The sequence below is a fragment of the Phocoena sinus genome, chromosome 16 (assembly GCF_008692025.1).
Source record: "Phocoena sinus isolate mPhoSin1 chromosome 16, mPhoSin1.pri, whole genome shotgun sequence".
NCBI classification, from domain to species: Eukaryota; Metazoa; Chordata; class Mammalia; order Artiodactyla; family Phocoenidae; genus Phocoena; species Phocoena sinus.
Window position 1 is genome coordinate 78,744,441 of NC_045778.1, and position 143,763 is coordinate 78,888,203.

Consider the following 143,763-nt stretch of genomic DNA (forward strand, 5'->3'; position numbering starts at 1 on the left):
AGCGGTGTGGAGCTCCTGGCTGACCTGGCCGTGGGGTGCAGGTCAACATCGTTAACTTGCAGCTCTTTCCAAAATGTTTTTCACTTTATCTGGCACCGAGAAGCAATTTTCCAGGAGGTAAAGTGAACGTTTCCAGTTTGGGGAAGTTAAACCTGTGAGGGAGATGGGACCCCAGGAGCCCAGTCTGGCGGCCTGCGTGCTGCCTGCCCTTCTCGCCTGCACCTCCTGCCTGGAGCTGGCGCACACCAGGCACTGATGGTCAGACCGGTCAGCCCTGGTGCCACGTCCCTTCTCATTTATAAAATGTTTGGGGAGGAAAGGATTGGGTCAGGATTCGGGAGAGGGGCAGAGAGGTATGATCGAGGGCTGAAGTCACATGACACCATTGCCCAGCCAAGAACCTCTGACAATTGTAAGAAATGGATTTAAGGAAAAAAAAAGAAATCTAATTTTTAAAATAAAATCTCTGAAGGAAAATATGACAATCAAAGACACTGACACAAAAGGCAGGTGACTCGGTTTCGAAGACGGCCATCCTGGGACTCCAGTGTCAGGCTCCTGGCGACAGAGCCTCGGAGAGTGAAGCTGTGGACCGCACCCCCCTCCCGGCCACAGTCCTGCCGAGTGAAGTACAGACCAGCTCTGCTGAGCTCAGCTGCCTCCCGACTTTGTCCCTTCACAGTGTTTGCAGCCCCTTGAGGGCAGGAGCCGTGCTGTCTCTGACTCCCAGGTTCCCAGCACGTGGCCCAGACTCATTAGGTGTCAGAGGTCGTGACCCGATGTCACCTTTGCACCAGATAAACCTCTCAGACACAGCAGTAAATCCTGAATGGCATTATTTGGCTTATTGTTAAGAATATGTTACACATTAGAATTTTTAGTAAAACGATTTCCTGCTAGTTTATTTTCTAAAAAAACCATATACATCGCAATGTTTTTATTTTACCTTCCATTCACAGTTAACATAATTGCATCCACATTTAACCTAATAGTTGGCACGGAGCCATTATTTTAACTCGTTAGGTGAGTTATTACATGTAACTAATGAGTTAAAGCATCTAAAACTTGGAACAGCGCCCGAGAACGCATCCCATAATTATGAGCTCAGCTCTAAGGCCCAAAGGGAACACCTTCAACTCACTGCTGACCACCCCAGGCCCGAGGCCCAGCACTGGTTCGGCGCGCAGATTCCCGCACGATGCTTTACTCTCTTCCCAAAGGTCTTCCTCACCAACACTCGGCGGCACCGGCTGGGGTGGGCGCACAAGAGCCCACGTAAAGAGCGAACGCAGGATATGGCGAGCCCTCTACAGCACCTGTGTTCAATGTCTGCTCCCTGATCTGTCCTCTCCCACCTCATGTTCTGTGCCTTCTGATCTTCAGGAAGGACACAGGAAACTTGGGGCTGGGGGCTCTATCAGGGTCGTGTGGGACTCGTGCCTCATGCCGGCTCCACAACCTCAAAGCTAACCCTTCCCCGGCTGGACCTGTGCCTGTAGAGCTCCTGTCCTGAGGTTGCCATTCACTCTCTCCTACCAGCCCACAGACAACGAACCAGCAGAACTCTGGGCCTTAGGAGGAACTGTCAGCCTCTGGGAAGGGGTGAGTAGAACCACGTGTGGCCTCTCTGGGTTTAACTTTCCGGAGCTGAAAGTTACTGAGACGCTGCCTTCTGCCGTCCCCAGTATCCGCAGAACCAGGGGTCCTTCCCCAGTCACTTTAAAACTCACGTTTGCCTACCCAGCCCTCACGTTCTAAACTGCTAACAGGAGCCCCCAGCCCAGCTGCCAAAGCCCAGGTTCCCCACTCACAGCGACGGCCAGGAAACCTGCACCCTCGATGCGCCTGGCTCACCTCCCTCTGATGGACTGAGTCGGCAGCAACCCTTCCAAATCCCAAACTGACCTCCATCTTTCCAAATCTGCCCCGCCTGTCCTTAAACCCTGGTCACCTCCTCTCCAAAAGGTCACTTCAGGCTGCCACGCGGATGAAAGACATTTAGCAAATCCTTGTCGCCTGTGCCCAGCCCTGCTCTCACCCTCCCTGGGCCGCCTCCCGCCCCTGCCCCCGTGGGGTGATGCGGCCCCTCTTCTGCAGCCCACGCACCCCTTCTCACCTTTGTCTCCCCGCCCGCCTCCAGCCGGGTTTCTCGTCTCCTCCTCCACTGCCCGGCGCCTGTTTCGTACTTCTCCAGCTTCTAGACTCGACCGGGGACTGCACCCTGCCCAGGTGCGATGGTTTTCAAACGTGGTTGCAGATGGGAACCACCTGGAGGGCTTCTGAAACGCCTGCTGCTTGGGCTTTGCCCTAGGAAACAATTAAGTAGAATGGGGGTGGGCGAAGCAACTCCCTTTGCAGAAGCACGTCACGTGGTTCTCATGTGCAGCCAGAGTTCCTGATTCGTGGTCTAACCTATTTCACTTTGATAATACAGAGAAAAACGTGTGTATAACGCAGCGCTCTCCGAATTATTTTGCGCAGTCCTCCAGGACAAATGGCCTCCCTGTGCGACCAACGCCACGATCGGTTGTAGGACACACCCGTGGCCCCACAAGTTCCCTCTGGCCCGCACCCTGCATCCCCCTGGTCTGTGTTGGGCCGGCACTGCACTGCACACTCCTCCCAGTCGGCTAACCCAGTCAGTCCTTCTGTGGAGCTCTCATCCCCACGAGGTCCCCGTTCCATTTCTGATTGGTCTGTGGCTCATCCCAACTGGGACCACAAGCTCAGACTAGCAACGCTGCAGGTTTTCCTATTCCCTTCCTACAGGGTTCACCACCTTGCACTGAAAAAACCCTGATTTTCTCCTCCTGCCCGAATCTAGGGGCCCAGCAGTGGGTGCACAGGGATGAGGGGCATCTCTAGGCCACGAGGCCACTCCCACTGGTCTGGCCCAAAGGGCGGGTTTTCAAGAATAAACGCTTCTCGATTTGTCGTCTGACTCAGGTCAAATCCCAGAGCCCTGAAATGGTTGTTTGTAACCATTTTGTCCAATTCTACCTTTGTTTTCAACTGGAGAGGATGAGCCTCCCCCTCCCGGCCCTCGGTCCTGCACATATTCAGTGATACGGTGAGGCACGCACGGGGCTCCGCCCCAGGTCAGGACAGATTCCCTCTGCTTCCTGCGCCAGCCACACCTCTGGTCTCAGAAGGGTTCTGAGGCCACGGCACTGGCTTCAATCCTTGAGAATAATGGAAAGAAAAGGAAACAATTACAAAGGAAAGGAAAACTCTGTTCACTGCACTTAGTGAAGTAACAAAGCAGACTCCCGTGGCTCAGCGCTGTTAAAAGGGTTTTTATACACAGCTTTATAATTTTCAGTTCTGCTCCTAATGCTAAAGGTTTGTGCTTGCAACTCTGCCTTGGCCAAAAGTACAGAAACCACCGTTTCTATAGCAACTTGACCTTGCCCTGACCCCCAAGCATGTGATCAGGGGACCAGCTCACCCAGTCTGGGCATCATCGACCCCAAAGGACAGTCTTTTATGGGACCCAGCAGGCTGGGCTCTGGGCCCTGGGACCCTTTGCTGCAGTGCTTGCACCTGGACAAACGTCTCCTTGAGCAACAAAATACAAAGAAACTGTAAGGGACTAAAAATAACTGCGTGCATGTGCCGTTGGGGCAAATTCTGGGCCACGAGATACAAAACGACCCCCAAAACCCAACTGCCACTTCTGAAGAGCCGGGAGCAAAACCAGGGTACTGCGCATGCCCCCTGCACTCAGCACCACCAAAGTGGTGGGCAGACCACCTAAGGTAGCCCTGCAGCCCGACCCCTGACACACCCCTCCCCTGCCCCCACGTCAGGAACAGACGGCCGCCCCCCGCCCCCCCCCCCCGAGCTAATGTCCATCTGACGTGAGGTGGTGTATGAACGTCACCGGTCCTGGTCCACGTGCTGAGTCCACAAACCCCTTCTAAATTCATCCTGGTTCTGTCACTCACTAGCTGTCACTTAACTTCTTGAGTCTCCTTTTCTTCACCAGAGAAATGGGAATACTAGTGACATCTACTCCCGAGGGCTGTTAACGGGAATGGAGATCAGAGAGGCAAAGCCCCTGCACGGGGCTGGAGTCGCTCAATAGAAAACGCCTTCCAGCGGGACCCGCCATGTGCGGGGAGCACAGGGATCTTTCCTACCACAAGCTCACGTGACTGACAGACAGACACGGGTTTCATTCAACCCAGCTCAGAAGCCAGGCCAAGCTTATAAAAATGGGAATAAAGCTCGGGGACGGATTCCCGAAACCTCCCTGCAGGCCCTGCATCTGCACGGGAGCCCCTCGAAGTAAATCAGCCTCCCCAGCCTCTGGGAAGCCCGGCGGACTGATGCGGTTTTTCTGTCTCTGAAGGAAAGAAAGCCTCTCTGTATTCGAATTACGTTGTCCACAAAGCAGGAATTTCGAGGTCCTTCTGTAAGATGAATCAAACTCCTTCACACACAGCAAACTTTATTATTCATACCAGGTTTGTCAGTTCTCAGAACGTGGGCACCGAACACAGCTTTGCACGGAAACCACAGACAGCAAGTAACGAGGCACAGTCAGCAGGAGTGGCCAGTGCACTTTATTTGATTTCCTTCTGCTGCCACAGGAGCCGCGTGGGCCGGGCGGGGGTCCGAGCTGGACTCCACGAAGGGACGTCAGGCGCACGTGGGCCTGACGCGGCCCCGGGTCCCGGCCCAGCCTCGGTGTTGGCGGGGGCTCCCCCGGGCGCGAGGCAGAAGTGTGAGGGGGCGGTTTCCCAGGAGCCCCTGCCCGATGCCCAGCTCCACCGGGACGTGGTAGCACCTGGCCCTGGGCCCACAGGGGCAGCTCCGCCCAGGGAGGGCGCCGGGGCCTCTGACTCAGCATCCATGGGACTGGAGCGCCGTCCTGATGCCCGCGGCCAGGGCTTGCGGCGTGGGGCTCTCTGCGGTGCAGCTCACGGGCAGGCCCTGCGCGGCCAGGGCGTGGGCTGTGGTGGGCCCAATGGCCACGAACTGCAGGGAGAAGACAGAGGGGCCTCAGTGCACCCGCAGGGGGCGATGGGAGCGGGGCCTGTTGCCTCCTGTTAGGACATCGCTCCTCACGTGAGAGCTTATAAACGAGATGACACCTCCTGATGTGATTCCAGCTCTACCACCTGCAAAAAGCCTCAGTCTCTTGACAGCCTCACCATCGGCCTGAGTGAGCTCTCGCTAGCCCTGCGGCCTGGGCTTGGTGGGGCGGGGGGGAGGGGGGGGGGGGCGGGCAGGAGAGGCCTGGAATCAATCAGCGCCTGCCACGGGCGGGGCCGGGTGGCCCACAGAACAAAGTCTGAAAGGGGCTCTGCGTGCAGCATGGGGCGGTGGCGGGGCCCTGGGAAAGCGGAGCGTCGGGACCAGGGCCCGGAGCCAGAGGGTCGGGTTCACATCGCAGCTCCACAGGACGGTGGCCTCAGCAAGTGACCTGCTCTCTCTGGGCCTCCGTCCCCTCCTCCGTGAAGCAGAAAGGTTAGGAGGTTTCCTCCTCAGGCTGCTCTGAGGATTAGGTGAGCAATGCGTGTAACCACCCGCATGGCCCCGTGCCTGGCACAGACAAACGCCCAGTGACCGTCAGCGGCTGCTACCTGTAGGACCATCGTTATCCCAGATTAGAAGCTCCAACGGCCTGGGCCTCGTCAGCAGGACGCCCCTCTCCAGACAAGCTTGTGTCTGAAGGTCCCATCCAGAGCCTCACTTTGGGCTGAACAGGATTTTTCGTTGTGACTCTGGCCCTCGCTAGCTGTCATTACAAATCACTTAGCCTTTTTGATCCTCAGTTTCCTCCTCTGTGAAAGGGGCACAATTGCCCTGCCTCTCAGTGGCCAGTGCAGGGGTGAACTGAGAAGATCGACAGCTTCTGGCAGGGAACGCGCTCATCCCCACGCCCCTCTGGACTAACACCGTGGACATGGACCCGCCTGGGAGTGGTCTGTGAAGGTGAGCCCCCGACAATGGCAGCCCCTGCCCAGCACCCCCTTCACCGCCCTCCCCAGGCGGGCTGGCGGTGGTGTGAACAAGATACCGCCCTTGCACAACCTCAGAATGCCGTGGCCTGACACTCCTCCCCAGCGCGTGTGGGAATGAGGGGAAGGAGGCTGCCGTCTCACAGAAGCTCGGGCTCCTGTAGCTCCCACGCTCCCCCCATGAAGCAGCCGCCCCTCAAGAAACTCCCTGAGGAAAAAAAATGAAGCTGGACCCCTACCTCACATCATAAACAAAAATTAACTCCAAGTGGATCAAAGACCTAAATGTAAGAGCTAAAACCATAAAACTAGAAGAAAACATAGGAGTGGATCTTCAATGACCTTGCATTAGGCAATGTTTTCTTAGATACATGATGAAAAGCACAAATAATAAAATAAAAACTAGATAAAGAAAACTTTTGTGCAAACACCGTTAAAAAAGTGAAAAGACAACTCACAGAATGGGAGAACGTTTCTGCAAATCACATATCTGATAAGGGACTTGTACCCAGAAAAAAAGAACTCTTACAACTGAACAAAAAGGCGACCTAGTTAAAAAGTGGCAAGGATGTGAGCAGACATTTCTCTAAAGAAGATATAAAAATGGCCAACAGCACATGAAAAGATGCTCAACACCACTAGCCATTAGGGGAATCCAAACCAAAACCACAAGAAACTCCTGGTATATTCATAGAATGGACTGTTACCTGGCAATACAGAGGAAGGAAGTACTGACACATGACGGTATGGGTAAATCCTGAAACTATTATGCCAACTGAAAAAAGCCAGTCTCAAAAGGCTATATACGGCATGATTCCATTTATATGAAAAGTCCAGAATAGGTAGATCTGCAGAGACAGAGACCAGATTAGTGGTTGCTAGGGGGTTGGGGAGTGACTCTAATGGATATGCGGTTTCTTTCGTGGCTCTGAAATGTTCTGCACCGAGAGGGTGATGGTGGCACGCCTCTGTGAATTTACTAAAAACCACTGAATTGTACACTTGAAAAGGGTACATATGTAATTCATAAAAAGTGAGTTTTATAGTATGTGAATTATATCTCAATAAAGCTATTTTTTAGGGAATTCCCTGGTGGTCCAGTGGTTAGGACTCTGTGCTCCCACTGCTGAGGGCCCAGGTTCACCCCCTGGTTGGGGAACTAAAATCCCACAAAGCCCTGCAGCATGGCCAAAAAAAAAAAAGGCTGTGTTTTTAAAAAAGAAACATTAAAAAAGAAAGAAAGGTAGTCTTTTCTCCATTGTATATTCTTGCCTCCTTTATCAAAGATAAGGTGACCATATGTTCGTGGGTTTATCTCTGGGCTTTCTATCCTGTTCCATTGATCGATAGTTCTGTTTTTGTGCCAGTACCATACTGTCTTGATTACTGTAGCTTGGGGGAAAACTGGACAGCTACATGTAAAAGAATGAAATTAGAACACTCCCTAACACCATACACAAATATAAACTCAAAATGGATTAAAGACCTAAATGTAAGGCCAGACACTATAAAACTCTTAGAGGAAAACATAGGCAGAACACTGTTATCACATAAATCACAGCAAGATCCTTTTTGACCCACCTCCTAGAGAAATGGAAATAAAAACAAAAATAAACAAATGGGACCTAATGAAACTTAAAAGCTTTTGCACAGCAAAGGAAACCATAAACAAGATGAAAAGACAACCCTCAGAATGGGAGAAAATATTTGCAAATGAAGCAATTGACAAAGGATTAATCTCCAAAATTTACAAGCAGCTCATGCAGTTCAATATCAAAAAAACAAACCACCCAATCCAAAAATGGGCAGAAGACCTAAATAGACATTTCTCCAAAGAAGACATACAGATTGCCAACAAACACACGAAAGAGTGCTCAACACCATTAATCATTAGAGAAATGCAAGTCAAAACTATGATGAGATATCACCTCACACTGGTCAGAATGGCCATCATGAAAAATTCTACAAACAATAAATGCTGGAGAGGTTGTGGAGAAACGGGAACCCTCTTTCACTGTTGGTGGGAATGTAAACTGATACAGCCACTATGGAGAACAGTATGGAGGTTCCCTAAAAATAGAACTACCATACGACCCAGCAATCCCACTACTGGGCATATACCCTGAAAAAACCATAATTCAAAAAGAGTCATGTACCACAGTGTTCATTGCAGCACTATTTACAATAGCCAGGACATGGAAGCAACCTAAGTGTTCATCGACAGATGAATGGATAAAGAAGATGTGGCACATATATACAATGGAATATTACTCAGCCATAAAAAGAAACGAAATTGAGTTATTTGTAGTGAGGTGGATGGACCTAGAGTCTGTCATACAGAGTGAAGTCAGAAAGAGAAAAACAAATACCGTATGCTACCACATATATATGGAATCTAAAAAAAAAAAAAGGTTCTGAAGAACCTAGGGGCAGGACAGGAATAAAGATGCAGATGTAGAGAATGGACTTGAGGACACAGGGAGGGGGAAGGGTAAGCTGGGATAAGGTGAGAGAGTGGCATGGACATATATACACTACCAAATGTAAAACAGATAGCTAGTGGGAAGCAGCTGCATAGCACAGGGAGATCAGCTTGGTGCTCTGTGACCACCTAGAGGGGTGGGATAGGGAGGGTGGGAGGGAGATGCAAGAGGGAGAAGATATAGGGACATATGTACATATAGCTGATTCACTTTGTTATACAGCAGAAACTAACACAACAATGTAAAGCAATTATACTCCAATAAAGATGTTTAAAAAAAAAAAAGGAAAGAAAGAAAGAAGGGAAGGGAAGGGAAGGGAGGGGAGGGAGGGGAGAGGAGGCGAGGGGAGGGGAGAGGAGGCGAGGGGAGGGGAGGGGAGGGGAGGGGAGTGGAGGGGAGGGGAGGGAAGAGAAGGGAAGGGAAGGAAGGAAGGAGGAAGGAAGGAAGGAAGGAGGAAAGAAACTCCCTGAGATTGGGAACCAGCAAACAGCAGACATAATTTCAGGAGAAGCAGCTTGGTCACAAGATGACTTTTCCCCGTGAGCCTTTTATTCCCTCTGAAATCGTCTGGTCACAGGAGAGAGGGTGTCTGGAGAGCTCCGCTCTCGGACTCACCACCACGGGCCTGGCCGGGCCCATGGAGCCTGCCTGCAGGGCTGGACCCGGGCTGCAGACAGTGTCCCTGAGCAGTGCCCCCGACAGCTCAGTGCTGATGCCCGTGCTCCATCCTTGGGCACCGACAGGAGTGGGTGTGCCAGCCGGGGTGGAGGGAGGGGCCGGCAGTGTGTATACTACTGAGACAGTCCTGACCCCCCCAGGGGTGCTGTGAGCTGCACCTGTCATGAAAGGTAAGGGCCTTCACTCCTGGCTGTGTGAGTGCCTGTAATGCTAGCGGCCTGTCCTGGGCGCTCCCAGTCATACCCACGACCCCTCCTCAGTCCCCCTTGAGCCCTTTAAGAACATCCCCATCACAGGCACCACAGGGCTGTGACTACTTGTAGACTCCTAACAAACAGTCCCTAAAGGTGCGAACGGAAATCCTTTGAATTAAAAGACGTGAAAAGGGGAATCACTTTTAGAACAATTTCAAGACAGTTAGATGGAGAAAAAGGGAAAGGATGCTAATACCTGTGCCAGGCCCTGAGCTAAGGACTTTGCCTGAATTCTTCCATCTAATCCTGAGAATAACCTGTCAGGGAAGACCATACACATGTCTATAAAAGCCACAAAGGGATAATTATCCTCATGCTACAAATGAGGAGACAGGCTCAGAGAGGTTAAGTAACTAGTTCAAGAGCACCAGCCAGGAAGTGGCACTGCTGAGCTGCAAGCGGGGGCCTGGGACTCCTAAAGCCCGGCCTTTTTTTTTGGCCATTCCGTGCAGCATGTGGAACTTCCCGGACCAGGGATGGAACCCGAGCCCTCTGCAATGGAAGTGCAGAGTCTTAACCACTGGACCACCAGGGTAGTCCAGCCCTGCCTTTTCTACAGAGCTTCCATCAGGGCGTCTGTGAGGTCAGGAGTGCTTTGACTTCACATGGAAACTCTAGGCTAGTTAGTAAAAGTTAAAAAAAAAAAAAAAAGAGCATCTGAAAAAGATCAAAAGGCCACTGAATACCTCACCTTAATCTGGTCAATGTTGTCACCAGATAACTCTTGAATATGCTTGAGACTGTGTGTCAGGCCAGAGGGACTGAAAAACGTGATGCTGGCGGGAATGCCCTGCAGGCAGAGAGAACAAGGTCAAAGAGATGCTCCTCCACCCGTCACCATCAGCCCCCAGAGCCCCAGGAAGCAGCCCCAGGCAGCCCAGGTACATCCACAGCAGGAGGGTCCCCACTGATGCTGGCATTCTGGGCTCCACGGAGGCGGAGTTCAGGTCGGGAACTGTTTAGAGAGGGGTGCGATGGGAGAGGCTGGGTGCTATTCCTTGGTCACTCTGCAGGCCCCCAGATCAGAGGACACAGGCACCGTGGACCCAGTGCCCAGGAGAGTGGACAATGCCTCTAGCTTGTGTGGCCAAAGCACGCTGATCAAGTAGGGCAGCAGCCCGGCTCCCCATCAATGCCCCATCCCTTCCGGAAATGGAGCAGACAGCAGACAGACTGGCCCACTTGGCCTTTCTGAAAGCTTTGGTTTGTGCTAACAGGGTCTCCGAGTACCAGCCAGGCATTCAGAAGCCTGCCCTGGGAGAGGAAGGGGAGGCGTCTTACTGGATACAGATGTGGAAAACCTCAATCAGCCCAAACAAGAACCGTGCACCCTTCTGACTGAAGCCTCCAAAGGTTCCTGCAGCCTCCCAAATTCAATCCAGACTCCCCCGTGGGCCCTGAAGGCCTTCCCAGTGTGGGCCCAGCCCCTCTCCAGCCTCTGCCCTGCAGCTCCACCAGTGCCCCACACCATGAAGAATGACATCAAGGCCACTGGCCACTGTTGACCCTAGGCTGTGCAAAGGGCTTTGTGTAAATTATCTCCTTTAATCCTTGTAAAAACCTTAGAGAGAGGTCTATTCCGACTTCCCAGATACAGAGATGGAGCCAAAAGATGGCCTCCTCAAAGTGGCACAGCTGGGGATGGCAGAACCTGCGTCAGGAGGCCTGCGCCCCTCTGCCCTGCCCACCCAGCTCCCTGGAAACCCCACACACCTGCTGGGAATAGTAGCTGTTGAGGTTCCCCTGGATCCCTGGGTGTGGGATCGTCTGGTAGACGGTTAAGCTCTCCACGGGAATCCCTGGACACAATCGGGACACAAGCCAGAAGACAGACTTCACTGCTCAGGGAACACACTGTGGGGCACAGGTAGTGGAGACCGCCCGGTGCCGCAGGACCCTCCCGGAACAAGCCGCCGGGAGCTGAGAGGTGTGGGCTCAGTGCCAGCAGACTCGGCCGGCCCTCTGCACCCTGCTTAACACTGCGGAGTGGCTCACGCGGTAAAGGAGGCTGAGGTGGCAGAGGAAGGATGAGGATCCCGAAAACTCAGCCTTCCTTCATACCACGGATGCCTTCTGTTCCCGTGTTTGTGTGGGTTGCCCGCGGGATTGGCCCGGGACGCTCCCCCACGGATGCTGTCCGTGTGGAATCCCACACTGAGGGCCAGGGCTGCAGGCAGAGCTTGGAGGGAGTTTTACCAGCCTGCGGGCTGAAGCCATGAGCCTACTAGGGCCTGGACACCTTGGTCCCTGGCACCTTGGGATGGAGCCCGGGGGGATGGAGTTGGAGCGATCCTAGGTTGGCTGGGCTGGTGGACGCTGCTTTGAGTGCGTGATGAGATCAGCTCCACGCTTGGACTGGTTTCCACACGTGCCCACCCCAGGGTCGCCACCATGCCACTGCCCACCCGACCTCCCGGGGAAGGCCCCGTGCCCCTCTGCATGCTCCCAGCTGAGCTGAGCGGGTGGATGGGAGCAGATCTGAAGCAGGAGGGAGGACGGCACCCTGCACCTTCCGGCCTGGCCGGTCCATCCCAGGCCTGCTCTCCCTGTAGGTCCCCAGGGCTGACACTCCGCCACCGTGAAGGCTCTCGGTGGACCCCAGAGAGGAGGGGGAGTCACCTTTGTCCTTGAGCATTTTCGGCAGGATTTCTCTTTTGAGGGTTCCACAGGGAAACAGAAGAGGCAGTGCTGACGACTCCCCTGCGAATAAACAGGCAGACTCTGTAGATGGAGGCGCAGCCCCGGGCCCTGCCCTGCATCTTTGGTTCCAGGACCGTGAGCGGGAGGAAGCTCACGGGGGTCACGTGGGCAACAGCGCTAGACTACTAACGTCCACAAGAGCCCGGGGCTGCTGTCACCCCTGCTCACTGAGCCCCTCCCGTCGTGGTGGCTCCGGGCAGCAGTCACCACTTAGAGTGCAGTGACCAGCGTCAGGTTAGAGGTCAGGCCTGGTGGTGGCCTTGGAGCAACCGTTTCTGCCTCTGGAGGAGCCCGGATGGGCCGGGAGGCGTTTGGAGCCTGGGCTCCCGCCGCGAGGAGGCAGGAAACGGCAGCCGCCGCAGGGAAGACAAGCTGTAAGGACGCTTCTCGGCCGCCAGGCCAGGAGCCCGAGGGCTGAGGGCCGGCCGCGCAGGGCCCCAGCCTCTTGTCCCCGCGCGCATCTCCGCCCTGGGAGACTCAGCCGCAGGCCTCGCTCTGCAGAGCCGTGGAGACAGCGTGTGAGACACCACCTCCCAGCAAAACTGATGGGAATCCTCCGCGCTGTGAGAACAAAGCACTTTAGTGGAGGCGACCGCTTTCCCCTTCCGTCTGTCCGTCAGATGTAAGGAGCGGGAGCGAGTGCTGGTCAGGCACCAAGACACATCTCCTCACATCTGGAAGATCTCTCTGAACACATCCCCTTTCGGTGCCTGCAATCAGAGGGGGAAACAAGCCAAGCTCTCCCCCTCCGGCACCATCTCCACGGAGGCCCAGCTAAATAACAGGAATGACTGTAGGCGTCCTTATTTCAAGTTGCCCAATCATTACAAACCGGCGAGTGTTTTATTTAAACGGCTCTGTAAGTATCAGTACCGACATAAAAGAACACAAGCAATTGGAAAACTTTTAAATATACTGTAGATAATAGATGCTCACCGCTTTCTCTTTTCCAGTGTGAGGAAATGTTTTCACGCAGTATAGATGCCATCCCTCGTGACACACTTTCAAAGCCATGACCAGGTGCTATTCTGAACCAGAGCCCAGGTGTCCCTCCAGTGTCTGTGTGTCCGTGTGTGTGTTTGGTGGTGGGGTGTCCAGGAGCCTAGGGGCCAAAGTGGCTCCCACACACCCTTCCCAGCACCTGCTGTGGGGCAGCTGTAGGACAGCAGCCAAACCAGGGGCCTACCTTTCCTGCAGCCTCAACCCCAGGGGTGTGCAAGGGGCTTCCGGAAGATTCCAGAATCGGCCCTTCACAGCCTTTCTTCTGCGGGTCCAGCAGAGCACTGAGCTGCTCATCTGTGTTCTCTGATTGCTGGTCACTACTAGGGAGATGGGGAGTTGGATGTACATCCTGGTGCAGGGCAGGCATCTTTTTCCCACTGCACCCCCAGTTCCCGGTGGAGAGGCAGGCCGAGCAGGACCAACCAGCTCAGCTGGCTTCATGGCAAAGCACCACCATAGCAGCACAAGGGAGGAAAACCTGAAAATGTCCTGGTTGAGACCTGCCGCAGGAGAGGAGAGACATCCCGTGACTGTACTTCCTGGGTGCTAACCTCCTCCAAGAAGCCAAAGGCAAATAATCAGCACTCCCGAATGGATTATGTCCTGAGCAAAACTCCTCGTGGGACTCTTCCATGACTGAACAATGGAGCAGATTACTGGGTACATTTACGGGAAACAAACTCTGGTGGATAAGGACCTCTCTGGCCCATCTCATCACCATGTGAACTGACAGCATCTCCAAAAGCGGCACAGCTCAACCACCCAACCCTTCCTCTTTGTCATAAGATCGTTTATGGAAAATAAATGATTCATTATTTTAAAAAAATATCCTTTTGGGGATGACCTCACTGCCTACTGATTTTTAACCCAAACAGGCCAAAGCTAAATAGGCCAATGTAAAAGCCGGTTGATTACACATGGGTGAGAGGTGAGGTGTCCCCAGGACGACAGGGAGCGGCAGGGGCCCAGCAGGGGTCTAACCCGACGCGGGACGGTGAACCACGGGGCTCAGACGCTCTGCTCCGCGTTCCTTTAACGGGAAGGGGGCCTGGCCCGCTGGGCTGCTGGGCTGAGGACAGCAGCTGTGTTGAAAGTCCTAAGAGGACGTTATGCAGCTGGAGCGGGGGCTCTGTACACAGTCACTGCTGGTGATTAAGAAGTAGACTGAGTGTGTAAATGTCATTTCGCTGGAGGAGATGTGAGTGTCTGTAGAACTCTCACACCCTCCAGGACTGAGACGACCACGCCCTCTCAGGCCTGCTGTGAGGGAGGGTCCAGTTGTGTAGGTGGTGGGCACTTAACGTAGGTAATTAGGACCACGAGACTGACTGGGCAACAGAAGGAGAGCCCAGCAAGTGGGCGAGGCTGCAGGGACGAGCCCTTGGTCAGCTCAGCGCAAGTCCAGGGGGACAGTTCAAATAACCCGCACAATCTGTCTGCCTCTGACACCCTCCCCCTCCTTCGCTCTCTCTCAAAATGTTGAAATTGTCTTCTACCTTGGACCACTTAACTTGTATTGATACTTCCTTTTCCCTTAGTGGAGATATCCCAGGAGGGAAGAACTGTCTGTCAGAACGACGAGCTTTCAGATTAAATGAGCTAATAGCTTTAAGCGCTTATAACAGTGCCTGTGACAGAATAAATAAGTGTTTAAGTAAAATAAATAAGCAATAACTATGAAGTGGCCTGTTTACTCCAAGCACTGGAAGTAGATTCTTGGCTTTTAAAAATCAAGCTTCAGAGCTGACTGGGGGAGAAAATCATTAACGCCTGGGTAGAACCGAGGAGAACGTCCTGCCAGCAGTCAAGACGGACTCTCATGTGGATGCTATGCCAAGTGCGAACTGAAGACTCATTAGGACCCAGGGGGTGAACACTGGCCGTGCCGTGTGGAGTCTGCCCTCCCGCCTGTCCCCTCCCAGCTCTGGGACCTTGGATGGTCACTCGGTCCCCGTAGCCTGGACAATAGCACTATCGAAAAGAGCGCTGGGTGATGCTGGGTGCCCCTAGGCTGCCCCTGTGGTGCCTGAGCCGCCAGTGACGGCTGAGCTGTGGCCTGTGCCTGGTGCGACGGGGGAGCCACATTTTTATTTCGATTAATTTAAATTAATTTAAATTTAAGTAGGCCCATGTGGCTCCTGGCTGCCATACTGGACTGTGCAGCCTGCAGTGGACGGTAGTGAGGACCAAATGAGGCGAGGCAGGGGGCGCGCCAGGAACACGCCGACCACCCAGGAACGTCTTGTCCTCGATGTTAACACAGCGCATACAGTGACCCAGGAAAGAGGAAATAAAATTATTCTTAAAAGAAAAGTGGAGAAAGGAGAGCCAACTGGGAACCTGGGAAGTCCCTCTGCCATCCCCTGCCTGAGCTCCAGGGGGCCTGCTCCACAGGGAAGTGGAGGATGTGCGACTTTTTCAGGTCCAGCTCCTAGGGGTCAACAGAAACACACGAGCTCGAGAACCTTCACCAACAGCACTGGCTTGTGACAGGAAGGCCTCCTAAGACTTTAGAGATCGTTACCTGGAGAAGAAATGTTCTTACACACCACGCCCAGACACAAAACCATGCACCACGGTCCCAGAAGCCGTAAAAATTCCTGGTTAAGGTGTCCTTGCCCCCTGCCCACCCTGAAACCACCACCCCAGGGGCAGAGAAGACACCCCTCTCCTGCGACCACCTTAGAGCAAAACCTCAGGCGTCAGCAGCCAGCCTGGCCCTGTCTCCTAGCTCAGCAAGCTCTAGAAAGGGTCTGCAAACCGCAAACCCAGGTCAGAACCCAGCCCATGGTCTACGACTGCTCTCGTGCTACGACGGGCAGAGGATGTGGCCGCAGAGACGGCGTATCTGGCCCTCGCAGACAGTTCCACACCCCCGACCCCGAGGAGCGAAGCTCTGATTCCCTCTCAGTGACAGAAGGCAAGCTGGTTCTGTGTCATCTTTCACGTGGGGGTCTGACGTCACACGTCTCTCAGGGAGGGATCCAAGTGACAAGGACACAAGAGCATGCGTGTGCAGTTGGATCAGACGTGTAGGGGAGAGGCTGGGACACACAACTTGGAGGTGGGGCTCCCCTGCAAGTATACATCGAGCCTCTCCGTCCTCTCTCTCGGAGAGTTCTGCTCCAAAAATCTTGGCCCATGTTTCGTCAGAAGCTGAAACTTTCATAATTAAAGCTTAATCCTTATTTAAATACAGGTATCCCCAGAACCCTTGCCATTTTAAGTCTCAGCCCATATGCTGCCCAGTGATGAGCTTATGGGGGGCTGAGTGGGCTCTTTAGGGGGAGCGGGCTTTGTGGGGGGGGAATTTGGACAGGGAAGAGACTCCTACCAGGAAGGCGGGGAGCCGGCAGACAGAGGGACGGTGCCAGCAGCTTCTGCTGCTTCCAGTCCCCTTACGATCCCTGCAGAGGGCCTTGCTTCTGGTTTTGTCTCCAGCCCTTTTATTCTGTGTCACGTTCAAGTTGTTTCAAGTCCTTGGGTGGCGGGGGTGGAGGGCAGTAGGCTGGATCTCAGGCCAGCACAGACAGATGCAGATACAAGGCAGTCACGGTCTTGGAGCGGCACACACTCCTCAGCCACATCATCACCATCATCACCGAGGAGGCGGCCCTTTCCCGAGGCGCTGGTTGTGAGAGCGACCAACAAAAATAAATGGGCTTCATTTGGGGCGACCTTGTTCTACTTACTCGAACAAATGTACTCTGCAAGCTTTTCTGCATTTCCACAGTTTTCTCCTTCTGTATGCAGGCCAATTTTATTCACTGGAAAACAACAACAACAAAATATATTTCTTTACATGGTTATTAAAGTCCTGTTCCTGTGTTGTTTTTAAAATGTGCAAATACAAAGGCACATGCCTTACAAATGACATGGAGAAAGTCTCCCCTTGGAGGCTGGTGTAGGGAGACGAGAGGGAGCTGGGTCCCAGCCCTGCCCTCCCTAGACCTGTGGCTTTGGATGGTGAGGCGTCATTATCAGCAGCTTTGTCTCAAAAGGTTCAGGAGAAACTGTCCTTTGCCTCGTATTTATAACTTCTCTGTAAGTTTTCTTCGAAACAGCTTGGACAGATTTTACCAGCAAAGGGATTAGTGGGCCAAAGGGTACAACTATTTTGGCAAAGCTTTTGAAGACATGCCAACCAAGTACTTCTCAAAAGATGTGAACCAAATTTCAGTGTCATTTAGCAATATTTGAATACATTTGTTTCACCGCACCCTTAGCAGCATTATATAGGTAACTAATTAATTACTTTTTGTAAATTTAAAAAGGAAAAAAATCATGTTTTAAACTGAACTATAGTGTTCAACGAACAAAGCTAAGTCAGTGTGGAAGGAAACCTCTTCTTTTCCTTCTCTGCTCTCATCACCACACGACTGCACTTTGGTTACCCAATGTGTGGGTTTTCCACACCAAGCAATTCTCCAGTTCTCAGCTAGGTGTCCTACAAGTGAACTCAAGTCTGACACTCTCTACTGGGAGGTAGCGTCAAATCCCGAGGATGGAAGGCTCAGTCCCACAAACTGCTCCCACTTCAGACCCAGGTCTCTGCTTGTGCTTCTGACTGACCAGCTCTAAATCGGAGGTTCTCACAACCCACTCCTTGGGTTGCATCATTTGCTAGAACAGCTCACAGAACTCAGGAAGATGGTTTACTAACTACTGCAGATTTATTACAAAGGATATTTCAAAGGGTGTAAATGAACAGCCAGATGGAAGAGGTGCAGCAGGCAGGTATGCGGCGAGGGCCTGAGCTTCCGTGCCCTCTCCTGGCTCCAGCCTCCCAGCACCCTCCGCATTACTGTCCTTCTGGATTTTTATGGCGGCTTCATACACAGCCATGATTGATTGATTAATTCAACCTCTGGCTGATGTCTTCTCCCTGGACGTAGGAGGCAGGGAGGGCATGAGGCTGAAAGTTCCTACTCTAATCGGAGGATTGGTTCCCATGGCAACTAGCCTCCAACTTAAGGGGCTTTCCAAAAGTCACCCCATTAAAGTCAACTCAGGTGGAGTTGAAAGAGGTTTGTTATGAATAACAAAATACACCTTATCTTTTTTTTTCTTCTTTGCAGTACACGGGCCTCTCACTGCTGTGGCCTCTCCCACTGTGGAGCCCAGGCTCTGGACGCGCAGGCTCTCAGTGGCCATGGCTCACGGGCCCAGCCGCTCCGCGGCATGTGGGATCTTCCCAGACCGGGGCACGAACCCGCGTCCCCTGCATCGTCAGGCGGACTCTCAACCACTGCGCCACCAGGGAAGCCCCACCTTATCTTTTTTATCACTCAGGAAATTCCAAGGGTTTTAGGAGCTCTGTGCCAGGAACAGGGACAAAGACCAAATACATATTTCTTATTATAATCACAATATCACAGTCATTCTTTGGTGTTTTATTTGTACCTTGACTGCTTACCTAGAGAAGCAGTAGCATTTCCCACCACATACACTGACTTAGCATTCCATTTTTCTTGCAGAGACTTTCTCCAGACTGTAAAACATGAAATTTGATGTGAGTTGCAAGTACCAAAGTGGCCATTTGGACTGCTGCCCAAGGCTGTTTGTTCATCCTAAAAAACTTGTGAGCAAGGAAAATTATTAATAACCAAATATAAAGAACAGCATCTCAAACTAAAATCCATTTTTATATTCTGTCCATATTCTGAAGGCAAATTTTTTAAAATCACTTTGGCAAATGTTTCAATATGCCTTCCTTATTGAAGGCATTAAGTATTAAATCATTTCCACAGTTGGCACTAGAAGGATTTTTAGTGCATACTAGTAAACATAACTTGAAGAATTAATTTGCATGGTAATATTAAAATTTAAAATCTAGACTTTTTTCTTTTTTTTTTTTGGCCGTGCCATGCAGCTTGCGGGATCTTAGCAAGGGACTGAACCCGGGGCCATGTCAGTGAAAGTGCTGAGTCCTAACCACTGGACAGCCAGGGATGTCCCCCCATAATCTAGACTTTTAAAGAAAAAATTACTGGTCGTGAAAAAGAGGCAACTTAAATGTCTAATAAAGCAATATGACTGGTTTTATTCGGGATATAAATCTGAAAGCAGTCAAGAAACTGTCATCTCAGATGGGAAGGCTCATTTATCTATTAGGTCAAAGAAGAGAATAAATATCAGGTTCATAAACAAACACAATTTAATAGAGAACACTATCATTTGATGACAAAAAATAAACATCTTTAAATATGGATTAAAGAAAAACCAAGAGAAAGTGGATAGTATAAATGTATCACAAGACCACTTGGCATTCAACATTCTTTTAGAAGATAAGGAAACACTAGTTCTTCCTTCCTAAGATCTGACTATGAGTGTAATTTTCCCTTAAATTCAATAGTGTTACTCTATCCTTTACACTCCTGTGAGAAATTCCCTTTTAAAAAGCAATAAAAGACTGAGTTTCACCTTCTTTCCTTTCCTACCCCACAAACGTAAATAATATTTATTTAAACATTATCTACAGCATGTGAACAAACCATTCTCCAAGCATCATAGCAGATATGAGTTGGAGCAAGCCCTGGGTGAAATCAGAATGCCCGGCTTCAGAGCTGGCTCTGCCCCTTAACTTGGGCTCGTTCCTGGCAAGTCAGCTGACCCACCTCCTCTGTTTCCCTGTCGAGATAACGGGGATTAACTACACCTCTCCTGCCTGTATTCATAGAGTTGTTGTAACAATCAAAATAAGAAAATGTATGGACTATATTGTACACCTGTAACTTATATAATATTGTACATCAACTATACTTCAATCAAAAAAAAAGAAAATGTATGGGAAAATGCTTTTTAAACTATAAAGCATTATAAAAAGTTATGGTGTCCATGCTGGGGATTTTTTCTTTTTCATCATCTTCATCCTCAAAACACATACAAAAGGGAAAGCACAACTGTCAGACCAAGACTCCTGAAGCACCACCGGGAGAGAATACACACGCTTCTCCATCTCGAGTCTCCTTTCTCCATTTTGGAAATAACAGTACTTCCGGTTCTGAGTTGCCTTGAGGATTGGACAGCACAAGTCCTCATCCCTAAGAAAAGCGTTAGACTTTCTCCTCAATAGGAGGTAACTGTGGATATGAAATCACCGAGTTGGTGATTTTTGGGGCTATAATGAAAGCCTAATTAACTGTAAAGATAATGACCACTCTGCACTGTCACTTACTCAGTGCTCACCACGCACCAGGAGATGTCCTGAATGCTTCAGTTTGGGACTCAGACTCTGTAGCTGGAATCGTAAAACTGTGACTTACAGACCGTGTGGTCTTGGAGAGTTTCATGCCCTCTGCTCTACAGGCTCCTCATTTGTCAGGTGGGGATACTAATCATACCCACCTCAGGGATAAAGCAGCTAGGACCTGGTCTGGCACACAGTAGGCCCTAGAGAAGCTCTAACTAGTGGACCAAGAAGTGACGATCCTGGGATGCAAGTATTATTGTGCCCACTTTACAAACAAGGAAACTGAGGCTCAGCGAGGTCAAGGAAGCCGCCAAGGTCAGAATGGCCATCTGAGGCCAGGCCTAACCGGCTGCAAAGCCCTTTGATAACCACCCGTCCCGCTGCCTCCCCCTGTTAGTATAACTGGAGCTGGTCCGGCCTGACAGACTGGCTCCAGGGCCTTGGACGGCTGCTGCCTCTCCCCAAGCCTCAGCATTCTTATCTGTAAAATGAGGACCATGCTAGGTGAGCCTCTGGCCGGTCCAGGATTGAATGAGATTGTGAATGTCAAGCTAACATAGAGCCTGGTACACAGCAGGCACTCCACACATGTTAGCTCAGAGCTGTCTGATGGGACAGACTAAGGTGGTGCTCAGCCTGAGAGCCGGGCTCTGACAGAGAGGGAAGAAGCGAGAAGGCGGCCTGAGCGGGGTCACATCATCAAGTCCTGGCTCAGCACACACTGTTCTCATGTGCTGTTGGACCTTCCCATCGTCCCTGTGAGGAAAGAGACTGGCGCCCATATACTGTGACCACCTGGTGGGTGCACGTGGAGACCCCCCACAGCGGTGCCCGTCTGGGCATTTAGGAGGTAGCACCGTCTCCTGCTTCCTGGTGACACAGTGCCACGAAGCGCTCACCCCGGTCAGAAGGCTACCATGTAACATGTCATTCTGTGTGGGACACTAAGAAACAGCTTAGAAGAAGGAATTTCATCTTCTGCTCCCTCCAAAGGTTCCAAAAACACGAAGTAACTTGGTACCTAAATAGTTTTTGACTAAAAGTCATTGCAGTTTCTCAAACCTGAAGTCCAGCTATTTCTGGAATCTAGTATCACCAACAGGACAAAGCAAAGTCCAGTGGCATTCACAGTAGACCCACCCTTACCTTCGGTTTTATTGTCTTTCTCCAAACACAGCTCCACTGCTTCCACTGCTCTGGGGCTGGTAAAAATGAGGCCCCCGTAACCTTCAGGGTGAGACAGCTGTACACCAAACAACAGCAAAGGCATTTTATATGATAGTCAAGTTCAACATTTTCCAGAATTCTAAACGCTTCACAATAGTAGCAGGCAAACTAATTCCATCCATCCATCCATCCACTCAAGACAGAGCTTACTACGCGCCTGGAACTACTCTAGGCCTTTAAGGACATACAGGGAAATTCACAGCATTTCCCTCAAGTAGCTCAGAGTCTTGGGGAGGGAGAGGCCAGTGTGATGCAGGGTGGCAGGTGTAACGGAGCCAAGGGACAGTGTGACTCAGCCTGGGTGTGGCTGGGGTGCAGGCAGGACGGTAGACTTGACCTGCATCCATAAGAAAGCTGGAATATTCAAGGAGTGATATCCACGCTGAAGCCCTGGTTTTTGAGCATAAAAATGGTGATAAAATCTACTGAACACGTATTCTGAGCTGGGCACTGGGCTGTTATACACATAATCCTGCACTGAACCTGTGAAAGTGCCCTGTGAGACAGGCGGCACTATTTGCGTCGCACGGGTTAAGACACAGAGGCTTGGTGAGGATAAAGAACTAGTCCGAGGTGAGGGTCAGAGCCGGCACTTGAGCACATGCCCCTATGATTCCCAAGCCCGTGCGCTCGCTCACTGCCCAACAGGAGCTTCAGAGAGGGAGTCCAGGAAGCCCCTCATGAAACAAACTGGCTGGGGGTGATGGAGAAGCTCCCACAGAGACTCTAGTATTTTTCTGAGCACAGGGTCCTAGCAAAGATTTCAAATGATGAGCTCTGGTTCCCTGTTAAAGCTGCTTACGGAAGAGCATGCGATGTGGGTCCCTTATACATTCCTCACAGCACACAGACCCGGGGCAGATGCCAAATCAATGTTTGCTGAGTAAACTGCTGAACGAAGGGAGATCGCAGAGAGGTCCTCCGCAGAGTGACAGGTGGGCTCTGACATGCAGAGCACGGGGGTGAACCTGATGCCCACAGCGGCCCGGGAGCCTGGTGGGCAGGGCTGGGCACACCAGTCCCATGAAGCCGCCCTGGCTCTGGGCCCACGTGTCCAGAACGGTGCCCCTGGGGAGATGTCCGGTAACAGGGTGCACACTGATGGGGCCTGGGGTACTGGGCCCTGAATCCTTAATCGGAAGCATTTGGAGGGCTTTCCTGGGACTTTCCCTGGCCATAACTATGGCTCCAATACATGGAAGCAGGCCCAACTCTCCCTCTTATCTGCTGGAGAACTCCGCCAAGCTGCCCAACCTGGGGAGAAACAACAGCTCTTCTGTGCTTCGCTGAGGTCAGGGGCGTGGACTGAATGACAGGAGGAAGGTGAAGGGTCTGCGTGGCCAAGAGCAGCACAGGCTTGGTGCCTCAGCACGACTGGCTCTCCCGGGCCTCCTTACGGGCCCACCTCCAGGTTGGGTGGCTTTCTGGGGCCGCTGGTAGAGGCTCGGGCCGAGGATCCAGTAGCAGCCAAGTCCTGGAGCAGGTGAGCTCATGCCGTCCTTGTTTTACAGTTGGGTAGTGAGAAGAGGGCTAGCAAACGGGTCCTTCCCCTAGAATTCTGTAGGAGTCTACAGAAACCAAACGTGTCTCATTCAGAAACGATGGTGCTCAGACACTGATGAATCTTACCTTCTCCAAAAAACTGGGAAGAGACCAAAACTCAAATGATAAAACAGGGATCAAAGTGGCTTCGAGTCCATATAATCCTAATTCCTGCAGGTAAAAGAATATGGTTTTGAATTGGCCAGGGTTGTTTGGAAAATAAGGAAAAGGTCCTATTTCACAACTTATTCTGTGCCAGTTCCTCAGAGTTTTAGCAGATGGACCCTCCCCTTGACTTCAATCACAAGGCAGTGTTGGGCTTTCGGGGACCAGGTGTGTCAGGTACTTACCCTGATATAGGGATCCTGGCCACAGTCGTCCTCCTTAGGGTCTTTCAGTAAAAGAACCTTCATTATTGCCTGGCAGTCTTTACGGGGTGCTGTGACAGAGCAGGGAAACGGATCTTAATTAGATCTCAAAGCCTCTTCCTAAGCGGTGTCAGCTGGGCTGGGCGCCAGGAGCAGGTAATCAGCTGCTGGCTGAAGCGGCCCATCCCTCGCACACAATGACTTGGCGTTTATGGGCTCGTTCCTTCTGGAGACCCTGTCACCGATAAGGCCCAGGGACGGCATGCTGGCACCTGATATCACTTGGAAAGGCAGATGAAAGCCATTAGGGAAAGGCAGTGTCCTAGCCAAATAGTTAAGGCTCACAGAAGAGAACTGATGCAAATTCTGGGTTGTATCTATAACAACTATAGAAATGAGCATCTTATATTTTAAGGAAATAAATAATTACTTCCATTTCAAGATAAATATACTCAGTTGCTCATAAGCTCTTTAGGAAATGACTATACTGACTCTTCTATTTCTCAAATCATATTTTATAAATGTGGTCGAGTATCATGAGAGGATTTTTCAAAAATTTTCTAACCCAGAAACCAGCTGGTTGATATTTATCAAAAGGCTTATATACTTCATACCCCTTCTTCCTATAATTTCACTTCCAAGAATAAATTCTAAGGTGACACTCATATATGTGTGTAAAGATTAACATAAAGATATTCATCCTGGTCTTCTTTTTTTTTTAATTGACATATAACATTGTGTAAGTTTAAGGTATACAATGTGATTTAATACATTTGTATGTTGCAATGTGATTACCCCTGTAGCATTAGCTAACACCTCTATCACCTCACATAATTATTTCTTTTTTGTGGTGTGAACAATTAATATCTAGTCTCTTAGCACCTTTGAAGTTTATAATACAGTATTGTTGACTATAATCACTATGCTGTGCATTAGATTCCCCCCGCCCCCCACCCAGAACTTATTTAACTACTAGTTGCAAGTCTGTATCTTGGTATTCTTTACAATTGCAAATAACTGGAAACAATGTAAACATCTAACAATGAGAGAATGGTTAAATAAATCATGGTACAGTTATAAGAAATCATTAAAATATTCATAAACAACTTAATTATATGGATTATTTAATCACAAAATAATGTTAAGTTTAAAAGAACAGGATTCAGAATTGCATTAAGGTACCATTTACAGATTTTATATATACACATATATGAAAGAATATTCTTTGGTGGTAGGTTAGGGTGATTATTTTCTTCTCTACCTCTTTCTGTTTTACCCCCCAATTTTTTACAATAAATATTAAATTCCTTTTGTGTCAAGAGGGTAAAAGCACATTATAACCATCCCAAAAGCCTCAAATCAAATACTGTCGAAGACCTGCAAGATAAACTCTGCTGGAAATGCACAAGTAGCATTAGACTAGCAGTTAGTGACTTAATAAATATTATACAGTGGTTGACAGTAGTCAAAGAAAGTATATTGCTTGGAGCAGAAATGTGTTAACTCTGGGAGCCATTACTTATAAATTATTACTGAACATACTTCTGGAACATTATGATATCTGTGGGACATCTTAGGAAAATTGTCTCCAAATGAATTGCTTTGTATCTCAGCAACCAAACCGGGGTGAACTAACAATAATTATTAAATCAAGTTCAATTAACGCTGCTGTTGAGCTGTTAGCTAGAGAGACGGGGCATTTGGGGAAATGGGCAGTAGCATCGTTTCTATCGTTTCCTGAAGTTATTCAGAATGTGTCTCCCACAGAAATCAGGAAGCTCCCTTTCAGTGATGGTCACTGTTAGGTGTCAGCCTGGCGAGGATATTTTCCCCATTTATTCACAAACGCTAACCTAGGTGCTGCTGGGCAGGTATTTTAGAGATGTGATCAAGTTGGCTTACTGAAAGGATCACACAGAACAAACCAAGCGTTTAGGTAGGACTCAAAGAAGGAAGACATTTATTTTCGTTCTGGTCCCAACCATTTCAAACAAGGCTGTGGACAGATGGTCTCACGTGGAATTACGTCGGTACATCCTGTTAACTCTGCCTTCAACATGAATCCACGGTCCAGCCACTTCTTTACTTTTTCGCTCCTGAGACCCCGTGCACGCTGGCTTTTAGTAAAAGGGATGATCCTTGGTAATCAGGGAGGGCCTGGTTCAGTCAAAAGAAAGGCCTAAAGAGCAGAACTGAGGTTTCCTTGAGGAAGAAGAAATTTCGCCTGTGGCCACAGCTGCAGCTCGTGTCCTAGCCCGGCCTGCCCTTCCCATCAGCTTGCACAGTGGATTTCAGCCCTGCCTCGCCAGCCCTCACGGCTGCACAAGGCGATTCCTTGCACTAAGTCTCCTGACATATATCCCCTACTGCTCTGTTTCTCTGTGGAACCCTGACTGATACACCTTCCAATCTCGGGGCTCCAGGAGTCTGGCATGTCACTAAGTGGCAGGTAGAACTTGGCATTTTCTGCATAAATCTTTCTGTGGCGTGCAAAGCAAGCAACTATTGTGGGGATTAAAAAGTGGGAGCGTAATGCTGTGAAGCAGGCATCCTGCGACCACAGACCCCTACTCAGCCTTATCCTATTCCCCCCGCCTTGGTTCTAGGCTCCAGGATACACATCCCCAAGTTTCCAAAGCATCTGTTAGTACTACTTTCAGATACCAGGAGCCAATCTCTCACACAAGTGTTCCTATAGTGGTCTCAGGCAGTGACGCCTGGGACCTCCCTCAGGGAGGTGCGGTCTGCATTATTTGTTGGAGGCGTGGACAAGTGCAAGCACTCCAGGCTGTGAGGTGACTGGGGTGTGGGTTTACCTCTCCAGGGCGACCTCTCTGAGCAGGAGAATCTGAGTTGAGATCTGAATGGTAACAGCAGGGGCAGAAATGTTCAAATGTCAGAAAGGGGCTTGGGGTGTCCCCAGGGGAGAAGGGTAGGCGTGGCTCAAGAGCAAAGGATAAGGGAGGCTCTGGTTCCATGAGAAATGTGAATCCACTGGAAGGTTGAAGCAGGAGTGACAGTGCTGGGATTTACACTTCAGAGAGACCTCAGGCTTTGGGGCAAGGCTAGCCACCACAGACTAGGCGTACAGGTGGTCTCAGGAGCAGGGAAGTTAAGCGGCTGGACCGTGGATTCACACTGAAGGCAGAGCTAACAGGAGGTACCGACGTCATTCCATGTGAGACCATCTGTCCACAGCCTGGTTTGAAATGGTTGGGACCAGGATGAAAATAAATGTCTTCCTTCTTTGAGTCCCACCTAAACGCTTGGTTTGTGCTGTGTAGTCCTATCAGGAAGTCAACTAATATTCGTCGACAGTTACTGTCAACCAGGCACTGGGTATATAATATGATTCCTGCTCTCGTATTAATGGGAGGGTAAAACAGATACACTACAAATAAGTAAAAATAGTGACAGAGTCATAGTGCAATGAGCATTATGAAAGAAAAGTCAGGATGCTGTGGTAACATAACTGGCAAGTCTTATTTGGACTAGGAGGGGTGGCAGGGATTGCCACTTGCCCCCGAAAAATCAACTCTTCCCTTCTCCCTCATATGAATGGAGCCCCTCATAATAACGGTGCACATGGCTGCCCAAGATAAAAACATGTAGCGGGATGTGGCCAGGTGACTAGGTTCTGGCCGACAGGATGGACGTCGAAGGGACGTGCACACTTCCAGGTCCTGCCTTAGCAGGAAGTGCTGCGCCCCTGCCCTCCCCTTCCTGCCTCCCGGCTGGCGGGAATGCGGGCCAGGTGGTCAGCCCCTTCTACTGCAGGGGAGGGTAACGCCCTGGGGGTGATGGAAGGAGCAGGACCCCTTTGTATGGCAGAGGCACCAGTCAGCCAGGGCTTTTACATCAGAGAAAAGGAGAGTTCTATCCTGTTTCAGCCATTGCTATTTGGATTTCTGTTAGAGCAGTGGAACCCATATCCTAACTAATACAGAGGCCAGAATAGCTTTCTCAGGACCTAATGCTTAGACTTAGACGTGGTGCCTGAGTAGGATTAAGCTCCAAGGTTGGTATGCCTGAGGGGTGGGAGAGGTCTGCGGCAGCTGGAATGTACAGGGGAGAGTGGGGAGACAGGCCTCATCTGGTCCTGTTAGGGAGTTTGGATTTATCTTAGTTCCAGTGGGAGGCGTCTTGCTGATGGATTTACTTCTCCTCTCCTTCCCTGGTTTCTGCTTGCCCTTTTCTCTTCCCCTTTCTCTCTGGGGCAACACAAGGAGGGAAGTGTGGGGTCACAGAACAAGCACAGGATGAAGGGCCAAGAGACCAGCTTTACTGTCCATGATGGGATCTTTTCTCCCCTGTCAAATGGGAATAAACTCTGCCCCACCAAGGCCGCTGAGTGACTCAAAGGAGATAACAACAACAGCTACCCAGTTATTGAGCGCTTACTACATGCCAGAGATTGCTCTAGAAGCTTTACATGCATTAAAGCTATGAGGTTTATCCCACTTTATAGATGAGGAGACTGTGGCATATGGGGGACAAAACTCACCCGAAGTCCCCGGACCAATGAGTGGCAGAGCTGCCACACTCAGGCAGCCCAGCCCCAAAGCCTGTGCTCTCACCCCTGTGCTGTGCTGCACACCCAAGTGCTTGGGAAGACAGACAGGTAAAAAGACATAAAGGACTTCCCTGGTGGCACAGTGGTTAAGGATCCGCCTGCCGATGCAGGGGACACGGGTTCGAGCCCTGGTCCGGGAAGATCCCACATGCTGCGGAACAACTAAGCCCGTGCGCCACAACTACTGAGCCTGCGAGCCACAACTACTGCAGCCCACGTGCCTAGAGCCCAAGCTCCGCAACAAGAGAAGCCACCGCGATGAGAAGCCCACACACCGCAATGACCTGGTCACCGCAACTAGAGAAAGCCTGCACAGCAATGAAGACCCAACGCGGCCAAAAATAAATAAATTAATTAATGATACTTTTTTAAAAAGACATAAAGTATCACTCTAGTGCAAAGTGCTTAGTTTGGTAATGAAAACATGTGAGAGCAAAACCAATCTACCCACTGCAAACAGAAAATATTTCTTCTGGGTTCTACTCTGTGGTTCTCTCAGGTAATAAAACTGATGCCTTAGGGATAACTGTTAAGAAATTCCATGAGATGGGCTGCAGGACTTGACAAATAAATATCAAATACTACCCCTGTCCCTTTTCTGCCGCTGCTCAAAGCATCTCGAACGTAAAATTAAGAGGAACCGCTGCTGATGCTTCTCGGCCACGCAAAGGCCATGTCATCAGCTTCACTGAGAAAGGGATCAGCTGATACGTGCACACAGATAGCCGTGCTAACACCTTGGTACTTTTCTCAGTAACTGAGAGTTTAAAGCTGAGAGTGTTCCCTCACCCTCACACCCCATAATGGACAGGTACCAGTCCCTGAACTACTGGGCACATCCAGCCCAGGGCAGAATCCAAAGGCTCAGAAAAAGGTCTACAGACACTTTCTCAAAAAGGGAAGGGCATTCCCCAAACGTCCTGCAGTGCCCAAGGGTCTGCAGCAAAGGCCCAGGGACCAGGTGACAGAAATAGCTCGTAGCAAAGGAAACACTCGCCAGGGGAGGCCTGGCTCACAGGGCAGCTGGGCCCCTGTGAAGGCACGCGTGATCACCAGCTGCTCTGTGAACCAGGAACGACCTCCCTGCCTGGAATCCCCAGGTTCTGTCCAATGGCTTGCTTTCTACAATCATGGGGGCTTAGATGGTGGCATTACTGCAATTTCTCACAGGCCAAGGGAAGGACCGGGATATTTCTAGAGCTCAGTGCAGACTGTCATTCCTAGCTCAAGAAACCCACATTCCTGTCATCTCCAAAATGTAGCCAACAAGAGTGAGAAAGACAAACATTGCTACTGCTCACCCACACGGTTTCCCATCCTTAGGACCACAGAGGAAATACAGCCAGCCCAAAAGGTGTAGGTGCCCTAGCTCTCATGGAAGACACAACTGATTGAACTGTGCTCCCTCCAAAGAAGTCCTAACCCTTGGTACCTACAAATGTGAATTTACTTGGAAATAGGGTCTTTGCTGATGTAACTAGGTTAAGCTGAGGTCATGGTGGATTAGAGTGTCCCACATAACTATGACTAATCCAACACGACTGGCATCCTTAGAGAAGAAAATCTAGACACAGATAGAGGCAGACAGATGGCCATGTGAAGGAGGCAGAGACTGCAGAGACGCTGCCAAAGGCAAGAAACACCTGGGCCCCCCAGCAGCTGGAAGAGGAAGGAAGGATCCTACCCTAGAAGCTTCAGAGGAGGCAGGCATGCCCCACAGACACCTGGACTTCAGACTGCTGGCCTCCGGAACTGGGAGACAATAAACTTCTTTTGCTTAAGCCATGTGCTCTGTGGTAAATGTTACAGAAGCCCTAGGCAACTAGACAGAGGGGAACTGATTTTTGGTGCTGTCTACAGGACTGTCTCCTAAGAAAAAGCACCTGTGTGTGTGCTCCCAGCATGGCCAATCCTTCCTTTTCAGCTGAGGAATTTGAGGTTGGGGTGTGGCAGGGGGACCTGCCCGAGCTCACATGCGAAGTCCGAGGCAGAGCCAGTACTGAGCCCAGGCCTTGGGGTCTGAGTTCAGTTCTCCCCACCAGCTCACGCCCATCACACCATCTAAAGACTGGAAGAAGCAACACAGCCTTTCCTGGTGGGTGATAAGCCTCCATGTGAACTAGTACTTAGCATGACATTTTCACTCAACTATGAAGCTTTTCATTTGGGGTTTAACCTTAATTATGTTTTATTTATTTCCCTCTACCCCGAGTCCCTGAGACTTAACACAGGAAGGGATTTCACCACAGTCCTCTTCTATTCTGGGCAGGAAGAGTGGGGGACATGTCAGAATTTTTATCCTTATAGCTGGGGCGAAGTTCAGCTGCACCCTGAAGGCTTGCAAGCCCTGTACCCGCCCAGCCTCAAGACCAAAGAGAGAGCCCGGAATCAGCGACAGAGACATGAGGAGTTGAATGGACGGGGGATCTTACGTGTCTGAAGCGGGGTCCTGGAGTGACACCCCACCGTGTGTGGCAGACAGCGGGAAGGACATGGCAGCAGTCCTTGCTACCTGGGGAAGAGGGCGGTTACCAGTTATGGGGAGAACTGACATCGGGTTGGCTCATCAGTTGCATGGGAAACCAGCAGAGGGGCCGCCTCTCGCCGCCCCTTTGATAAATTATCATAGTGGAGATAGTTTGGATTCAAAGATTTCAAAAATCACTAGCTGGCGCCAGGAGCAGGTACATAGGCATTTACTGATTATATCATAGGCGCTACAACTGAGAGGAAAGGTCAGTCAGGTGAGTAGGGTGTAGGTGAGGCAGGGACTGGTCGAGCAGGGGATGTGCAGAGAGTAAGAGAACAGTCATCTTGGGTGGCCTGATCATACAGGTGACCATGTATACCAGTCTGTCCAAGACAGTCCCAGTTTACAGCTGTTGTTCTGGTGTAATTACTGACAGCACCCAACTGCACTCTCAAAAGTCTCCCATTTTGGACAGTAAATTATGGAGTCACTTTCCTTATAATGGCTATGGACGTTCACAAATGTTTTACACAGCTTGATGGAATGGAAAAAATGCAGGACTAGAAATGAGGAGACTCTTATTCCTGTCCAAGAAATATGAGAGGTTTCAGTAACACAGTGTCTGGCAAGTATGAGAATGGTGGCCAGGCAGTAGGGCCAGAGCCCAGGGAGCTCCAAGGGGGAGCAGACGGGCCCCGGGCTCAGAGCCGCAGTGCAGGGCCATTCAGGCTGTGGTGAGGACTTTGCCTATTATCTGAATGAGATGTGATACCACTGGAGGATTCTGAGCACAGGACTGACCTGCTCTGACTTAGAGTTTCACAGGACCACTTGCAGGTGTGTGGAGAAAAGCCTGGAGGTAGAAAGGAGTAAAATAGGGAGGATACTGGAACAGTTTCGGTGAGAGATGTTATGGGCTTGGACCAGATTGGCATTTGAAGTGGGGAAAAGTGATTGCACTTGGATATATTATGAAGGTGTAGCCAACAGCATTGACTTGGACTGGACGCAGGGTAGAGAGAAAAAGGAATCAAGGTGACTCCAACTGGACAACTGCAAGAACAGTAGCACCACGTCAGGACGTGAAGAACGACACAGACTATCCTTGAGAATGCCTCTTCTCCGCCAGTGTACCCCAGCCCGTCAGAGTCCTGGGAATAGGTTCACAGGTGTGCCTGGGGTCTGGGTCCTCTCAGCCCTTGGGGCAGCTGGGTAGAGTCCAGGGCAGCCAGAACTCACTCCCATCGCCTCCACGCCCACCCCAGCCAGGGCTGACTGCCTTTAGCTGTAAACTGTAAATCCTCGTCTATTTATGGAAATATGCTGAATGAATGTTACCATTTACTAGCTGTGCCACAGTGCTAAAAGTTGAAGAGTACTGGTATTAGACGTCCAAATGGAGAGATCAGGCAGGCGCTTTGGGCTTGGGGAAGGAGTCAGGTCAAAGGACAAAGACTTGGGAGTCATCAGTGTACAGATGGTATTTAAAGTCCTGGGACTGTGTGAGATTATGGATAGGAAAGAAGGGGGTCCAGGACAGAGCCCTAAAGCACTCAAACAATGTCAGTCAGGGATGCAGGGTAGAAGGGTCCTGGCAAAGGAGAAGGAAAACGGATTGGAGTGTGTCTTAGCTTGGGCTGCCATTAACAGACCACCACTGACTAGTGGGCTTAAACAACAGACAGTTATTTTCTCACAGTTCTGGAGGCTAGAAGTCCAAGATCAAGGTGCCATGAGGGTTTGTTCCTGGTGAGGCCTCTCTTCCTGGCCTGTAGACTGCTGCCTTCTTGCTGTGTGCTCACATGGCCTTTCCTCTGTGCTTGTGCAGAGAGAGACCCCTGGTGTCTCCTCCTCTTAAGGACACCACCGGTCCTGTAGGACTTGGGCTCTACCCTTAGGACCTCATTTAATCTTAATTACCTCTTTAAAGGCCCTATATCCAAATACAGTCACACTGGGGGTTAGGGCTTCAACATAGGAGTTTGAGGGGGAAAATTCAGTTCATAACAGAATAAGTTACAGAATAAAGTGGACACAGAGATGTAATTGTAGATAAGAAGAGTACTGCTATTAAGAAGAGTAGCAGAAATAAGGCCATAACTGGCAAGGGAGGCAGTGAGGTCAAGAGAGGTTCCAGAAGCATTCCCCTTGCCCCACATACACACGTGAGAGACACCAGAGCGAGGGTAGGCGTGGAGAAGGGCATTCCGGATTATAGGCAAGTCAGGGAAGAATGCCATGCAATGCACTTGGGGAGCAAATGAGCAAGGCCCTTTGGTATGACTTTCTCCTTGAGGTTCCAGGTGTACCTTGTTCTGCCTTGTCCACTTAATAGAAGCTCCTGAATTTTAGCCACAAGGAGAATTAAGAAATGACAAGCTGGCCTTCCAGGCCAGAAAGTTGGCTCTCAATTAGGCAGGAGAGGGGCTCTGCCATATTGCTTTCATTTACCCAAGAAACACTGAGTCTCTTCTTTGTGATGCTGGGTACTGGATGCTGGGCAAGGGACAAGTCAGACTTAGTGCCCACCCTCAAGGAACTCCAAGGCTGGTGGGGGAGGATGGACAACCACAGAACTGTGAGCGAAGTATTGAGAAAGAGACAGTCAAGGTACTTCCTACTGCGAACTGCCAGGATTTGGAAGCAAGGCTTCAAAAGTGCGCCTCTGGGTCTGGGGCTCCTCTGATTCAGATTTTGTATTCTGCTGGGGTAGATAGATGATTTAGGGTGAAGTATCTTTATTCTAACCACTTTGTACAGAAGGTCTGTTGGGATTAACAAATAAAGGAGTTCAGCATCAAACTCATGCGGAATACGTTTAAGATGGGTAAAGCCAGCTAAGATGCTTTTCATTTACTAGAGCCTGGAGTATTGTAGGGATTGGGGCAGGCAAGGGGGTTCACAAAAAGTGAACAAACCAACCCCTTCTCAGCAATATGTCACTGTGGCCAATGTACACCTTCACACAGGACTCCTTTAGCTGTTCCCATCAAGAAGTTCAAACACCAGTCACTTGCTATGAAGAGCAAGCAGTGAAATGGCAAGTCCCTGTACTTGGCCTCTGTGGTGGACCGAATCCAAAATTTATATTTTGAATTCTTTTAACCCCCAGGACCTCAGAACGTGACCTTACTTGGAAATAGGCTATTTGCAGATGCAGTCAAGTTAAAACAAGGTCATTAGGGTGAGCCCTAATCATTTATGACTAGCATCCTTATAAATAAGGGAAATTTGCACACACAGGGACATACAGGGAAAACGTTAAGTGAAGATGAAGGCAGAGATCGGGGTGACGCATCTACAAGCTGAGGAAAGTCAGAGATGTGCCAGCAAACCACCAGCAGCAGGGAGAGGGGCCTGGAACAGACTCCCCCTCACGGCCTCAGAAGGAACCCACCCTTCTGACATCTTGATCTTAGAATTTTAGCCCCTGGAACTATGAGACAGTACATTTCCTTTTTTAAAAAATATTTAGTGCTTCCCTGGTGGCGCAGTGGTTGAGAGTCCGCCTGCCGATGCAGGGGACACGGGTTCGTGCCCCGGTCCGGGAAGATCCCACGTGCTGTGGAGCGGCTGGGCCCGTGAGCCATGGCCGCTGAGCCTGCGCGTCCGGAGCCTGTGCTCCGCAACGGGAGAGGCCACAGCAGTGAGAGGCCCGCGTACCACAAAAAAAAAAAAAAAAATTTATTTATTTTTGGTTGCGTTGGGTCTTCGTTGCTGTGCACGGGCTTTCTCTAGTTGCGGTGAGCGGGGGGCTACTCTTTGCTGCGGTGTGCGGGCTTCTCATCGCAGTGGCTTCTCTTGTTGCAGAGCACGGGCTCTAGGCACATGGGCTTCAGTAGTTGCGGCACACAGGCTCAGTAGCTGTGGCTCGTGGGCTCCAGAGCGCAGGCTCAGTAGTTGTGGCGCACGGGCTTAGTTGCACCCTGGCATGTGGGATCTTCCCGGACCAGGGCTGGAACCCGTGTCCCCTGCATTGGCAGGCGGATTCTTCACCACTGCCCCACCGGGGAAGCCCGAGACAGTACATTTCTGCTGTTTATGCCATCTAGGTTGTGGTACTCTGATAGGGCAGCTCTGGGAAAAGAACAGTCTCATCCAGATTGAAGCTGCAAGTGTGGTGGAAATACAGCACGGGAATTCCTTTCTCCCTGCACTTCTGTGACCAAGTTGAAAGCTCCCTGCTGTGAGAAACTCCTGTGCTAACTGAAGAATGTCGTTCGCCCTCTGCCTCTACAAGAATGAAGTTACCAGCCACTGCAGTCGCTGACCTTTGACACACCCTGAAAGGAGTTCAGGGCAGAGATCAGGAATGAGGCCCTCTGAGCTCTGGAAAATCTGGCAGAACAGGCCTTCAAATAGTTAGATATTTTCAGGAGAAAATTTTATGAACCCAATTTCTTGCATCTTCTCATACCTATAAAAGCACTAAAATCACTAACGGAGATGTCAGCTCCTTGTGACTAGCAGCAGCCTTCTACCGATATGTGTGCTTGATTGTATGGACCCCCGTTACCAGAATCATATATTTGCTGACCTCCCCCCTACCTCTTCCGAGCAGCTCCTTCAAGCTATCTGAAAGCTGTCTCCTGGGCTATAGTCCTCAGTAAGCCCCAAATGAAACTGAACTCACAGCTCTCATGTTGCACGGTTTTTTTTAAAAATAAATTTATTTTCTTTTATTTATTTTTGGCTGAGTTGGGTCTTTGTTACTGTGTGCAGGCTTTCTCTAGTTGCGGCGAGCGGGGGCTACTCTTCGTTGTGGTGCGCCGGCTTCTCATTGCGGTGGCTTCTCTTGTTGCGGAGCACGGGCTCTACGCGTGCAGGCTTCATTAGTTGTGGTTCACAGCCTCTAGAGCGCAGGCTCAGTAGTTGTGGCGTATGGGCTTAGCTGCTCCGTGGCACGTGGGATCTTCCCAGACCAGGGCTCGAACTCATGTCCCCTGCATTGGCAGGTGGATTCTTAACCACTGCGCCACCAGGGAAGCCCTGTTGCACGGTTTTTGTTTTTCAGTCGACACCTGTTACCTGTATTGCAGCAATACGAGGAAGGCAGGAACAGAAGGAGAGGCAGGGGTATTCTCAAGCTTTTAGACAAGGAGGATTGTATGTGAGCCACTTTGAACTTTGACGAGAGGCCTGGTGGAGTGGAAGAAGCTTGTGCTAGAGGGGCTGAAGCCTGGGTTCTGGTCTATGCTGTTCTCTTCTTGGTCTCAATTCCTGCATCTGTAAAATGGGCTGGGTCCTCTGAACCACTGGCTTTTCTGAGGGACTTTCTTCCCCATAGTAGATGCTCAGTAATATCTGTTCGCACTTTAGATTTACCCAGCGACTTTTGAGCAGGGGGGGATGGTCACTTTTCCTTAAAGAGACAGGGAACTGACTTGATTAAGGTCTCTTTGCTGGTAAGAAAGAGCCACACCTCAAACCCACACTTTTTAACCATGTCCTGCTGCTCTGAGATCAGCAATAACAGCAGCCACCCTTTTACCCAGCGCATACTCTGTGTGATTTACCAGGCTAAGCATTTTACATGCAAGATCTTAATCTTCATTTAAACCAGCAAGGAAGGTATTATTATTCCTTTTTTACAGAAGAGGAAACCAAAACTCTGAGGGTTGGGTAACAGGCTCAAGGTCACACAACGAAGTACGTGGCAGAGGTGAAGTTTCACCTCTTTCCAGGTGAAGTCTGGAGCCCATCCCCATTCTCTCAAGCACCTGCTGCCACCTCTCTGCTCCTTTAAGATAAAATCTGAGCTGAAAGTGAAGATTGGGCCAGCAGGTCAGCAATCTGGTCTCTGACTGAGCGAAGTTCCGTGGGGTCAGTACCATATTTTCTTGAATGACAAAACCACGGTAGTCCACTTATTTGCATTTGCTACTCATTCACACTTTGACCATGAGCTCAACGCTGGGTACTAATCCGAGGGCACAAAGTAAGGCTTTCCCCCCCTTCTCATATCAAAGCAATACATGCTTATTGTGGAAAATTTGCAAAATACAAAAAAGTATAGTTCCTCAAAAAATTAAAAATAGAATTCCTATATGATCCAACAATTCCACTTCTGAATATGTGCCCCCCAAAATTAAAAGCAGGGACTTGAACAGGTATTTGTACACTCACGTTCATAGCAGCATTATTTACAATTACTAAAAGGTGGAAGCAACCCGTGTCCATCCATAGATAAACGGATAACAACAACAAAAATACATACAATGGAATATTATTCAGCCTTAAAAAGGAAGGAAATTCTGACACATGCCATGGCAAAGATGACGCTTGAAGACATTATGCTAAATGAAACAAGCCAGCCACAAGAGGATAAATACTATATGAGCCACTTATACGAAGTGGCTAGAATAGACAAATTCATAGAGAAGGAAAACCACTTTCCAGGGACTGGGGTAGGGGAGATTGCAGAGTTAGTGTTCAATGGGTACAGAATTTTGTTTTGCAAGATGAAAATTCTCTAGAGAGGGATGGTGGTGACGGTTGCACAAAAATGTGAACATACTTAATGCCACTGAACTGGACACTTGCTTAAAATGGTAAATTTTATGTTCTGTGTATTTTTACCACAAAAAAGTATAGAAAAACAGGGGAAAAAAATCACCTATGACATTTCAGTGCAGCTCTATTGGTAGGCTGGCACAGTGTCTTCTGAGTCTTTTTCTAATTTTAGCCTTTTATAGGTCTTTCTTTACAGCTACCTCTCTCGTGCATTATTGGAAGATGTTTTTACATTGTTATAGGACCCAAAGGGGCCATTTTAAGCTATGCCATCATATGTGAAGCCCTGATGTTTACACATATTATATTCCATGTTGTGGCCTGATAGGCAAGACTGCTAGGAAAGATAGAACTCACAGAACACAATCATGGGGACTCTGGCTCTGAGGACCCTTAAGGTATCCTACTTCCATTTCCTGCTGCTGAAGGATCATTGAGAGGTTATCACACTTCTGCTTAAAATTCTGCAACATCCAGTCTCACAACTTGGGGACAGCTCATTCCATTTTTGCAGTCACACTCATCCAACCTACTCTCCTCATTTTACAGACAGAAAAAAAGCAAAGCCATAGACCTCACTCTCAGAAAGCAGATGTCTTCTCTAATTTGTGACTTTCTCTCCAAATAGTATTCTTTACAACAGGCTGCAAACTGGCAGTGTGTGGGGTAAACCTGACCGGTAGATGAATTTTATTTGGCACAAGTTTTACAAATCAAGATTTTTTTTGGTAAAAGTCCAGAACTCCAGGTTCTGTTGAAATGTGAGAACTGACCACACTGGGCAGCATTTCCACTCGGCCACAGCTGGCAGCAGCTGCCCGGTACACGCTCTCCACCTTGCCAAAGGCCCCTGCACTCTGTTCTCTCCAAAGAGGCTCAGGTCTAATTTAGAAATCCCCACTGGCCCTGAAGCATACAAGGTTGATCCCTGACTTTAAACTTTCACATTGAGAAATGCGCTCAGGATCGGTTTCATTCATCACTGACAAGGCTGTGCCACCGACTGTGCTGGGGCACGCCCGCAGGGTCGGGCCTTAACCAGGCGTGAGGGCATCTGCACAGATCCGGCGACCTTCCATTCAGGGCCGACCACTGCCCGCGGACTACGGCCCAGCACCCAGGCCAGCACTGGCCTCCGGGTTCCGCTCCCGACTCGTCATACACCGGCAGGGCAGCAGGCTGGCCCCTGCGGAACGCCGCGTAGTCGTCGGTACCGCGCGCGGGCGACACCTACCTCGTCTGGCTGGTGAGGCACTCGGCAGGCGCCCAGTCGGGGGCGGAATCGCACGGTTCCCACCAGCAGGCAGCGAGGCTGCGGGAGCTACCAGCCGGGAGGGCGGCCCCCTCACCGCGTGGCCGGCGCTGCCATGGCGACGGCCCTCCCCGGGCCCCAAGCACCAGCACTTGCGCCAGGGGTCGTGGAGCCCCGACCTCGCTCAGCTGGAGCTCACGCATGCGCACCGACACCCAGGAACCCCTGATACCTGGCGGAGATGGGTCGAACCACTGCGCGAAGGGGAGAGAGAACCTTGGAAAGGCTTGAGAATGGATGGAAGGAGGAAGAAAAGGCCAAGATAGGACCCCAGATTGGACTTGACTCTTAGGTATCAAGGCTGTGGAATCCACCAGGGGCAGTGGGTTGACGCCGACTCCGCTCCGAGGTTCTTCGTGACCTTCTACCCCCTCCGCTTGTAATGGGTGGGCCCGGAAGGGCGGGCTCATGGAAGTTGCGCAGGCGCAGTGGGGCCGGCAGCATGGCGTCCAGGCCCAAGCGGCGTGCCTTGGACGGCGGGTTTTCGGTTCCGCGCGATGAGGACGAGGATGATGAACTCGAGGATGAGGACGAAGACAACGAAGACAGTGACGAAGAGGAGGATGAAGACGACGAGGTCGTCAATGAGGTGAGAAACACGCGCGACCCCGGTTTGGCTTATGTCTGGGAAAAAACTTTACAACAACCAAAACCATGTGAGTGTGTGAGCTGCTTGGAGTAGCGACTTCCCCGTACCTGAGGGTCCTTAAGCAGAAACTGGAGGTGAGAAAAGGTTCTCACTGAGGTTCCACTTCAGTCTTTTACATATTGCAGCCACAGAAAGTTATTTTCAAAAGTCCTGTCCCGGCCGGGTGCGTGGGCCCTCCCACCGCCGCAACGGCACCGTCCTCGGTGGCCTTTTTTAGTTCTCAGGCTAAAGCCCCAAATCCTTCTGGGCTGCCGGGGGCCCCGAGTTCATCCTCTGCCCTCCCCGCGCAGCCCCCCCACGCTGGGTTCGCGGTGCCTGCCTCCCTCATGGCGGCCGTCTTCCCGTTTCTCGAAGGCCAGCCTCCTTCTCCTCTCTGCGCGCTGCGTTTTTCCTGCAGTGTTTTCCCGTCCTTGGTCAGATCTCAACTAAGCTGTCTTTTCTGCCCGTCAGACCAAGTCCTGGTGATATGTTCTGCTAGAACTGGCTCCTACCGTAGAGCCTGGCATTAGAGGTAGTAACACTCGTTGAATGAATAATTAGGACGGAAAGGTCCTGAAGACCCCGGAATGGCTAATAGGTAGCCCTGAACTTAACACCCGCCGGGCAGAGTTGGTAATTTATGCCCCTGATCCTAATCTTTGCCATTTCTCTAAATGTTACCTGAAAACTGGGTTCACCTCTTGGTGGGTGATCGAGCCAGTAAGCACAACCACGCTGAAGATTAGAAGGAGGAAGGATTTCTTACTTGTAGCAAGAGTAAGGAGAACACCGGGGGTCTTTCCCCAAGCAGTGTCTCCCCCAAACAGCAGCGCTGATGTTTTAAGCTAAGGGTACGTGCATATTCATGAGGGGGCTTGAGCAGAGGCGAATTCAGCATAAAATTGGGGCAAAGGTCAACGGAGTCCAAGCTTTAGCTGATTGAAGTCCGGAGGGTCAGCATCATCATTCGGTCCTCCACCTGGGTGGGGGCCTTAATTCCTGCAGAACTCAGATATTACGGATATCATTTGAGGAGGAGCTAGGACTCTCTTATGTCAAGAAAGCCATTTCTGGTTCTTTTTCTCAGGGACCCTCTAACGTATCTGCTTACGTAAATGGTTGCCAAATTCACCAGCTGCTCAAATCCAAAACCCGGAAGTTAACTGTAATTCCTCCCTTTTCCTCATCCCGCCTCAGTAAATTCTGTTGGCTTTACCTTCAGTATCCAGACGTTTCTCATCAGTGATTCTGCAACGGTCAAAGTCCACCCTTCCACCATCTCTTGCCTGGACTTCTGTAGTAACTTTTAACTGGCATGCCTTTTCCCGTTCTTGTTCCCCTACAATCTCTCCTCCACCCACAGCAGAAAGATCTTTTAAAAACGTAGGTATACGGGCTTCCCTGGCTGTGCAGTGGTTAAGATTCCTCGCGCTTCCATTGCAGGGGGCATGGGTTTGATCCCTGGTCTGGGAACTAAGATCCTGCGTGCCGCACTGCGCGGCCAAAAAGAAAAAAATGTAGATCTGTTCTCACTTCCCTGCTCTGACCGCTCCAATGGCTTCCCATTTCATTTGTATGAAAATCCAAAGTCCTCATGGTTATTGGACAGAGAGACAGCTAATATGGCGGGATCAGAATAAGGAAGAGGCTGATGGGGGAATAAAGTCAGAGATAAACATGAGCAGGGCAAGCATGGGTGCAGGATTAGTGCTGTGACTGTGGTGTGGGTATATAATATATTTTCCGTGGAACAGAGCTTTCCCTTACAAAGCAGCTCTTTACTTTGGCCCCTTACCTTAAATGCGGTCTCACCGTTTTTTATTTAGATCTTTAACTGGCTTTTGCTAACTTCGGGTTATAGAACTCAGCGCTTCTTGCGTTAACATGGATAATCTACCAGTTTGCCAGTGGTTGGAAATTTGTGTAGTGACCATCACTGATGATAGTGTAAGAAAATAGGCACTTACATATACTGCTGGTGGGACTATAAATTGATGCACCCTTTTTGGAGGGCCATGTGACAACATCAGAACTTTAAAATGTGTATAAATGCTCTGATTCAGTAATTCTGCTTGTGGGAATTTACCCTCCAGCAATAATAGTAATGCTAATAATACACGATTTAGGATCCTCAAGGACTGATCTTATTTAGCACTTAAAAGCCTTTAAGTTTTTTTTTTTGGAGTGAAGTAATCCTTACATTTATCTATGGAATATTTCAGTGGCGTTGCTTCTTAGAGTCTGTTATTGTTGTTTTACAGAGATAGATCAGGGAGCCTCGCTACACACACCTCTTAGTTACTTGTACTCACCATATTTCCTCCTGCCTCAGGGCCTTCGTCTGTGCTGTGCCAGGAGCTCTCTTTACTGGTCCTAGGTTCCCAGCTCAAGTGTCACTTCTCTAAGGGAAGCCTTTCCTGAATTTCCAACCTCCTATTTCTTAAGCTGTTATAGCACCATTCACCTGTGTTTTATAGCATGCATAGTTGTAAGCCTATATTTATTTCCATGACTGTTTCCTTAATGTCGGTATTCCCACCTACACCATACGCTCCAGGAGGGCATGATCATTCATGTCTACCTTGCTCACCTTTTCATCTTGAGTGCCTGGCACAGTGCTTGGTACAGAGGGGTACTCAGTAATTCTTGCCCAGTGAATGAAGCGTGGCCTCAAATCCATGGGCTGAATCAAGCTCTAGGCAATGCCAAGGACTTTTGAAGTGATTTTGTTCTTTGCTCACTCTTGCTGCAGTCAGGTAAATAATAATTTCTCATTTGCTTTATCCAGAACAGACTTTCTCAACATCAAAACTAGGTCACTCTGAATGCTTTGTTCTTCTCAGGCTTTTGTTTCAAATGAGGAGATGGTGTGAAGGTGCTTTGTCATCTGTGCAGATGGCAGTCTTGGCAATGTTTGCTTATTTTGAAGCCTAGGCAGTTATAGTTCTTTTGGTAACATTTTCTTCTTCTTGTCCTTTTTCTGGCATGTTCCACAGATGGAGATAGAGCCAAAAAGAATGAGGTGGGGAGGGAAAATAATGCCTGAATTATCTTAGTGAGTTATGTATGATGACCTATTTTGTGTGTCATTTACAGGAAGTGAATATTGAATTCGAAGCTTATTCTATCTCAGATAACGATTACGACGGAATTAAGAAATTACTGCAGCAGGTATTGTCTTTTATTCACTACACACGCATTTGCTCTTCTAAGAAATTCCAGGCCATTCGATATAAGTTCTGTCAGATTTCATTTTTTCTATTTTAGAATTCCCATTTCTACCCTCTCCACTTTGCCTGGAAGGAAGAATTGTTTTCTTTTCCAGGGCTAACTCCCCTATTTGTGCCTCTACTCCCAGACCCCTTCCTTTGATTAAAATATTTAAGTATTCTGTGTTCTAAAATACTCTCCCTTTCCTATTTTAATTATTAGAGCTATTCTCTTTTTCTCTAATTCATTTCTAAGCTTTGTGGGGTTAAAGGAATTCTCACATAATGGCCTGTCACTGATTCCACCATCTGGTGCCACAAGCAGCAGGCTTGCTGCTTCTCTGTATTCCTTTACTCCACGTAAGATGGCTTTGGTTCGCCACCCTTCAGAGCCTCCGGTGTCCAGTCCACCCTCCTCCCCTCGCGTCTCCTCCCTGTCCGCTCCCCTCCCCAAGACCCCCTGTATTACCACCGGCTCTGCCTCGTCTCAAATTTCTGTGCCTTGACTGCTTTGATTTGCTCTGGCTTTTCTTTCCTCTTGGGATTGTTTTCTGGGTCATCTTCCTGGTCAAATCATTGAAATTTCATTATTTTTATTTGAATATGGAAATTAGAAGTTTTATTAGAAATCATACTTTGGTTTTATTTTTTTTAGGTTTTTTTTTAATAGATTTATTTTTATTTATTTATTTACTTTTGGCTGCGTTGGGTCTTCGTTGCTGCGCGCAGGCTTTCTCTAGTTGCGGCGAGTGGGGGCTACTCTTCATTGCAGTGCGCGGGCTTCTCATTGCGGTGGCTTCTCGTTGTGGAGAGCGGGCTCTAGGCGCGCAGGCTTCAGTCGTTGTGGATCTTGAGCTCAGTAGTTGTTGCACACGGGCTCAGTAGTTGTGGCTCGCAGGCTCAGTAGTTGTGGTGCACAGGCTTAGCTGCTCCGTGGCATGTGGGATGTTCCCGGACCAGGGCTCGAACCCATGTCCCCTGCATTGGCAGGTGGATTCATAACCACTCTGCCACCAGGGAAGTCCCATACTTTGGTTTTAATTTAAAATATATTTTTTTTCTCCTCTTAGCTTTTCCTAAAAGCTCCTGTGAACACTGCAGAACTAACAGATCTCTTAATTCAACAGAACCATATCGGGAGTGTGATTAAGGTAAGCAGGACAGTTGCGTTTATTCTGATTAAATTAGTTCTTTATCCTAAGTTCCTCCTGTTTTATAGCAAGTAGGCCAGAAACTCAAATTGGAAAGTATTACTGGTTAGAAGGCCATCCCAGCAATTCAGGGTTATTAAATGCAGTGATCTAGGTTGTGGCAGCGGATAGGGAGAGAAGTGGGCTGATTCAGAAGATACTGGGGAGGTGAAATACGACGGGGCTTAATGAATGGTTGGGTCTGAGAGTGAGTGGAAAAGGAGTTGAGGATGATACCCTCGTGTCTGGCTGGAGAACCAAGGTAGCAAGCATGGAGGAGAATCAGGTTAAGAGGGGAACACGAGCTTGGATTTGTACATTTTGCGTTTGATTTGCCTGTGATACATACAAGTGAGATGTTGTGCAGCAGCCGGAGACTGGGGCATTTTCAGCACATAAATGGTCACTGAAGTCGTGGGAGTAGTTGAAGTTGTCCATGGAGGGCAGGGACAGTCTGGTCATGACAGCGTTAGTTGGGGGGATGAGCTAAGTGGCAGAACCTGCCAGGGAGACTCAGGAGTGACAGGAGAGGGAAAAGGGGGAAAGCCTCGAGTGGTGTCATGCAAAGCAGGGGGTGGCACTTGGAGGAGGAGGGAGCAGGCCTGGGATGAATCCCGCCTCTGCGTGTACTCTCCGCTGGCTCTACGTTTCTTCTGCCGCCTGACAGACTGCCCTGCGCCTTCGAGTCAGGACCGCAACAGTACTCTGGCCCGTGACTCTGCACTTTGGACAGAGCTCAGTGAGGACAGCTCGTATTTGCTCCGGGCACATTAGCTGCAGAGGCTCAGCGCGGGGCTGGCGGATTTCCTGACTCTGCACTTTGGACAGAGCTCAGTGAGGACAGCTCGTATTTGCTCCGGGCACATTAGCTGCAGAGGCTCAGCGCGGGGCTGGCGGATTTCCTTGCAAGATGGTTCACTCCTGTGTCTCTGTTGGGAGCCCAGCTGGAACCATGGGCCTCAGTCTCTGTAGTGTGGGCCTCCCTACCCAAGAGAGCCAGGCAGAAGTGCAGAGCATCTTATGTTACCGGGTGATTTCCACCATTCATTTGATCAGCAGACGTGATGGCCTGTGCAGGTCCAAGGGGAGGGCACGTGGATCGCCCCCCTCAGTGGGAGGAGTGTCTAGGTCACTTTGTCAGAAGAGAATGTGGGATAGGAAAAATCGCTTCAGCCTTCTGTGGAAAATGCAGTCTGCACGGTGACCTTCATCTTTCTCCGCGGGCATCTCTGACGATGAGGATGGTGCCTGCTTCGTAGGCGTGGGGGGGGGGTGGTGAACAAGAGAAGATGCTCAGAACGGCATCTGGCGCATGGCTTGTACTCTATGCGTAACTGTCCCCGTTGAAGTCTTTTTTTCTATTCCCAGCACCTATCGTCTAGCTTATTGTAAAAAAGCAAAATAAATAACTCCACCTCGGTCTAAGGTTCCATCCACTCAGACGACCTCACCTTCAGCCATCTCACTTGGTTTTCAAAGCCAAAATTCTTGAAAGATATTTTGCATTTGATTTCCACCTCCTCTCCTAAACACCTTAATCTGGCTTTTACCCCCAACACTCTCCCAATGTCCTGAAACTGATGGGATCACCAACATCTTCATTACTAAATACAACAGACGCTTTTCAGACCTGCTGCCAACATTCAGAACCTGTAGCACACAGCGTCAGGAAGATGAGAGGGTGACACCTCGGTAGCATCCCTTTATTAGTGCGGTGGGGAGAAGCAGCTGCCTGCTCTGTCAGCAGACACTCGTGAGCTCTAGCTGGTTAGTGTCCTGAGACCTGATGCATACCGATGAGAAGCAGTTGCTTTTAGTTTTGAAAAAGCTTATTCTCTAGTCGGGGGATTCAGCCTTTCATTGGATAATTACACAAATAAGTCTAAATTACAATTATGGCTTCCTTGGCTTCCACAGAGACACCTGAGGTGTCCCAGGGACCCAGGCTTCTTGTTCCTAGGACAGGGACTGCCAGAGCTTTCTCTGGAGGCTTTGGAACTGGGGGGATTTGGACTCTTCTAGAGAAGGCGATTCCGGGGGAAGGGGAGGTGGGCTGGGGACTGCGTGTGCGTGGCTGGAGTCTCAGGGCCCGGGTGTCGTGCAGCGGGTTGCTCAGAACTCGGCTGCCACGAAGAATTGTGTTGAGTGAAGAGGCCCGGGAGAGGGAAGGAGTAGGCTGGGAGGGGCAGGCCTCGGGCCAGGCCGGGGAGGGGCGGTGGGTGGTGGGGGGGGGGGAGACGGGGGCGGGGCCCGCGCCACGGAGCAGCGGCAGCCGGCGGGGCGCGCCTGGCGGCCTGTCCAGGGGGAGGAAGGCCGAGTGGGTTCCGGGGTGCTCGTTGCTTTTCACCGACGGGGGGTTTGGGGGTCTCAGGGCTTCACACCGGGGGGCCTTCTTCCTGCCCCGGCTTTCCGTCCGTCGGCACCACGCAAGTTTTGCCACCGTGGCCGGGGGTCCTCTGACGTGCGCGGGAGCTGCCGTGCTGCTCTCGGAGGACCAGGGCGGGTTCACGCAGTACGTTCTTCTGCGCTCCTCTCCCCTCTCCTCCAAGAGCCGACGTGCCCTTGGTCCTCTCGCCGGGACTGCGTCAGTCTCTCCTGAGTTGCCTCGGCGCCCTGCTGCGTTGCTGAGCCCGAGGCCTCTCTCCCGCGTCTGGCAGCCGCTCTGGCGGTGACCCAGGCCTTCGGGGCCTCGCCGTAGCCGCCCCCCCTTCGTGTTCCCGCACCGCCAGCTTCAGTGGAAGTGTTCTGCTGTGAAGCCTGGTTGCCCCTTCGCCTGAGGCCCTCTCCGTGGCACCGTCAGCTTGGATCCGGGAGCCGCGTTCTCCCTCGCCGGCCTCCGGGGAGCCCAGGCCCGTCCCGCAGCTCTGTCTGCTTCGATTTCCGCCCCACGGCTCCGCTCCGCTCTCTGTTCCTGCCCTGAGGCCCCGGCCACCGGGGGGCGCTCTGGCGCTGCCGACCGCACCTGGCTGAGCCCGTGGTGCTGGTGCCGCTTCGCACAGAACAAGTTCAGGGACAGACGGGCCGTCCCGGGTCCCTGCTGTCCTTCGGTGGAAGAGCAGCAGCCTCATTTTATTTCATTCATTCAGCGCTTGTTCCCCAAGGACTTAGTCTGGCCTGGCTCTGTGCCGGGGGCCGGGGATGCTGCCAGAGGAGTTTACAGCTGGGACGAGCAAACAAGCAACAGGTAGAAGAAAATGTGGACTGTGTGTCGAGTCGAGTACAGCCGAGCCAGGAAGTTCAAGGTGGAATCGAGCATCTCACTCTTAGTTCTGTTTTCTCGATTCCTCATTTCCTCTCTTGCCCTCGTTTTCTTCTCTCCTACCCATGCACAGGGAGGCATTGCTCCCCTTCCCCAGTGGTGGGGACCACCCCAGTGGTGGTCAGGAAGCATGCGTTTTAGGTGAGACAGTGTGGTGGACCCACAGAGAAACAAGGCTGGGCTGGCTCCAGCCAGACCACTTAGAAAACAGACTAAAATGGTTTCCTTCAAGAGGTCTTATCTGTTCTGGATTTATAAGACATTGAGGAAAATGTCTTAAGAGTCTAGTAAAAAGAAATTTAGAGCAGAAGATCATCCAGAATGTAAGAAGAGGACAGAATCAAGGGAGGTAAAGTGATGTGAACAAGACCACACAGTTTTAGCCCACGGTGCTTTTCTGAGGTGATGACAGTAAAACAAAGTTATCGTTTGAAAAGTGGAAAGATAAACGAGGCCTGGATTCCAAGACTTGGTATTGCACTTCTTTTCAACCAAATATAAAGTTAATTTTTTTTTTCTTTTTAAAATAGCAAACGGATGTTTCAGAAGACAGCGATGATGATATGGATGAAGATGGGATTTTTGGCTTCATAAGCCTTTTAAATTTAACTGAAAGGAAGGTGGGTTTCCCTGACTGGCATCAGAATGGTTATTCCTTAGGCCAAACCCTCAGGAGTTAATTTTATTTAATGCATGATAAAAGTATCTTTTATATCTTTTAAGACCATGATATTAACTATAAATATGTGTGCTCTTGTGAGATCTTATTGTAATCCTTTTTTCAGTATGAAGGTGTTTTTGTTTTCCTTTGAATACTCTGTACCCAGTTAAAGTCTTTACTGCCTGTGGTATAGAGAATCGTCACCTGGCTTTTCAGGAATGGGTGTCCTGATGTTGGTGTTGACACAGGAGCTGTTTTGCTGTCTCTGCAGCTGTTTTGATTTCTGAAGTTGAGGACACTTACTGACATTTATCTGTATTTTCATTCATTACTTTTTATTGACTCATTGATGAGTTCTAATAAACAACCAGCAGCTTCCCCTCCTTAGAATAAGATGCAGGCTATACTTTATCATAATTTTTAATTGAACTTTTCCAGTTACTTCCATCTGTCTTTATGAGATGGATTAGAATTTCCATCCCAGCATGTCTGAGTGTTAGTATAACCTTCTCTGACCCTTGATTATGGGATGGTAAATAACCAGGTGTAGTTACTTTAGAGAAATACTTAAGCAATCAACACTGACGACATATAAGGTTTCAAAGGTTTTGGCAGAAAACTGCCCTTACCTGTAAGATAAAAAGTGATAGCTCTCACTTTGGAGTTTTCTCCTGTAAGTGATGGCCTGTAATAAAAAGTGAGCCTTCTCTTTGCTTTCTAGGGTACCCCGTTTGCTGAACAAATTAAAGAGTTTATTTTACGCCTGTGCGAGAAGAACTGTGAAAAGAGTATGGTTGAACAGCTGGACAAGCTTTTCAATGACGCCACCAGGCCTGTGGGCTTTCTGCTGAGTGAAAGATTCATTAACGTTCCTGCACAGATAGCGCTGCCCATGCACCAACAGCTTCAGTAAGACACTTTGGAAGATGCCTTTGAATGGTAGTTTTTTCCCCAAGTGGATTCAGAAATGTGATTCAAATGGAATATGTTGGTATAGAAAGAGTTCTGCCCTTGGTTTAAGCATGAGTGGTGAGAGTGCCTGTGAGATGCATGCATTATTAATAATTGGCTTTTTAAAAGAGTTTTAATTACTTAGGGATATTGTGATAGCAGGCTTCATAATCTTAGAGATTTAAATGGTATAAAAATTGAGTTTCATGTAGACTTTTTACCTCCATTTGACTAAAGCTTTTAACCCTCTTCACGGATAGATTTCTGTAACACAAACGAAATGTTGAATAATTACAACAGTAACAAACAGTACAACTCCTAAATTCCACTGGGATATTTTATGACTAATGCAACCATGGTCCTGATACTGCATCTCTGGCTCCTCAGGGTTTGTTATTTTGTGTTTTAATTCAGGAGTTTTAAGTTTACGAGAATATTTTAAATGTAAGAAGGGCTAAGAATTGGCATTGCCCGTGCTTTGAAATAGAGGAGGATAAAATTACAGGCAGGCCCCCAGGCTTTACGGAATATTATTTCTCAGAGGTCATGGCACTTCTTTGTGATCTCCCTGGAAATAGTTGGTGCGAATGTAACTACAGTCTGAAGGCCTTTCGGTTTCCCATTTTTCCTTCAGAGACGCATCGCTTTTTAGTTTTACTCTCATACCCTCAGCTAATACTCACATCGCACTTCTGGGGCCTAAGCGTGTTTTGTTTTGCGTTGTCTTTTTCCTGATCAGCTGGAGCTCATGTCTGGTTTCAGGAGAGCGTGACCTGCTTTCTCCTGGTCCTCTTGAAGAAAGCCGCAGAGGGTTGTTCTGAGCTTCTTTACATTCTTGTTTAGTCAGACGCACGGGGTTATTGTATGATCTAAAGAAAGGAGGGAAAGAATTAAAGGCTTCATTGCTATCTCATTGACTGTGGTAGTTTGGGGCATCTGTCTGGCCATTCCTGCAGGAGGTCAGAAATGAGTCCCAGACGTGGTGATTGGAGATTGTAGTGGTCACATGCTGTAATGGCATTGGTCATGGCCGTGTGCCTTTGTGTGCGTCAGTTAAATGTTTGTTGTTTTAGAAAATCCAGATTCTTAGGTATTTTTAACAGAGCAGTGACGTGTGAACTTGAGATTCCTCTGTTAGTTGCTGTGTATCCACAGCTCAGAGCATAATCTGAGTGAGAGTCGTCGTACCATTTATTATAAAAGGCGCTGCCACAATCAGTTGAATGTGCACCTGGATGCATAAAGAAAACTCACTGCTTTAGAAGCATCCAGATCTAATGTCTGTCCATTAAGCCTGCGTCACAGCAGAACCCAGAGAAGAGGCCTCACTGGTTTTCTCTGTGCTCTGGTTTGTTGATGGATCTCGCCTCACCCATCAGCCAAACCTTGTGTGTGTGTGTGCCTCGTAGGAAAGAACTAGCAGAGGCGCACAAAACTAACAAGCCATGTGGGAAGTGTTACTTCTACCTTCTGATTAGCAAGACGTTTGTGGAAGCAGGAAAAAGCAATTCCAAAAAGAAACTGAGCAACCAAAAGAAAGATGAGTTAATGTTTGCAAATGCAGAAGAAGAATTTTTCTATGAGGTAAGCCCATCCTGTTCCATCTCTTTGTTTAGATGTAAATAAGGATTTTCTTGATAATAATCAGGATTTATTGCTCTCCCATTTTATATCAAAGTCCTTCTGTTCTTAAACTTCCGTATCTACAGCAGCTAGGAGCTAGTAACACAGTGAGAGTGGGGAGGAGGTGATTACCATGCTGACGACATGCTTACCGTGAGATCTTTATTCTCAAACCGGTCTGGGAGGTGAACATCAGCCTGTGTGCACAGATGGGGGACGCTGAGTCCGAGGGAGCTTGGAGCCACTGTCTGGTCGGTGTGGAGGACGGGGTGGACCCTGCTCTCCCGGTGCTGGCTCATGTGCCGCCCTGTGCCCTTAGTCCTGGAGGCCACCCCATTGGTGGGATTTCTAGCACTTTCTCCCTGTAAAAGCTTGTGCTGTGACGGACAACCAGATACCAGAGCATGTTACTTTCTTATGCTGCCTTCCTCTCAAAAATGTTAAATACATCTCTGAGGAGGACATATTTTCCTGGATTGGACGATATCACTTATTTTAAGGTGTCCACTAAGGACTAAAGCACTGTACATTCAGCTCTGCCCTTGTTTTTCAGGAAGTAAATAAGTGAAAATTAAATTTTTAAAAATGTGTGCCTCAGCACTTCAGGCAGACCATGTCAGGGACGTATGTAACGGGTGTTTTAAGATGGGCTGGTTACGCGGACCTGCCTGTCTTCACACAACAGCTTTATGCTGAGGAAGCAGCTGGGACAGTGGGTAAGACCAGCATTTAAAGATGATTCTTCTCATTAACTGTCAAATTTCATGAGTCTTAATTTCACTTGTGTATCATGAGATTATTTTGAGAATCAAATGAGATCAAGAAGATGAGCGACTTCAGAATTGTAAACAGTATAGAGGTGGGTAGTACTGTTAATATTACTTAGCTGCTTGTTCCCCTCTTAGAAATGGAACACTTCTATCCATACTCTTCATGTAAGTTAGAAATCTATTTGGTGAGTGTTTTATAACGTCTGCCTGACTGTCCCATTTGAGCTTCCTTGAGTCTGTGTTTTGCTTCATTTAGCTGTCAGTCTTATTACACATGCCAAACATAGTATTTTTTGTTATCAATTAAGTGAGTTTTGCCTTTAGCTTGTCTGAATTTTAAATTTATGGTTCTTTGGTTTAGAAGGCAATCCTGAAGTTCAACTACTCAGTGCAGGAGGAGGGCGACACGTGTCTGGGAGGCCGATGGTCCTTTGATGATGTACCAATGAAGCCCCTGCGAACTGTGATGTTAATTCCAAGCGACAAAATGAATGAAATCATGGATAAACTGAAGGAACATCTATCTGTCTAACCCATTTCCCATGGACAGTGGTGGGCTTGTTTTTGTAAAAATTTCCAGAAGACTTAGTGGAGATTTACTGAAAAACTCATGACTTTATTCAGATTAAGGTCCTCTACAAAAAGTAGGATTCTGTCACCCGTGTCTGTGACACATTTACAAAATATCTTTGCTTTTTAAGATTTTGGTCAAATTAAGAATGGTTGATTAAAAACTTTTCCAATAAGAAGAAAAACATGGAGTAGTAATTCAATAAAAACTTCTATTTTTAGTTGTTAAATAATATGCAAAAAGTTGTATTCTTTTCAAGACTATGCTTTGCAGGGTGTGACATCCATCTTCACGTCATGTCTGCACGTCACTCCAGTGGACCAGCTGTTGGGCTGCCTTTGGGATATTTATTGCACATCAGGTTTTGTGTAGAAGGTTCTTGAGAGTCACTGTATAGTGCATCTCTGTTCAGTAGTTTCAGGGCACTTCTCACACATTTTCTGTTCCTTTTTCATTGTTGAAATGGGTGATAGGTGATCCATCACTTGCTGTAGAATATCCTTACTTTCACTAGGAGGCAGATTACTGAAATAGTATTGTGGTGCCAATTGCATAAATCTGTTTAAAACAAAAAATTATTATTATTATTTTTGGTGAGAGGTACCAAACGAGTGGACGCTTTCCAGGCCTGGAGGATCTGCTTGTAGAATTTTGATTAGTGTGAACGTCTCAGTGGCTTGGTCTGCCTTTGTAGAATGAATACTTTCTGTGGTTTACATGGAAACAATCCAATTGCATTTCTAGGATAAGTTGGGTCCTCTAGGGTCATGCCACACAGCGGAAGTGACACCCCCCACTCTCATCACCGGGGGGGAACGGGCACTTCCCCCAAGGCCCATCACAATTTTGCGACAGGTCACATCAGATGCTTGGGAGAACTCTGGGTGCATAAGAGGGAGTATCTGCATCTAATACTAATACCATACCATATCCATTTGCTGAAGCTGGACACACCTGTAGTGACTCCTGGTTCCTGCCTAGAACGTCACACTGCCCAAGTGGTAGTGGTACCTTCACAGTGGGTCCGGCATCTGCAGCAGCCTCTGAGGCTAGTCTCCATTCTCACTGCTGTCCCTACAGCCCATTCACTTAGCAGCCAGAGGGGTCTTTAAGATACATGGAGAAGAGGTTGCCCTTGCTTAAAACGGAGTCTCCAGTTGCTTTGTACTGCACTTAGGATCAACTCCAAACTCCTTATGTGGCCCATACCCTACACCTCTGCTACCTGCCTGTCTTCAACCTGGCCTCCACCCCTTCCCTTCCCCACTTGCTCCAGTCTCAGTGGCCTGTCTGTTTTGAGAGGTCGCTACGCTCAAGGTCTGCACCTGCTGGCCCTGTTCCTCCTGAGGTGCATCGTGCTTTGCTGTACATTTCTATACTGTGTTCTCTCTTTATGCTGTAATCTCAGAGGTGTGAGTATTTCTTAGTCATCTACAGAGACCTGCCTTTAGTAGGTACTCTCAACATAATTTAGATTGGTAGCAGTATAACTTATATTGAAAATGTTAAGAAAAACCAAATTTGTCTTTTGCTCTTCATGTATGAATTCAAAGAAACCCCCTTTTTCTCCGTCAGACTTACAGTTCAGGAGAGATTTCTGAGGCGATCCTGATGTAGTTGTTGTCAGATATGCTGAATTTATGGAAGAGAACCCACTCTGGCATCTTCTTGGTGACAGAGTAACAAGAAAGGGGATGCAGCTGTGCAACTTGCTTGTGCGTCAGCATTAAGTAATTACCTGACCCATCAACGTCCCGAGCAATCTGAAAGGCAGCGTTTTACAGAAAAAAGGATTTTGTATTAATATGGAGATCGATACACAAAAATATCTTGTTTTAAAAATTCCAAAATACTTCACACAGAATAGTTAAAACTACAGATTTGCCACCCATGTTTTCTAGTTTCAGATATAGAAAGTAAGACATAAACATGTTTTGCTCAAAACTTGGAGCCAGTGATGATAATTAGGATGTTAACTACTTTCATCAGTTTCAGGGCAGCATGCCAAAATAGTGCAGCTACAAAGGTGAATGTTTTGGTCCAGAAATAAAGCTAGCACGTTCCCTGTCGCGTTATGGACCACGCTCGCAAGTGTCCAGTGCTTTACACTTGACGTTTTAGCTCCTTTAACCCTCAGGATTACCCTGAGATGCAGGTAACCGTACTTCTTCCATACAGATGAGGAAATCCATGCGAAAATGTCCTTTTTCTCCATTAAGAGTGCTTTAGAGTTCAGGTGGTGCACATACTAATTCTGTAACTTGCTTTGGTTTAGAGGCGCTAGGTTAGTCAACCTCCACGCCGGGAAAGAAACAAATGGGCTGTCGCCTTTCCTTCTTGTTGGGCGTTACGTCACCAGGTACATGGGAGCAAACAGGTGAGATGAGGGACTATATGTTCAGCCAAAGAACGCTGTAACAGCTCCTCCGCGATGGGAAAGGTCTTCCTGACAGAACACTCTAGTCGAGTCCTCCGTTCCCCTGAGGGGAAGTATATTTAAGTACTAAATCTTCAGTAACATATAAAGGTTTTTAGTTTTATTTTAAAGTTGACATCAATACAGTAATCACCCCAAGTGGGAGGTTTCTGACAGGATGTCCTCAATCTGTGAAATGTTGTGAAGAGCACACTACAGGTGGCCTCATCCATTCTTACCTGCATAAAATAACCAGACAGAAGAGCTTTCCTTATGTTCAGAGTGTTTTCCTTTGAGCCAAAAGCAGGTTCTGTGTAAGGAAGCTCGATTCGCTTGATGATTTCTAAGAGTTCGGCTCGGATAACATCTGCCATCCTGAGTGCAGAGCAGTTGAGGAAGTAATCGTGACACCACTTTTCAACACAGTCTAGGAAGGAACAAACAAAAAGCTATTTAGAAATGACTTGTCATAACTGAGAGAGCCCAGTTGGGAAGGCGCTCTGCCTCTGCGTACCTCTGTGTCCTCTCCTAACAAGGTTGTCACGAGTGAGTGCGAGGGAGGCAGCAAGGACGGGGACCTCGGTGGCCGCGAGAGTGGCTGTCCCTGGCACCGCTGGGAAGGGAGAGGGTGCCGGCTGGCAGGACCTGCAGTGGCTGTGGGGGACTCCACGAGCCCACCAACTATAAAGTGCAGGTCCCCACCGCTGACCAGTACTATATATCACCCTCACCTGGCTCATAAGAGGCAGAAGAGACTGTCTCAAGATCAACATTTTGTCCAGCGTGCGTATGGCGAGGATGTACGTGCCCACGACATTCAATCAAACCGGGAGGGAAAAAGCCTACTGTACAGATACCTGTGATCCATGAAAATCTCTCACATACTTTACTTAATTATAAGAAAAGGATTACTACTAGGCTGATTTGGGAATTAATGATGTCACAGTTAAGCTCGCCTACCCTAGCTGCAAATTTTATATCGAAATTCAGTCCCCTGGATCAGGGTGCAGTTATTCTTTCTTGCCACCTGTGATTAGCTGGATCCAGAGTTTTGCCTTGGCCGGGGAGCACACGTGGCCTCGGCAGAGCGGGCTGCAGACCTCCGTTGGTCCTTCCCGTCTACTCAGGCCCGTCTGGAGCCACAGGAGTGCTTGCACTTGGTCCAGCGACGACCGCCACCGGCTCGCCCTCCAAAGATGCCAAGGCCCTCATGTACTTTCTGGCTCCACTGACAACTTTTTCTGCTCAGCTTTGAAAAACTAACTCCCTGCTCTGCCACTCTGACTGCCGTCATACTTTTCACTTTAAACATTTTCCACACCATCTGCTGGAGCAAAGGAGGTAAAAGCAGCATCGTGGAGAACAAAGGTGAGAATAATCCTGGTAGGAAGGGAGCTCCCCTCTGGCTGTGTCCGCCTCACTGCTTTGCCTCGTCTGCCCCTAGAGACCCCCTTCCCGTCTTTAAGGCCCAGCACAGGAGTTTCACGTGGAGGAGTTTTCCGTTCCCTCACCACTGGGAACCGTGGTTTAGACGTACCCAGGACTTCTGCCGCAGCTTTGCACCAGGCCATTCTTCTCCCCTGGACGCCCTCCCCGCCCCTCTCCCCTCCTCCGCCAGGGTCCAGCCTCCCTCAGCTCATCAGCCTATTCATTACTATTACCTGGAGCTGGGGTTTGGTTTTGTTTTGAACGCTCCATATTCTCTCTCCAGCCAGTAGTGAGCATGCCATGTTGTGAAAGGCACAAAGCACAGCTCTGGCCGGTGGGCACCTAGAGATGGCAGTTCCTTTCCTTCCTCCCTGGACCCGAGAGGACAGGAGCCGTGCTGTGCAGGTCTGTGTCCCCTGTCCCTGCGTCCCCAGTGAGCTCGCTCTGAAGGCTGCCGGGCTGGGGGCCGGTCCGTGGATGCAGGCCCGCCCTCTGTGGGCGCAGGAGGCGTGTCTCTACTGCTCACCTGCGGGTGCCTGAGGGCCTCAAGCGCCATCCCACTCAAAGGACCAGGGGGGCTGGAGACAAAGGGTGTTGGACGAATAACAACCCAGCTTCGTCTGGGGAAGGAAAGGTGGAATTGGGAGGTAATTTGTGAGAAGGCCAAGCGTTCACTTACGTTCGCTGGTGGAATTCAGAGCCGTGTCCTGGTAGGCCTTGTAAATGTTGATGAGGGTGAAGTGATCTCCTTGAGGATGTAAGAACGTCTTCCAACAAGACAAGGCGGCCTCCTCTGCTCCCCGGGGCAGATGCGAAAAGCAATTAGGAGCTTTAAGATGCAAAAGGGCAGAAGGTCAGCAATAATGAGATGTGCCCTTTAGCCCTTTAGCACAACAGGCTGTGGGGGGTGTGTGGGGGGGAACGGATGGATGGGGACTCGCTGCCGTTTGTAGCCCTGCTCCTGTCTTACTCTGTGAATAACATGCTATCCTGTTTACACAGAAATCAGAGAACTGTAGGGTGAGCCGTCATCTTGTGCTTCTCCTTACTCCTGTGTTAGCTTTTCTCAGGTCTGCTCAGCACAGCGGACACCCTGCTTGTAAATATTACAGCCCCCGGTCCAGGGACAGGATTAGAACTCAGGTCCTAACGCGGCATAGCCTTTGGTTTGTCCTGCCAGTAAAAGAATCAATTAAAACCTATAAACCAAGATGAATGAGGTGGTAGGAAATAAAACACACGCACACGTGACACGCTTTTCTTGATCTGTGCCGATCACTTCAGCAAAAGCGAACTCGGTATGCTTTCACCGGTCTGCTTTAAGAAATTCACTGGGTTTTTATTTAGATTTTTTCATATTAAGGCAATTTATAACTTTCTACATTTTCAAACTACTAAAATATTTCATTATCATTTCAAATGGATCTCATTTAAATCTATACCTGCTGCAGATACACGGTACAAAAGAGCCGTGGAAGGAATACCTGTTACCATGGCAGCGACTGTTAGCATTTCATCTACACAGTCAAATTCACAGGATGCTAAGATAGACTTGGCGAGCTGTGGGTCAAGAGGAAACTCTGACATGATGATTCCAAATTCAGAGAGGTTTCCATCATTGTCCAGTGCTGCCAGATAATCTAAGTCTTCCAAAGCCTGCATCAAGCTTTCCGGTGCTATAGGGAAGACAAAATTAATAATTACAAAGTCTCGTACAACCAAGATGGAGTAACAGGTACTGGATTTTCCCTCCCACACAAAACAACCAAACAATGAACAAAATATATGAAACAAGAGTTCGCAAGACAGAGATCATCAGGCAACGAAGAACAGTGATTCCTGAGAGGGGGGCACCTCAAGAGGTAAGCCTGAGGGCTGCCCAGCATACTGCCTTGAGAGCGTTTCCAGGCTGCGGTGCTGGGAGGGGACCCAAGGGGATCTGCCAGACTCCCCGAATTATGCAGAGGGTGCTGAGGGTCCGGGGAGACCAAGGTGGCCAAAGCCTGCAGGTCGGACCTCCTGAGAGGAGAGAGCTCTAGAGCGAGGACTCAGAGGATGTACGAGAGCCCCTCAGTCAGTCAGCAGGGCCCATTCACTCCACTCCAGGCCAGAGAAGGAACCATCCAGAAGAGCAGAGGGTCAGCGCCCGGTGCTCACACGGGATCCAGATACGGCCGTTCCCACCAGCCAGGCTGCAAAGTCTCATGATTCGTGGGACTCTGGGGGGGTGGGGCGGAAACACAGAATAACTACACCCCACATGTACACTGTTCCAGTGCCACCTAACTAATCCTAAAGTCAAGACCTGAAAGGATCACTCTGCCACCCAGGACAAAGCTCCAGAATATTTACAGGAATACAAAATACCCAGAATCCAACCCAGTAAAATGGACAATGTCTAGCATCCAACAAATATTATGAGGCATGAGAAGCAGGAAAATATAATCCCATAATAAAGAGAAAAATGAACCAATTGAAACGGACCCAGATGACAGAAATGGTAGACAAGGATGCTGCAAGAGCTATCTGCCAGTACAAGTAAGGACCAAAGGCTAATTTTCTCCATCCCTTTATTTCCCTTATAAGTTTATATGACATCAATAAGGGTGTAGTTTTATTATATATGCTTAATAGCCACCTACAAAGATAAATCCATTTATTCAAAGTGAGGTATTCTCCTTGTCCTTGCAAAATAAAGTCACATTAAAATGAATACATGTGTTTTTCACCAGGCCTCACAAAGAAGCAAATCACACAGCATGAAGCTGCTGGATTGTTCTACCCCAGAAACGGAAGGATTTATGAGCTACTCAACGGCTTTCACTTGTCTCACTTCCAACATGTTCCTGGCAGGCGGGAGACAGAGACTGTGGGGACCTGGGAAGCAGTTTAACCTCCTTGTAGCTGGGAGTTCAAGGTAATGAACAGTACAGATTTACTTATTTGCTGCCCAAACTTTGACCACTAAGCTATTTCTCAAAATTTCAAGTAAACTGTGTAACTCAAAAGCCAGTCCCAAATTCAGATTTGATAAAGTCCCCCCATTCCCATCAAGAGACCTGGGAACACTGGGAGAGACCCCGCTGCGGGCTGGGGAAGGACCCCTGGTGCTGCACGCAGCTCCTCGCATCCCCAGGCCTCTTGCTGGAGGAGAGAGCGTGGAACGGGCCTGGCCTCCACCTCTGACACGTGACTGCCGGTGAAATATCAGTTACTGTGAAAGCAAGTAGTGCTGGGCTGAGGTGGGCTGTGAGCAAGTCTGCAGAGAACCCAGGCATCTGCTAGAGGACTCGGGTGTGGCCTTCACCCCACCAAGGAGAAAAGCTGAACGTCCCTGTTTTTGGTTTCTTTCATCAAGATTTAAAACTGAGAAGAGCACAGCCTCGGGATTCCGTTCTTGGATTCTGACCCCTTGGCCTCTCCAGGGCACTAGCCAGGAGCACTGGTGGACTCCTTGTTCATTTGGAGACCCTCGGGCAAGGATGAGACCTTGAGAAATCACAGTCCCGGGAAGTAAACAGATGGGCTATTTAGAAAAAGAGTCCGAGCCATCAGTGAGCCATGAAATCAAAAGTAACAGAGATGGCCTCATCCACCAGAGGGCAGACAGCAGAAGCAAGAACTACAATCCTGCAGCCTGTGGAACAAAAACCACACTCACAGAAAGACAGACAAGATGAAAAGGCAGAGGGCTACGTACCAGATGAAGGAACGAGATAAAAACCCAGAAAAAAAACTAAATGAAGTGGAGATAGGCAACCTTACAGAAAAAGAATTCAGAATAATGACAGTGAAGATGATCTAGGACCTCAGAAAAAGAATGGAGGCAAAGATTAAGAAGATGTAAGAAATGTTTAACAAAGACCTAGAAGAATTAAAGAACAAACAAACAGAGATGAACAATACAATAACTGAAATGAAAACTACATTAGAAGGAAGCAATAGCAGAATAACTGAGGCAGAAGAACAGATAAGTGACCTGGAAGACAGAATGGTAGAATTCACTGCTGTGGAACAGAATAAAGAAAAAGGAGTGAAAAGAAATGAAGGCAGCCTAAGAGACCTCTGGGCCAACATTAAACACAACAACATTCGCATTATAGGGGTCCCAGAAGGAGAAGAGAGAGAGAAAGGACCCAAGAAAATATCGGAAGAGATTATAGTCAAAAACTTCCCTAACACGGGAAAGGAAATAGCCACCCAAGTCCAGGAAGCGCAGCGAGTCCCATACAGGATAAACCTAAGGAGAAACACGCTGAGACACATAGTAATCAAATTGGCAAAAATTAAAGACAAAGAAAAATTATTGAAAGCAGCAGGGAAAAACAACGAATAACATACAAGGTAACTCCCATAAGGTTAACAGCTGATTTCTCAGCAGAAACTCTAAAAGCCAGAAGGGAGTGGCATGATATACTTAAAGTGATGAAAGGGAAGAACCTACAACCAAGATTACTCTACCCGGCAAGTATCTCATTCAGATTCAACAGAGAAATCAAAAGCTTTACAGACAAGCTAAAGCTAAGAGAATTCAGCACCAGCAAACCAGCTCTATAACAAATGGTACAGGAATTTGTTTGAGTGGGAAACACAAGAGAAGAAAAGGAACTACAAAAACAAACCTGAAACAATTAAGAAAATGATCATAGGGACATACATATTGATAATTACCTTAAATGTGAATGGATTAAATGCTCCAACCAAAAGACAGAGTCTGGCTGAATGGATACAGAAACAAGACCCATATGTATGCTGTCTACAAGAGACCCACTTCAGACCTAGGGACAGATACAGACCGAAAGTGAGGGGATGGTAAAAGATATTCCATGCAAATAGAAATCAGAAGAAAGCTGGAGTAGCAATACTCATATCAGATAAAATAGACTTTAAAATAAAGAATATTACAAGAGACAAGGAAGGACACTACATAATGATCAAGGGATCAATCCAAGAAGAACATATAACAATTATAAATATATATGCACCCAACATAGGAGCACCTCCATACATAAGGCGAATGCTAACAGCTATAAAAGAGGAAAGTGACAGTAACACAGTACTAGTGGGGGACTTAAACACCACGCTTACACCAATGGGCAGATCATCCAGACAGAAAATTAATAAGGAAACAGAAGCTTTAAATGACACAATAGACCAGTTAGATTTAATTGATATTTATAGGACATTCCATCCGAAAACAGCAGATTACACTTTCTTCTCAAGTGCGTATGGACATTCTCCAGGATAGATCACATCTTGGGTCACAAATCAAGCCTCAGTAAATTTAAGAAAATTGAAATCATATCAAGCATCTCTTCTGACCACAACGCTATGAGATAAGAAATCAATTACAGGGAAAAAAACCCATAAAAAACACAAACACATGGAGGCTAAACAATACGTTACTAAATAACCAAGAGATCACAGAAGAAATCAAAGAGGAAATCAAAATATACCTAGAGACAAATGACAATGAAAACACGACTATCCAAAACCTATGGGATGTGGCAAAAGCAGTTCTAAGAGGGAAGTTTATAGCTATACCAGCCTACCTCAAGAAACAAGAAAAATCTCAAATAAACAATCTAACCTTACACCTAAAGGAACTAGAGAAAGAAGAACAAACAAAACCCAAAGTTAGCAGAAGGAAAGAAATCAAAAAGATCACAGCAGAAATAAATGAAATAGAAACAAAGAAAACAGTAGCAAAGATCAATAAAATGAAAAGCTGGTTCTTTGAGAAGATAAACAAAATTGATAAACCATTACCAAGACTCATCAAGAAAAAGAGGGAGAGGACTCAAATCAATAAAATTAGAAATGAAAAAGGAGACGTTACAACAGACACCACAGAAATACAAAGCATCCTAAGAGACTACTACAAGCAACTCTATGCCAATAAAATGGACAACCTGGAAGAAATGGACAAATTCTTAGAAAGGTATAACCTTCCAAGACTGAACCAGGAAGAAATGGAAAATATGAACAGACCAATCACAAGTAATGAAATTGAAACTGTGATTAAAATTCTTCCAACCAACAGAAGTCCAGGACCAGATGGCTTCACAGTGAATTCTATCAAACATTTAAAGAAGAGCTAACACCCATCCTTCTCAAACTCTTCCAAAAAATTGCAGAGGAAGGAACACTCCCAAACTCATTCTATGAGGCCACCATCACCCTGATACCAAAACCAGACAAAGATCCTACAAAAAAAGAAAATTACAGACCGATATCACTCATGAATATTGATGCAAAAATCCTCAAAAAAATACTAGCAAACAGAATCCAACAACACGTTAGAAGGATCATACACCGTGATCAAGTGGGATTTATCCCAGGGATGCAAGGATTCTTCAATATATGCAAATCAATCAATGCGATACACCATATTAACAAATTGAAGAATAAAAACCATATGATCATCTCAAGAGATGCAGAAAAAGCTTTTGACAGAATTCAACACCCATTTATGATAAAAACTCTCCAGAAGTGGGCATAGAGGGAACCTACCTCAACATAATAAAGGCCATATACGACAAACCCACAGCAAACATCATTCTCAATGGTGAAAAACTGAAAGCATTTCCTCTAAGATCAGGAACAAGACAAGGATGTCCACTCTCACCACTATTATTCAACATAGTTTTGGAAGTCCTAGCCAGGGCAATCAGACAAGAAAAATAACAGGAATACAAATTGGAAAAGAAGAAGTAAGACTGTCCCTGTTTGCAGATGACATGATACTACACATAGAGAATCCTAAAAATGCCACCAGAAAACTATTAGAGCTAATCAATGAATTTGGTAAAGTTGCAGGATACAAAATTAATGCACAGAAATCTCTTGCATTCCTATACACTAATGATGAAAAATCTGAAAGAGAAATTAAGGAAACACTACCATTTACCATTGCAACAAAAAGAATGAAATACCTAGGAATAAATCTACCTAGGGAGACAAAAGACCTGTATGCAGAAAACTATAAGACACTGATGAAAGAAATTAAAGATGATACCAACAGACGGAGAGATATACCATGTTCTTGGATTGGAAGAATCAATATTGTGAAAATGACTCTACTACCCAAAGCAATCTACAGATTCAATGCAATCCCTATCAAATTACCAATGGCACTTTTTACAGAACTAGAACAAAAAAAACCTTAAAATTTGTATGGAGACACAAAAGACCCCGAATAGCCAAAGCAGTCTTGAGGGAAAAAAACAGAGCAGGAGGAATCAGACTCCCTGACTTCAGACTATACTACAAAGCTACAGTAATCAAGAAATATGGTACTGGCACAAAAACAGAAACAGATCAATGGAACAAGATAGAAAGCCCAAAGATAAACTCACACACCTATGGTCAACTAATCTATGACAAAGGAGGCAAGGATATACAATGGAGAAAAGACAGTCTCTTCAATAAGTGGTGCTGGGAAAACTGGACAGCTACATGTAAAAGAATGAAATTAGAACACTCCCTAACACCATACACAAAAGTAAACTCAAAATGGATTCAAGACCTAAATTTAAGACCAGACACTATAAAACTCTTAGAGGAAAACATAGGAAGGACACTCTTTGACATAAATCACAGCAAGATCTTTTTTGATCCACCTCCTGGAGTAATGGAAATAAAAACAAAAATAAACAACTGGGACCTAATGAAACTTAAAAGCTTTTGCACAGCAAAGGAAACCATATACAAGATGAAAAGACAGCTCCCAGAATGGGAGAAAATATTTGCAAACAAATCAGCGGACTAAGGATTAATCTCCAAATATATAAACAGCTCATGCAGCTCAATATTAAAGAAACAAACAACCCAATCCAAAAATGGGCAGAAGACCTATATAGACATTTCTCCAAAGAAGACATACAGATGGCCAGGAAGCACATGAAAAGCTGCTCAACATCACTAATTATTAGAGAAATGCAAATCAAAAGTACAATGAGGTATCACCTCACACCAGTTAGAATGGGCATCATCAGAAAATCTACAAACGACAAATGCTGGAGAGGGTGTGGAGAAAAGGGAACCCTCTTGCACTGTTGGTGGGAATGTAAACTGATACAGCCACTATGGAGAACAGTATGGAGGTTCCTTAAAAAGCTAAAAACAGAATTACCATATGACCCAGCAATCCTACTACTGGGCATATATATACCCAGAGAAAAGCATAACTCAAAAAGACACATGCACCCCAATGTTCACTGCAGCACTATTTACCATAGCCAGGTCATGGAAGCAACCTAAATGCCCATCAACAGATGAATGGATAAAGAAGATATGGTACATATATACAATGGAATATCACTCAGCCATAAAAAGGAACTAACTGGGCCGCTTGTTGAGACGTGAATGGATATAGAGACTGTCATACAGAGTGAAGTAAGTCAGAAAGAGAAAAATAAATATCGTATATTAACGCATGTATGTGGAACCTAGGAAAATGGTACAGATGAACCGGTTTGCAGGGCAGAAGTTGAGACACAGATGTAAAGAACAAACGTATGGACACCAAGGGGGGAAAGCCACGGGGGGGTGGGGGGGTGGTGTGCTGAATTGGGCAATTGGGATTGACATGTATACACTGATGTGTATAAAATGGATGACTAATAAGAACCTGCAGTATAAAAAGATAAAATTAAAAAAAAAAATTAAGGATTTCTGTTCAACAAACAGCACAATAGAAAAACTTAACTGAGCATAAGATTGGGGGGAAAAAAAAAAGTAACAGCTGACATGCCAGAGAAGGTGCAAGAAGCAGCAGCAGAAATAAGCATCTCAGATTAAACAGAGCAGGAGGGCACTGGGAGCACAAAGTTAATTCCTGAAAGTTGTGTGGAAACCAGTTTCCATAAATCAGCAAAGCTGCTGCATTGTAAGTTACAGGATCTCTGGCAACTGTCCCTGTAAGCCCATCTGGCTTAACAGCCAGCCTCTGTCCCCAAAGGGCACCTACTTCTCATTTTTATGTCCTGGAGTTGAGTTGGCTGCACACAGAGTTACTAACGGACATAACTTCATGATTCGGCTCTCGGTCCGAACACCAAATAAAGAGAGGAAGTTCTTGGGGTTTTATTATATTAGAAAGAAGAAGTTAATGAATGCAGATTATACAGGTGAAGGAATAATAATAAATAACTGAATAGGATTTGCTAATATTACTTTCTACATTTTAAGACATCTCCCCAGTATGGCCCATGAAATTGTCTTAGATAAAAGCAGAAGGGTTTAGATGAGGGTTCTTTATGGCAGTGCTATTTAAGTGTAATCCATGGGAAATAATGCTAACAAATGGGATATAAATGTTTTAGTGTGAGGCCTCTTCTTTAAAGCAGTGCAAAATCACACTGCTTTATTCCAAAGGCAATTTCAATATGAACAAATCATCATTTTTATTAAGTTCTATTGCCAGTGGCAGCTGTACTCCCTGTAGGATAGCTCACTACAAGGTCACACACCTCCCCCAGTGCCATCACTCATAGTAACTTGCAGGGCTATTATCACAATTTCGTTATGGTGCCCTTTTCCCATGGAACCCCAAATGCCAGGCTCCAATACTGAATCTGCGTTTTCCTGCCACAGTACCTGCAGAAAGGCTGCTCACAAACAAAGAGGGCATTAATCTGGAACAAGGGTTAAGTCCACCATTCGGAGGGAGGGACTGACCCAGTGCCGATTCTAAGCAAGAGTGCAGGTCAGATGAGGAGTCCAAGGCTCTGCTGTGTCATTTCCAGAATCAACGGCCCCACACGGCATCTTTCCTATGGCCTTGAAAAGTCTACCAAAATTTTAGAGGTCACATAGCAGGAATCACAGGTTGTTCCCCTCCCCGTCACGGGGACGTTTACTCACTCAGGCACTCAGCAGGAGAGAGAAGAACCAAGAGACAGAGACGAGAAGCTGAGTACCAGTGCTGTTCGAGCCTCTGTCCTTAGATGTCCCTGAGGCACTGCTACATTCTCGTCTTGGATTTCATAGGACACCCCCAGCTCCTCATCACAACGCACTTTGGCTTATGACAGTTTGAGTGGCACTACTGGCACTGGCACCCAGAATTCTTCTATACGTCAGAAATTCCGTCACAAAGGGAGAGTGTATCAAAGTGACACTGGGACTTAGAAAAGGCAGGGACGAAGCTGGCCCGGGGAAGGAGGATAGCTGTGCTCACACAAGGCTTGCCGTGTGCCTCGTTCACGTGTGAATTACACACACGTCACATATGCAGATGGACATGGAGAAAGAGAGTGACAGCTGGACAGGGCGGGATCAGATGAAGTTTCTGGCCCGGTGGGTTTTAGGACTGGAGCTTGGGCACTGTGTGCACTGAAGTAAAGAGCCCACGGAGGGGAGAAACGGAAGAATCGAGATGGTGCTGGTTGGACGGTGTAGATTCTCAGTAGTCTTGGGACTTTTAGGGAATAGGATTAAGAGTCTGGCTCTGAAGAGGAGAGAAAGGAAAGGACTCTGTTTCACTTAATTTCACAAGGACCTGCTCACAAAAGCTGGCACGTGCCCACCTCCTACCCTACACGGTACACAGAGCACTTCTGCATAAATAATCTCATTTGAACCTCTTGATAACCCCCATAATACAAGAGGGCAGACCCTCTATCCTCCTGTTACGCGAGTCCTGAGAAGGGCGGCAGGTCTGCTTCATCTGCCTGTTTCATTTACAAGAGGAGTTATATGCAAGAGCTGCAAGCATCATCTTTTTTTTTTTTCTTTCAAAACGATGAGTCAGAGTTAATCCCCAGTTACATTTCCCCAAGCACAGCAGAAAATAGTTATGTGCATACTGTCAGGGGACAGAAATAAACTGTCACCCTCACCCTTTTGTCCCCCGTTATCAGCTCTAAGCCCCGTGGAGTGAGCAGTGGAGGGTGACCACTGAGAGACACGGGAACTCCTCTGCACGGCTGTGGTCTGCTGTTTGCTTTTGAAAATCTTCGACATTACAGGGCCTGCTCTTCTCTCTTCACGCTAGTCCACCAAACAGCAACTATCATGACAAGAAGGTGCCCAGGCAATCAACACGTGGTGATCCTTGGGCTTAAGAGGCGAGCAGTTTTCAAAACTGAAACCTGTTTCTTCAGGGGGTGGCCTCGAGTGGTGACTGGCCGCTGAGGACAGAAGCCCTGGGGTCAGCGGTGAAAGACGGGAGAAATGGATGCAAGTGACACACCCTCACCTTCTAGACTCCTTTTTTCTCAGGGGCCAGAGTGAAAGCCAGGAGCAGAGTGGCTTCACTACTTGAGAGTTAAGGGATCACAGCTAAAGGAATCCTGCAGCCCGTGTTTCCCAGGCTTTCTGGGCCGCATCACCATCCCCCGCACCCCGGGGCCCCGGCCCTCCCCGCCCCCTCCGGCCCCCACCCCCAGGCCCCTGCCCACACCCTTTCTAACTTGCCACAGTCCTGTCACTCTGGCCATTGCTATCAAAGAAAAATGCACTCAGCCTGAGTTTGCTACAGATACTTTACCGCCTTACATCACATCCTATGACTGTTTCTTTCCTCCAAGCCACTCCCTCAAGGTATAATTATCACTAGCATTCTCATCCTTGCAGCTAGTTAGGAAGGGGCCGGGCCTTTTCTGGGACCTTCTCTCGGGGGGAGAAGCTCTATTGAAGCCGAGCTGGCTAGCATCCTCAGAGGCGGGCGTCTGGCTGGGACTACTTGGCCGTTCTCCAGGTGATGTGCTAATCTCCCCAGGAACCTCAATGCCAAGACCTTCTTGACATGCATTCGATTTAGGCCTCTCTTTCCCGCATGCCTCTGAGCTGCTGCTGGAGAACAGCAACCCTTTTCCTGCAAGAACACACAGCTCCAAGGGAGGCGGTGGCTCCAGAGGAAGGAGATCAGTCTTAGATGAGATAGGAGCTCACCCGGACCCTTTCCTCCTAGAGATTCCACTGCTCCTTGAGGGAAGAGTCTGTTGAAAACGTTCGATTCCAAAGAGTTTCCCAAAGTAATTGATTTTCCAAAGTGTTTACTGGGAGAGTTTCAATAGAAAACTCCCTGCGGTTCTAGGGAAGGACTGGGCGCTGCTGAGGAGCATGGGCCCCTGTCGTGACCTCTAGGTGAGGCCCTGACACCGCCCCTCAGGACCATCCAGGCTTGGAGTCTTGGACCGTCCACCTGGCTGCTCTCCTTGTAATGAGAACCTGTGTCCACACTCTATCTTCTCTTCTACCTTTTCATGTCAAAGGTTAGCTTTCTTAGGGGACCCTCCTCTTCCTTCACCTACTCCAAAGTCTATGTGCTATTTTAAGAAATATTTGAGAAAGCGTAACTCTGATATAACCTGTATTTCTCAAGGACTTGTAATCCTAACGGCACCACTGGACAAAATGACTGAAAAACATAGGAACTGAGACAAAGCATGGCAAAACGGTAGAAATTCTAGTTTCCATTTTAAGTACACTCTGCTTACAAGGTCTTTTGCCTGGCTGCTCTCTCGTGAAAATTTGATAAATGCCATGAATACCATAACACTAAATGCCATGAATACCATAACACTAATACATTGCCAATCACCCCCTTTGATAAACACAGTGAAAATTTTAACCATGGGCCTAACGTGTGGAAAAAATTAAGGATGTTCTCTTTTATTAATGCACAAGTGAAAACTGAACATCTACTGAAGGGCAATCAGTACTTAAACCAGAAAACTTTATACAGGGACTCGAATACCCACTCAGTTGCAGTGAAGCTAAGCTGTGGGTCGGGAACGAAGCAGCAGTTCCAGAGTAAACAGGGCTGGGACTGGGCGGCGGGGAATGGGCTGCGGCTCTGGGAGCCTCGTCACACGGTAGGAGCGCCTGCCCTTAAGCTTCCCTAGCCTTCTGTTCAGCATCCCGGTGGTTTCCGCGGGAGCAGCCCAGGTCCCGGCCAGGTCTGATACTAGCGGGGAGGAAGCCAGCACCCTCCCATGGTAGAGGGCCCTCCTCAGTGAACTTGAGGGCAGTGGGGAGCTCCCCAGGAGACAGATGCTCAGACTGTAATTCTAAGGCCTCAGTCTTCTGCTTAACAACCGTACCCCCTTCATATCTCCATTTACCCTTAATTACAAAGGCGTGAACTTTGAGTGGGTTTTCCCCAGGTGACGGTGTGATTCATGAGGAAGGGCCGTTTGCCTACAAGTTTTCCCACCGAGAAACACTAACGCTGCCAAAAATCCTCCTGTGTTCAGTTCGGCCTCACACCCCTGTACTCCACTATCCCCCGCCCCCCCCGGGTTTCTACTGGCCTGGCCCCATCTCCTATGTTAAAGTGGCCAAGGGCAGACACTTCTCCAATGTCAGAAAAGATATTTCCTAGAGGGTAGCTTTTTTTTTTTAATTTTTAAAATTACTTTAGAGAATGTTTACCTCTAGTGGGGAAAATGCTTCAGGACAAACCAAAGCCCCGGGCTTGCTTGCACCACCAAGGGCCACTGCTCTTAGGACTGGGGACGGGCAAGAGGTATGAGGGTAAGGCTCAGCCAGGCGCCTGCTGACCCGCGGGCACACGGCTACCTGGTCTATTCATGAAGTCACAGTGGCCTAAGCCCGCGATGTCGATTCTCTTCATAAAAAGCACCATGCTGGTTAGGTTGGCTTCCTGCATTTCCGCTGGCTTAAGTGGCCGCATGTCTTCGGAGGCAAATTCTTCAGAGTACAGACAGAAAAGTTTTCCTAGAAGAAACCAAGGAAGATGGTTTTAATGCTTCTGTGTTGCCTCCGGACAGGAACTTAGCGTGAGCTGGGTTTGGGGTCCGCAGCGCTACCTGGAGAAGATGAACCGAGAATCTGCTTGCGTATCTCTGCTTGGCTCCGGCTGATGGGCTGCGTGACGAGTGAGTTTGCTCTTATTCTAGGGTTATACACCTTTAAACGAAAGACAGCATCTTTAGCGTCAGCTCACTCAAGATTTAGCAGGCTCGCTGGCCCTGAAGTGACTGCTGTTTGCACACTTTACTTCACGAAAGGCTCTGCTACTCATTTCTTCTGTACGATATTTATTATTGTTTCACTTGCCTTGAGATGGAAACTGCAAGAGCTTTGATAAGTGGATTTAAGGGTTGTCTGCTTTCATTGTAGCTTCAATAAATATGGGAGCTCTGCATCATCTGCTGAAATACAAATGCCACTTCTCAAAGTGCTACACCGCTGACTCGTGTACCGCGTGGAGAAAAGGATGATCAACCGACAGTGCTGCGTTTCCTCAAGGTTCCGTTCAAATTGACTGTGATCCCAGGGGTCTCATCTTTATCACATATGCTGGGCTTTTCCAGTCCTATCAGCTAACACAAAGACTGCAGATGGCACTAACAGTGATTTTTCTTAGGCGTAGTTTAAAGGTAAGTAATAACCCTGGGTTCTCTGAATGGTAGACTGATTCAATAAGATCAATCCAAACTGGTTCCAAGGGAACCTTCCTAATGGCTGGAATTGCTCTGTCACAGTAAACAAGGATATTTAAGAGACCCATAGTTTCCTGGAGGGGTAAAAGCTATATAACATCTAATAATGGTAAATGGATCAATACTTGGGTAGATTGTTTTCAGTTTAAATGCTATGATTTCTGAAGTCCCACTGTCTTTGAGATACCCTATTTCCATTTTTCCTAATTTTTTTTTTTTTTTTTTTTTTGCGGTACGCGGGCCTCTCACTGCTGTGGCCTCTCCCCTTGCGGAGCACAGGCTCCGGACGCGCAGGCTCAGAGGCCATGGCTCACGGGCCTAGCCGCTCCGCGGCATGTGGGATCTTCCCGGACCGGGGCACGAACCCGTGTCCCCTGTATCGGCAGGCGGACTCTCAACCACTGCGCCACCAGGGAAGCCCCTAATTTTTAATTTAAGGATAGTGATTAAAAATAAACAGACTTTTAAAAAAATTTAGGATGGAATTTTATGTCAACTATAAAGCCAAAATTTGCAAAAATTAAACTCAGTGCACTTGAAACTAATTTCTAGTAAATTACCTGGGGGGAGATGCTAATTACTTTGATAAAGGGGCTACCAAAAGTACCCAAGGGATGTATAGAAAAAAAGATCCGTTTAGGAGTCAAGTAATTTGCTTTAGTAGTTGTCTTTCCTTAAAACTTTTTCCTCTGGCCCCTCAACCAATTTAATTTGTTTCCAGACTATCAACCTGCTAATGACAGGCAGTTACATGTGCTCAAGACTTTTGTTACTGGATGCAATAGTTCTTCTTTGCACACATGGCCAAATACAGAGAAATTCCCAGATCATATAGTTCATCCTCACTTTCTGGTCAGTAAAATGGTAGGAGCCCAAGACAATTAGCAGCAGTCTACTTAACCGCCTCAACAATAATTACCTTTCTTCTCTCCACCCCGACATCAATAACAAATTTGACTGTGTTGCTCCAGATCAAAGATTCTCCAGAGCTAGCCGTTAACACCACTCGTCTCTGATAAACTTGGCATCTTTTTTCTGTTTCATCATTTGGCTTGAACAATGCACATTTCTCTTTTGGATACAAAGGAACAACTACCAGCTCTCCAAGATCTGGGTTTAAGTTAGATCCTTCTTGACAGATAATTTCATAGGCTTTTTCAATATCCTAAAGTAAAAGAATAACATCATCCATGAGAATAAAGTACATTACAAACAACTTTCTCCAAATTATATAAAACTACAGGCAAAAGCTGCATAATGTATACAGGGAAAGAAATACTTGTGTTTTCTATAGGTATCGTTAAATATGAAAAGGAGGTATAACTGCGTAAGAACGTGTCTTTGGGGAAGTTAAATATAATTTATAAATAATTTCAGTGCTTTTAGTCCAAAATGTCTCTCCTCTTGTGAAATGTACTGTCTTTGCCTTTATGCATTCATCCTGCTATTTTTCTAGCTTGGTGCAACTTCTCATATCCATTAACAACGACAGGTGAATAAAAGTTACTCTCACATCAGTGATGATGCATCACTGTGCTTTAATGGTGGCAGAACTAAGAATTCTAAAACAATTTCTAGATTTCCAATAGAAGCATATATACATACACATTCCACAGTCAGGGTCTCTAATCTGGGTCATCTTGAAAACTATTATTACCCATTAGCACTTAAAGCAGAAATGCAATGAAATAGGTAGGAAATATTCACTGCTATTTATATATTTGCAAGATTCAGGAATTTAGAAATACTCTTTAAAAATGCTTCATTGTCAAATATACTGAATAAAAGAGTAAATTATGTGCCCTAAAACCACAAACAAGTAAGTATATTGGTGTAAAATGCTCAAAAAGCAAGACATTTTACACAGTACTTTTTAATTAATTCTTGGCTGCGTTGGGTCTCCGTTGCTGCGCGCGGGCTTTCTCTAGTTGTGGCGAGCGGGGGTTACTCTCCATTGCGATGTGTGGGTTTCTCACTGCGGTGGCCTCTCTTGTTGGTGTGGAACATGGGCTCTAGGCACGCGGGCTTCAGTAGTTGTGGCACGTGGGCTCAGTAGTTGTGGCTCGCGGGCTCTAGAGCGCAGGCTCAGTAGTTGTGGCGCACGGGCTTAGTTGCTCCGCGGCATGTGGGATCTTCCCGGGCCAGGGCTCGAACCTGTGTCCCTTGCATTGGCAGGCGGATTCTTAACCACTGTGCCACCAGGGAAGCCCTGCAGTACTTTTCTATTTCTCAAATCACAACCAGATTTTTAGGACCTCATATAAAAAAGATGTCACTTAATGTAATTCTTACTCCTTTTAAATTTGTTTCCAAAATTTCTATTTTTTTAAGGGCCTAACTAACTACCAGATGGAAGAAGCCCCATTTCATTTCATTACATACATTAGATTTCACTAAAAATCTGAGTAAAAAAGATGCCTTCCCATGACTGTTAAGTCTGAGTCCACTGTCCAGCGCTCCAGCTCACCTCTCCTTCCTTCCCCGCCACCTGTATAGTGGGATTGAACTAACTCAAGGGCTTTGTAGGTGGACAGATCTGCCTAGAAAAATAGTGAGACCTCGGGTGAGCTATTTGAAGGTTATTCCTGAGCTGCTGAGAGGCCCCCAGGAAGCAGGGCAGAGGCTGCCCCCTGGGGTCCACACAGCAGTTATCCCGGTACCTTCTCCTGTTCACACCCCCCTTTTCTGCAGGGTTGGTTTACTTGGGGCAGATTTTTTTTTCAACCAAGCGAAGAGCAGGATTATTGACCGTAATGAATGAAAAATTGTCAGCTGGAATAATCAGAACAAAGCTATTTCTTTTTTTTTTTTTTGCAGTACGCGGGCCTCTCACTGCCGTGGCCTCTCCCGTTGCGGAGCACAGGCTCCGGGACGCGCAGGCTCAGCTGCCATGGCTCACGGGCCCAGCTGCTCCGTGGCATGTGGGATCTTCCCGGACCGGGGCACGAACCCGTGTCCCCTGCATCGTTAGGCGGACTCTCAACCCCTGTACCACCAGGGAAGCCCAGAACAAAGCTATTTCTTCCAATTTTTATAATTCTAATCATGTCATCATTTTAAGTGAGGAAAGCTTAGAAATTTCTACGGAGGAGAACAAGTCCTCGAGCTGCGTCTCCCTGCACAGGACATTCACACATTCCTCCTGGGTGGCAGGTGGTAACCTCTGCACGTTGGTACTTCACCCTCCACAGCTACCCTGGAGCTGAAAGAGGAGATTCGATTCCAGCCACCCACTCACAAATTTCCAATCCAAATAACCTTCAAACTGCACTGAAATATTGTACCTAGTTTAGATTCTTCAAGCTGACAGAAAACTTTGAGGCCATAATCTTCAGAATTAAAAAAAAGTACTGAAAATATTCATTCGGTGCTTCAAATTGTTTACTCATTTCCTTCCTATTCAATGTGTTCAGAGCATTTACGTATGTGGGGCTTTCCTACAATACCTGCAAAACTCAGGAAAACACAGCAACCTGCACTGAAGGAAGATATCTGCCCCCAAATGAAAGGCCCGCAACTAGATGGAACATTTCACAGGAAAACCTTCAACCTAAGAGCATCTTCCTTGCGACAGCTTCAAGCTGCTTGATAATCTGGCTAGATAGTGTCATTAACCTTAATTTGTTTTCTATTTAATCTATTTCACTTTTTTTTTTCAGGTTACAAGATGGTGAAGTGATAAGGAACAACACACTGTAAACATGCAGGGCTCCAAGCCTCAATCAAGCACAAGAGCCAGGGGAGCGCGCAGTTGCGGGTATTAATTCACAGCAGGTGAGGGGCTAAGTGAGCAGTGCGAGAAAATGTGAGGCACCTAATGTTCACCAAGCCAAACATGAGAGTGTTTCTGCAACTTTAAACGGATTTCCTAAGAGAAAAAGCGACCGTTAGTACACTTCGGTCAGACTGCTTGGGTTTGTTTTCCTATGACATTCAGTTGCTATGGCAGATTTTAAAGTTTTATATAGAAATCAAGAAAGCTTCAAACAGCATGGGGAAAAATGATCAACAGCTGTTAACATGGATTTCGGAGCAAGACAAAACTTTCCAAAAGACAAATTCCAAGACCATAGGAGAGTGTTAACCCTGACATAAGTAGTAAAAAAGAAAAAAGTCCATCAGCATATACTGAACTACGTTCTGCTTTTTAGGTGGCAGATGGGGAAAAGAAACCCAGATAACACCTGTGGGATTTGGGGCTGAACTGTGAGGAAAAACACTGGTTCCCAGAGAAGGTATGCTCCAGCCCGCAGAACTGCTGCCCCACCCGCTGGGCAGCCTGCTGGGAGCCTCTGGACAAGGAGAACCACCCCCCCACAGAGATTCCAGTGCTGGACCCGGGCCACAGCAGCAGCCCCTGCCAAAATGACGAATCCTCATTCTCAGAGGCTCAGAATTGCAAAATCCGCCCAGAGCTTTCACTACACCATCACGTTCATGACTTTCAGGACTGATGGTTTCTTAATAGGAAATGTCTTTCTGGTCTGACTTCAAGGAAGATTATATAATTTTCTAAGCCCTGTGGATTTTACAGTTTCTACCACTATCCTAGGTAAAAATGCATCTTCTAAAGTCTGACAATTCAGAAGTCACTATGCCATTAATTATAGCTTATATGAAACTTGTAAGAATCAAATATTACCCCCAATTCTGTTATGAGCTTTATTTTTCAAAAATCCATTTTGGCATTTTTGGTTACTCTGACTAAAGATGACCACTCAATCTATCAGTCTTCATTATACTGTCCCCCACCCGATCCACCCCGAAATGTATGCCTTCTTTTCGCCTGGCAATTCTAACTTTCAAATGTTTCAGACTCTTCTAATTCTGCCATTCCTCCCTCCCTTAGGCTTCAGCCAGTTATACTGAGAACCTCTAATTGTTTTCATAAATCCTTCTTCTGTCTCCTTAATCATTTTGTTACTTCCCTCAGGACTTTCTTGAGTATCTTGAATCATGCGGGATCAGGGAATGATCATAGAATAAATCATTGTAATCAGTAGAAGATTTACTATTCAAGAAACTGTGTATAATCTACACAGGAAAAATGGAAAATATGCTGTAGTTATCATATATTTGAGATTCTAAATTACTTTCTTTATGGAAACAGATAAAATCTAAGTTGTGAGAAAACTGTCTAAAGTTCCCCAAACTAAAGGATCAGTCATCCTTTATGCTTTGAGTATAAAGCAGAATAAATACTCCTGAAGGTACTTGTGAAGGCGTGTGAATACTTAAGACAAGGCTCTGGTAGAGAGCTGAGGTCCTTGTCTTTGTTCAGCTGGTGGCTCAGCCAATATCGTACAGTTTCCTTTTGGTTTCTGTTTAATCACTGGAATTACTACATATCTGGGTCATGGTCTAAAAGCCAGTGCTTTTTTTACTCTCTGAGTGAGATGACGGGTAGGGGAAAAAGGCCAGGAAATCAGTCTCTAAGAAGAAAGGTCTAACTCTTGAGATTCTGGAGGCTTTTAGATTTGGCCCGCAGAGCAGTGGAGAGAGAAGCAGGGCCACAGTAACTGCATTAAAAAAAAAAAAAAAAATGCAACCCCAAATGACACCTTGACTCTATAAAAGCAAAAAGAGACGCTCAGCTGTACATTTCCCATTGTTCTTTTGAAAGACATTGTCAGATATCGAAGTGAACATTTTTCTCATTCATCTTTTTAAGAAAAGTGTAGGGAGATAGCCTTCTGACTGTGTTATAAATTATATTTTCCTGCCTAACACTCCACTGACTGCTGTAGGAACACTGTGGGTACTTTTTTGTTCCCTGACTCTATGCGGAGGACTTAGCTTATGTCCCGCATCTCCAGCACATGCGCCTGCCATGAGGGAGGTGGCCGTGAGTGTGAGATGAGTGTGTCTTCTCTACTGAGACAGTTCACAGCAAGCCTTTGGGGCAGCCCAGGATCTCGCCTGATCCCATGGAAGGAGGTCAGCTCTGGAGATCACCCCCAGAAATTCCTCAGAGTCCCCACCTCCCCACCCCCATTCTGTGTTTCAGAACAGCTCCTGGGTTGGTTGGTTGGTTGGTTGGTTATGTATGTATGTATGTATGTATTTATGCTGTGGCTTGTGGGATGTCAGTTCCCCAACCAGGGATCGAACCCATGCCCCGTGCTATGGAAGCACAGAGCCCTCACCACTGGAACTCCAGGGAAGTCCCCAGTTCCTGCCTTTAGAAGCACTTCCTTGTTTGCCTTTCAGTGTAGGTTTTATTTACTCTATATCAAGGATTCTTCTAAAGTATGAAAAAAGAGGTGTGATGGAACCAAATAGCAGTTCCATCAGTTAATTAGTAAACTGACACCTGTATGTTAGTTATTAAAAGGTTCCCAACAAGGTTAAAAGGTTCCCAATAAGTAAACTTATTACTCTCTTAGGTTAGAATGAATATTACTTACTTACTTGTTCACAGGCCAGAAAGACTACAATGTCACCCTTCTCACCGGAGTGGTGAATTTCAAAGATAAGGCGTAAAATAGACTCAAAAGACTCCTTCTGAGCCCCACTAAGGTACACAACCTCCACTGGGTACTTATTTTTCACTTCTATGAGAGGCACGTTTCCATAATAAGAACTGAGTTTGCTGATCAGGTGAGGTGAGGAGTTAATTATGAGCTTCAGTTCCGGTCTTGCCAGTAAAACATCTTTAAGAAGTCCAAGTAACACATCAGTTGCAATGCTTCTTTCATGAATATCATCTAAGATGATGACCCCATAGCTACCCAGAAAAGGACTGGACATCATTTCTCTCTGTAACATGTCATCAGTACAATACCTACAAAGAAGAAACATGAAAGTTAGAATACTCTCATGAAGAAAATCATATAAAAAAACTCCTAACATAAGCAACAAAAAATGCCTTTCCTATATCCTTTTGTCTAAATCAGGAGTTTAAATCTTTATCGGGGGGCCAAGATTTCTTCAAGTTGATAAAATCTACAGGCCTTCAAAATAGAAAAGTACACATGAACAAATTTTAAGCACAGTTTCCATGTCTTCACAGACCCTCTAAAGACCATCCCTGAGCCCTAGGTTCCAGACCTCTGCCTTACAGGTTCATTACAGATATTAACAAGAGCTACATTTAACATTTGCCCTGAGCTTTTTAAAAAAAGTAATTCAGCAAAATAGCCTTGTCCGGTAAGAGCAGCCCCCGTTCCATCAATGTTAGAATTTTGAGTCAGAGCACACACTTCAAAGGAAGGATACACAGAGGACTGTCCTCTCTCAGGCTCACGGCCCAGTGAGTCCACTAGTAGGACTCTGTCAGTGGCACATCGTGGGAGATGACGTCCCCAGGGTGTTAGCATCAACGAGTTGGAAATGTCGTCCAAATAATAACCACACGAAAGCATCTAAAAAGCAACCACCTATTTGAGGGCAGCGTTCCTGGAGGAGGAACGGGTCATTAGTGGTTTCCATGGATTTCCAGTAGTTCTTGGGGTGTATTTAAAAGTAATAGTAAAAATAAATACCTATTAGTCATCCAGCACCATACAAACATCATCTTTCTGACACTATTTACATCTCTGCCTATATTATTCCTTGAGGAGACCAATTTCATAACTTCTCTACCCATTAAGGTATTTATTTTATGTGTCCCTGTCTACGGCAGGTCTGAAACTGCTGTTCTTAGAAAGGCCTGCTTGCAAGGTTGGCCCTTGGCCGGCATTTGGGAACCTAGATTTGGGAGGGTTCTCACCATTCCCAGAACTGATGCTTACTGTTTGTAATATGGTCTAACCTGCTTTCCTTCTGGGAGTATGGAACTTTAGAATACAGTAGGAGGCAGAGGGTGCCTATGTGACCAGTCCCCAGTAAATACCTGGGCACAGTCTCTAATGAGTTTCCTTAAACTCGTTGCTACAACTCACAGCTGGAGGAACGAAGCATATCTCAGGTGAGTCCACTGGGAGGTGCTCTCGGAAGCCTGCGCCTGGTTTCCTCTGGACTTCACGCCTTGCACCATTTCCCTTTGCTGACTTGGTTTGTATCCTTTCACTTCAGTAAAGCTGAGCTGTGGATTAACTATATACTGAATCCTACGAGTCTTCCTAGCAAATCATCAAACCTAGGGGTGGTCTTGGAGACGCTGAAACAGTCCTCAATTAACCCTTTTCAAGGAAGAAAGAAAAAGGAGAAAACATTTATAAGTTCCTAGTGTGCGCCAGGCATTGTGCTGATAGAATAGTTCTCATTTAACCTTTAGAATAAATCTTCAAGGTAGACATTACTATCCCATTATTTATAAATGAGGAAACAGGTTCAGAAAGGTTAAGTACCCTGCATAAAGTCATAAAGCCAGGGAGAGAGTCAAGATTTAAGCCTGAATGTCTATTACATCTCATGCCACTGTCAAATTATAAAGACGGGTCCCTTGGCTGCCATGGATTGGTAACAAAGCCCATGTTCTCCCTCTCTGCACCTTGACGAGATCAGAACATTTGCTCTCTGCCTTTACTCCTACACTTGTTCTTATTCTGTGTCTGTCTTACCAAAAGAGCAATGATAAGTTGCTGATTATTCCTTTTCTCAAACTTAAGAAAGAAAATATATTGAATACTACAATATTATACTTTGTGCAAGATGCAAACAAACAGAGATGCATCCAAAATCTAGGTTTCAGGTCATCTTCTGCGGAGGGTAATTAGTATGATATAATAAGTACTATTGACTCTTGTCTGAAAACAAGTTGTTTTAATCTATGCTACTTCCTTAATGTTATTCCCTTCTGAGCAAAGCTCATCTAAGCACTTATCTGATAGGAAGAAATGCTTTCTCTCTGCCAGGCAGAGGAGGTGTGTGTGTTATGTAAATACATCCAGGCTTAATTAAAAAGGGAGAAGATGTGACTCACCTAAAACTCTACGAGACTCGGCAAGCTAGACCTGGCCTTCCAAATGATTATCTAAAACTAAGGGAATACTAAGGATCCACCCTAAAACTTACCATACAAACCTCCAGTTTTCTATGTAAGACAGAGATCTATTTCTTACCTTTATATTAATAAGATCATGTGTACAGTGCTTAAGAAAATACTGTTCCTGGTAACTATGTAAAAAGATGGATACATTTTGGAAATGTAATTTATTTTTTAAATTTATTTTTATTTATTTATTTTTGGCTGCATTGGGTCTGTTGCTGCGTGCGGGCTTTCTCTAGTTGTGGCGAGCAAGGGCTACTCTTCACTGCGGTGCACGAGCTTCTCATCGTGGTGGCCTCTTGCGTTACGGAGCACGGGCTCTAGGGCGCACGGGCTTCAGTAGTTGTGGTGCGTGGGCTCAGTAGTTGTGGCTCGTAGGCTCTAGAGCGCGGGCTCAGTAGTTGAAGGGCACGGGCTTAGTTGCTCCACAGCATGTGGGATCCTCCCAGACCAGGGCTCGAACCCATGTCCCCTGCATTGGCAGGCAGATTCCTAACCACTGTGCCACCAGGGAAGTCCCTGGAAATGTAATTTATATTCTAAATTCTTAAGACTGAAATTTTGAAAGCTAAGAATATAGGAAAGTTTTATTAATATTTTCTGAGATTATATGTATTGGATTTGACCTCAAAAATTTGAGTAATTTCTAAAAAATTCAGTGTTCTAGAGGGTTCATATTTGAAATGTATGTCACTTCCACAAGATATTGTGATATCTAGTTCAGAAAGACTATTTTAGGTATATAATATTCGGGTATCCACTGTTTTGAAAAAGGCCAGAAAAAAGCTTAAAGAAGAACTAAGCTGTTCTATACAGAATCCAGAAAAATGGTAGTGGCATAAAGATTATATTTACTAAGTACCTATTATGTACCCAACAGACTAGATGCTAAGGAGTTACAAAGAAAATGAAAAAGACAATATCAAATACAGAACATTACCTTCTATAATCAACAGTCACCCTTAGATCCTCTAATTTAAATAGCTATTCAATCTGAGCTTATCAAAAATTATGGCTAGCATGTGTCTCCAAGGAAATGAATGCGGCCGGAATTTACCTTTTCACCCAAATCACCCAAATCGCTAACAGATGCATCGCGCTCCCATCCACCAGTCGCGGGCAGCAGCTCCCTGAGTCCTCACAACAACCCTGCGAGCTGGTGTGTCAACCACCGCGTTTCATGGACGAGGAAGCGTAAGCAGAGAGGCTGGGGGACTTGTGCAAGGTGACAGGTGGGTGGGTGGCTGAGACACTCATTTTACAGCCACGCCGCCTGCTCTTCAGAGCACAGAGCACTAGGAGGAAAATAAGGGACGACTTTCTCTTCTCTTATCATATAGAGCTTTTCACTACCTTTGGCCCCTTTGCCGAAACTCAAACCCTGGTAGCAATAAATCAGAGTATCTGCTGACTCTTGCACTGCTTGGGGGATGTCAGGGTGGAAAGTGCAGCATCCCAGCAACAAGAGTGACTGTAAAGTAAAGATGAGACGACCGGGCAGCCCGGCAGAGGCAGAAGGAACCAGAACCCGCAGTGGCCAAAGGAGGCTGCTAGTTTCCCTCCACCTTCTAAGGTACTGCGGTTCAGCTCCTCCACACCTGAGGGCTATTTTCTACATTAAGAAAGGAACGCTACATGCAGATAAGAGCTAAAAAAAATTTTCAACAGAAACTGTAGTCCTTTCTTTGGCTGTTAGGATTGAATGCTTGCAGGGTTTTCACCATAAAGCAATGAAAGCCAAGTCCCAACACATAAGAGATGCTTAAAAAGGTGAGATGTGTCTTTGACCTACTCTGACATTATTGGTTTACTCCACAATTATTTACCTCTATGACTTTCTTAAAAAAAATGTATATATATATATGCACACGATCCATATCAATAAGATAAAAACATCATAAGATTTCATTTTAAAAGTGACTACATCCAAGAGTCCTTTTCAAAAGGTTTCCAAAGTCTAGTCCATCCTTTAATTAAAACCATGACCACTTGAGAGGTCACTTCAAAATGTAAAGGATGAAGAATGAATCTGCTAGGCGTGGGGATCCTTCACCCTTTCAGGGTTGCATGTCCTGTCCTGTCCAACTCTCCAACTAGTCTGTGAATTCCCAAAAGCAGGGAGGTTTTTACGTTTATCTGTATCACTATGGGACCATCTGCATAATAAATAATTTATAAACGTATACAGTGACTCGGGGACGTCACGGCTAGAATAACAGAAGGTTACATACATTCAAGAAGTTCAAGTCATAGTGCTACGGATCGAAAGCTTCCCTATGGTTTAACACCAGCCTGAAGACCGAGGTCCTCTATTTTTGAAGATAACATCTGAAAAATGTTAAAAGCGGCTTAGTACAAACCGAATGAGTTACACGGGCTTTCTGAATGGGAGAAGAACTGCACCAGAGTCTGCAGCAGCCAGCTGGGACCAGGCACTCGTCTTTCCTTCTGTTATCAAGCGTGTTAAACGTCCTCCATGGGACAAGCATGTCAGATGCCGGGGATACGAGTATGCAAAAACCATCCCTGCTATACTGTACTGTGCTATGCTATGTCATAGCATCCCTGTTACACTAGCGTAGGACGTCCCCAGTGATGTGCCAGGGCACTCTGGTGTGCCCCGCAAGTGGGTTAGAGACACGCAGATACACTGAGGCTGAGATACTTGTCTCCTCAGACCTTGGGGCAGTCAGGCAGTGCCTGGGACAGCTGAAGCCCTTAAGATGGTCATCTCTGGCTGCAAGCAGCTTTGACCATTTCATTAAGGTGCCATAAGATACTCTCATTTTCAATGACGGCTATGATAGAAAACTGCTTGAGAAACTGGCCCAGAGCAGTGATTTTTTCCACTTCTCTTTTTCCTTCCGTTAAGCTCTTGGAAACCACTGTGGAAAGGAAATCTCAGAACTGTGGTAGCTACTGAGAAGGGTCCTTGGAACCTGTAAGAATCTCAAAACTAGAGTTTGAAAAACACTGACCTACACTGCCATGATGAAGGCCGAGACCAAGTTTTACAGAAGCCCAGCAGAGAGTTTTCTAATTTACACTACGGAGGGTCAGGGAAGCTTTCCTGGAGCAGGTGACCTCTGCATGGGATCTTGTATGACGGGGAGGAATTAGCCAAGCCCGGAAGAGGCACAGACATTCCATGTGGAGGGAAGACCATGTGTCAAGGCACATGGCACACAGAGAACCACGTGTGTCGACACAGCTGGCACACAGACAACGCATATGGACCCACTATGAGGCGGAGCTCCAGAAGCACAGATTGAAGGTCTTTGGGGCCAACCTAACAAGTCATGACTTTTTCCTGAGGATTATGGGGAGATACGGAAGAAGTTTAGACAAGGAATCCCTGACGGTGCCAAGGTGGGAAAATGACTGGTGCATGTCAGGCTGGTGACAGAGAGACGAGTTACTATTATCACACGTTACAGGTGTGTAAAGCAGAGAACGCAAGAATACGCTCTTCTAGGATCGCAGAGGACAAGCCAGGAGTCATCAGGTACAGCAGATGAAAGCCCCCCAAACCAACCTCAAGATCGTTTCACTGGTGCAGCAGTTCTCAAAAGGAATCATGTAGCCGACTTCATGACCGATGTTAACATCCATTTCGTCTGCCACCCGGAGGGCGAGCTGGACCACAGTCTGCTTGTGGACCTGTGTGCACACCACGCCCCCGTGCTGGTAGTGGATGGAAAGGCAATATTCAGCACACCACTGAGGAACCTTTAACGGGGACAAATGAGACAGGATCAGCCCCGCTAGGAAAACACCACCACCACCACCAAAAAACCTCCAAGGGTTCATCTTGTAAATGAGTTGTTCTCTCCCACCAGTGAATCACTGGTGGGCTGCGTTACAGCTTAGCTGGTGAAACTGAAGAATCTGTGTTTATGCACCGAGTTAGTACTAGTAAATAAAGTTAGGAATAAACAGGAGTTAGCAGGGACTGTAAAAGTTAGACTCCCAGATGAAAAAAAAGGAAGATAAAAATAAAAGGCAAAGTAAAAAAAAATTTTTTTAACCTCAGCTGTTCTGAAAAGACTAATGTATTTAAGATTATTATTTTCTTTCTGGTTAAAAGAAAGCACCATCAAAGATATGGCTTCTGGTATCAACTTTTTTTTTTTTTTTTTTTTTTTGCGGTACGCAGGCCTCTCACTGTTGTGGCCTCTCCCATTGAGGAGCACAGGCTCTGGACGCACAGGCTCAGCGGCCATGGCTCATGCGCCCAGCTGCTCCGCGGCATGTGGGATCTTCCTGGACCGGGGCACGAACCCGCGTTCCCTGTATCGGCAGGCAGACTCTCAACCACTGCGCCACCAGGGTAGCCCTGGTATCAACTTTTATGCTTAAAGCAATATAAATATTAAATAGCATTTAGATGAAAAATAGTAGCTCAAAATTAAAACATTTACATTTAAATCTAAATGACCATAACAAAATAACCAGATAAGCCTACTTTACATTTCCCTGGCAATAAAAGCTAAAATACACTGGCATTTATCATCTAAATACAATGAAAAGTAAGCTCAGTGAGATAATTAACCAATCCATCCAGATTTGGAAAGAGCCAATTCCAAGACTGCTCTTGAGTTATTTATTTTTAAAGCCTTTTACTGAAAATGTATTATGGTTCAATTGATTTTAAATAGTTCATTTGCATAAGAATTATTATAGTAGAAAGTACTGAATTCATTTGTATGCTGGAATCTTAGGGCACTGTCAGTAAGTTATGCTTTGTTACATGTATTTTTAAAACAAATCATTCTGAGTGTTTTTTAACAGATCCAAGGTATTTAAAAGTTTCAGCATTTTTAATTATCTTCAGATTTGCTATTTACTAGACCCATCGTGGAATTCTTAGATTTTTAAAAAATTTTTATTTATTTATTTATTTTTGGCTGCATTGGGTCTTCCTTGCTGCACATGGGCTTTCTCTAGTTGTGGCAAGCGGGGTTCTCATTGCAGTGTGCGGGCTTCTCGTTGCGGTGGCTTCTCTTGTTGCGGAGCATGGGCTCTAGGTGCACGGGCTTCAGTAGTTGTGGCACGTGAGCTCAGTAGTTGTGGTACATGGGCTTAGTTGCTCCGCGGCATGTGGGATCTTCCTGCACCAGGCCTCAAACCCGTGTCCCCTGCATTGGCAGGCAGATTCCCAACCACTGTGCCACCAGGAAAGCCCGAATTCTTAGATTTTAATACTATAACTTGAAAAATGAACATGACTTACTAGAAATCAAGTAACTCCAAAATGAACACCTGCTGCAGGCTGCAGATTCCCGATGATTAAAAGTGTAAATGTAGTTCCTCTGTTTCAAGATGAGCGTCAGCCTTGTCAACAGGTTGAAAACTAATCAGCAATTATTTCCTCAATAACTTTGTTGTACGAAAGATGAACATTTAACACACTACACTCAGGAAATCTGGAATCAAGGTATATCACAAGTGACCAAAGTCAGGAGTTCTAGACCTGGTGTGCCATTAGTTTGTTATTTGTAAATCACCATTTCTCTAAGCTTCAGTTTCCTTTCCTGTAAAATGGGTTGAACGGATGAGACCTACCCTTCAAGTCTGAGCTCCTGTGCCATTTTCTCCCCAAGGCTTGCTGCGATACCTCCCCTCCACCCCCCACCAGGAAGGAGACCCCACAGTGTACTTCCTGACAACCATGGCATGGACTATGGACCACACTTCCTGCGGTTGCTGGTCTGTTCCAGTGCAGGTCTGTTCACCCCACTAGACTATGAACTCTGGGAGAACAGAGATCTGTCTTGGTCACCAAATAATCTTAAATAAGTTTATTCAATAAATATTTGTTAAATGAACAAATTAATTTCTTACATTTTCCAGAAATATTTTTAAATTCTATGATTCGATATATTCTACCTTGAATTGCTTCACAATCACACCTAACTGGGAATTCACATAAAAGTTTCTATCTCCCTCATTCCCTAGGAAGTTATTTTTTATCCTTGTCAAATCCTAACTTTTTAACCCAATTCCCTATTCCCTTCATATCTAGGTCCTTAGCTAAGACCTCAAATAACACTTTTGTGAGAAATTATATTAAAACTGTTTGAATCTTTGTCTCCCCGCTGGAGTGGAAGATCCTTAAGGTAGACATGCGTGGTTCATATTTCCCCCAATACTTAATAGAGGACCTGACACACAAGAGGAATAATAAATATCTGGATGGAAGGATGTATGAAGACATTAGAATAATTGAAAAGAAGGGAGAGAAAGGCTTAGACTCAGGACCTAACATGGGAGAGAAGTAATAAAACCAAGGGACATTTATTTCTAAGGAAGAATGAACGGTACTCACTAGCAGACTAATTATGCATAAGAAGAAACAAATATTTTAAGATCTCTGACTTAAAATACTAGGGTAATGGCGTCGTTAACAACCAGAAATTTAAAAGTAAAATAAAATAGAATGAACGAATGAAGCTAAACAGTAGCATAAAGTGCTTCTGGGGGGAGCGAAGTGTTCAAGGGGAGGGAGAGAACCTTCAGGAGAGCCGGGAAAGTGGTCAGGGTTAAGGTCATCTTGATGGGAGGACATCCCGGTGTAGCCAGCCTGAGATCAACTGCAAAACAGGCCAGGAGCCTAAGTGAGGGGCCAAAGCTAGAGACACACACAGAAGTCCTAGAATTTCAGAGCTGAAAGCAATGGCAGGCATGTAGGCCACAGCCTCATTTTACACACAAGGAAAGTCTTAGAAGGGTTACTTGCCCCAGTCATCCTGCCAGTAAACAGCCCAGCCAGAACCTATCCAAATCTTTCAGTTTCTCATCTGGCATAATTTCCACCAGGCCATGGTTGCTTCCGAGCATCTTTATACAAAGGTAGTAATAGAAGCCATCAGGTTCTCAACCGTCAACACTTTTTACTACTCTTTCTAGCCTAATAGTAATGTCAGGGGACAGTACTACGATGACAGCGGGCGCTATTTTACACAGCTAGAATTGCTGCTGAAATGACACCATTCAGTTTCACTAAAACACCTGGATATACTCAGTCTGGTTATTATTCTAAGATCCAGGATAGCTGCTTTCAAACTCTAGAATTCTACATGATTCAGGTGATTATGGGCCACGTTCCCAAGGTTCCGACTTTGTTTTCTGAGTGCATTTCATTTATTTCTATTTACTCACATAAACAAATTCTGCAAGGTTAGACTAATACAGTATGTTTATAATGTTATAAACATCATATAGGCCTGGCAGTGCAATAAATATAAACAATCCAACAGTCCTCACTGTTCTTTTTGCCCTCCTCCACAATAGAGCAAATGATTTCACCTATGAGGCAAAGAAAATAATTCAGAAATGGGACAGCTCTTCTAGACATCAGTTCAAATCACCAGCGAAAGACAGAACACATGCATATTGGGCTTAATGTAGGGATGTCTGCTGACACAGCCAAGCTGAAAGTTGAGCACAAGTCACAACTAATTGCAGAGCACCCACCCCACGCAGCTCTGACTGCGTACGACGTACTGCCCCTTTCAGTAAGTCACACATGGATGACGACAGTAAGTGATGCAAATGCAAACTGAAAGGGTCGTCTCTGAACAAAAAGGAGAGACACATGAAATCATTTCTCCTAATTATAACAACTTCTGTGCTTTAGCATACCTTCCGAATCACCCTAAGCAAGCCAAGGCACGCTGTGAAGTTTGATGCCTTCGCAAAGTATCGGCTGAAAAGAATTATGATTCAGCAAATGCCAGAAATGTGAACATTTCATAATTTCAAGCGGCACTAAGATTCCAGCTTCATAGGGAACTCTTGCATTCTCTGCGCTTATAGCAAATACCGTACCATTCCGCGCCCTGATTCTGATTCTCCTCTGGGAGTGGCTTTTTCTTTGTCCCAACAGTACCTTACCCTTCTCACCAATGCATTATATGCCTTGAGATTTCATGTCTCTTTCTATAGTTTCTCTTTGGAAGGTATGTCCCCCCCTCCTCCCTGGCATCTAGAACATACTTTAGTACTTAGCACAAGGTGTGCAATTTGGTGAACAAAACAGAAAACTGTTCTTTTATAACTGAAAAAAACAAACCTGTTTACAAATTCACCTGGGTCTTTCAGCAATAGATAACACCCACATTTATATATCTGGTCTAGAAAATTTCCCTACTAGGGATCACAACTTCAAATATTTTCATTCTGAACTCATCCGACAACTTTTTCACATTCTCTCAATCTCTCAACTTTTTCACATTCTCTCAATCCAGTTTTCTGGACTGTGTGACGTGCCACACGTGCGAAAGCCTGAGAGGTGAAGCCGGCTCCGGGTCGCACGATCAGCGTGCCCGGCTCCTGGCTCGTATCTCCTCCCTGCAAGCAAATCACCGGGACTCTGGCCCATCTGCCGCTACGAGAGTAGGTAAGAGGGGTCCTCCAAGTAACCAAAACCTAATCTACATCAAGGCTTCGCCAGCCTGACTTCGTAACCGGAGCTCTACAAATTGTACAGATCCCGGAACGCGAAGCCAAGACGCTCCATCCCCACCCCGGGCAACAGGCAGGAGGCTGGGCTGCTGGACTCTGGGAGGCTGGGGCCCAGGATCCTCGGCTGGTCCAGATCAGAACCAGGAGGGCAGCGGAGCAGTCTCATTGCTGCCACCACAGCAGCAGGACAGCCACGTGAGTCACACTGGTGTGGAACCTCCTGCCCCTCCGTCCACGGCTAGAGATTGCGTCCCCTCCTCTAGCGGATATACAAGTAAAGGACGCGAGACAAAAGTCATCTGTGAGACACAACGCTACTACAGTTAAACAAATTCTAGTCCCAAAGGCCTTCAAGCCCTCGTTTTATGTCCCCAGCCTGCCCATGGTGACTGATTCCTCTTCTGGGCCACCCAGAGCACGGGTGTGCCAAGGTCCCAATCACTCACTTTTATTTAAGTACCAGAATCACGAAATCCAAAGCTGAAAGGAACCATAAGGTCCAGCAATTCACCCAAAGGCATGAATCTCCACAGCAACATTCCTGCAAGGCGCACTAAGCTGCCCGATGTAAGCCAGAACGCCAGAACTCATTCCTGAGGAGTGGGTCCCCTTCTGCATTAAATGTCACGTGTCCCTGGATACCATAATTCGTATACCTCTTGAGCGAACACAGAAAATGCGGAGTAAGTTACTCAGCTAACAAGGTGCAGTTGTTCTATACCAGCCAGCTTCTTACTTTAGGCTAAAGCTCAGGTACGCCATGCTTATTCAGCTCACTGACCCAACCATTTCAGGGGAGATTTCAGGACAAGTAAGTAAATAGATGGTTCTAAAAATATTTCATTGTCTTTTAGGCTTTTTCATAAATCTGCCCCCCAAAAAGGTAACAAGAAAAGGTTCTATAAATGTATGAAAAGTTGTCCTCTTTTCCAGAGGGCAGTCGCAAAATAGCCTCCATACCATCTGCACTGAAGAGAGGTGGAATTTTTAGGATCCAGCAAAACACCTGTGGTCCTCTTTGGAAGGCTTGGGTCTAAAGACAGACTTTTCTTTGAAAGGTTTAAAATGCTGAGGAAAAAGAAAATAGTCTTAGAAGCTCTTTAAAAAATAACCAAGTTGTTTCCAGAATTAAGAAAACAACTGATGCTCTCATTATTTAAATTGGTTTAGAATTTGATTTCTCCTACCCTGAAGATACATACTGCCTTCACACTTAACAGAAACAAGCATGATTTATTAAAATGATCAAGAAGTTAGAGCTGACAAGAGAAACCATTGCTAGGTATTAACATAACATATTACATGATAACAATTCTTGCCCTTTAAGATCACAAATTCTAAAAGAAAACTCAAGGAGTATATATTAAAAAAAATTTTTTTTAAACAATAGTGTGGGTTAGCAATTCTGAAACTAAATTTTGAGCATTCTAAGATTGAACAAGTAAAGATATTATGAATAATGAGTGCTAAGTTTCTCATAGTTAGAGAAAGGAGTTACAAATATGGAAGTGGGGAAGGCTAGAATGAATGCTGTACGGCTGAACTGGAATCAGAGGCATCAGTAGGAACCCATGATTTTTAAGAATAGAGAGACAGAAGTACAGATAAAACAGAAATATACATAGAGAAAGAAATACAGAGAAATAGAAACAGAGAAAGACAGAAATCGAAAGAGCTAGAGAGAGAGAAGGAGAAGCAGGAGGGCCTAGAAGCAACGACAAGTCAATGGCCAACGGGCACTTAGCACCCATCTCCTGGTTTTCAAATACAATTCCCCACTAAAAGGAACCACCAGGGCTCCTTGAGAAAAATGGCTGTTTCCAAGACTGGAGCAGGGAACATACTAGATGAGCCTATAACATCTTACTGGGCCAGAAAGCAAAGAAATGCTCAGAGAATGATGTCAAAAGAACACAGAAGGCATCCTGAAGGGGTTCCCATAGGCCACATTGGGGACGATTTGAGCAACAAAATAAACGGGCTTAGTAATGAATTATCACCTACAGAATAAAATAAGAATTCATGAGTCCACACTGACATAAATAAATGAATAAATAAATAAGGAAGAATAAAAAGCTCAGTTTTACAGAAGAATTCCAAATATTAAATGTATTAATAGAAGGAATTTCAGAAACAGAAAAATCACCATTTGGTTACTACCATGTAATAACGTCAAAGGTAAGAATCGTCCAAGGATGCTAAAATTAGTAGCTGGAGGCACAACAAGAAGCAGACTCTACATAGTCTCCAAGTATCTCCCCATATCTCTTAAATGATAAGGAGGGAATTGTAACTTGACGATAGAGATCAAGATAGTCACTACCTTACCAAGTTATCAAATTTAACATCACCAGTCATGGGAAAAATCTTCTGTCTCCTGCTACGATGTCCTGAGGAGGACACATAGCACTTCTGTGCTCTTCCTGCCACAAACGCAAAATTGGAATCTAATCCAAAGGAAACACCAGACAGATTCAAACTGAGGGATGTTGTACGAAATAACCAACTTCAAAATACTCTTCAAAAATATTGTGGTCGTGAAGGACAAGGAAAGACTGAGAAGCCACTTCAGATCAAAGGTGATTAAGGAGAAATGACAAGGAAATGCAATGTAACTTTGGATTGGATTCTGGACTAGAATTTTTTTTTTAATGACAAAGGTCCTTAGTGGGCAAACTGATGAAATTTGAATGTTATAAGTTAGATTTTGGTAATTATGTTGTGGCTAGCCCTGTTTTAGTAGATATTGCTGAAGTATTTGGAGGTAAAGGATATCATATCATCAACTGACTCTTAAAATGTTCAGAATAAAAATCTGTGTGTGTGTATGGAGAGAGAACGATAAAGCACGTGTGGTAAAATGTTAACTTTAGTGGAATCTGGGTGAACTGTATGTGGAAAATCTTTGTACTATTTTTGCAACATTTTGTAAGTCTGAAATTATTGCAAAATAAAAACTTTAATTTTTTTTTTTTTTGGCTGCGTTGGGTCTTTGTTGCTGTGCGCGAGCTTTCTCTAGTTGTGGCTAGCGGCGGCTACTCTTCATTGCGGGACATGGGCTCTAGGCCCGCGGGCTTCAGGAGTTGTGGTACACAGCTTTCAGTAGTTGCGGCACACAGGCTTCAGTAGTTGTGGCTCGCGGGCTCTAGAGCACAGGCTCAGTAGTTGTGGCACACGGGCTTAGTTGCTCTGCGGCATGTGGGATCTTCCCAGACCAGGGCTCGAACCTGTGTCTCCTGCATTGGCAGGCAGATTCTTAACCACTGCGCCACCAGGGAAGCCCCGAAATAATTTTTAACTTGCCACTTGTCCACAGAAACCAGGAAAATTATACTCCTTCAGTTTTCATCCTTAGCTTCTTATGACAAACTAAATCGTTCGTTGTAGCAACAACTCATCACAACAAATAGAAAATCATAATAAACCCTTGATATTGGCAGCTATAAACAAGATTAAAGAAAAAAAAAAACCTGTTGTCCATTTCACCCCTCTTCAAGTTCCGTTTAGAACAAGTAAGCCCCAGAGGTAATAAAAACCTTAAAGCAGCAAAGTATAGTAGAAAGAGTTCTTAGAATTCCAGCTCAGAAAGTTATGTGACATTCGTTAGACAAATTATCAAACCCCTCTGGGCCAGGGTTTCATCATCTGAAAAATGAAGGGGTTCTATCAGATTATCTCTGTGGTCTACTCTATAATTCTCACATCATGAGAACCTACAAATGAATTTCATAATAAAAATACTTACTGCTTGCTTTACAATTTAAGTGTAAAATAGAGATCTCACTCAAATCAAACTTCAAGTTCAAATATGACAACAATAAACTGGCCAGTAAATAGTCATTAGCTGTCTATCCTAATTCTTTCCCCCTTTTTAGATCCTGAAGTGTGTGGCTCTAGGCCTGGATCATATTTGGCCACTCGGTTATTTCTTACAGTCTGGAAAATAAGAACTTCCTTGTGCTTCTGACTTCCTGTAACTTAGCCAACTTCACCAATAAGCATATCCACACATCCTGATTATCAGACTGCTGGACGTGTAAACATGGCAGTTAATCCCCAAACCTGTGGCAGGCATATAACATCTATCACATCTTTTAAAATATAACATGCACACCAAAATAATTTGAACAGGTTTTTCTGCTATTCTAAAGAACATTCAGTGGTACAATAAACACAATTAATGTCCACCTGCGTATTCACTTTTATTCAGCTGGCTTTCATAAAGAGATTTAGGGAAGTAACTTAACTGCTGTGCCTGAATTGCTAATGCTCTGTTTTGTTTTGTTTTTTGGTTTAGATAATATCATTATTAAAACAGAACACTATGCTGTGACACTGTGATTATTTAAGTACAAAAGTACAACACACAAAGTAAATGCTTTTTTGTAGTGGCTACTCACCTGAGAGCTCTTGCCACATTTAGCATCTCCTGAAACGATCACAATTTGACTTTGAAGCAGATTCTCCATAAAGGAGTATTTTTCCTTCCATATTGGAAGATCTTCTCTTTCTTTCAGAAGTTTATAATAACGTGATGAATATGGCAATCCATCAAAAGGGTTAAGTTCCAGATCCTCACAGGCCAAAATCCCCTCCTCATTCCCCTCACTGGAATCGAGGGATTCAGGAAAATAGCGTTTTTCAGAGGAAGAGTTTGGACATTCCAGTTCTTCTTCTTCTTCCATCTCGTCCAAGTGAGCTTAAGCAGCTGGCATTCTCCTACAATAACCCACTGCAAATAGGGTTGAAAGTGCACATATACAAACTCAGATGTCGCAATGTCTAGGACTTCAGTTCAAGGTTTTAGCAAGCTGAATTCCTCAAATCTGCATCTGTTCTTCTTTGCTGCATTAGCTACTATGCTGGCTCACCAGCACTCTTCAGCACGTTAAATGATTGTCAATAAACCACGCTAAACACAAACAAAAAAAAGAGAAGGAAAATCAGGTACATATACATACAAGATGTTCAAAAGAAAATGCATACGCATTCAAAAATAAAAGCATGATTCTTCCTGTTAACTGGTTACTGTCTTTTATTTCTGCTGTCTGTTTAAAAGGCCAGGAATAATATAGGTTAATTCTTAAAGTCTGGTTGGCTGCAGTTTTTTCCTGGCCAGTTTGGAAAACAATTCCACACTGGACCTGGTGCTCTCTGCCTGATCTGCCTCTAACACAGGTCCCTGCATCTTGATTGACAGTGAATAGAAAGCAACAGGGGGACATTGTGAGTGCCAGCCTCAATCACGTGGTCACTAATCCCACTACAAAAGAGATGCCAGACCCTATAAAAGGGAAAATTGTGAGGGCTTGGGGAGTGTTCTCCAACACTGGCTACAGGAGTCTACTATTTATTTATTTATTTAGTATTAAGAACTCCTCTAGTTTAAAGGAGAATATTAAAAAAAAATACTTCACTTTACATTTGCTTGTGCCAGTTTACAAAGTCAAGTGAGCGAGTTGCTTATTGTTTTCCATCTGAGGCTATGGCTAGCTTTTGTTAATGAGGTCTTTGTTTGCTTAATTAAACCAGAAACCTCAAGCATATTTCTCGAGATTCCTGGGTCCTGAGCCCAGTATGTCATATTCAAGAGGCAATAAAATACATTTAATTTAAATGAAGAAGTGAAAAATTGACTAAGAAAAGGTAAAATTTATGCTAGTAACACTCCCTACGTGTCAGGTAAGGGGTCCTTCCTTTTGCAATCACTGGTGATCTTTTAAAACTCTAATCAATATTGCTGGAAATAAGCACCTTTTCACATTAATCAAGGGAAAACTAAAAAGACAGAAAAACTTGAGTATAAAAGAACAAATAATAAAATACATTTCATGATATCTTGTCACTCAGATCACTCTTTTTACAGCACCCCATTTATCGGAACTATTGCTTTTTTTTTTTTAATGGATAACACACCACTTTATTTTTTTAACTTCCTTTTTAAAATTTTTTTCAAATTTATTATTTTTAAAATTTCTTTGGCTGCGCTGAGTCTTAGTTGCGGCATGCAGGATCTTTTTTTTTTTAGTTGCAGTATCTTTTTCTTTTAGTTATGGTGTGTGAACTCTTAGTTGCGGGGTGCGAACTCTTAGTTGTGGCATGTGGGATCTAGTTCCCTGACCAGGGATCCAACCCGGGCCCCCTGCATTGGGAGTGAGAAGTCTTAGCCACTGGACTACCAGGGAAGTCCCGGAATTATTGCTTTAGATTGTCAGAGTTAGTGGGCTCAAACGGCTAGCTCCTAATCATAAGTAATAAAAAAAAACCCCTCCTCCATTGGTCAAGCCAGGCTCCAAGGAAACGGTCAATCACGTAAGAAACATTCGCTGAGTGCCTTTTCAGGGCTTAAATTAATAAACTAGGCACTGGACACCCACTTACTTTAGGGGTAGGACGAAGAGTGGGATAGAATTTGTAAAAAGTCACATACAAATAGGCCAAAAGAGGGAGAAACCAGAGCAGGGAAAGGACGTTTCAGCTCTATGAAGGTACAGTTCTTCAAAATCCATTCTAAAAGCCATTGTTTCAAAATTATAATGGAACTACAATGCTGTGATAACACAAATGCAGCATGGATTAACTCTACAATTCTTCACTGCCCCATGGCTGAGACCACATCCACAGAAAAGCTCCAAAAACACGATAGCCTGAGATCACAGGACAAGCTGACTTCGACAAGGTATCCAAGAATCAGAAAATTCTACTGCTTAAGATAAGCTGACATTTAGTGTTATATTCAATTTTTGTTTTGTTCTGATTAGAATCCCGATGTAGAATCTCATCGTACATGTAAATTAAATTACTGTAATGACCAATGATTGCCTTAGGTACTATTTCTGAATTGTTTTAACTTAAAAACAAACAAAAAAGCAGAGCTATTATTTTTAGCAAATATGTGTCCTTGAAATGTTTCTCTTAATTTTATAGCACTCCTTAAAAGTGTAATAATCTTGTAATTAAAGTAAAATCTTACTTATAAAGTATTTACCACTTTGAATCCCGGGGGAACAGTCACGTTTTCTGAATCGTCATCTTTCTAGAGATCTAAGGCTCACCTAGCCCCTTCATAACACATACAATGTGTACAGATACATCACCCACTTCTCTGTTATGGTAATTAAAAGATGACCACAGATTCTCTGCCACTGCTCCCACGGAGAAGTGGAGTCTATTTCCTTTCCCCTTGAGTCTGAGCTGGCCATGTGACTCAGTATGACTACAAGAATGCAGTGAAGTGATGATCGGCTACTTCCAAGGCATTCACATGCTTGAAACACTCCCCCTTGGAGCCAGCTGTCATTCTGTGAGATGCCCAAGGAACGGGGAGAGGCCACTGGGAAGAAACCAAAGCTTGGCGTCTGTTTTCTGAAAGCACAGACCGCCAACCATGTGCGTGAGCCGTGGAAGATGCTCTAGCCCAGTAAAGCCTCCAGATGACCACAGGCCCAGCCCACAGGGCACCCAGCAGAAGGAGCCAACTCAACCCGAAGAACCATGGGAAGGGTACATGGTCACTGTTATAAGCTACCAAGTTCCAGCAACAGATAACCAGACTTCTGCCCACTAAACAGAGTATACTCCGAATTCAACGCTTTCTTCACAACTCAGTATCACCAATACATTGGTTCCTATAACACAATGATGATTGCAGATTTCCCTGAAGTGACAGGGGTCAAAGGCTAGACTGCAGCCCCAGAGTCCTCCTTTCTCTGGGGATTCAGTACCCACGTCACACTGTGGTCTGCTCATTTACCTGGTGAGGCCATTCTCTGCTTCTCTAACCTGCTCTCCTACTTGGCATTTAGAAACCAGTTAGGCTTGTTTGACAGAAATACTTGTAATGGTTGAGTCCACAAAGGGCTCTACGCTGAATCCAATGAGTCTGAAGGGTAAAGCTAAGAAGTCTGTGACCTCTATTTCCAGTTCTCTCAGGACCTTTTTACTGTGATATAGACTGAGTTCCAGATTTGGAGGGGGGAGTGGCTGAGTTTTGAGCCCACCCGACTCCCACGACAGACCTCTCCTCATTTATCCAGCAACTGGCATCAGTCATGTCAATGATTTTCTCCTAGATGTAATTAAATACATACAAAAGATCCGTGTCTTGGCCTTTGGCAAATTTAATAGTACTAACCTAAATAAAGGAAAACACATAATACGGTAGGCTACATGCCACTGAAAATAAAATTTAATAAAAACTGTTACCAGTATAAACAACATTCTACTACAATAACTTCAAATCTGAAAGATTGGCATTTGCTCCTTTTCAAAGCTATGCTACCTGAGGCTGTAGACTACAACACCTGTCAAAGACTGCCCTTTGAAGTGAATCTATTACAACTCTTCAATGAGTATTTATGAAAACAATACACATCTAGTATAACATGAAACCACCTTCACCAAGAAAAGAATCAGAAGTTGATGTAAGATGAAGCTATGTGTTAGCCATTGATATTCTGGCTCTGGTCCAATAATTCTAGAAATGTTTGCAAGGGACTAAGTGAAACAAGATTGTGAAATTTGTCCTGAATTACTGTTTCGCTGTTCAATGCTTCTCTTCAGTATTTCTCTCCATGTTCAATTTAATATAAATGTGTTCTTCAGACCCACAAAACTCTCAAATGTACCATTTTAGCGATTGCAGAGATCTGGAGATTTCCCAACAGTTAGTCTCTGGACCTCTTCCCTTTTCTCTCTATAATAGGGCCCGCATGGTCTCATCCTGTTTCATGGCTTTAATGCCATCATATGTGGAGGACTCCCATTTATACATCCTGTCAATCCTCTCTCCTAAACGTCAGGTCTCACGTATCCAACTACCTACTTGTCATCTCCAACTTGGATATTTAACAGGCTTTTCAAACTTTATGTATCCAAAACTGAGCTCTGATATTTGCCCCAAAGCCATAAACCTGGTCTTCTCATCTTCTTCCTTTTAATTGCTCAGACCAAAAATTTTGAAGTTACTCTTCATTTTTCTTTGTCTCAAATTCCACCTCTGGTCCTTCAATGGATGTGCAGAATAACAGCCTCCAAAGATGTGCATGTCCTAATCCCTGGGATTTGTGAATATGTACTTTGCTTGACAAAAAGGGCTGCAGATGTGATTAAGTTAAGGACCTCGGGATAGGGAGATTATCCTGGAGGGTCCAAGCTAATCGTAAGGATCTGAAGCTCAGAGAGCCGTTCTCAGCTATAGTCAGAGGGAGATATGACCATGGAGGAAGGGTCAGGGAGATGCAACATGCTGGCTTTGAGGATGGAGGGAGGGGCCGTGAGCCGTGATGTGTGTGACCTCTAGAAGCTGGGATTCTCTCTTGCTGGGTCTAGAAAGCAGCACAGCCCTGCCGACCCCTTGACTTTAACCCAGTGAGATCCTGTGATGGACTTCTAACCGAAGCACTGTTAAGATAATAAATTACCACTAAATTCGTGGCTATTTGTTACAGGAGCAATAGTAAACTAATACATCTGATCATGTCAGCTCTACCTTCAAAATACATCAAGGACCCCATACGTCCTACTGTGAACAGCTGGTCGGAGCCCCCATCCTCTCCCCTGGATTACTTCAATAGCCTCCTGACTGTTCTTGGTTCCACCCTTAGTCTCTTGGAGTCAAAGTGATCCTGTTACAAGTCAGCTCACGTCTCCTCTGCTCAAAAATTTCTAATGGCTTCCCATTTCATCTTACTCCAAGGAAAAGCCACAATCCTTAATAGGATCTACAAGTCCTGTGGGACCCACAGCCATCACCTGTCTGCCCTCGTTTCCACTGGCTCCCTCCCAGCTCACTCTTCTCTACCCACGTGGCCCCTCACTATTCCTCAAACACACAGCACACGCCTGCCTCAGGGACTTCACGCCTGCTCTTCTCTCCTTCTGAAATGTCCTTTCCTCAGATATCCAAATGGCCAGTTCCCTTACTTCCCAAAGATCTTCATCAACTCTGTGAGGGCTTCCCTGCCACATGGCTGCCCTGTCTGAACTTCTACCCACAGCCCTGCACCCCACTTCCTAGCTTATTATTTCCTACTTCCTAACCCACTTCCTAGCTTATTATTTCCTGCATTATTTTACCTCTTTATTTTGTTTACTGTTGGTGTCCCCCACCAGATTGCAAGCACCCTGAGTCAGGGACGTGTCTATTTTGCTCCTCACATCTACAGCAGAGCTGACACATAGAGAGCATTCAAAAAATATTTGTCGAATGAATGAGTGAATGATGTTATTAGCTCGCCAGGGATACTGCTGTTCGACTTTCCAGATTGCCCTCGATTCAGTCAGTGACCAAGTCCTTCAAAATTCGGGATTCTGCTCCTTCCATCTCCCTCGTCTTTCATCCCCAGACTCCCGTGACCACCTACCTTTCTCCTCAGTCTCTCCACTGCAATCTCTCTTGCACAGATTTGCACTTTCGTTATTTCACTCTCCTCAAGGTTCCAGTTAGCTTGCTACTGCTGAATGAACAGAGTTGAAACACTTCTGTCAGGAATTCACTATGTTTCTGGATTTCGGGAACTTTTCTGTCCCCTTTCATCAATGATATAGAATAGACCCCTGCTGTTTTTTAAGCATATGGCCTGAACTTTTGGTGAATCACCACAAGCATCAACTGAAATATTTGTGCCAGCTCTTGAGTTTTCCCTTGAACCACATACCCAAACCACAGATTAGCTCCTTTTGCAACATTTATTGAAGCTGTTTCTTTCTTGGTGACTTGAGGAGTTGTGTGGAAAATCACAGAGCTACACTGAGATTCACATAACAGCGTTGTCACGCTTGCTCCAGCAGACCCCTGATCTTTTGGGCCACTTGTAAATAACCAGTATGAGGAGGCAACATCCCTAAGTATTAGGGAACTACTGAACTATCTGTACTACTTACTGTCTTTCTCCCGTATTTTCAGTCTCTCTACATGAACCATTATTGAGCTATATCTTATTCGGCAATTTCCAGAGTCTGAACCCAAATACTGTGGGTACTCGGTTAGCAATTAGAGGCTGAGTAGATAACCAATCACTTCCTGTTCTTTGGGGGCTTTATGCTTTTAAGAGTAACATCTGATTGTATTTTACTACAGGTATTATTCTTAATCTAATTAAGTTTTCTCTATTCTCAAGTTTTCTCATCTTCAATGCCTATATTTTCATGGCTTCCATTTTCTTATTCAACCAATACTTGAGTGCCTACTAAGTACCTGCCCTGTGAACATGGGGGTGACACATGTGAACAGGCAGGGCTGGGTCCTGTCCTCACGGGCATACAGTCTAGCTGAGGATGAAGGTGAGGTGTGAAACAAAGACTCTTAATCTTATAGCCAAGTAAGTAAAAGAAGGAAAAATGGCAGGTATAGAATAGGAAAAATAAAAAGACCCTGGGACAGGTAAGTTCATAGATGAGACAAGGGCCACATCACAAAAGACTTGATATGCTATGGTAGAGAGACCATGTTTTATTTTAAGTGCCATGGGTCTAACTCACCGAGTCATTTCTTGATCAAAAAAATTTTTTTTTACTCTTTTTGGTTTTCTTTACAATTTTCCAAAATCTAATGTATTACTCAATTTTCTAAATATTACCTATAATTTTTCTAACACCTACCTTCAATTTTCTTAAAGTTATTACTGAGATCAAGTACCAGGAGAGTTGGTGACAACTGAATGTAAATGGCAGAATAGAACAGATAGTGGGGTTATGAGCAAGCTTACCAAATAGGGCAGTAAGAGAAACCAATGAATCATTTTCATGTGAAAAATTATAAGAATTATTAAAAACTAAGTAACATTTCTTGACTTTGAGTGTTTATAATTATTTTCACTTAGGTCTGGGAAAATAGGTCTCTTCTATGATCTAAGTCACAGCCAATCCTTTTTCATCTCCATTGTTTGGGGAAAGGGTTCTTTACCTAAACACACACAGACTTTGCCTTTTAAAAAATTATTCTTTTAATACGACTCCCCAATTTGTTTTGACACTATTTACCAATGCATTTTTCTTGAAGAATCTGTGATAATTTTTATTGAAAGTTTTAAAGTAATTTAATATCTATTTAATGTCTCTTCATATTCTGCAGAACAGGAAATTATTTATTATTCAAATGTTTGCAAACAGGATCAAATAGACAATCAGTAATATCTTAAAAATCCTAGAACCTAAGGGTGAATCTTCTATAATACTAATATCAAAAAGTTATACTTTTTTTTTTTTTTTTTTTTTGCGGTACGCGGGCCTCTCACTGTTGTGGCCTCTCCTGTTGCGGAGCACAGGCTCCAGATGTGCAGGCTCAGCAGCCATGGCTCACGGGCCCAGCCGCTCCGCGGCATGTGGGATCTTCCCGGACCGGGGCACGAACCCGCGTCCCCTGCATCGGCAGGCGGACTCTCAACCACTGCGCCAACAGGGAAGCCCCCAAAAGTTATACTTTTGTCAGTTATATTTAAAAACTAAGATATTCCCTAGTGTTGCAGATTTCTGAATCTCCCAGGAAAAACACAACCTTAATAAAGTAAACCCTGATCTCCATTATGAGAGTACAAATGCTGAAAAAATAAAGGTATTAATTCTCTCCTTTTACAGGAGCAGCTCAGCAAAAGGAGACATCTGCCTATGTGGAACCTTTGGAATGAAGCTGTAACACTAACACAAACACTCACCACACGTACTCAACACATTTACTCAGGTTTTCACTTTGTGTCCTCTAGCTCTAGGTTTATGATAGACTTCCTAAGGTCAAGATCCGTGTCGGAGCCATCCTTGTGAAGTCTACAATATAAAGGGCTTTGCACAGATTATGCGATCAATAAATATTATCTGAAATAATAAACGATATACTTGTGAACCATGATTATAATGTTTAGAAGAAAGAAGGTTAATGAGGCATTACAAGTGAATAATAACTCTTCAGGATAAAGGGCTATTATTTTTTTTTGGAGAATGGGATCATTAGTCCCATATTCCATGCCAATTCTATTCAAAGTGCTTGTTTGCGGCAAGATAAGGAGCTTAAACCAGAATGTAAATTAACCCACTGCTTCCTTCACTGAAAAAGTCTTGCTGTTAAACTGAAATAAACAGTATGATTAGTGCCATAGTCTATTTACATGCTGGTACCAGCTCCTAGTCTCATTGCAAACTAGTAACAGTCTGTGGACTGGCACTGGTCTGCAGACCACACTTTGAAAAGAAAGGTTCTGTACAACCCCTAAAGTTGGACCAGTACTAATGATAACGATAATGATGATACTTCTACCAATTAGCCTTTATAGAGTGCTTACTGGGTGCCAGATGCTGTAAGTGCTTTATATGGATTACTTCATTTAAACTCTTAAGGACCCCATGAGGGTTTACTTTATTATTTCCATTTTTTCAAATGAGGGAATTTAAGCCTTCAGAAGCTTAGTTAATTTCTTCAGCTTTGAGATGCTCATCTGTGGTGGAGCAGGTGCTGAAGTCCTGCGGTCTGATCTCAGCTTCACCCCAGGTACGTGTACGGAGTGTGCTTAACGACCTCGTACCACACTGCTTCCTGACTGCGGTAAAGAATGTGGGCTCCCACCGCAACACTGTGGGGTGAAGAAATACTTGATATTATGGGAGATGTCAGGCAGGGTGGTCTGGAAAAAATACCGTAAAACAAATAATGTGCAATTCTTTTATGGGAGGAAAAACATAGTTGTAATCACCCACATGAAGTTACAAATACCTAATATGTAGACTTTATTTCCTAGGCGTGTTATATTTTAATTGAAACAATGAACTTAACGTTACTGGGATTTTTAGAAGATTACCCCTTTGCTTTCCTTTGTTTTAATTGGCTCAGAGCTCCCCAAAAGCACATCCTACTGGTTCCTAGTATCTACTTAAAACCTTTCTTGAACAAGGTAAGGTAAAAATTCAGAACTTATTTTAAAAACCTTATTTCTAGACTCCTAAAGTTGACTCTGTCTTGACTTTAAGTAAGCAAATCAAATTAATCAGCTACTTAAAAATACTCAAATGAAAAATGATTCACTTTTAACTCAATATTGGCTCATACCAAATACAGCTTGAATAACCAATCCTGCACAGTTAATTAATTTGTTAAAGAATCCTACATTCTGCCGGTAGTTTGCATCTACAGAAAGACTTCCCAAGCTCAAGCAATGCTTATGTATCATAATCACATATTACTCTCCACATGTAAGTTTGTAAATCAAGGGTTTGGTTAGACTTTCAAATGGCTGGGTCACTCAGTGCTTTTCAATATTACTTTGGTGATTTTTTTAACTGAATAATATTCTAAAAAGTAACATTTGAGTAAAAGCAGAGTTAATGAAGTATGCTAAAATATTAATTTGGCTCATGTATGCAGTCAAATTAGGTACCTGAGCAAATGGGTGGGAGCCAATCACAGCTGAAATCTCAAGACTAGGTTACTGCCGGCCTCCCCAGGGAAGTCAGCGTATTTACTGGATCTCCACCGCACACGAAGCCAACTTTGACCCATTTTTTTTAAAGACAGTATTTGCTTGAGGCATTATCATACCTCCTGGAGTTACATTCTGCTCTAAATGGAGATCATGAAAAAACCACAAATACCAGGACGTTTTGTTCTTTGCAAACAAAGCAATGGGTAGCCGTTTTGCATCACCTTTAACAAAGCAATAATAAACTGATAAACTGTTTTGTTGTACCCTGTGGCAGGTGGAGGGAAGCACTGGGCTGGCCAGAAAGTTCGTTCGGGGTTTCCCATAGGTGCTATGGAAAAATTCGAATGCACTTTCTGGCCAGCCCAGTGTAATCATTTCAGGGAATGCTGGTACATGAGCCCTCTAACAGCAGGGATTCTGTTTTATTAATCTTTCCAGATCTTCAGCGCACTTTTCTGGTCCCGCCTCTTTAGTCTCCTTGCGTTCTTCCACCGCACCCTGCTCCTCCTATAAGATATATCTGTGTACCCCAGAGTTCTATCCTTGGCCCTCTTCTCGTTCCACACCATCTCACTGGGGAATCTCATCACATTTTTAACTTCAATTAGTGAATGCTTCATCCAAATTTCTATCTTAATCCCAGATGTCTTTCTACAGTTCCAGACACACATGTCCAACTACTGCTTATGGGACACCCCAACTCAGATGACAGGCAATTTCAGAGTTAACCTTCAGAACCAAGCTCATCATCTGCCCCATTTCTTACACTCCTGAAAAAGAAAAAGATGTCTTTCCTTCTTTCCTGTTCCAGATTCAACAACTGACAGAACGGTCCCCCCCCTCAGCGGGGAGACAGCCCTGGCTTCTCCATCACCTTCACGCCTCCCCAACACCAACTCCGCCTCTCTCAGCTGTCCCTCCTCCTCCCACCAACACCGCCTTAGTATGTTAACATTTTTTCACGGGATTACTGCAAAATCTCCAATTTTTTCTGCATGTAATTTTGGCTCTCCATCAACGTCATTCACAGGCTGCCAGGGATCTCCTTCAAATGCATAACTGATCATGTCACTGACTCAAGTACTTTTGATTGCCTTCAAGATAAAACGTCACTCCCAGGTTCTTTCTGATTTAGCCTGCATTTGCCTCTCCAGCCTCACTTCCTTCCACTCCCTTCTAATAAGTTCTCTCTGCTCCAGCCACATGAACTTTTGCCTAGAGTTGGCCTCCCTGCCTCCCTACCTTTGCTCAAAGCTCCTCCTCTGCCTAGGAAGCCCTCCTGCCCCCACATACAATCCATCTGGTCATTTCCTAGTCCCTTTATGAACAGCGACTCCGGAACCAAGGAAGCACCTAACACACTATGGATGCTCAATAAATGTTTGCTGTATGCTGGAATCAATAACAACCCTCTACATTTAATAAATTCTTTGCAATATACAAGGTATTTTCATTCATATCTATAATCACATTTACTTTATTTCTATTCTCACAACTTGACTATTTGACAACCATTTCAGGTTTTATTATCCCCAGTTATCAATGAGGAAATAATAGCTCCTGACTTTACCAAGGTGGCAGAGCTAGAAATTAATGCAATCATCCCTGACTAAAGGCTTGTCCTCTTTCTATTATTATTCAACTTAAATTATCAGGTACACACCGAAAACCCACTATGAGCTAAAGGAATACAGAAGCCTAGGTCATGGACTTAGCTCTAAAATGCTTAATCTAATCAGAGGCCAAGACCCATACACAAAAAATGAGAGAAAACTCTACACGAAAGTAGAGTGTGTGTGTGTGTATGTGTGTGTGTGTGTATGTGTGTATATATATATATATATATAAAATAGATAGCCAACAATGACCTATTGTAGAGCACAAGGAACTATACTCAATAATTTGTAATACCGGTAAGGGAAAGAATCTGAAAAAAAAAAAAAAAAAATATATATATATATATATGGCTGAGTCACTGTGCTGTATACCTGAAACTAACGTGAAACTAACACAATATTGTAAATTAACTATACTTCAATAAAAAAAATCTAAGAAAAAAAAAAAGTATAGTAGAGTATAGGGATAAGTGCCAAAGTGTGTAGCGCCCCCAGTAGGAAAGAGAAATACATTCAGTGGGCAGTCCCCGAACCTGCAAGACTTCCCAGATGGGAACTGGGGGTGTGGGTGGCATGGCTCTGTAGCCCGATTATACTACGAATGATGAAAAGGGCTAAGAGATGGGCATTTCTTGAGTCCAACAATTTGAGTGCAGACCATGACAGGTCTGGAGGACTGAAAGGAAACAGCAAAAATGGAAATATAATTGTTTTCTGCCTTTGACTGAACTCCTTTTGAGTTTCAGAAAGTAACAGAGAAAGAGGAAAAAGTACCCTCACTCTGGCAAAATAACAAACAGAAATCCAAAAACAAAAATGAGAAACGTCCTCTGACTTATGATAGTAAGTTTGCTAAATGGAAATAACACATTCATTTGCTTTGTTTTCTTTCCTTCTTTTTTCTTTTTAAAATCATCCTACTAGGATTAAATAATGTTAACTTCCTACTGGAGTTATTTCTACTTTGAATTCTGACGTGACAAGAGATTTAAATAAGAAAAAGAAAGGCTACTCTTACTGGCTACCTTGCTATTCCTTGTGACAGTGCTTTGGCTTGCTACATTTAGTTAAGCATCAATCAGTCAAGTAAATAATAATGTAACTATTCTATCCAGTGATGAGCTTGGAAACTTTTTTAAAAATCAGGACTTCATTGTTTTTAACTTGACCACCAGTAACACCCTGAAAATGACAGTGAAAAGAAACAGAAAACAAAGTAGAAAATCCCCAAAGGGACAACCAATACCTTTACCATTCATCTCAACTCCTAGGACATTAGCAACCTTCTGACCTCAGGATATTTCCTCCAATAATGTATCCTTTACCTAGAGCGATTTCTCTAAAGCTCTTCTCACTCATTCAACATTTAACAAGTACATTGTACTAGGGCTGGAGGAAGAGAAACTGAATGTTGTCCCTGCCTTAGACATCTTTGTACCTTCCCCTCCTCCCACTTGCCCCCACCCACAACCAGTCATTTCTTCCATAGGTACACTATCCCCTAAAATCCAATGTTGCTTTTCAGTTGCCAAAGTCACCTGTTACCTAAAATATTTCAGTGCAGGATTTCCTCAATGTCAAGTTCATAACTACTGATAAAATCATTCATCTATAATACAAAGTATTCACCAATGCATATCTCCATTTTTCCAACCTTAAAATCTGCATGCAACTATTAAACTCCTGAGTCCTTGTTACTTTGGCACGAAGATCTACAATGTTGCTTCTTCTTTTTAAATACAAATGCCTAATCCTTTACTATATGGGAAATTTTAACCCTACCTCTTTTTTCTTTCCCTGCTAATAAAAGCCAAGTTTTCATCACTATCTTATCACATTGACTAAGATGTTATTAATGAGCACCATTATGTTTGTTTCTTGGATGAAAAGACCAATTCATGATTTTGCAAATGATGTGAAAACTAGAGTTTGAAAAGACTACACTACCAAAGTACTGTTGATCTTAGATGCTTTCTGTCTAAAAATCCATCCCCTGTGTCTCTACGTAACATGAACAGGTATTTAAGGTACCATGAAGTGCTTACTTTCCAACCTCAATTTATTACTTTAATATTTTAGCTTATGAATTACGGATTCTGTATATATCACACTGCTTGTTGATATCCACACATAAACCTTCTTGCTTTGACAATTAATCTGAAAATGTCTCCATATAGTCTGGGAGGGGAAAGCCTAATTTGGTGGAATATAATAAATGTCCCTTTTCAACACAGGATATATGCTTCTCAGGCTCAATTAACCTCTGAATGATTCGAAGAGAAAAGTAATTCTCCTTGATGTTCCTTGTCTACAGAGTGGAAATCTCTCTAGTGGCAAAGAATGAGTAATCACTTACATGACCGCAAAAGGCCTCTTTTCATTTCCCTCAAGTACTGTCTAGAGCAGCAGGAGGAATTGATGGAGGGGTCATAATCTCCAGCATGAGTACTAAATCAATCATGCCATTTTCCTCCCACCTGCACTTTCATTCTCGTCCTTTTCCTTCTCTCTTCTCCATTTTTCCCTCTTCCTTACAGTTGTTTTTCTTAACCTACAGCACTCTCCCCGTGGTTTGAATTTTTACAACCTACCAGATAAAATCCCTGGTGACTCTCAAAGCTTCCTTACCTGCATCAGTGTTTTAAAAACAAATATTAGGAAAGATTACGGTGTGGGATCACGTTACACTTGTTTCACATACCTATAAAGTTTTGGCACAGAACGTGTGGGCTGATGCCACAACTCAATCGAAAACCGGGAGGGCTGAAACAAACACACACACACACACACACACAAACTAACTCAACCGGAAAGATCCGACTCGGGCCCACAGCCTGAAATGTGACACTTGGGATGACAGTGCAATGCGGAGCGAAGGAATTCTCCCGGGTTTCAGGATACAAGGGACACACTCGGCCCACTGGTGACGACAGAAGAGGCTCTCATCTGCTCCATGCTTCCCGCAAATGTGACACGAGTGACCCAACTCTCCGCTCCCAAGGCGGGGCCGGGGTCCAAGCCCCCAAACCCCACCCCCGCGGCCGGGGCCCCCTGTTTGGAGGGCTGGTGTGCACAGGTTCTCTCCCCGCGCCGAGACGCTGCTACGGGAGGCTGGGGGAGGCCGCCTCCTCCGGAGCATTTTACGAGTCGGGGCAGGGTCGTCCCGGGCCAACGGGCGGGCAGGGGGCCCCAAGCGGCCGCAACAGGTGCGCCCGGGCCGCCCACCGCCCCTCCCGCCGCCCGGCCCGACCTTTACCTGCAGCGGCGGCTCCCGAGTCCGGGGAGGGAGCCTCAGGCCCGGCCGCCCTACCCCGCGGGGCAGGCCGAACTCGCCGGATGCACGGACCGACGGACCGACTGACGCCTTGGGTCGCCGACGGAGGGCCAGCAGGCCCCCAGCTGAAGGCCCGGGCACCGGCCCCGCCGGGGGCGCGAAGGCCGCCAGGGAGGGCGCGATCGCAAGATCAGGCCTCACGGGCAGAGAGTCTTCAGCCGGCGACCCCGCCGCCACCCTCGCTCGGTGCCCCTGCGACGCGCGGTCCTCGCGGCTGCCTGCGTTGCCTCGCGGCTTTTGGTCCCTCCCTCTCGCCGTCCTTCTTGCCCCTCCTCCCCCGCCCTCCGGGTTGTCAGGGCAACCGGAGGGACGCCGGCCCTGGAGGAGAGGCTTTCGGAGGGGCTGCGGCGGCGGCGGCGGCGGCGCGGGGGGCTCGGCCCGTGGGGCCCCAGGAGCAGCTGACCATGGAGCCCCAGAGTAAGGGGGCCGGGGCCAGGGCCGGGGCGGGCGGCCGGGCCTGCCCGGAACGGGTGTGGGCGCCCTGCGCGCGGCTCCGCAGGCTTTTAATGCTTTTGACACAGAAATACGGTCTCCTCCTCGAGCTTTCTTCTCTTGGAGAGACAAGAAGGGGCTAAATCCTGCCGAGTGTGTCCGCCGGGAGCCGGAGGGCCGGGTGAGCTCGGTAGTGTGGGCAGGAGGATGCAGCGCCGCCAGTGTGTTCCTTCCTGAAATGACCCCCAAGCAAATCCATTTCTTATTACTATTACTGTCATTGTTGTTGTTATTTTGTTTGGTAGTTTGATTCATTAACTGTAAATAGCCATTCTGCTTCTAAAATGTCAGCAATTAAACATGCAACAAGGCTAGGTCTTGTATTTATTAGAAGAGATCCCGTCCTCTTCCCAGTAGTCGGAGATTTGAAGGAGAAAACAATTTTGGAGCTTTGTCCAAGACTGTTAAATTCGCGACTGGAGGTTCTACGAGGTAGGCTTGGACACACACACAAAGTTACGATTTCTTTTTCTGTTTCCCACATTGTTTGACAAAAGGTGGGCAGTCTGGAGTTATCAGATCTAACACAAGCTTTAACTTACTGTGTTGATTGTGGTTGTTACTATTATTACTACGACTACTACTACTCCTCAAACCTCTCTAGAAGGACAGTGCTCCGTCCTTCTTTCCCAAGCTAATGTTTTATTGCTCCTTTTGTTCTTAAAATAAGAACAGTGTTTTATATGGATGGGCACTAGAAAGCCCTTGAACTTTTATAGGAGGATGCAGTTTGACTCTCAAAACCAAGTCGTCTTTTCTTGCACAATTTCAGAAATGGAAGTACTCAGACCAAATCCATTCTCTGGGGGATATGCTGACATTATTAAAGTTTCCAAGAAGGTTTTTAAGAACTTTTGCCTTTCTTTTAACTCACTTGCTGAGGAGAAAACTTACAAGTTGATAGTTAGAGTTGTTTAAGTTGATTTTGTACAGTATTCTGTCACTTGCACTTGTAACTCTCTGGATTCCACATTTTATCTAACCTAGTGAAAGAAATTTACAATAATACTGAAGTTTTTGTTTCATTTCAAACTGACGCCAAGGTGTGTATGTTTTCCCTTTAGAGAAGAAATAAATCGAAGTGAAATATATCTTTTAAAACAGCAACTTTATTTCTTCAGATTTATGTTACTGTTTAAATGTGTAAACTATAACTTTCCAATCCATCAGTGCTCAGACTGTTTATCCACCCTCTCGTTCATGGTATTCATTATGCTCCAAACACTGTCCTAGGGGTGGAGGATTGAACAATGAATAGGACCATGTTGGCTTTGGTTATCCCTGGAAAACTGAGCAGACACTTGCCCAAGAATTTTTGAAACCTCCCTGGGGTCTGAGATTGGGGAAAAAGAGATGGGCAGAAGGCTTCTGGCAGGAAGCAATAGTAGGCTTGCAGAATGACCCAGCAAAGAATGAGGGAAAGGGATTCCAGACAGAGGGAATCCCTTGGGTATAGGCCCTGAGACCTGAGAGAGTAGTGTGGGTTTGAGACTCAGAGTTCAAAGATCAGTAAAGCTGTAAGTGAGAGAAGCCAGAGAGGTGGAGGGGAGGAGAACGAAAAGAGACAAGCCTGGAAAAGTGAATAGGAACCAGATCCCATAAGCTCTGTAAAACTGTGAGAAATTTATTACTGCTATGAATTACACATTTATATCTCATCTCATTGGATTTTAAGGTGGAAAATATTTGTTAAGGAATCTATGCCTGGGACACAACTATAAATTTATTCTTTCTCACATGCTCTCAAATGCTGTTATCAATTTAATTTTAGATAATTCAAACAATAACCATTTACAATAGGGAATTCTTTCACAGCCTAATAAACACCATTTTGGGTGTTAGTAAATATTTAAAAGGACAAGATTAAATGATCTTTAAGATCCCATTTAACTTGAAGATTCATACCCAACCAGATTTCACCTGAGACTCAAGTTGCTATTTTATTCTCTCAAAGGTATTGGAGAATGCCATGGCTATGATATTAACAAATATCACAGTTATAGGGTCACCATATGTTGCTGTGCCAATGTGATCCGACATACCTTAAGCCTGGTGTGTACGTGCTACCTTTTGTTATTGAGGGGTTTCAAATAGCATTTTACAAGGGTAGTTGAGTATAGCATCAGTGACTTGATTAAAAGGAAGGCTCCTTCTTAATTGTTTTTAAGGATTAAACGTATATCTAAGGACAACACCAAGGAACTACTAGGAATAACCCCCAAGTCAGTCTTATCCATTCTGTTTCCACACACTCAGTTTTCTATTACTTTTAGCAATGACCTTTATTAACTCAGTCATTAAAATCCAATAAACATAAATTCTTCAGATCCCACAGCTGGATCATACTCTGGCACTAGGCAGAGGGTGACAAGGGCTACCACTGTTTTACAGAATGATAATAAGTCAATGATCCAAGAAATGACTCCTCAGAGAAAGGACAAATTAAGTAAACTCACAACCTTGGGCTGTTCAGAATGGTTTTGGCTCTTGGCTTACACATTTACATGGTTTTTTTTTCACATTTACATATTTATTTTCTTCCTAAACTAACAACACTATTGGAAAGCTAACCCATGTATGAAATAACATGGAAAATGTACATCAAATTTCTTTTTTTTTTTAAGAAGATATTTAAGTTCAACAGTACTATCTCTTCCGTAAGTTTTTAGTGAGTGACAATGCCAAGGGGTAGCTTTGGGGTCTTTAACCCTCCCCCCCATGATCTTCCCTAGTCCACCAAATCACCCTAAACAAACACATAATCTGAATTTTAAAATGTGTGTCAATATCAATCGCAGCATCAAGACAACTCCCGAGCTCCCACTTACAGCCATATTGCCACCTGTCCCCTAAACTCTCCCTATATAAAATAATCTGGGCCTAGTTTAGGCCAGGCAGCTCTTTCTAGATACACACATACCTTTTAAAAGAAATGCTAAATGGGATTCTAAGTTATTCCAGTGACTAACAGACTGAGGCATATCCTTAAAGGAGTGAAGACTTCTCCAAACCGGTTTTCCCACTGGTCTTCCCCATATTTGAGTAGGATTTCACCACCTTCCCAATTATTCCAGCAGGAAGTCTGAGAGTCATCCTTAACTACTCTCTTTTAAACTCGCCACCCCTCCTACTCACCCCACCCACCAGAATGCATGTTTATTTTATTTTATTTTTTATATATCTTTATTGGAGTATAATTGCTTTACAATGTTGTGTTAGTTTCTGCTGTACAAAAAAATGAATCAGCTATACATATACATGTATCCCCGTATCTCCTCCCTCTTGCATCTCCCTCCCTCCCTCCCTATCCCACCCCTCTAGGTGGTCACAAAGCATCAAGCTGATCTCCCAGTGCTATGCGGCTGCTTCCCACTAGCCATCCTTTTTACATTTGGTAGTGTATATATGTCAATGCTACTCTCTCACTTCATTCCAGCTTCCCCTTCCCCCCTTGTGTCCTCAAGTCCATTCTCTATGTCTGCATCTTTATTCCTGCCCTGCCACTAGGTTCATCAGTACCGTTTTTTTAGATTCCATATATGTGCGTTAGCATACAGTATTTGGTTTTCTCTTTCTGACTTACTTCACTCTGTATGACAGACTCTAGGTCCATCCACCTCACTACAAATAACTCAATTTCATTTCTTTTTATGGCTGAGTAATATTCCATTGTATATATGTGCCACATCCTCTTTATCCATTCATCTGTCGATGGACACTTAGGTTGCGTCCATGTCCTGGCTATTGGAAATAGTGCTGCAATGAACACTGTGTTACATGACTTTTTGAATTATGGTTTTCTCAGGGTATATGCCCAGTAGTGGGATTGCTGGGTTGTATGGTAGTTCTATTTTTAGTTTTTCAGTTTTTTCCATACTGTTCTCCATAGTGACTGTATCAATTTACATTCCCACCAACAGTGCAAGAGGGTTCCCTTTTCTCCACACCCTCTCCAGCATTTATTGTTTGTAGATTTTTTGACGATGGCCATTCTGACCGGTGTGAGGTGATACCTCGTTGTGGTTTTGATTTGCATTTCTCTAATGATTAGTGATATTGGGCATCTTTTCATGTGTTTGTTGGCAGACTGTATGTCTACTTTGGAGAAATGAAATAGGAAGAATAGAAATAGGAAGACCTATTTAGGTCTTCTGCCCAGTTTTGGATTGGGTTGTTTGTTTTTTTGATATTGAGCTGCTTGTATATTTTGGAGATTAATCCTTTGTCAGTTGCTTCGTTTGCAAATATTTTCTCCCATTCTGAGGGTTGTTTCTTCATCTTGTTTATGGTTTTCTTTGCTGTGCAAAAGCTTTTAAGTTTCATTAGGTTCCATTTGTTTATTTTTTATTTTATTTCTATTACTCTAGGAGGTGGGTCAAAAAGGATCTTGCTGTGATTTATGTCATAGAGTGTTCTTCCTATGTTTTCCTCTAAGAGTTTTATAGTGTCTGGCCTTACATTTAGCTCTTTTCTCCATTTTGAGTTTATTTTTGTGTATGGTGTTAGGCAGTGTTTATTTCACCTTCAGAATACACCACAAATGTACATCTTTCTCTCCCTCCCTGCTGTAATCACTGGTACTCCAAGCCACCATCTTGACTAAACCAGAGGAGGCTCTGCTGATTTTTGCATGCCATTTCCCCCAGCTGTGCTCACCTGAGAGCCAGAGTAAGCTTCTCAGAATACACAGGTCATATCAAAAAGCCCTCCAGAGTTCTTGTTTAGCTGCTTCTTCAAACCACTGTGTACATGATCTTGGATACATTATGCCTCAGGCATATAGGTCTTTCAGTCCCTTAAACATCTCAAGCTCCTTTCAGGACTGCAGGTCTTTGCACAAGGTTCTCCCTCTGCCAGGGATGTTCCTCCATCCTGCTCTGGCAGGTCTGATTCAATGTCCTCTGGTTTCAGCTTAAATGTCACTCTTGTTGAGTAAGCTCTGACTCCCTAAAGAGGGTTGGGCCCCTCTCTATGTTATTCCTATCTCTACTATGATCACAATCTGTAATACTTTTGTTAATTTGCAAAATCTGTTTTCTCCACCGGCGTGTAGGGTGGTGGAAGAGGGCCCTGTCTGCCATTCTGTCTCCAATGCTTAACATGGAATAAGCCCCAAACAAGCATTTATTGAATGGATGGCACTGCTGTTAACACCTGGGTGCCTTATTTAATTTTATTTCCTCAAGAGCATTGCAGTGTGCTTAAAAAGAAAACCATTTTACTCTATAACAGAAAGGGCTGTGCTCCAGTGAAATTGAAGTACCTCTTGTGGAGTACACTTTGGGTAAAGTTCATTTAGATCAGGTGCTTATAAATGTTAGGTGAATTACAAGTATGGCATTGCTTTTTCTTCACTAGTTTAAAAGAGGTGTTTTAAGTATCTCATTCTATCTAGTAAAATTAAGGAAATAGGAAGCTAATCTTATTTGGGGTACTAAAGGACTGCCAGATCATAGACTCAACAAAATCTTTGCACTGCCATGGAGTACTTGTTCATTAATTACCTGAGAGACTGGTAGGAATTTAAGAGTAATAAATTACTTAAGTCCAGGAGTGTTTTTAAAAGTCTGTGTAGGGGCTTCCCTGGTGGTGCAGTGGTTAAGAATCCGCCTGCCAATGCAGGAGACACAGGTTCGAGCCCTGGTCCGGGAGGATCCCACATGCCACAGAGCAACTAAGCCCGTGAACCACAACTACTGAGCCTGCGCTCTAGAGCCTGCGAGCCACAACTACTGAATCCGTGCACCGCAACTCCTGAAGCCCACACGCCCTAGAGCCTGTGCTCTGCAATAAGAGAAGCCACCATAATGAGAAGCCCACGCACTGCAACGAAGAGTAGCCCCCGCTGCCCGCAGCTAGGGAAAGCCCACGTGTGGCAAAGAAGACCCAACGCAGCCATAAATATAAATAAATAAAATAAATCTATTAATAAAATGGTAAACTAATTTTTAAAAAGTCTGTGTAACAATTTTTGTCAAGTAGTCTTAGTCTCTAAAGAATATTAATTCTATCAATTAGGTTATAATTCAAAGGTTATTATTAAGAAATAAAGACTTATATAAATAAAGTTTAAAACTTAAAAAAACTTCAAAGCAACACCTTTTAAATAGCTGTAGTTTAAAATCCCCATCAAAATACTAAAGTTCAGTGAAGTCCTGACCTTGGGATGCTCAGCCCGCACGGCGGGGCAAACCGACTTTATGGGTGCAGCTGTGTCTCACCAGAAGCTCAGCATTATCCCCAGGCCAAGTCTATATCTGATAACTTGGATTTCACCTCCTCTTGACAGGAAAAGGAAGCACTACTATAGCCTGCTTGGTCTGGGGAACCTGCCCAGACACACACAGGAACTGAACTAACCCAACCAGTTTACTGCAGGGGCTTTGTGCCTAAGCATCACCCAAGGAACGGCCTGAATGACTCATTAAGTACAGAAGGCGGTGCAAAGTCATTAACAAGCAAACAACTCACACCAGTGTTCTGTGCATTTCCCTGCTCACAGCGCTGGGGCAAGCCAGGGGCAAAACTGGAGATGCTTATCCTTGGGACCCTGCAGAACTCTGGGGACATTTCTCTCCCGAGTGGCAGAAAGAAACGAGGAGGCATTCCTTGCTTTCAGATTCCTTTAGCTGTGACCCGCCCCCTTCTAGGTTGTCAGGGACCCTTCCCTGGCCTCACCTTCTTGGGAGGGTCCTCTCATACTCTCTTGCCTGCTTGTTTCTGCCTGGAACCTACTCACTGCCCATCCATGTATCCATCCTTTCAAACATCTCTATAACGGTTACCATCTCTTAAAAATGTTGCCTGTTTACCCTCCTCCAACCCAAATCAGAGTTAATTTCTCCATCCTAGGCACTGTGTCTGCATTTTGTCACTACTTTCGTTATTCTAACACGTTGTAATTGATATATATTTATATGTTCAATCCTCCCATTAGAAGTTAACTTGAAATAGATTGAGAGCTTAAGTGTAAGACCTGAAACTATAAAAGTAGAAGAAAACATAGGGAAAGAGCTCCTTGCCATAGATCTTGGCAATGGTTTCTTGGATATGACGCGGAAAGCACAGGCAACAGAAGCCAAAATCAGCAAGTGATTAGTTTGGCCACACTAAACTAATAAGCTTCTGTACAGAAAAAGAAACAAGCAACAAAATGGAAGGGCAACCTAAGGCAAAGAAAATATTTGCAAACCATCCGTCGGTGAGGGGCTGATATCCAAAATATATGAGGAACTCATACAACTTAATAACAGAAAAGCAAACAATCCATTTAAAAAAATGGGCAGGGGACCTGAATAGACATTTTTCCAAGGAAGATATACAAATGACCAACACATGAAATGATGTCAAGCACGTGAAAATGTGCTCCGCGTCACCGATCATCAGGGAAACGCGAATCAAAACCACAATGAGATACCACCTCACACCTGTCAGAACGGTGTTATCAAAAAGACAACCCTCAGAATGGGAGAAAATATTTGCAAATGAAGCAACTGACAAAGGATTAATCTCCAAGATTTACAAGCAGCTCCTGCAGCTCAATAACAAAAAAACAAACAACCCAATCCAAAAATGGGCAGAAGACCTAAATAGACATTTCTCCAAAGAAGATATACAGACTGCCAACAAACACATGAAAGAAGCCTCAACATCATTAATCATTAGAGAAATGCAAATCAAAACTACAATGAGATATCATTTCACACCAGTCAGAGTGGTCATCATCAAAAAATCTAGGACTTCCCTAGTGGCGCAGTGGTTGAGAGTCCGCCTGCCGATGCAGGGGACACGGGTTCGTGCCCCGGTCCGGGAAGATCCCACATGCCACGGAGCGGCTGGTCCCGTGAGCCATGGCCACTGCGCCTGCGCGTCTGGAGCCTGTGCTCCGCGACGGGAGAGGCCACAACAGTGAGAGGCCCGCGTACCGCAAAAAAAAAAAGAGTCATGTACCAAAATGTTCATTGCAGCTCTATGTACAATAGCCAGGACATGGAAGCAACCTAAGTGTCCATCATCAGATGAATGGATATAGAAGATGTGGCACATATATACAATGGAATATTACTCAGCCATAAAAAGAAATGAAATTGAGTTATTTGTAGTGAGGTGGATGGACCTAGAGTCTGTCATACTGAGTGAAGTAAGTCAGAAAGAGAAAAACAAACACTGTATGCTAACACATATATATGGAATCTAAGAAGAAAAAAAAAGGTCATGAAGAACCTAGGGGTAAGATGGGAGTAAAGACACAGACCTACTAGAGAATGGACTTGAGGATATGGGGAGGGGGAAGGGTAAGCTGTGACAAAGTGAGAGAGTGGCATGGACATGTATACACTACCAAATGTAAAATAATAGCTGGTGGGAAGCAGCTGCATAGCACAGGGAGATCAGCTTGGTGGTTTGTGACCACCTAGAGGGGTGGGATAGGGAGGGTGGGAGGGAGGGAGATGCAAGAGGGAAGAGATATGGGAACATATGTATATGTATAACTGATGCACTTTGTTATAAAGCAGAAACTAACACACCATTGTAAAGCAATTATACTCCAATAAAGATGTTAAAAAAAAAAAGATAAGAGATAAGTGTTGGCAAGGTTGTGGAGAAAAGGGAACCCTGGTCCACTGTCAGTGGGAATGTAAATTAGTACAGCCACTATAGAAAACAGTGAACAGTGTGGAACTTTCTCAAAAAATTAAAGATAGAACTACCATATGATCCAGTAATCCCGCTTCTGGGTATATATCTAAAGGAAATGAAATCAGGATCTTGAAGAGGTATCTGCCCTCCCACGTTCATTGCAGCATAATTCACAAGAGCCAAGATATGGAAACAAGTGTCTGTCTGTGGATGAATGGTTAAAGATGTGATATATATGCATGATGGAATATTATTCAGCCACGAGAAAGAAATCCTGCAATTTGCAACAACATGGATGGAACTTGAGGGCATTATGCTAAGTAAAATATAAAATAAGTCAGAGAAAGACAAATACTGTATGATCTCACTTATATGTGGAAGCAAAACAAGCTGAACTCATATAAAACAGAGCAGAGTGGTTACCAAGGGCTGGCGGGGTGGAGGAAATGGGGAGATATCGGTCAAAGAATAAAAACTTCAAGTAAGAAGTGGAATAAATTCTGGGGATCTGATGTGTATGGTGACTATAGTTAACAATACTGTATTGTATATTCAAAAGCTGCTGAGAGAATAGATCTTAAATGTTCTCATCACATGCAGACAAAAGGTAATTATGTGAGGTGAGAGAGGTGTTGCTGGACCTATCATGGTAATTGTTTCACAGTTTGTAAGTATCGAATCATCAGGTTGTAGATCTTAAACTTACACAGTATTATATGTGTCTGTTATATCTCAATAAAGCTGGGGGGAAAAGGTGTGAGGTCATCATTTTCTTTCCTGGAGTTCTCTAGAGTACTGGAAAGAAACTAACTAGCCCTGTTATACCAATTACTTTTACTAAAGAGTTCTAACACAGCAACTATTTGGTTATTCTGAGCCTTGCTTTATGCAGGATTTGATTACAGGTAGCTGGTTTATATTTTAAGTAACTTTTTTTTGCTGCTGTAAGCAATGGACTACCAGTGTCCCTTTACCACTGGGGGTCATCAATGTCTTTAAATCAAATCAGATTGAAGAAACAATTTTAGATAATCCAGTGCCAATTCAGAAGACAAATCCTAAAGGTTCTGTTCTCTGGATCCCACTTTTGTATTAATATGTGTATCAATTAGGGTTTAATCGGAAGAGCAGAACTACTGTGAGTGATATAGGATAAGGGGTCTGGAACAGAGATTAGACTTTGTGTAATTGTGGGAGCTGGTGAAGAAGTCAGTGCAAACTGTTGTCTCTGTGACTCACGCTGGGCCTGGTGTTGCTCCAAGTTGGCGGGACCAGCGGTTGGGAAGGAAAGCTGGATATGAAGGTGGGAAAAGTAGGGACAGATTGGAGCCTGCCAAGTCAAACTGGAACCTGCAAGGATAAACTGGAGCCCATGTCTGTCTCTCACCACCTGCAACATCAGTGATATGCGTGACCCGCAAGAGAGCTGGCGACCTTCCCTGAGGAGCCCTGCATGTGCCTGGCACGGTGCTCTGAGAACTTGAAGGAGGAGATCTGTCCAAATTTCAGCTGCTGCTTCCCACCAACAAGGTGAGCAGCCAATGAACAACCACATGAGCCTGGTGCCCTGTACCGTCCTCTAGAGAGTAAAAAACAAAATGGGAAATGCTGTTTCACCCCGAATGCTAAAGCTCACATGTATGACCCAGAACTGAACAGGGAAGGGAATTCTTCAGTGTAGCTAAATTGGCCCAGTACAAATCCACCAAACCCTTTAGCCCATTTATCAGATTAGGGAAGTTCCCTTCTAGTCCTAATTTGCCAAGGTATTATTTATTTATTTTTAATCATGAAGAAGTGTTGGATTTCATCAAATGCATTATTTCCTTTTTTTCTCTATTAGTGTGATTTACACGGATTGTTTTTCAAATGTCAAACTGACCTTGCATTAATGGGATAAACCCTATGCGGTTATGGTGTTCTATGTGGTGAATAGAGTGCTGAATTTAATGTTCTAGTTTTTAAAAGGATTTTTGAGCTGTATTCATATGAGGGGTTGGCCTGTAACTTTACTTTTTGTGATTTCTTAGTCTAGTTTCAGTATCAGGGTTATCTTAATCCAAAAAATGGGCTTAATCTCAAAAATAGAGCCTGTATTCCCCCTAGTTTGGTTCTCTTTCTGTCTTTATTCTCTTAAAAGATTTTGTAATGTTGGTGTTATTTCTCCATTACATTGAAGAATGTACCAGTGAAACCATCTGTAACTGGGGTTTTTCTTGGTGGGGAAAGTTTTTAATTGTGAACACTATTTACTTACTAGATGTAGGGGTACATATACTTCTATTTCTTAGTTTTGGCAAGTTGTGTCTTTCAAAGACTGAGCTCTTTTAATATAAATTATCTAATTTATTCCCATAAGTTTGCTTATAATAAAGTCTTATCTTTGTAATAGTATCTATAGGATCCATAGTGATAACCCTTTTTTAAACAATTTATTTATTTTTGGCTGCGTTGGGTCTTCGTTGCTGCATGCGGCTTTCTCTAGTTGCGGTGAGCAGGGGACTACTCTTAGTTGCGGTGCGTGGGCTTCTCATTGCAGTGGCTTCTCTTGTTGCAGAGCACAGGCTCTAGGCACAGGGGCTTCAGTAGTTGCGGCACACAGGCTCAGTAGTTGTGGCTCACGGGCTCTAGAGCTCAGGCTCAGTAGTTGTGGCGCATGGGCTTAGTTGCTCTGCGGCATGTGGGATTTTCCGGGACCAGGGGTCGAACCTGTGTCCCCTGCATTGACAGGCAGATTCTCAACCACTGTGCCACCAGGGAAGCCCCGATAGTGATAACCCTTTTAATTCCTTATGTTATTCATTTGTGCTTTATCTCTCTTTTTCATTCTTTTTTTTTTTTTTTTTTTGTGGTGCGTGGGCCTCTCACTGTTGTGGCCTCTCCCGTTGCGGAGCACAGGCTCCAGACGCGCAGGCTCAGCGGCCATGGCTCACATGCCCAGCCGCTCCGTGGCATGTAGAATCCTCCTGGACTGGGGCACGAACCTGCGTCCCCTGCACTGGCAGGCGGACTCTCAACCACTGCGCCACCAGGGAAACCCTCTTGTTCATTCTTGATAGAGATTTATATTAGTTGTCTATCACTGCATAACAAATTATTCAAAACTTAATGTCTTCAAACAACAAACATTTATTATGTGTGGTAGCCAGACTTCTAAGGTGGTCCCCATGATCTCCATGTCCTGCTGTTACACCCTGTATAACCTCCTTCCTCTGAGTGTCAGTGGGCTCTATGACTTGCTTCTAACCAATAGAACATTGTGAAAGTGCTGGATTGTTACTTCTGTGTGTGTGTGTGTGTATGTGTGTGTATGCATGTATCTATGTGTACATACAGACATATATACATTTAGATATATAGATGGGGAGGAGAGAGAGAGAGAGAGAGAAAGAGAGAATATACACATAAATTAGACTTCATCTTGCTAGCATGCACTGGAGACACTCTCCTTGCTAGTTTGATGAAGTGAGCAGCCATGTTGAATATGTCCAACTGCAGGTGGCCTGTAGGACCTGAGGTTGGCATCCAGTCCACAGCCAGTGAAAAGCCTGGGTGTTCAACCATACAAACCCGACGAAATAAATTCTCTCAGCAACTTGAATGAGCTTAAAGGTCGATTCTTCCCTGAATGCCTGCAGGTAAGAATTTAACCCAGCTGACACCCTGACTGCAGGCTTGTGAGACCCTGACAGAGAACCCACTTGAGCTGAGCTCAAATTCTTGACTTGCAGAAAATGGGGGACAATAAACATGTGTTTTCTTAAAATGTTCACATGTGGTAATTTGTTATGGAGCAATAAAAAACTAATGTAGTATCTCATGTAATTTCTGTGGGTCAGGATTTCAGGAATACATTAGCTGGGGGTTCTGTCTTGGATTGTAGTCAGTATGTTGGCCAGGGATGCAGCCTTCTGCAGGCTTGACTGAGGCTGGAGGATCTGATTTCAAGATGGTGCACTCAACATGGATGGCAAGTTGGTGCTGGCTGATAGCAAGAGACCTAAGTAACTGAACACATTAACCTCTCTATAGAGTTGCTGTAGTGTCCTCACAGCATGGTACCTGATTTCACCCAAAGTGAATGATCTAAGAGAGAGCAAGGTAGAAGCTGTAGTGTCTTTTATAGTCTAGCCTAGGATACCATACTCTGTCATTTACATTATTGTCTTAATAACAGGTCAACCCTCTTCAATACGAGAGAGGAGTACACAAGGGCACGAATAGCAGGAGGTGAGAATCATTGGGGGCCATCTTGGAGGCTGGATATCATAGAAATAATAAATTGCATTATTCTTTTTAAAGGCTTTTATATTTTATGTTTATTTTCATATTTTTACATTTACATTTTATATTTTCTCCATTATGCATTTGTTTTCTATTTCATTGATTTCTGCTTATATCTTTATTTCCATCATTTAAGTTTGCTGTTCCTTTTAAAAAGTTTTTTGATGTAGATGCTTACATCATTGCTTTTAGCCTTCTTTTTCAAATAAATGTGTTTAAGGCTGTGAATTTCCCTCTGAGCCCCAATTTAGCTGAATTCCACAAGTTTTCTTTTTTTGTAAAGTTATATAGAAGTATGACATATGTATAAGAGAGTACAGAATATTAAATCTCCAGGTTGATGAATTATCACAAAGTAAACACACTCAGTTACTAGCACCCAGATCAAGAAATGGATTATCACTAGTTATTTTAAAGTCTGAGCCTCATAGTATTGCAAACTGCTTTAAAGTTCATATCTGATCATTTCAACACCTGAATCACTTGTGAGGTTTGTTTCTCTTTTCTGTTTTTGCTCTTAGTTTTCAGTCATTTCATCATGTATCCTGGCATTCCTGGTAATTTTTGATTGAATGCTTGACATTCTTTTTGAAAAATCATAGAGGTTTCAGTAGACATTATCCGTAGAGGATTTTATCTACTTTTGGTTGGCATTTAGGGTACAAATAAATCGCTGTACTTCAGTTGAGGGCAGTCTGTTTTCAGTTTGCCCTTATTCCTAGGATGTAGCCAGCCATTTCAGGGATGTTAGCTGAAAACCTGGGGTCTTCACTAGTGCCCTTCCTTTTCAGCAGGACTTATATTTCAATTTTTGATCCCCAGCACCATGATATTGCCAAAATCTCTGCTTGCCTATGGTCAGCAAACTCCTCAAGGAGGAGTTGCTGGGCTCATTTCTCTGTGTCCCCTTTTCTCTAGGATCTTGGCCCCTTAAGCCTTGGTTGTTTTGGCAGTCTTCAGCTCCAGTGTTTCTGTGTGGCTGTTGAAGCTCTACGATACCACTTTCTACTTGTCTTGCCCCAGCTGTGAATCAGCAGGTTCCCCAAGGACCATTGTAAGGGAAATATATGGCCAACCTCAGTGCTCTTTTTTGCTCTCTGGGACCTTGGGCCCAAATCTTGTCTACATTTTTGGACCTTGATGCCTTCGTACAGCTGTTTTTTATATATTATCCAGTTTTTGTGCTTTGTGGAATTATTAGTGTGATACCCGCTGGAAGCAGAAATTGGTAATTCAAAATTTAACAGAAGATCCTTAGACATTTAATTCAAAAGAATTCATCAGTTTTCAATATTTGTTTCATAGCCTTCGATTTTTTGAAGTTCTGAAAACATATGTAAAAAATTTATTAATCCAGCAGCAATTCCTATCTTTTAATCATTCAATATGTAGTTTGCAAGTGAAAAAATGAATAAATTTTATACATAATATCTCTGCCTTCCAGTTTGTGATCAAATTGCGTAAGTCCTAGTTAATAAAGATAACTTGAAACTTCAGTAGATGATATTTTTTGTGCTAATTCCTTGAAGATTAAAAGAGACTTTTATAACTATTTTATGTACATTTTCATAGAAAGCACTTTTTTTTTTTTTTTGTGGTACGCGGACCTCTCACTGCTGTGGCCTCTCCCATTGCGGAGCACAGGCTCCAGACGCGCAGGCCCAGCGGCCATGGCTCACGGGCCCAGCCACTCCGCGGCACGTGGGATCTTCCCGGACCGGGGCACGAACCCGTGTCCCCTGCATTGGCAGGCGGACTCTCAACCACTGCGCCACCAGGGAAGCCCCTAGGAAGCACTTTTGATGGTTAAAAAATTATATATATCAAAAATAAAGTAAGGCCAAAGATGACTAATGGGATGGTTTCTCTGGGGGAAAGTAGTCTCTGCTCTTTTTAATATTTTATCTGTTAATTTCATTTAGAATGTGTTCGGGATATTCCCTGAGTTGGCTAAATGTGTTACTTCAGCCTTTTTGTTTGTTTTTTTTAATTGGAGTACAGTTGCTTTACCATGATGTGTTAGTTTTTGCTGTACAGCAAAGTGAATCAGCCGCACATATACATATATCCCCTCTTCCTTGGATTTTGTTCCCATTTAGGTCAGCACTTCAGCCTTCTTGAATCTACTCACATGGCGGTGGTCTTTTCCCTCTTTCTCTGTTGACTGGCTTCCTCTCTACTCTGTGCATATTTTGTGATGAGGACACCACTAGCTCCAAGCTATATATCATCAGTTTCAACTGCCCAAGGAGAGACTGAATTTTCTTTCTTAATTTGAATTGTAAAATCCAAGGGCAGGATTCTTATTAGACCAGCTGTATCGTATGCCCACCCTATCATGAAGGATGGAGGGGAGGGATGTCCATGACAGCTCGTGCACAGGGAAGACTGCAAGGATCTGGAATGTCAGGGCATCATCAACCAAGGTGACTGTTGAAAACCACAGTGTTTCTCTACTGTGTCCAGTGGGTCATCTACTAGTTGCTGTGGTTCGTTAGAGGGAGGCCTGTTCCTCATTGATCGTCTCCTCCAAAACTGTTACAATAGGTGCAGGAACTCTTCACTGAGTTATTTCTAAGATCCATTCACAGAAGCAGGGACTTTTTTTTTTTTAATGACTCAACTGCTTTATCTTGCTTAAGGTGACAAAGATGAGTACTGCTAAAAATCAAAGCATTATTGCTGTCAGGTCTTGCTGACCAGTATAAAATCACCTCTTATTCTTTTATTCAGAGCACTTCAAACCTAAAGGTATTCAATATCCAAACCAAATTTATTAAAAAGTCTCCGTTCTTCCCATTTCTCAGAATAAAGTCATCACGACAGCGCTCTTTAGGAAACTCTCTGTGCTTGTACCTACTTTCTTGTCCTCCGAGGTGAGAGAGTCAAACTGAACTTTAAAAAATCTTTTATACAGATTATCATGATGAATTTCGTCAGGTGCAATGAAATCTGAGACACGAAGTAGCCACAGTATTCTCACTTTTTGGTCTGTAAAGTGAAAATAACTTGTAGTTCAATTTACTATATAACCCTAAGAATGAGGCTGATCCAAGTACCATAACCGTGGCATCATAGCCTACAGCATGGGAAATGTTCACTTACGCCACAGCCTTCTTTGAGCAGGCGCTCTCGATACAGTTCAGCTTTGTCTCTTTCACCAAAGTTCAGGACAAAACTTCCTGGTTTAGCTCAGCAACTGTGTGATTCAGGTGAACTTCAAGTATTTGGAACATGTCAACTTCACAGAAGGTTGTGTATCACCTGTCCTGATGGGATAAATAATAAGGTCTGCATCCTGCCTTCCAAGGCTCAGGTACTTCATGGCAGTCTGTTTTGGGGTTAGTAGTGCTCCCCACTGTGAATTATGAGGTGGGATTTTTAGATCTTTAAAGGAATAACAATTGTTATTCAAGACTGGCATTATCCCATTTGTGCAGCTTGAATATGCAGCTTGTCTTAACTTATGCTCCCTACTATTACAAATATGTATTACATTTACACAGAGATACATAAATATGCACTTCTTATTTTGAAAATTTTCAGAGTTATGAAATAGTTCAAAGTCATACAATGAATACTTTTATTCCCTTCACGGAGATTTGATTGTTTACATTTTGCCACACTGGATTTCTCTTTCCAACACTCTCTCTTATTCTCATTCTCTCTCTCTCCCTCTCCCCACCCCGACTCCCACTTCCTGTACACACACACACACACACACACACACACACACACACCCTTTTGCTGAACCATCTGAAAGCAGTTGCACATATCACTATGCTTCAGTCCTGAACATGTCAGCACGATATTCCTAAGAACTAGGACATTCTCCTGTGTAGTCACGATACAATTAATTCATCCTCCAAACTTAACGTTAATAATATCTAATATGTGCTCCCTATTCATATTTTCTCAGTTGCCTTAATAATGTCCTTTGTGGCTGTCTTTCTTCCTTTTCAAGTGACCAGGACCTAATCCAGGATTATGCACTGCATTTAATTGTCACATTCCTTTAGTGTCCTTTAATCTAGAACAGTCTCCCGTACTTTTTTTCTCTTATGACACTGACAGTTTTGAAGCGGCCAGTTGTCTTTACAGAACGTTCCATGCTACATTTGTGATTGTTGCCTCAAGACGTTTTAAGTCAGATATTTTCTCAAGGAATGTAACGTTACACTGATGTGGTGTCCCTTCCATTGCCTCATACCGGGAGGTACATGATACCAGTTCTGTGTACTATTTTGACGCAATGTCATTGCTGCAGCTGAAAAAGAAGAGACTAATTTTCTGGAAAGCAAGGGAATTATGAGTTGGGAATCTCTGTTAAGAAGAGAAAAACTAGTTTCTCCAGGTTGTCAGGACTGTGCTACAAGAGCTGGTCAATTCTCATTGCTTAAGCCACAACTTGGTGCTTCCTACCATTGTCGGTACAGGGCATCAGGGCGGCAAGTAGCATGGAAATGAAAGGCCTGCCTGTCTTCTCTAAGAAATCTCCTCCCAGGGCTTCCCTGGTGGCGCAGTGGTTAAGATCCCGCCTGCCAATGCAGGGGACACGGGTTCGAGCCCGGGTCTGGGAAGATCCCACATGCCGCAGAGCAACTAATCCCATGTGCTACTGAGCCTGCACGCCTAGAGCCCATGCTCTGCAACAGGAGAAGCCACGGCAATGAGATGTCTGTGCACCACGACGAAGACCCAAAAAATAATAAATAAATAAATAAATTTATTAAAAAAAAAACCTCCTCCTAGCAGAGGAGAGAACCTGACAGATATGAAATTATTTTCCAGTGGGATAAGACAGTGTTTTTCAGCTTAGGTCCAGGGCATAGATATGAGCATGGCAAGAACAGTGAATCAGTGGCTTGTAATTGGGCCAATGCCGCTCTCTGTATCTTTTTTTACTGCTTCCCAATCTACACTTATGACTCTAATTAGGCCTGTCTCCTTGCTGCCTTGCACATTTACCACAGTCACTCACCTTTTTATTCCTTCACCCGGTGCCCTGCCCTCCAGTGCTCTCCACTATCTCCACTGGTAGCCAGCCTCTAGGACGGCCCCCAGGTCCCCTCCCCACTCCAGTGTTACTGCCTTGGTCCCCTGCCTCATTGCGCCAAGGTTGGCCGGTGTGGCCAGTGGCTGTGGCAGAAGTGCTGATGCCGCTCCCTCCGTTAGGTTGTTTCTGCCTCGGGCGGATCTTCAGCCTCTCTCTCCCTCTTGTTTTTTCTTACTCTCTCTCTTTTTCCCACCACCTGCCAGCTGCCATGGCGTGAACCCATTCAAGCACCCTGTGGAATGGCTTACCTGGTAAGGAACAGAGGCCTCTGGCCACGAGCTAGTGAGGACTGACTCCAGCAACTCAGAGAGCGAGCTCACAGGCAGATTCTCCAGGCTCAGCTGAGCCTTGAGGTGAGGGCCGCCCTGTCTGAGAACTTGGCAGCAAACTCACGGAGGCTCCGAGCCACGTCTACCCAGCTAAGCCATTCCCAGGCTCCTGACCCTCAAAACCTGTGAGATAAGGGATATTTGTTGTTCTAAGCCATTAAGTTTGGGGGTAATTTGTTATGCAGCCTTGGAATCAGATACCATCTTGTATCTGCTACTTTAACCCTGGGCTTTCTGATTCCAGGCTGCACTGATCTCTCCCAACTAGAACTCCTTTGGCACTTTGCTTGCTTTTCATTTTTTCTAGAGTTTATTATTTTACTTTTGGGATAATTAATATAGTGAACAAGTTTCAAAAATCCAAAGTTATAGAAGAGTACATAGTAAAAAGCCTCCTCATTCTGTAACACTGCCCGCCAGTTCCTGCCCTGCAGGCAGCCACCATGGTTCGCTTCTGGTGTATCATTCCAGAGCAAGTTGAAACATTACAGATACAAGCACATTATGTATACTATACTCCTCTCTCTGTTCTGTACTGTGATTTTTTCCCACCTGTTTTGGAGTGCTTTCTGTTTAGTCCATAATACGTTTTTTCTCATTTATTAAACAACTGCATAGTGCTCTATTGTGTGAATTTACCTAATTTATTTAACCAGTCCACTACTGATGGACCATCGGTGTGTTTCTAGTCTTTTGCTCTTGTGATAGGCAAAACAAAAGTTGTCTATATCCTAATCCCCCAAACCCGTGACTATGTTACCTCCCGTGGAAAACGGGGCTTTGCAGCTGTATTAAGTTAAGGATGGTAAAGTGGGAAGATTAGCCTGTATTATCCAGGTGGGCCCAATGTAATCAACCACAAGGGTCCTTATAAGAGGGAAGGAGGAGAGTCGGAGGGCTGAGGATGTTGCGGGGATGGAAGTGGGTGTTGGAGCATACCAGGTCAGGAACCAAGGACGGTGGGAAGCCTCTAGAAGCTGGGAAAGTGCTTGGAAATGGACTCTCCCCTAGAACCTCCGTGGAAAACGGGGCTTTGCAGCTGTATTAAGTTAAGGATGGTAAACTAGGAAGATTAGCCTGTATTATCCAGGTGGGCCCAATGTAATCAACCACAAGGGTCCTTATAAGAGGGAAGGAGGAGAGTCGGAGGGCTGAGGATTTTGTGGCACTGGAAGTGAGTGTTGGAGCGTTACCGGGTCAGGAACCAAGGACGGTGGGAAGCCTCTAGAAGCTGGGAAAGTGTTCGGAAATGGACTCTCCCCTAGAACCTCCAAAAAGAACAAGCCTTTGATTTTCGCTCGGCAAGACTCATTTTGGACTTCTGACCTCCAGAACGGTAAGATAATACATTAGTCTTGTTTTAAGCTACTATGTTTGAGGGAATGGTTACAGCAGCTTGTAGAAACCAGTACAGCTTTTATTACCAACCACTGTAAACAAAGTTGTACTAAATTATGTTGTGTACCTGACATTTTGCATTTGTGCTGGTATATTCATAGAATAAATGTCTAGGTGTGGAATTGCCCCATCAAAGGCAGTGTTAGTGTGATAATGTTAACATCCTCCATAGGGCTTAACGCTAATCTACATTTCCAACAGCAACATATGTCTCTCCTTTTCCACACCCTCTGCAACGCGTGTGTTATCAAACTTTTGGATTTTCACCATTCTGCTAGTGAAAAATTCTAATTTGCTAGAACGACATGCTTATTAACTTTTCCTCCTCTGCCCAACACGTTTAGAATGTCCTTCAGAGTTAGGATTAGGTGCTTATTTCTATTTTATCTTCTACTGTTTGCCTTTGTGTCCCTCCTACTACCTGACATAAAATGGGTTCTCCCCATAGACTGGGAAAAGGAAATAAATATCCGGAGACAGGGATAAGAAATGTGATGTAGAATCCATTTTATCCATCTCTCTATCCATCAAGTTCCATTTAGAAAACAAAATGTCTGTTTGGGGCTAAAATATCTTAATGGCAGTTATTGATGAGTGAAGCGTTAAGAAATGGTTGCCTGGCAATGTTGGATTTTTTTTGCCGTTTGATCGACATGGGGTGGGATCCACAAACACAGCTTGTGTATGGCCACACCCTGCCTCTGACTGCAGACCTTTCCCTCAAAGGTCAACACAGTCCAGGCTCCTGGCCAGTCCTTGGCAATTGTTTGCACACCAGATAAAACCTGTTTGTTTCGCCCTGTTCAAGGACTAAGAGCTGCCCCAGAAACTGTAACTCAAGTGCTTTTCCAGTGAAGGAAGGGAAAGGAAAATCTATCACTCTCAAAAACATTGGAGACTTTAGCTGCGTTTGTTTATCACGTAGCCTGGTTGGTTTGAAGTTTAATAAAAAATGTTACAGTGAAAGTTCTGATCCGAGAAATCTCCTTGTTAATAACTTGAGCTGTTAGCTAAAATTTTTTTTATCCGTTTAATATGTAGTGTTTAGCTTCAATGTGAACAAATGTTAGAGTATGGGTTTAGGGTTTTCACAACTTCCAAGAAATGGCAAAATTTAGTGAATCAGATGTAATAAATCATGGAAGGACAAAACAAAATCTGACAATGAGCCCAGTTATCAAATACTTTTGTTTCTTGAAAAGGAAAAAGGATACCAAAGAGTGAACGAGAGAAACATGTACCTTCTGCCTCTTTGCTATTCTGAATTGGTAATTATTGACAAATACCCAACACATGATTTTAAAGGTAGACAGGTGATTCTCCATTTTTTGCCGATCACGCGTCCACATTTTCATTGGCGCTTATTCTGCATGACACCTGAACTTGAGTCCTTCAGCGTCTGCCAGAAGGAGGGCACACCCGTGAAACAGACGCTGTCTGGAGGCCTGGTTCCCCAGGTGCTCCATTTACTAATCAGTAGTCAGATGGTAACTTGATTATAGGTAACTTAGCGTGAGTCAGGCTGATTTGCCACAGCTGTTTCTGCTAAAGCTTTCTTATACTAGTCATCGCCACCACTACTGCCAAATGGCATCTGTTTTACTTTTGCGTTAATTTTATTTTGTTTTTATTTTATTTATTTATTTATTTTGCAGTACGCAGGCCTCTCACTGTCTGGGCCTCTCCCGTTGCGGAGCACAGGCTCCGGACGCGCAGGCTCAGCGGCCCCGGCGCCAGGCGGACTCTCAACCGCTGCGCCACCAGGGAAGCCCCTGCGTTACAGGGGACGCAGGTTCGGGCCCCGGTCTGGGAAGACCCCACATGCCGCGGAGCGGCTGGGCCCGTGAGCCGTGGTCGCTGAGCCTGCGCGTCCGGAGCCTGTGCTCCGCAACGGGAGAGGCCACGACCGTGAGAGGCCTGCGTACCGCAAAAAAAAAAAAAAAAGGCGCCTAATACATCAGGGCAGTACGATGGCATTGAAGTCGGTCAAGCCTGGGTTACTGTTAACTGGCTGTGGGGTTTGGGACGTTTCCTGCTTCCCGTGTCTCAGGGGGATGATAAGCTGACCTTGCAAGGTTCCTGTGAAGGTTAAATGAGATAGTGTGTGAACTGTGTCCACCATTGTGGTGCCTGGCTTGTTAATGACTATGCAGTTGACGCAAAAACACAGGACAAACTATGAAACAAGGTTTGGAAGAAAACGTAATGTAAACCCAGACTGATCAGGCGAATGAAAGGCTGTCTAAGAACCAGCAAAAAGGGAGTTCCTGGGCAGAGTAGGGGCAGATCCATCATGGGGTATCTTTACCTGAAGTCAACTCTTATTATAATCGTTCAAATATTTTCTGTCAATTAAGTTACCATTAGAATGATTATTTCTAAACTCCCTAATACCCATGACAGTATGGACACACTATTTTTCCCTCAGGAAAACAGCTTCCTATGCATAGTTCCCTCCCTCCCCCAACAGACTATGTGACATCTCAGAAAATGACTGTTACATTCTAAATTTGCATTACTTTTTCTTCATTTTCTAAAGCTTCTTTATGCATCACTTTTTATGTTTTTTTCACTTTTTATATTAAAAAATAATCTAAATAGTCTCTTTATGTGGTAAGTTGCTCATTCATCCTCAGCTAGACTGTAAGCCCAGTGAGGACAGGACCCAGGCCTGCCTGTTCACATGTGTCACCCCCATGTTCACAAGGCAGTTACCAGGTAGGCACTCAAGTATTGGTTGAATAAGAAAATGGAAGACCTGAAAACGTGGGCAGCATTGCAACCCGAAGATAGGGAAACATCATAGAGAGATGGGTTAAGAAAGGTTTACTGAAGGACGTGTTTCTTAACCATTTTCACTATCCCCTAAGGAAAAAAAATTCTCCCTAAGAAGAGAAATTAAATACTAAGGAACAAAATGTTTTCAGGTACGGTTGAGCTTTGACAGGCCACAACCACGGTGCTGTCCAAGACCCTCCCCTCCCCGCCAAGAACAAATCTGGGAGGATGAGTGGGAAGTGCGTGGTGATCTGAGGCCTGGTCTCTGTCTCTGTGGGCTCACTCCCACTTCCTGAAGGTTCGCGTCACTGTGGGAGGGTGGGAGGTGGTGGTGGTGGTCAGAAGTGTGCTCTGTGGCTCCTGGGTTGGGCTGGGCGTGGAGGTGAAAGGGGAGAGCGCTTCTGGCAATGACCTCGCCTCCACTCAGAGGGAGGCTTGCTGAGAGGGAGCCAGGAGGGCAGGAAGCAGCTGGAAAATCCCTGGGACGGAAGGGCCGAGGCTAGCAGAGCAGTCCTCCCCAGGCTGGGAGGTCAGTGAGCGATGAGTGTTATAACCCACTGCAGCTCTCACTTCAGTGTGTCCCTAAGTGGGGGTCCTGCTAAAACCCAGTGCTTGTCGTGTGGGGTCCAACTTTCTGCATTTCTAACAGAGCCTCCCAGGGGGTGCCCAGGCTGCTCTGCCACAGGCCGTGTTTTGAGTAGCATGCAATTAACTCACCCACAGATGTTGCTTATATTAGTTAAAGGATAATTTCGCAAAACACTGTAAAATTATGACTCATAGATATAAAAATACATGTTAAATATTTAAAATATTAATGAAATAACCAGTAAGCTGTTATAACCAATGCAAAGGGGATCCAAAGGGCAGACACATCTGTGATCAGAAATATTGAAATAAACTTGAAAATGATGCCCAAATGGCTTTGCCCTGTGGAGGGAGGGAGGGTTGCTACTCCATGGGACAGTTCATTTGCATATCCATAGACCAGAAGAACCCTTTGCATTGCCATCTGTTCTGTTCAACTTAACAGGTAAAACAGGTGAAAGGCAATGCAGTGCTAAACTGGAAAACCCCAAAGGGTGTGATCTGAGCAATGCGTAGTTTTCCCGTTGAAGCACAGATCGTCCCCTATAATTTGTAATTGATTGGCATTTTCAAAATTTGGGTTGGCCTATGTATTAACTTGACAGATTGTATTAACTGTTTGTGATGAGCAGTTTGTTTGTTTCCTCATTTTGCTCCTCCGGGTAGTATGAAAAAGTAAAGAGCTCTTAAATAGGATTTCCATCAGTAGAAAGCAGGAGGTATTAGTATTCCCTGCAGAGAGGCTTATGAAGATACTCTAAAAAGAGAACCTTTGTGAGCCTGGGACAAACTGTCTTGATTGCTTAAGCTGTATTTTTGGCATTAAAAAAAGAATAGTTAAAACACTCGCCATTTGCATCATTTATAACAGCTAAATGATGGAAGCAACTTGCATCATTTATAACAGCTAAAAGATGGAAGCAACCCAAGTGTCCATTGACAGATGAGCAGATAAAATACTCTTCAGCCTTTAAAAGGCAGGGAATTCTGACACAATGCTACCACATTTTTGTATTTTTTTTAAAAAATGTATTGAAGTAGAGTTGATCTACAGCGTTGTGTTAATTTCTGCTGTACAGCAGAGTGATTCAGTTACACATATACATACATTCTTTTTCATATTTTCTGTTACAGTTCATCCCAGGATGCTGAATACAGTTCCCTGGGCTCTGCAGTAGGACCTTGTTGTTTATGCAGACACACACACACTACAGCTTGACAGCATTATGCCAAGTGGATAAGCCGGTCACAAAAGGACACATACTGTAGGATTCCACAGTCAACCGACAAAAATAAAACAGCTTAGTAATGAGTCTGATGTCCTTTATTCAAAGAGAAAGCAATCCATGGGTTGGGGGGTTCAGCACCTCACGAGCAGTAGAGCACTCTTCCCCAGGGATGTAGGGCAATAGCAAGTTTTACGGAGTTGGAAGCAGTAACGTGGAGACAGGGCATGGTTGGCTGGGGCTGCATATCTGACCTTATTTAGAAATACCAGGCAATGAAGAAACCAGTTATAGAGTCTAGAGCTGGATTGGCTAACTGGGTACACTGTGTTTCTGGTCAAGTGGAACACTTACAGGCACACGAAAGTTCATTTTGCTGACCTGGAACCCTGGCAGGAGTGGCTCCATGTTGGGCCTAGAAATTTATTTCCACACCTCTTACCTGGAGTAGTTAAATTCATAGAGACAAGGTAGAGTAGTGGTTGCCAGCAGCTACGGCAGGGGTAATGGGGAATTTAATGGCTGGGTACAGCGTTTCAGTTTAAGATGCTACAAAGTTCTGGAGATGGGCAGTGCTGATGGTTGTACCACAGGGTGAATGTCCTTAGTGCTACTAATTGTCCACATAAAAATGGTTTAAATGGTAAACATTGTCACGTGTTTTTTACCAGAATAAAAAGATCCTTAAACATCTGCCATTTAAACACCAAGTAAATGCTACGTGCTTCGTATACATTTCCACTGATTCTAAAAACCGCCTTGCCTAGTAAATATCATTCCCAGTTCACAGATGAGGGAAATGACCCTCAGCGACTAGTCATATATCCAAGGTCTCATAACTGGTGTGACTTAGGCCTTGGTAATGTTAAATCACATACTTTTTCTACCCTACCACACTCATCTCCAGATAGCTGGAGAAATTTCAGTGGATAATCCCAAAAATAACTAATAGAATTGAAAATGTAACAATAAAGAAACAAAAGTATATTGTTTGAATAGAGACCAGCTAAAGGTGGCTGGGACCGGTTTAAGTCTACATATCATCGAAAACTAAATCAATGGGAAAAGGAAGGAATTTTCAAGTCTTTGAGATGAAAGAGAAGTCATGAGAATTGCATAAATTTAAATCCTAGTTCACTGAAGAGAGCTAGGAGTTAGCTACTGTTTGTCATGGAAGGTTGAGTAAGGAGCTAGTTTATATCATGGACATAGGGAATTGTTTCATGTCAGATATAAACAAACCCTACAAAACATTGGAGGTAAGAATAGTCCTTTGATTCTCCTGTGCCTGGCCTGGGAGCCCTTGAGGAATGAGGGAAGGAATCATGCCTTCGCTTTCGATTCACATGAAGCAGTTAAGACGAGCCAGCCCCTCAAGCTAATGGTGGCTGCAGCTACTCCACTGTGGGACTTGTGAACCATGACGTTTAGAAAGGTCAATTCTCTGTGGGATACAAGGGATATGAAGTGAGTCAAAGGTGTACAAACCCAGCTGACCCTCGCTGACCTTAGCTGGTGGAGGTTCTGTTTTTCTGGCTGGGATTCTGCTGGGCCCTTTAGTGCCTTCCTTCCTCCTCCTGTGACCCTGGCTCCATCATGTGCCCACAGCTGCTGAAGACTCCTTACCCTGCGTGTGTGATGAAATGCTCTGAGGTTGGCCATAAACCTTCAAGTGAGTTTTTCCACTGAATTTGATTACTTTCTGGTTTCTTCTTTCTGACCTGACTTTTTAACCAACCACAAAGCGGTATGGTTTTACTTTTGTAATTGTATGAATTCTCTTGGGGCTGCTTATTCTTGATTCCTTATTTCACTACCCAGTGAGTATATGACTTACTTGTTCCTGCCTATACTGCTTCTGGAATTCTTTTCTGAAGTACTGTGACTTTTCACAAGAAGAATATAGATTTTGCTATCGTTACAATCAGTATTATTTCCTTTCAGTTCAGATGACACTGAGACCATGTCAAATAATACAGGGGAAGAACATGCACTTAGGAGATATCTACTGCCTCTTATGCCATCTGTGCCTGGGCTTTTAAACATTTTACTATTTTCAGCTTCATTTGTTTTTCTCCTTGCTGAAGAGCATCGTCAAACATAAAATGGAATTTCATAGGACACCGAAGAAACATGTTACAGATGCAGAAGAAATCGGCCATCATTTATTTGGCCTATACATTTTGCTTTTTCTTTTTCTGGATTTAAGACAGAGACCAAACCTTGCAATCTCTGGTTTGAGTCCTTCAGAACTGTGATGGTATGTTTAGCTCAGTTTGAGATGTGACATTGGACTAAGTGTTTCCTTGCAGCCACCTTCTTAAGGTGTCCAAAGGAATTGATACTGCTCATCACAATTCACTAGATTTCTTAAGTAGGAAATTTAGGGAAGTTTTTCCTCTTTCAGTGAAAATGTTTTTCTTAAAGCTTCTTCTAATAAAAAGAATTTTCTGTCTCTTGGAGTAGTCCTAGTAATAAGTGCAAACCCTCTGGAATGATCGTTTTTCGGCAGAAGGCCATGTAAACGTGGCTATCTCTCTATGTGATCTACGGGAAGGGCTGCCAAACATGGTTAAAACGGTGGTTATAAGTAGAGAATGTGTCAGAGTTTGGGCCCAGCCACTGTGGGTGCTATCGGCCCAGAGCAAGCACTGGGAAACCGATAGGCCAGCGGGGCACGGAATTTACAGCAATGGTTTTGCAGCTTGGTGGCCAGAACCCACATCCATCAGTAGGCCAGTACTTCATGATATTAGGTGAGGCTTTTTGGATAGGGTTTCTTTTTTTAAAAAGAAGTCTAATATGGGTTTATATCCATTTATAGAACAAACTTGGAATAGTTATAAATGCCTCCTATTGTTCTTTTGTGGTGTCACATACTGACCTTGCTGACCATCTGATTATTTCATTCATTAATCTGAAAACATTTGTGTCTACCCCCTGCTTCCTATCCCTCGACCTTGGCCACTCTTGGCCTTTTGCACTTACATAGAAATTTTGATGAAACTAGGGATTTCCGTTGGGATTAAGTGGATAGGTCATTCTGGCGAGAACTTTATAGTATCGAATCTTCTAATCCATGAATTTATCACACCATTTATTACATCTTTGCATTCTAAAATTATGTGATCGTTCCCTATGAAGGTCTACACGTTTTGCACATTTGTTACTAAGTTCATTGCTTTTTTGGTGTTTTGTAAATTATAATGAAATACAATTTTGAATTGTTGGTTGTATGACTAGCTAACTTGCTATATCTATAGAATTTTTAAGATTATCAATGTACATTATCACATTATCTATAAATGAATTTTTTTTCCTTCATTGGCAGTTCTTTTGCTTTTTATTTATTTTCCTTATTGCACTGACTAGGACCCACAGTAAAATGTTGACCAGCAGTGCTGACAGTGGTCACCTTTGTCTTTTCAATTTCAGAGAATACTTTCAGTGTTGCGTATCAAGAATGGTATCTGTTATTTTTGATCTCCGTTATCAGAATAAGGGAGTTCCCTTCTATTCCTAATTTGCTTAGTACTTTTCAAAATCATGGAATGGGTTTTGAATTTTAACAAGTACTTTTTATGCATCTGAGATCATTTTTTTCCTCCTTTAATCTGATGTGTTGATTATCTTATTTTTCCATGTTAAAATCAATCAAGCATTCTAGTATAAACAAAACAAAATTATCCTTTTTATATATTGTTCACTTTAGTTTGCAAAGACATCTTTAAACCTTGTTTTCAAATTTACATACAGTACATGTTATCCTGTTTGGTGTATCGCTCTATGATGTTGCCAATTTTGTGTGAACATATGTTTCCATTTCACTTGGGTAAGTACCTGGGAGTAGGATTGCTGGATCACATTGTCATATGCTGGACTTCATCAGAACCTGCCAAATTGTTTTCTGAAGTGGCTGTACCATTTCAGTTCCTTTAAGGATACAGGAGTATTCAAGCAATCTCTTCTTCAGTTTGGTAGTGTAGGTGAGGCAATACTTCATGTGTTCCATCTTAAGTTTCCAGCTGGGGCTCTTTAACAGAGAGATTAACAAAACAAAGTTTATTAACTTGTACAGTGTACATCACACAGAAAAAACTTCAATGAAAAGTAACTCTAAGTGGTGGCTTTGAATTCTGGCTTACATAGCATCGTCAACAAAGAGAAGTACCTTTGTAGAGAAATGACGGGAGAAAGGAAAGCAGTTTTCAGCTTCCAAGGGCAGCAAACTATGGTAAGGCAAGTACATGAAAGGAAAACTTAACGGAGTAAGTTTTATCTGTAGATGCCTCTGGTGCCATCTCTGGCTGTTAAGTCTCTCTCCAGTAAAAGAACTTATATCCTGGGCTTCCCTGGTGGCGCAGTGGTTGAGAGTCTGTCTGTCGACGCAGGGGACACGGGTTCGTGCCCCGGTCCGGGAGGATCCCACAGGCCGCCGAGCGGCTGGACCCGTGAGCCGTGGCCGCTGAGCCTGCGTATCCGGAGCCCGTGCTCCGCAACGGGAGAGGCCGCAGCGGTGAGAGGCCCGCGTACCACAGAACTTATATCCTGCCTTTAGGCAGAAATGGGGGAGGTGAGAGAGCTTTTCCTGTCTATGCTGCTGTTTAATTGCGTTCTGCTCGAAAATAATTTTTATGTCAGAGGCACATTTTGAGGTGACATTCTGGTTTCCTTCAGTAATTTGCCTTTCAAACAGTTGATCTGTATTATCTAATTTGTAGAATGAATAAACAAAACGTATTTTATTTTAGTATCCCTTATTAACTTCCTTAATATCTGTAGGGTCTGTAGTCTCCCTTTTTCATTCCTGGTGTTATTTGTGTTTGCCCTTTTTTTCTTGCAGTCTGACTAGAAGTCTATCAACTTTTGACTACTTTTTTTCTTTCTTCAAAGAACAAGCATTGGGTTTCATTGGGTTTTTTTTTCTCTATTGACTTTTCTGTTTTAAATTTTATTAATTTAGTCTCTTTATGTTTAATTTTCCTACTGCTTGGTTTAGATTTATTCTGCTCTTCGTCTGTTTTCTTAAAGTAGATGATTAGATAATTGACCTGATGGTTTTCTTTTCCGAAATAATAATAATTTAGTGCTATAAGTTTCCCTCTAGGGAGAAATTTGGATAAGTTGATGTTTATTCAGTCAAACATTTTCTAATGTTCCTTGAGACTTCCCCTTTGACCCATGGATTGTTTAAAGTATACTGTTTAACTTCCACATATTTGGCAGTGTTCCAGAAATGTTTTTACTGATTTCTAGTTTAATTCTCTTATTAGAGGACATACTTTGATTTCAATTCTTTAACTTTGTTAGGGTTTGCTTTGTGACCCAGAATATAGCCTATTGAACCCTGGTATACTAAACATTCTTGAAGTTTTGACTTGTTTTCCCAATCTGCCTGCTATTTACCTTTCAGAATCCCCAGGTCATTGTTTATATTTTGTCCAGAGTTTTTCTTTTAATCAGTGGGAATGACAGGCTATAACACCCATACTACATCTTGGGTAGCGCCACAGACTGTCAATACATTAAAAAATTTTTTTGATCCACATTGGATAATATCGGCTGATAAATATCTTTTCTTGCACTTGCCTTGTTGGGTTTTGGTATCAAGGTTAGTTTTATTTTAATCCTATAAAACAAATTGGAGTGTTTTTCTGTTCTTTGAAGGAGTTTGTGTTGGACATTTTTTTTAAACTTGTAGGTTTTGTGGGAAATTTTGGTGAAGCCACCGGGGCCTGGAAATGTCTTTAAAGGAAGATTTTTTTGACTACTGATTCAATATATTTAATATGATAGGATTTCTCATCCTACTTTTGAGTCAGTTTTGATGTTGCTTTTTACTAGATATTTGTTTTCCATATATAAAAGTCTATTGGCTTAAAGTTATTAATAATCGCAACTTACCTTTTCAAAGTCTTCAGATCTATAGTGCAAGCCTTTTTAATGCTGTATATTTATTTTCTACTGCTTTTTCCTAATAACCCTGCTTTTTTTCCCTTAATAAACTTATTATGCTTTGTAAAGAACCAGGTTTTAGCTTGGCTGATTCTATTGTGTGGGTGTATGTGTGGGGTTTTGTGTTTTATTCACTTCTATTATGTCTTCCCTGTTTGAGTTTATCTTGTTCTATTTCTAATTTGTTGACCAATGCTTAGTTTATAGATTTTTGCTTATAGATTTTTGCTTAGTTTAAGTTCCTTTTCTAATGCTCATATTTACGATTATAAATTTTCCTTTAAGAATGGATTCAGCTGTATCCTATAGCTTTTGAAATGTATAAATGATAATTTTTCTTGGAATTTTATCTTTGATCTATGGGTTATTTAGAAGTGTGTCTCAATTTCTAAAAGGTGAATTTTCTAGTTTAGGCTTTTGTTTCCCATCGTTAATTATGTTGTTGTCAGAGATTGTGATCTGTGTTATTCCACTTCATTGAAATTTATTTGCTTTACCATACAAGTATAGAGTTAATTTTTTGAAAATTGTTTCACATTTACTTGAAAGGAAGTATATTTTTGGAATTGTTAGATCCTGTGTTCTAATATGTCCATTGAGTATATTTTTTTCAAAATCTGTTAAAATCTTCATCTTAATTTTTATATTTTTTCTATTTGCTGAGAGATATTTGTCTTTCTCTTCATATTCTGTCAAGTTTTGCTAATTTTTGAGACTATATTTGGGTACATATGATTTAAATATACATATATATATAATCCGCCCCCCCCCCCCCCCCGCACAGTGCGCCACCGCACAGCTTGTGGGATCTTAAGTTCCCCAACCAGGGATCAAACCCATACTCTCAGCGTGGATTCCTAACCACTGGACCTCCAGGGAATTCCCAAAATATATATATCTTTGTAATTTGAACTTTTATCAATGTTTTTCTTTTATGTATGTGCTCAACCTTATTCATATAGCTACAGTAACTTTGGTTAAACTGTGCTGTGTGTATGTATTACATGTATATTTACATGTATTTTTACTTTCAACCAATCTGTACCTTTATATTTTAGATATTTTGTAAATAGCATGGAATTGGATTTAGCAATTTAATAATTTTTAACTGGATCATTTAGTCAGTTTGCATATACTATGTATCCTGATATGGATTCTGTACTTATGGTTGAGTGTCCGATATGTATGTATATGTGTGTGTATGTATGTGTTTGTATCATCCTATTTTATACTTTCTATTTGTCCTACTTTTATGTTCTCTCAGCCCCATTTTCTTGCCTTCTGTTGGATTACTGTGATATTTTTTCTTGAGTCATTGGGGAGTTTTTGTTTGTATTCTTTCAGTGGCTATCATACTAATCTAAACATGTATATGTAAGTTATAAATGTCTAAAGTTGGTTATCCTTCTGGGTGATACAAGAACTTTAGAATGCTTTAATTCCTGTAACTCTTGAGTTACGCTGTTATATTTACATTTAGTTTCAACTTTTTATTGAGACAATTGTAGAGTTACATGCGATTGTAAGAAATGGAGATCCCATATACCCTTCACTCAGTTTCACTCAGTTTCTCCTAATGTTAACATCTTTCAAAACTAGATTTCATTTTATATTTCATGGGAAATTACATTGTTTATATATTTAATATTTAGTTTTAACCACAGTTTCACCATTTTTTTGTTTTCATTCCTTCTTATATCTCAGATCTTCCACTTGGGATTACTTCCTGCCTGAAATACACCCTTTAATGTTTTGTTTAGTAATGGTCTCCCAAGGCAAACTCCCTAAATTTTTGTGTACTGTAAACTGTCCTTGTTTCATTCTCAAACTTTTAGAGAAAATAATTTTAAGGTACCTATGGGTAAGTACATACAGGTATAAGAAACCTACAGGTGAGATTATACATGTATGACTCAATGGATTTTTTACATAGTTAGCATATAAGACTTGGAATATTACCAGCACCCCCAGAAGCCTCTCAGACACCCTTCCAGTTGCCACTCTCACCTCCTCCCCAAAGAGATCTCCCATCCTGACTTTCTACACCATAGCTTATTTTTGTCCATTCTTCACTTTGTAAATAGAATCTTACTTTTCTTGTGTCTGGCTTCTTTTCCTCAATGTTGGCCTTGTGAGATGCATCCATGGTGATGCTCATGAATAGTAAGTTCACGTTCATTGTTGTATGTGTTTCATTTTACTAATATTCCACAAGGTCTTCATCTCTTCTGCTGGTGGTAGACATCTGGGTTGTTTTCATTTGGGTCTATTATAGGAATGTTGCTGGAACCTTTCTGTACACATCTTCCGGTGCATACGTGTACACTTCTGCTGGATATGTATCAAGAGTGGGAGGGTGGTTTTATAGAGTATCTGTGTGCTCAGTTTTAGGAGATAACTGCCAAAAATCCTCCACACTGGTTCTGTCAATTTATACTCCCACTGCTTGTGTATGATGTCCCAGTTTTTTCCCCATCCTTCCCAATACTTACTATTGTGTCAGCTTTAAAATTTTTTAAATTTTGATTTACTCATTCTAGTGGGTGTGTAGTGTCTCACTGTGTTTTGTAATTTGATTTTCCTTGATGCCTAAATAGGTCGATCATTGTTTCATGTGTTTAGTATTGGCCACTTGGATATCCTCTGTTGGGAAGAGCCTGCTCGAGTCTCTTGCCTAACTTTCTGTTGAGTTGCTTGTCATTTTTATTATTGATTTTTTTATTACATTGACTTATAGGCATTCTTAAATATATTCTAGAACAAAGTATGCTGGTTATGTTTTCTCCCACTTAGTGGCTTGCTTTTCCATTCTCTTCATGGTTTCTTTTGATGAATAGAAATAATTTTAATCTATCAATCTTTTCCTTTATGGATAATGTTTTTGTTCTTTATAGAATTTTTGGTCTAATCACAGGTCTTGATATCCGATGTTTCAGAAGCCTTTTCACATATCTATAACCTATATGGAATTTTATGTATGGTATAGATTTAAAAAAAAATATATGGCTGTTGACTTAGTCCTATTTATTAGAATGATCTTTTTTCCATTCTTCAGTGTACACTTTATAAATCAAGCACTGTATATAGATAGAGACCACAGACGTGTCCATATCTAAGCTCTTTCATGGGTTAATTTGTTTTCTTCAGGGAATAAGAAGCATAATAAAACAGTCTGCTCTTAAAGTGCTTACAGGCTAATGTAGGAATCAGTTAAGTAGGTTGCTAATTTCAATGGGATGGGGTATAGAAGGAGAACATGTTAAAATTGTGCTTGCCTTTAAGTTTAGAATTAAACTGTTAAGACTCACTTTAGTAAAGAAATTATAATTCAGTAGTAAGATGATTCTCATAACTGAAAGATATTTTGCATTTCATTTCGTAGATTTTCTTTATAGTTCACCATACGCAGATATATTGTTTAGTTTTTGCCTGTTTGGCTTTAATGTAAAACAGCGTCAAGCCACATATATTCTGTACTGTTGTGGTTCAACAAGCTTTTAAGACCAATTACATTTTAGTGATGGAATTTCAGGCAATGGGAAAAATTTTGTGCCAACTGCTTCCATTGAATCAGTAGTTCCTAAAATCTGGTACACAACGTGACATTAGGCATTAACATTTTAAAATGTTGATCATTTTACGTTTATTTTTTTATAGCTACTTTCTGGAGTTGATTTTTTAAAAAATGATGCCAGCTTTTTCATTTACTTATGGCATAAAATTTCAAGTTAATTTAAGAACATTTAAGTCAAGAATTTTGCAGGTGGTAGATGCTGTGTGCGTCTATGTAGCATGACAGAAGTTTGAGGTGGTGTGGGAATGACATCCTTACGTAACCCTGCCTCATATATCCAAGTAGGGCCTTTCTCTGGCCCCGGGAATGGGCAAGGAGGTTTTATCATTGCTTCCTCTTGGCCAGGGCCGCTCTCTGGCCAAGGCAAAGTTACTCCCTAGGAAAGTTGCCGCTGGCTGTGATAGCAGCAGTACACTAGGCAGTATTGTGGAAAAGGTGAAAGGTAGCTTAGGTTTGCCATTCTTCTGCCATGAATGCCTGTTGAGGATGCTCTTAATTAAATGTCAACAAGTTTATTTCTTTGATTACAAGATTAAATACCACCTGTGCCAGGTCTTCTTCCCTGACAGGTGGGGAGGTAAAGGGTGGTATTGGGGTACTTGTTAGCCTTTTGGATTGAGGAGTGGATGTGCAAAAACTGAGCTCCCTCCTGAGCAGGGGGAGCCTCAGTTTCAGAAAGAGTGATGCTTGGAGGGCAGTTGCCAGAGGACACAACAGAAGCCAAAGGTGTAAGGCACAGAGCCAGAGCAGGAGGTGGGGGTGGTGGAGGAGAGTGACCTTGGAGAATACTCTCCATCCAAAGTGAAAATGTGAGTCTGCAATGCATTTCAGTGGTAAGCTAGGGCAGATTTTATCACGTGCTTAAGGGGCATGGTCATCTGCTTGTAGGAAAGAAGCGAAAATCATAAGGCCTGTGACTATGGTTGTGGGAGAGGAGAAGTACAGTTAGTTTGGGAGGGATAATAAGAGTTCAAGTGTGGGATGGTGGAAGCATGCTGATCTATTCGTGATAGCAAAGAGCTAACTGGAGGGGAGTTGATGTGGATGGAAAGATAAGTTCAATTTTTAACATAGGAAGTTTGAGGTTATTGGGGGCCAGTGCAAGAGGCTAAAATGGTCAACAACACAAAGCTAAGCGAACGTGCCGGGGCGGGGTGTTAGCCGGCTGGAGACCATAAGGCAGAGCTGTGGGGTTGACATAGGAGGGAGACAGATGGACAGACTGCACGTAGCTCGGGAGAGAAGCAAAGGCCACAGCTGGTGGAGCTGTCTAGTACGATGCCTTTTTGCACATAACATCTCATAAATATTTGGTGAAATATTTGTTAAATACCTGTGTAGATGTTGGATGTTAGAAATTTAAGAGATGTGGTGAGAATTCAACTTTGGAGGTGGAGCTTGTGGCAAGCGTAACCTTGGAATGTGGTCCTTACACGTGGATTAAAGACCCTTCAAGCTCTTGTAATACGTCAGCTTAACTGAAAGAGAGCCCGGAGCCTGACTCCCACTCACAACCTCGTATGGCTCTTATTTAACACATACTTTTTATTTGTTTAATTAATTTATTTTTTTAACATCCTTATTGGAGTATAATTGCTTTACAATGGTGTGTCAGTTTCTGCTTTATAACAAAGTGAATCAGTTATACATATGTTCCCATATCTCTTCCCTCTTGCGTCTCCCACCCTCCCTATCCCACCCCTCTAGGTGGTCACAAAGCACCGAGCTGATCTCCCTGTGCTATGTGGCTGCTTCCCACTAGCTATCTATTTTACATTTGGTAGTGTATATATGTCCATGCCATATATATGTGTTAGCATATGGTATTTGTATTTCTCTTTCTGACTTACTTCAGTCTGTAGGACAGACTCTAGGTCCATCCACCTCACTACAAATAACATTTCGTTTCTTTTCATGGCTGAGTAATACTCCATTGAGTATCTAACATATACTTTTAAATCGGCGTGACTTTCTAGCGCCCTTTTCCGCGGTTCATTAGAAGTCAGCAGTAGCTGTTTATAGGCCGGAGGTGACAGCTGGCAACCTGGTTTGCAGAGAGGAGACAGGAAACAAAATCAGGTTGCACTTGATGACTATACATTTCTAAGGATGCTGGGCTCTTCCAGAGGTGAGGCAGGTTACCTGGTAAACAGACTCAGCAGGACGGGATAAACCGTGGGCCAGGTCTGGCATGCGAGTCCTCCAGGTAACCCAGCCGGATGGGCCAGCAGAATCTGACAGCGCTGGGGAAGGCCTAGTAGGAACCTCGTCCTGAGGGAATCTAGCCTAGGTGGTAGGTGGCAATGTTGGCAAAGCAGAGGAAGGCCGCAGGGACGCTTGGCTATTCATAGGGATTGAGTTGTGGGCAGAATTCCAGTCCTGGCTGAATTAAGGCTGATCCCAGAAACCAGTGGAATGGACACAACAGACTGGGGGAGGGGAAGGGCCACACGGAGGGCAGCTGCTATGTATTTAGGCTTGTGTGTGCTGAGCTCTGCGCGGAGCACCTCGACGATTGTCATGCAGTAACTCGGCTACCCCCAGCCAACAAGGAAATTTCAAGAGTAGTTGAAATGGGGCAGAGCCAGGATTCCAATCCAGTTTGACTGTCTTCATCACTCTTGCTCTTCAGGACTCCCCTGGTGGTCCAGTGGTTAAGATTCCGTGCTTCCATTGTAGGGGTCACGGGTTCGATCCCTGGTTGGGGAACTAAGATGCCACATGCCGCGTGGAGCTGCCAAAAATTAAAAGAAAAAAACAAAAAAAACCACACATAAAAACTCTAGTTCTTCATCACCAGGCGATAACCGTCTCTTGCTGGAACTGTCCATTGTTGCAGCTTGGGTACAGTTGGTGCCAGCCCTGCAGGCATGTTGCCACGGACCTTGCTGAGCTGTGGATCCCAGCATAATGCTGTTTTTCCCTCCAGGTCTGCTCAGTGCTGGAGCCCAGCTGGGTTGAGACCACCTCCTCCTGGCATCCGTGGTCGTCTCTACCTGGGGGTGTGGGCAGAGCTGCTTTTGTCTCTGCTTCTTTCACCAAAGACCTCCTCCTCTCCTGATAGAGATACCCTGCCAAGGGGCATCCCCCTCCACCCAGCCCACCTGCTGCCCCATTCATTCCTTCCCTGAAAGTCGTCCAGTTTACTCTGTGATGATCTTCTGTATAATCTTCCTTCACTACGTTGATCGTCGTTTGTAATGGGGAGATTATCTGACTCTTCTTTCCTTGCCCCGTGGAGCTGTAAGCGTCATGAAGGCAGAGCCCGTCTGTTTGCTCAC

At 44.8% G+C, this 143,763-nt stretch overlaps 3 protein-coding genes across 7 annotated transcripts; 1 reads left to right on the forward strand and 2 right to left on the reverse strand.

Moving 5' to 3' along the window:
- Positions 1 to 4,545: 4,545 nt before the first annotated feature.
- UROS (uroporphyrinogen III synthase) lies at positions 4,546 to 38,457 on the reverse strand. 3 transcript variants are annotated; one of them, XM_032608738.1, is made up of 10 exons: positions 38,206 to 38,457; positions 23,398 to 23,486; positions 23,135 to 23,218; positions 21,425 to 21,521; positions 18,503 to 18,577; positions 16,779 to 16,853; positions 12,004 to 12,084; positions 11,098 to 11,183; positions 10,076 to 10,174; positions 4,546 to 4,983 (listed from the first exon to the last, which is right to left on the reverse strand). In XM_032608738.1, exons 2-10 carry the CDS (start codon positions 23,458 to 23,460, stop codon positions 4,849 to 4,851), a joined length of 795 nt encoding a protein of 264 aa, XP_032464629.1. In that variant the 5' UTR covers positions 23,461 to 23,486; positions 38,206 to 38,457; the 3' UTR covers positions 4,546 to 4,848. The 3 variants fall into 3 exon arrangements, with proteins under 3 accessions (XP_032464629.1, XP_032464630.1, XP_032464631.1); XM_032608739.1 differs by having other exon boundaries at positions 4,848 to 4,983; positions 11,098 to 11,238; positions 38,206 to 38,417; XM_032608740.1 differs by lacking the exons at positions 4,546 to 4,983; positions 10,076 to 10,174; positions 11,098 to 11,183; positions 12,004 to 12,084 and adding exons at positions 12,094 to 12,794; positions 13,271 to 13,406 and having other exon boundaries at positions 38,206 to 38,417.
- A 253-nt stretch (positions 38,458 to 38,710) lies between these two features.
- BCCIP (BRCA2 and CDKN1A interacting protein) lies at positions 38,711 to 51,374 on the forward strand. The gene is made up of 7 exons (XM_032608353.1): positions 38,711 to 38,872; positions 42,008 to 42,082; positions 43,191 to 43,271; positions 47,100 to 47,189; positions 47,952 to 48,139; positions 49,591 to 49,765; positions 50,936 to 51,374. The coding sequence occupies exons 1-7, from the start codon at positions 38,726 to 38,728 to the stop codon at positions 51,104 to 51,106; spliced, it is 927 nt and encodes a 308-aa protein (XP_032464244.1). The 5' UTR covers positions 38,711 to 38,725; the 3' UTR covers positions 51,107 to 51,374.
- On the reverse strand, positions 51,166 to 106,392 carry DHX32 (DEAH-box helicase 32 (putative)). 3 transcript variants are annotated; one of them, XM_032608350.1, is made up of 13 exons: positions 106,085 to 106,369; positions 97,169 to 97,261; positions 91,205 to 91,716; positions 81,874 to 82,067; positions 75,818 to 76,190; positions 70,326 to 70,571; positions 68,771 to 68,870; positions 68,520 to 68,678; positions 56,474 to 56,665; positions 55,669 to 55,818; positions 53,801 to 53,988; positions 52,727 to 52,908; positions 51,166 to 51,703 (listed from the first exon to the last, which is right to left on the reverse strand). In XM_032608350.1, the coding sequence occupies exons 3-13, from the start codon at positions 91,487 to 91,489 to the stop codon at positions 51,532 to 51,534; spliced, it is 2,241 nt and encodes a 746-aa protein (XP_032464241.1). In that variant the 5' UTR covers positions 91,490 to 91,716; positions 97,169 to 97,261; positions 106,085 to 106,369; the 3' UTR covers positions 51,166 to 51,531. The 3 variants fall into 3 exon arrangements, with proteins under 3 accessions (XP_032464241.1, XP_032464242.1, XP_032464243.1); XM_032608351.1 differs by lacking the exon at positions 97,169 to 97,261 and having other exon boundaries at positions 106,085 to 106,392; XM_032608352.1 differs by lacking the exons at positions 81,874 to 82,067; positions 97,169 to 97,261 and having other exon boundaries at positions 106,085 to 106,353.
- Positions 106,393 to 143,763: the final 37,371 nt, after the last annotated feature.

What these genes read in the sequence shown, in the direction of transcription:
- BCCIP (XM_032608353.1), top strand. Translation starts at nt 38,726, where the DNA reads ATGGCGTCCAGGCCCAAGCGGCGTGCCTTGGACGGCGGGTTTTCGGTT. An exon ending in ATATCGGGAGTGTGATTAAG is followed by an intron (nt 43,272 to 47,099) that starts GTAAGCAGGACA and finishes TTTTTAAAATAG; the next exon opens with CAAACGGATGTTTCAGAAGA. An exon ending in TAAATTTAACTGAAAGGAAG is followed by an intron (nt 47,190 to 47,951) that starts GTGGGTTTCCCT and finishes TTTGCTTTCTAG; the next exon opens with GGTACCCCGTTTGCTGAACA.
- DHX32 (XM_032608351.1), bottom strand. Translation starts at nt 91,489, where the DNA reads ATGGAAGAAGAAGAAGAACTGGAATGTCCAAACTCTTCCTCTGAAAAA. An exon ending in TCGGGGTGGAGAGAAGAAAG is followed by an intron (nt 68,871 to 70,325) that starts GTAATTATTGTT and finishes TTTCGTTTAAAG; the next exon opens with GTGTATAACCCTAGAATAAG. An exon ending in AGTCGCTGCCATGGTAACAG is followed by an intron (nt 55,819 to 56,473) that starts GTATTCCTTCCA and finishes TGCATCTTAAAG; the next exon opens with CTCCTAATTGCTTTTCGCAT.
- UROS (XM_032608738.1), bottom strand. Translation starts at nt 23,460, where the DNA reads ATGAAGGTTCTTTTACTGAAAGACCCTAAGGAGGACGACTGTGGCCAG. An exon ending in AAATGCTACTGCTTCTCTAG is followed by an intron (nt 16,854 to 18,502) that starts GTAAGCAGTCAA and finishes GTTGTTTTCCAG; the next exon opens with TGAATAAAATTGGCCTGCAT. An exon ending in ACAACATTGACCAGATTAAG is followed by an intron (nt 4,984 to 10,075) that starts GTGAGGTATTCA and finishes TTCTCCCTGCAG; the next exon opens with TTCGTGGCCATTGGGCCCAC.